The sequence below is a fragment of the Podarcis gaigeae genome (genome assembly GCF_964106915.1).
Source record: "Podarcis gaigeae genome assembly, chromosome: 10".
Classification (NCBI taxonomy): Eukaryota; Metazoa; Chordata; class Lepidosauria; order Squamata; family Lacertidae; genus Podarcis; species Podarcis gaigeae.
In genome coordinates this window covers 42,122,393-42,238,187 of record NC_139686.1, presented here as the reverse complement: position 1 = coordinate 42,238,187, position 115,795 = coordinate 42,122,393, and the positions used below count along the sequence as shown (strand labels likewise).

Below are 115,795 nucleotides of genomic sequence, written 5' to 3'. Positions count from 1 at the left end.
AGTCTTTTCTGTGCGCTTGCAGCCATCGTGTGTACAGAGAGGTGGTGGGAAGGGCCACACTCAAGCACAGGCGCTGTACACAGTACTGTGTGTGTGTGTGTGTGTGTATATATATATATATATATATATATATAGTGTGTGTGTGTGAGATCCCATTTTCCATTCTGTCCCATTTTGGCGCTGACTTGGTCAGTATTGCCATGTTGACCTGTTCACCATCATCATTGCTACCATCCACAAATACGGTGCATTACAAAGTGTAAGAAGACAGATCTCTGCCCCGAAGAGTTTCCAGTTTGATACAGGACAGGTGGCAGAGGAAGATGGAGCCAGGAGTATAAAATGTGTTTATTTCAGTACTTAAGCTTGATTACGGGTCAGTGTGAAATAAATTGTCCAGGCTTCACTCAAAAAAGTGGGGTTTGAGAGCGATTTCAAGGAAATAACGCAGGTGTCCTTTTGGGTCTGAGTTCTAGGCCAAAGGGACAGCAAGGGACAAAGGATTGACTCATTTGAGGAAGCTGGAGACTTGGGACAACTGAGGATTATGGAGATGGGCAAGTGAAGGTTATAGGGCGCCATTTTATCGCCAATGCTTTTAAACAGCTTTATAAATCTGGTGGAAGCTTCATTAGGAGTTTTTGGTTACAGATAGGTAGCCGTGTTGGTCTGCCATAGTCAAAACAAAAAAAAAATAACACTCTGAAGATACACTCTGAAGATACAGATACAGATATGTGTATCTGAAGAAGTGTGCATGCACACGAAAGCTCATACCAAGAACTAACTTAGTTGGTCTTTAAGGTGCTACTGGAAGGAAAAAAAATTTTTGTTAGGAGTTTTTGGGTGAGAAATCATCAGTATGCCAATGACACTCAGCTCTACTTCTCTATTACATCTGAATCAGGTGAGACTGTGCAAGCCCTGGACCAATGCCAGGATGCAGTGGTGTGATGGATGGGGGCCAATAAACAAAGTTTGAGTCCTGGTAAGATGGAGGCACAGTGTGTGAGTGGTTTCTGTGTTTAGGAGACAGGTAAAGTGCCTATCCTCGATGGGCTTATGCTAAGGAAACAGGTCTGAAGTATGAAGGTCCTTCTGCATCCATCTTTATCACTAGAGGCCCAAGTGGTGTCAGTGGCTAGGAGCACCTTCTATAAACTTCACCTGGTAAGACAACTGCAGCCATTCCTGGATCAAGATTAGCTTGGTCTCTGTGCTTCATGCATTGGTAATCTCAAAATTACACTACTACTTTATGTGGGACTTCCCTTGTGTTTGGTTGAGAAGCCACAAATTGTGTAAAATGCAACTGTCTGGCTGCTGGTGGGGGATTCCCATCAACAGTTTAATAGCACTTCTGCATAAGGATCTGCATTGGTTGTCTAAATGTTAATGGACCAAATTCCAGCTATTGCTAGAAGTATATAAAACCCTGAACAGGCTGGGACCAGTTAACTGAGGCACTGCCTTGCCCCATATAAATTTGCTCCATCATTACATTCAGCCAGGGAAGCACGGTTAAGGGTGCCACGTGATGTTTGCCTTGCTTCTACAAAGCAGAGGACATTTAGTGTCTGTACACACTAAGCTTCTTGCCTATTACTCTTTAGCAAGAATCATTTCGTTTCAGATGGCTACTTAAGTCTACTTAAGGATTTTTAAGATGTATAGCTCAACCATCAGTTATTGTGCATCATTGTCCAGGTATTGGCTAAGTATTTTTACAGCTTTATGGATATGTTATGTTAACCTAGATATTTTGTCCTGGACATAAGTAAATAAATAGGCAGGGATGTACAGGATTCAAAAGCAGAGCAATCAGAAAGGGGCGAGGCTATGAAGATTCTAAGCAGAGGTGTTGCATGTCAAAGCAGAGTGCTGAATAGACAGGAGGGGACCAAGGTGAGAACAGAAGACAGGAGAAATTTGCAGTGCTCAGACTTAACATCTTGATTTTTTAGTGTTAGGTATTGTGGGGATTCTCATATTCAGACTTTCTTCTGATCAGCTTCCTGAACTGCATATGTACTGTGTCCAGCTTTTTATCTGTTGTAGAAATGCCTTAACAATGCTGATACCACCATTACAGAGTGCTTGTGAGCCCAAAGAGGGCATTCCCTTCACCCCCTTGAACAGCCACAGCCTAATTCACATCTGGTGAATCAGGAGCAATAACCAGATGGTTTCAAAGCAAGCTTGAGCCCTGCTGCTTTCTACTACTGAGCAGTTAGGCTCAAAATACTCCTGACATCAAGCCTTAATTTGCAGTAGGACTCAGCACCAGCATTGACTTTGTTTCAGGATCGGGAATGGCACACACCTTTGTGAATTTTAAGTATTTACATCTGCTGTATCCTGTCCACATCAGTGCATGACTTAGTGTGCCTGTTTTGCATATGTAGGTCCTCCCCCTTTCTTAATGCTTCCCACTGGCTATCTGCTTCACCTCATTGAGCGTATGTACAAATCACAAAGTACAGCAGGGATTTTGGAATTGTATGCCCACATGAAGTTCACTGTTGTACAGTTGTCACTGTCTGCCCACACTTATAACTCATGCAGCACCTATGGTAGCGGATGGAGGTGACAGCTGGACCTGAATGTTTTTTTTCATGGTGGAGTAGGACTTATGCTTCATTGAAAAGCCTGGCATGCCTCTATTATTGGTTGCACAATAACTCACACAGCGCTCTCTCTCTCTCTCTCTCTCTCTCTCTCTCTGTGTGTGTGTGTGTGTCAGCTGCTCCTGAATTATCCAAAGATCACAGGGCAATTTACAACAATATAAAATAGTTTCACTTTGAATTGTCCAGTTTTTGTAATTTTACTGGTCTTATCCCCCTCTTAGGTAAAGCTATATAATATGTTAGGTGGGGGAGGGGTTTGAATCAAGACATGCTCAATTCCAGCATGACGTCATGTGGAAATATACCTTAAAATTAGTGCCTGGGACACTGCAAGCATAAAGTAAATGGCTAGCATGGAAGTGCCCAAAAATGAAGAATGCTGTGCACTCTTCTGCAGTGGACCAGCAAGTATCCACCCAATTCTATGCATTTTAACTCAGAAGTAAATATCATTTTGTTCAATGAGTCTTATACTTTCCAGGTAGGATTGCAGCCTTACGGGAGACATTTACCAGAATAAAGTGAGTATTAATAGGACTGACTATATTACAGAACTCATAATTGAACTGACTGCAGAGAGACATATTTAGATGCTTTCACAATTGCAACATACAATACCTTCCCAGTTTTAGTTAAATTGTAGCAAAAAAGGATAGGGAGGTCTTGTGGCACCTGAAAGACTTACCAACTTAAGCGGATACAGTGGATAGACAACTATCACGGGCGTGACTTCTTCCATCACTGCAGCTTTGTGATGGGAAAAGCTGTGCCACTTAGTGAATTTTGCCACTAACAAAATTCTTAAAGCTGCGGGATCAGAGCATGTTCATTCATTGAGCTTGGTGACATTAGCATATGGATTATTTAGGGTTTCTTTGGAGCTTACATTGTAATTTGTAATAAATGGCGCCAGCGTTGTGCTAGAGAAATTGATGGCTCAGTAAATAGTCTGTTTGGAAGATATATTTTTCTATGGCAGTTGTGGGGCATCAAACATGACATACTCGCTTTTTCTTGGCAATGAAAATGTTACATATATAATCAAGATAGTAATTCAGTGAAGGACTCACAGTACCTTCCCTATTGTTCTTTACTTCCTGACTGATATTTTTAGAGCAGAGGCAGATTAGTGATTCATCAGGAAACAAGTTAGATTATAGTTTAATAGAGCTCCAGTGATGCTATCACATTGCAGGGGATTCAGTTCCCCATGTAAGTTTAAATGAGATTCCCACCCATCTTTCTGTTTTCATTTGTTTCGTTTGCATTAGTGAAAAAAGAGTAGTTTTCCACCCAGGGGACACAACAGTCAAGAAGAGAAATATAGGTAGAACCTCTTGGAACATCATGAGAAGAAAAGAGAACAAGAATGTGGTATAGGGTGGAATGAAAAGTTGAAATGTGATTATACATTTTTTTGACATAAATATGAGTTTCTTTAAAGTATCTTATTTCTTACTAGTTTTTCAACTCTTCAGGGACAAACCGTGATTCTTGCCTTAACACCACAAGGATTAATTATGCACACAGGGAGTACAGTGCATAGAGAAAATCAGAAAGTGGCATAAGATGCAAAACAGTGCGTTTTAGTGGCTTTGGATAACAATACTAAAGTGTGGCACAGTCCTCTTCTGGGTCAAACTGCATGTTTTATGCAAATACCTCTAATGAAGCTTGACAGGGTTTGTTTCTTTCTTTAATGAAAGGAAGCATTGGAAGGATGCATTTTTGAATGAAGGCGTGGGGGTAGCCAGCGAGCCTGGCACTAGCATGGTCTCTGGGCGTTAGCGAAAACCAAGTCGAAACAGATTTGCCTTGGGATGATCACAGGGCTACAAGCGACTGTTCAAGACAGGTTTTGGGATAGTAATAAGGGGATAAAGGGTAACTGGAGAGCTACAGTAGATGTTAGAGAAACAGAGCCTGAACAATTATTTACAAGATGCTACAGTATAAAGCGGCTTAGTCATGCTGGCCACATGACCCGGGAAAACTGCCTGCGGACAAATGCCAGCTCCCTCGGCCTATAGAGCGAGATGAGTGCGCAACCCCAGAGTCGTCCGCGACTGGACCTTATGGTCAGGGGTCCCTTTACCTTTACCTTTACCTTTACAGTATAAGTTGGTAGCAGACATCATAGAAATAGGACTGGGAGACTTCCATGTCAGACTGAGCTGAAGGTCATGGGTTAGATATGAGTCAGTTCTAGATGACAAAGTATTGATTGAAATAAAATTGCTGCATAAATTTGTTTTCTCAGTGTCTGCAGTTCTATTCAGTCTGTATAAAACAGACTCATCTAAATCATATGATACAAAATATTTACTGTGTTTCAGGATCAATACCTATATCATCCCAGTACTGTCCCAATTACTGCAATTGGAACTGCAGATATTACACAATAAACTGAAAGTGATTCATAAAAAAAATATAAGATCAATGGGCTGGTGAGGCATGTATAATATAGAAACATGCTCGGTGTTTATGTGTACAGTTTAAATGCTAGAGAGCAAGGGAAAGGGGTAATGACTTACATTTTGTCTCAAGCTGTTAAGAATCTGATATATAAGATGAACTAACATGCAGTAACCTACCCACAACAATTGTTTCACATATTTCCATTTGCAAGTTCTGCTGCAGTTGCGCAGAAACATGGATTTATCAATTATGTCTTGTCTCAATTATGTCGGATTCAGTGGTAATATTAGGGGTGGGTGGGATGAATGTGATATGATGTCATAAAACTCTTTCCACGTCAAATAGGTTTTTACAGTCGCAAAACCTTGCCACTTGCAGCATGTCTCAGAAGAAAGAGGTGGAAAGCAGATATGGCTTGCTGGGCGCGATCAGCAGTTTTGGTTCCCGCTTTGGCTATCCGCTACCAATATGGTGGTTTTTTTCCAGCAGAAGGGGAAGAAAGGGGAGCATTTTTAGAGGAGACACATGCCCACCTTCGCTCTCTAGTAACACTACCTACGTTTGGATGGACAGGTTCAAGACTTGAATGCTTATTGGCAGACAATAAACTCTACGGCTTCAAATACACTGAAAGAAGTACAGTAGCTACATTTTCATATACGTACTCCTGTGGAGTCCGGAAAACAGATTGAGTAGGAGCAGTGGGTGAGCTCTACCTTTCTTTCACTGTCTTCAAAACATCCCACCTTCTCTTGGCTGCAAACTGCTAAGAAGCCACTGGCTGAATTGTAGATCCTTAAGATTTCCTCAGGAAGAAAGCTCAGTTGGCTCTGCGGCTCTTACTCGGCAGAAAACAACAACAACCCTACTTGATATTGTGTGGAAAGTTCACCTTTTAAAACTTGCTGGATCAGTTTCTATCTTTATCCAAAGCTTATCAAATGCCTCTTCTTTTTGTTGGTCTCTCTGATCTGGGAACTGTCGTATCGTGTGCTGCTATCATAAATTATTAATTGGTGTTATAATTCAGTAGGCTCTATTTTTGAAGTTTGATTAATTCACTGCCTTTTTGCTTTATTATTTTAACTGCAGTGAGCCATGCTCAGATTAATATTTAGCATTGAAATCTCAGCCCTCTGGCATCACATCTCTAACTGAGTTCAAAGATTTATTGTTTATTTAAAAGATTTATATCCCATCTTTTCATTGAAGTGGTCCTTAAGGTGGCTTACAACCGAAGAAACTACACAATGGAATAAAAAGCTTTTAAACTCCTCTCTTGGTGGTAGAAAGTTTGTTTTGTAGTCTTACAGAACGGTATATAAGTTAAAGGCAATCTGGAGGGTTTCCTAAAATAATTTACCATCCAAAATTTAAATGCTAATTTTCTATGAATATTCTCTGAGTATTCAGTTTGAAATAGTGGAGACTTTCATATTGAAGTTTATTCTCAAATGGAGCTTTGTATTAAAGTCAAATTTCATTTTACATAGTTTAGAATAAAAAGATTATTTTTCTATGCATGATTGCCCACTTCATATCATTGACTGGTGAGGCCAGGAGACACACAACATGATATGTCTTACTCCATAAAGTTCAGAAGTGAGGGACCTTTGGCCTTCCAAATGTTGCTGAATTAGAACTCTTAATGGCCCCAGAAAGTATGACCAATGGCCAGAGATGAGGGGAGCTGTAATTCATCAACATCTGGAGGGCAAAAGGTTCCCAACACATTGCATACATGGTTCTCTCTAGCCCTTTTTTAGCACAACAATCTATGTGGTTGGTTATGATGAGATAGGGTAGGTTAGTTAGAGTCTCCCCAGATGTGCTCACTTAGTAAGTTATTATCATCCTATGCATACCCCAAGTTCCATTCAGAAGGGGTGCAGGAGAATGACTGCACAACAGTTCAACAGCAACAATCCAGTGAGACACCCGAACTCGTAGCTGAACAGGATCTATGCCATATACACCTTGCACCTGAAGCAGTGGTCTCCTTTGTGTACATTAGTATACTTGAATAAAATAGCTGTTGCATTAAGATTCACCTTATCCTAATGCATTTTTAAGGTGTATCGTCTGCCTGTAATAAAGCTAATTGATGTTACTCAGCATCCTTATGCGGTGTATCAGAAATGTCAAGGATGGCAATTCTTTCTGACTCACTCTGGCTATCAGATACCTTTGCTGATAGAAAATAACCCTGCAGGAATCTATTTTTGTAGCCATGGAGAGAAGCAAAATAAGCTGGAAGGGGCCAAGCTAGTACACACCACAGAAGAGCCTTCCTCGCCCTCATGCACTCAAGATGTGCTGGACTACAACTGTAGTCCTAACTGCTGTGCAAGCCATTTCCTGCCCATTGTGACCACACATATATAGAGAGCCAGGGAGGCTGTTTGGCAGGACAAAATCAAAGCGAGGGGTTCATTCGCTTAACTTCTAGTCCGCACAATATTTGCTCTGCAAATGTATTATTGTGGGATGGATGTGTGAACCCTATTGGTTCCAGTCTATCATCAATTTGGATTTGCCAGTTACTCTTTCTGGACCTCTACTGGTTCTCAGTTTGGTATTATGGATCTGTGTATGTACAGTGGTACCTCGGGTTAAGTACTTAATTCGTTCCGGAGGTTCGTACTTAACCTGAAACTGTTCTTAACCTGAAGCACCACTTTAGCTAATGGGGCCTCCTGCTGCTGCCACGCTGCCGGAGCACGATTTCTGTTCTTATCCTGAAGCAAAGTTCTAAACCTGAAGCACTATTTTTGGGTTAGCAGAGTCTGTAACCTGAAGCATATGTAACCTGAAGCGTATGTAACCCAAGGTACCACTGTATTCTGCAAGGGTGAAGGGGGAGGGGAAAGTAAGGAAAAACCAATATTACTATCTACCTTCATTGACACATATGATTAAAGTAACAAACTACAACTCACATTTTTAAGTGTTTGGAGGTTTCAGAAATCACCAAAGACGACAAGCAAGCAAACTCTGGGATCATTTGCACAGGGAAAAATAATTGGGTAGAATTCAATGTGAGGAGATTGTTCCATCAGTGAAAGCATTTCTGCTTGCCCAATGGACAAAGAATATATTTGAAATAAGATGCTTAAATCATTACTGAAATAAATACCTGAATGTGTTGGGTACTGTCCTGGCTAGGAACTTCCTTTGCTCCCATTCCCTTCCTTTGCTACAGAGGAGGAAGGTGAAAATTGAAGGGAAAGGGAGGAGCCAGAGCTGACCAAGGTATTTTGCTGCCTGAGGCAGAATAGCAAATGGTACCATGTCCCCGCAGCAAATGAAGGTGCATAGTATCTCAGCCCAGACCAAGTTATTTGGGCACATGAGACAGAAAACCCCACAAGCATCTCTCCTACTCCCTGGCAATAAAGTACAATAATTACAGTTTAAAGAGCTTGACAATTTGCTACCCTTTCATGTCCAAAATCTGCTGCCTAAGGTGGATGCCTCACCTTACCTCATAGTAGGGCCAGTCAGGATTACATACCACTATGCCTATTTGGTCCTTCCTTGCAACTTTCTTAGGGAAAAGCCTCAATTTTCTCCCTCAAAAGATCTTCCAAGGCAGCCATTTAAATAAATAAATGAATGTTTTCCAGGCAAGTCGAAATGGGTTCACTGTCGCTGTTCACCAGTCAGCTTGCGAATTGTGGACTTACATTTCTTTTTGACAAATATCTGGTAATGAGAAGAAAGAAGGTGTTTTGTTTTCTGAGAATTGTCTTTAAAAGAGCTGAGATCCCACAGAGTGTGTGAAGAGAAAGCTTACGCTGAAAATAGTATTTAGAGACAGTGGTTGTGTGTAACCAATCAATGATGCACACACAGTCCCTGGCCTGGGAAGTGTTTCTCTTCTCCCACCCCTGCATGTACAGTACCACACAGCCTTAAGGTTTTTAGAAGAACTAGTGATATTTCAGTATGGGTTAAAATTGAATGGGAGAGGGAGAGAGATGGTACTGTAGGACCCCCTCTGCTGCAAGACCAGCAATTTTTGGCTTATCGCCTTGAAATCACTTAGTTCTACCTGGTCAAACTCTGAAACGTAAGGAACAGTGTCTTGAGTTTGCCTATTTTCTCCTCCTGCTCAATCCCTTTTAATTTTGTGCCATGTCTTTTAGATTCTCTCTCTGAGGGCAGGGACTGTCTCATGACTGTCATTTATAAACCGCTTTGGGAGTCCTTATTCCAAAACAAAGAAATAAACAAATGCATAAATACAATCTGACAGACCACTGAGACAAAGCCACAAAGCAGGGCATTACATCTTCATGGTCTCAGTGCCAATGTAAAAGGCAGATTTTTTATTTGTTTGTTTTACAGACAGTGCCTCTGGAGGTATTCTGTGCATTGGGCTACCTAAGCCACAGCTTGCACATCTGGGGAGACAATTTATAAGTGATATAACAGAAGACTATGCAATTAATGCCTTCAGTAAAGCTATGCTATTATGTCTACTAAAATCATCAAATGGCCTATAAGGGAAATCAAGTATGTCAAATGGCCAGATTTTAAAATCTAGGTATGGTCTTACAACAACCAAGGAAGTAACAGATGGATGAAAGGCTTGACTTTCCTGCACAGTTGTATTATAAAAAGCCTGAATTCTTAGTGATAAGACTCAATAATAGGTATATTTGCATTTGGCATAGCTTTTGCGTTTAAATATGAAAGAATGATGATCCTATAGTAATATGCTATCATCCAGCTGTGATACTAGCTTCTGAAATGAATTCAGAGTGTGGTGGCAAAATGTAACTGTGTTCCTTTGAATGCATTACTAATAATTATGAGAGAGAAGAACTTACTATTAGGATCTCACACAATAATGCATGCACTTTATTTTAAAAATGAGTTCACAGTAATACAATCATATTATTATATGTTTTTCCTATAAATTTATAGCAGTTGTTTGCTGATTGCATTAACTATATACACCCACACCCCTTTTGTTTCTTCTTTTACAGATAACCCCAATTATAAAACTCTCTGCTTAGGCAGGAATATACAGAATACATTATTTTAGCATTCCTCTGTCTTGGCCTACTTAGCAGGCATATGAATAATAGCTCCCTTTCTCTCTAGAACTATTCTTTGTAACTGGGTATTCTGGGAACTAGTATTAAACTTAGCAATCCACAAGCACCATAAAAGCCTCGCACGCCGCAACAGATACATCACTCTCTGAAACTGGGTGCATCAAACAAGCTTAACAACTACGGTTGCTTCCCCACAGATTCTTTTTCAAAAGTTGCTATGTTTAACTCATTCGCTTTTTATGGAGTATGCAAACATTGCTATCAAACCATTACAGTTCCAGTGTTTTCTGTGTTGCACTCCTGTGTTATTTGTGTGTGCTATAAAACACAATTGCAGCATCAGCCTGTCGTGCAGGCAGTGGCGTAGCGTGGGAGGTGCAGGGGGGGCCGTCCGCACCGGGCGCAACATCTGGGGGGCGCTCGCTCGCACTCGCAGCTCTCTGCCCCTACCTGGCTCACTCACTCTCTCTCTCACTGCAGTGCTGGCTGTGCGAATCCGATCTGAGCCGCCGGGTCGCCACCCACTGTGGAGGGGGTGGGTGCCAGGCGTGCGGTGCGGAGAGAGAGCGAGGGACTATCTGGGGGAGAGACAGTGCAGCGGCCGCCCAGCGCAGCGCTGAGCGCGGGAGAGAACCACACCAGACCAGACCAGGCAGCAGAAAGAAGAAGCTGGCAGCGGCAGCAGGTTAGGGGTTAGGGGGCGCAAATTACTTGCCTTGCCCCAGGTTAGGGGGTGCAAATTACTTGCCTTGCCCCGGGTGCTGACAACCCACGCTACGCCACTGCGTGCAGGCAGCAAGCTGTTAGTTTCAGAGCTCCTGTACCTTTCAGAGCTCCTGCACCTTGGATTAGAAGTCTCCTGTTTGCAGTTTCAGCCCATTCTAATGAGCAAAGAAACAAATTCTTGGCGATGGCTGGTGGATTAGTGATGAATAGTCTTTTTATTGTCGACTGAATAATTTCTTTTAATTGTTGTAGTGTAAAAACCTAGGGTCATCCCAAGGAAGCTGAATAGTGTTGAATAGTGTGAGTTTCAGGACAGCCAGAATTGAGTACTTTTCCTCACAGCACATAGACTGTGAAATTCACTACCACATGTTGTGCTGAGTGCAATCACCTTAGATAGCTATAAAGGTGGATTGGGGCAATTAAAAGGCTATATATTGCTGTTATGTGCTATATATCACTACCCCAACCATGATCAAGAGAAATAAAAACAGAATAGGCAAGAACTGCACAGAGGATCAAGAGAAATAAAAACAGAATAGGCAAGAACTGCACAGAGGAAACTTTGAAATGATTGTTAGAAAGGACTTTTGCTGAATGGGACTTACTTTATTTTAGAAAGTTCTTGAACATGGGGAAATGAATCATCAGATAATACCATCTTTATTAAGTGCTGTGTTGAATGCTCATATTATGTATTTATAATATTTCTAACCTGCCTTTCAAGATCCGTACAGCATAGGCCCATTCCAGCTAATTCAAGCAAAGCAATGCTTCAGCAGTGCTAAAGGTCTCCAGTGTGGAAGAACAATCTAGTTCTATCACTTCTGATCAGGAGAAACCTGATAAGAAAAATGCCCAGTCATCTAAAGCAGCTGAGAAATAAAATAATACGTGGGTGTACTTCTAGCAAGCATTATATAAACTGCTCGTGCACCTGCAGTCATATTACCGGTAGGTAAAGAAGAGGGATCCAAGCATAAAATAAAACAGTTACTATGATTACAGCACAGTTCTCTCTACATGGTTGTCGCACACTGGTGAGGTAATATCAGGAGGGGCTATGGAGCAAGCAAGTGATGCCTTCAGGTTTTGGGGAGCACAACTCCCACCAGCCCCAGCCAAGATGGTGAATAGTCAGGGATAACAGGGGAGCTATAGCACAACAGCATCTGAAGGGCAGCACATTGATTATCACATCACTGGAATCTCGCCATCACTTCGGAGGACAAATCCTCTTTGGAGCAGTGGTAAATTCTGAAGTGCCATTGCTCTTCATGGCAATCCCCACAGCTACACTCTTCCTAAGAATACACAACAAAAAACGAACTTTTGACCAATGCAGACATGATGGCTTCAATACCAAGTAAGATGTCTTTTTGTTTATAGGTTTTATAGCCCGCCCCCATTCCACACACATGGGCTCTTATAGCAGGTCAGCACAAAGGCAATGAACAGATATAATAGATACATTTTAAGAGCAATAGTCACAAAACATTACAATTGTTCATTCTGAACACACTGTTTCCCAAAGGCCTGCTAAGACAGAGGCCTTCAGTTGCCACCTAAAAATATTCAGAGTCAGGGACAACCAAAGCTTACAGGGGGGAGTTTTCCAGATCTGGAGTGTTATTGCTAAGAAGGCAGTAGAAGGGGTTGGAGAGGGAATGAGTTATTTGAGCAATGCTGTTCAACAGCAATAGACACCAACAAAGAAAGAGGAGTACTGTATGCTGAATCCCATTTTTCTTGAGACACATTTTCAGATATTTTCCTGCTCTTTGTTAGGCACCCAGCCCTTTTCAGTTATGATGAAAATGAAGTAGCTGACTGTACTGAACACTTCACTGGCTAGTTAAGCATGCAGATAATTGTGGGATTTTAAACACCACCACCTCATATGTGCTGCAGGTAAATCCTACGAAAGCCCATTTAATTAAGTGATTGTAGCAAATCATGTAGAAGACTTTTTGCTGTATTTTAAGCAAACATTACATCCTTAATGCTTAAGAACTGAACATGTAATCCCTCATTACACAAACACTGCCTTTAGTTACTCAGATATTAAAATTTAATTTTCGTATAAAATCCTTCATTATTCATTTGCAAAGAGGCATTTGCTTAATTAGAGCCAGTTGGTTCAGTCACAGCAAGTGTAAGGATTCAGTTGAAGATCTTCAGAATATTCAGCTATTGCTGAATCTCCCTCCCTTGCATTAGAGCAATAGAGGCAAAATTAATTTGTTTATGCTGCATGCAAAGCTTTTACAATCTCTATTTAAAAAGCAATATACAGAGATACTGTACAGTGAAAAGTAGTACAGAGCAATTACATAAGTCTCAAATAGTGGCTGAAACCTGAGACCTAAACTAGATTTTATAAGGTCTGAACTAGTGCCCTAAAACCAGAGGTTAAGAGAACAATAGCTCCTTATCTCCTACCCATATTTCCCCAATAATGTTTAGTTGAAGAAGATTCATGTCATGGTGACATCATTGCACTCAGAGCTCCCTGCGCAAGTAGCAGCCAGTGAGGTGGAGTGGGAGAATTTTGAATGTAATGACATGCTATGTTAATGGGGAAGCATTCTATCAGGCTGTGTAGCAAGGGAGAGAGTAGAAGCAGAGCTATTCCATCAACTTGGGGCCTGGCTTTTCCTCAGTGGTCACCTGGCTACAGACATTCCATCAGGCTGCAGAGCAGGGGGAGAGATTGAAATTTTGTACACATTTCTTGGCTGGAGAACTGAATTGCAGAATTCATATAAGAATGAATTTCAAAAAGTGGTTGTGTTTTGGTTCTCGTGTTCATTCCGAATATGAGAATTGGGTAGATTTGCCTTTATATGTTAACTGAATGGAATTTCTCATCCCTAAGTGTACACCTGTAAAAATACCATATATATATATATATATGCTGAATAATTATCTTATCATACTTTGCAATGTAGAGCAGCTGATATTTGATCCCAGCTTCCCCTACCCAACCTATCCCTGCTTAACTGAGAAGCAGAAACTCACACAAGCTGAGCAAAGGGAGAGGATTGTGGGGAGCAAAAATGCAATTGGACACTCTGCACACCCAAGTGAGCAATGAAAAAGCCAATGGAGCATTTTAGGTAGACTTTTGGATGTGAGTGTATTGCCATTAGCATTTAATTCCTGTTTTTGTTTTTAAGTTCTGAATATTTACAGAGTATCATGGTGACTTAGGGGAAACTGCCATGAGGGCTTATTAAACCAACCATCTGGAAATCCCTCTGATGAGTTCCATTTAGGAGGACCATGGCCTGCTTTTCTAGCAGGATAGCCAAGGATTTTCGGAGCTGGGTGGGCAAAAAGTAAGATGAACCCAGACCTTCTATTACAAACAGGGGTGGGGGGTAGATGGGATTCAGTTAGCATTTAAAGGTGAATGTATTTAATTTGCCTTTCTCAAAACAATATGTGGACTGAAAAAAAGCTATCTTTCCAACGTTGTACTTGTCTGAATTTCTTCAGTTCTCCTGCCAATGGGTTCAAAAATGCGCATACTAAGGCAAAGTGTGTGTAAAAATGCATGTATTAGTGAAAATGATTTGCAAAAATGTGTATATTAGGCCACGTCACATACAAATATTAGAAATTTGCATTAAAATGCTGGTGAGTATTTTTTTAAACAAAAAAAATATGAATATATCACAATTGGATGTGTAGACATGGAGAGCCAAAACTTCAAATTGGAAAAGTGAGAAACAAAGAGAAACCAAAATTGACAGATTCGCCCATCCTTAACTACCAGTCACCCATAGGGTGCCTTCATGATGAAACCTGTAGCCCAAAGTTTAAGAACCATTGTTCTAATGCAATCTAATGAATTTCACAGGGAAAACTAAGCTCACATCTCCACTCACTAGGATTACTCTCATGGGTTGCTGAAATGGTTGTTGCCGTATGTGGAAAATTGCTGGGTTATTTGTGTTCTAAGAGGCCTCTTCTTACCATTCCAGAATTATGAGGAGCTTTGCAAAATCATCGTACATTAATCTTACTTTTATCTCATTGAAAATGCATTTAGCATGAAAGGCTTTACCAGCTGCACAGTTCCCCTTCCAACTGTTAACATTAAAAGATTTTGACAGAGCCCTGTCATGGACACAGTTCAGCCTGAAGCATCTTTCAGCAGCCACATCCTCTATGGACTCCTGTTAAACATTTGCATAGCTTTTTTTGGTAGAGGAAAAATCAGTGTTGCTCCATCAACACTGGAAGCAGTAGCACAGCTAAGTAGTTTTAGACCATGGATTTACTTGGCCATGAAGGGGAGGCCCCTTAGACAGCCATCTATATGACCAGTTTTGAAGTGCACAGTTAATGTTAGTTTTGTTCCATTGTTGCCCAACAAAGAAGAGTTGGACCCAAGGCGTTCAATACCTCAGAATTAGGCATTCTTCTTTCCTTCCTTATTCAGATATCAATTAACAGACCATCAGGTGTGAGCAACATAGCACAGCATTTATTTATAAATGCTGAGTGTTGGTTGTTTTTTTTAAAAAAGCATACAGTATGTGTATTTTTTTCAAGTATAAACAACTGTGTACATCCATGGAAAATGGCAACAAAACTTGTCCTCTTGCCAGTAGTATCCATTACACTCCACCCCAATCTTCCTAGTGAGAGACTCCAGAGGTTCCAGGTGCTTTACCCAGCATTCAGCTTCCTTGGAATGTAGGTCAGTGGAGACTGTGGTGTCTTCAGGATAGTATTAACACAGATGGGAGTATTAACGCAGCATTAACACCCCAAAGGATTTTTCTTCTCCATTCATCACAGCTTTGGACCCAGCACAGAGCAAAGCCTATCTCTTATGTCTACAGCTCTTAGCATTCAGCTTTTCAAGTGAACGCTGAGAAAAGAGGGAGCTGTGGACCTCTAGGGCACCTGAGAAGGAATTATACAACCACAAGGTCCTTTGTTTAAGCCTTTGTTAGACTGAAGGAATAATTCAGTCAGAGAGTAAAATTAAAGGCTTCCTTAACTGGAGTGTCACACTTGCACAACAAGCCTGCTTCCCCAAAAGAATTGGGCATTTTCAGATGGGGAAAGGGATGGGAAAATACAGTGAACAAAGTGTGCACAACACTTGCTTGACACCATGCCATCTAACCTTCCTGCAGATAGAAATAAACAACTCATCTGGACATGACCAGAAAGAGAGATAGAGATTCGTGATATGTGGGCCATGAACAAAAAGCTGCTTATGGGATGCTTTTGTAGCTGTCATAGAAAGATTCTGGAATTCATGCTTTTAATTTTGACTTCACATGTTGTGAATAAAGCCAACGGGGTGTGTGTGCGAGAGAGAGAGCTATCCTGGACCACAGCTCAGTCTCTCTAGTTTTAAATGTCAGGACTTAGTAATAAAAATGTATAAATAGAATTCACCAGGATAGATCATAGAAGAGAGCAAAGAGATGGTTTCTATTTGCTTGAATTCTCACATTCAGTTGAGTGATATTGCTGTCGGTACGCCTTTCAACCGATGTCAGCGACTGGGCTCAATAACTGGTTCTGCCCCAACTGGGCTAGGTGACTGGAGCACTTTCAGAGACCTTCCATTCCTGGAAAACAGGTCCCAGTGCACTGGACCCACAACTGTGCATTGTGAGCACCAGACTCATGCAGGGTATAAATAATGCAGAAGCTAGCTGCATTATCTAATAGCTACTACAAACTAAAGAACTACTGGCTTGCATGAGTGTTACATCTCCCACACAGCCATCTAGTCACTACATAGAGAAGACTCTCTCCACACACAGAGTCAGGCAGTCAGGCAGGAGAGAAAGAGTAGAAGACCAGTTTCCGCCCCCTCCTTTCTCAAAACATCAGATCAGGAGATTCTGTCAATGGGAGGGGTGAAAATATCAACAATTGCTAGCATCTGCCATTCACTCCCGAGACATCCAGAAGGCAGCACAATCCCATATTATATTTCCATACATGCCGAATATTCACTGCCCAACAGAACAAATCCCAAATGGGCAAGACCATGCATTGTTCTGATCATCATGATGGAGCCAAGAGTTGAAATCTCTTGCCATCTAATAGTCCCGATCACTGTGAGGTAGTACAGCTGTATTTAGAGAAGGAGCGACTGGTTACATATTGCATAAGCAACCCCTGATGCAGAGCAATAGCCTTGGAAATTAATGCTCAGTGTGGGTGGTGTGTCATGACAACAGCCGCATGGATCACTAGGTCTCACCTTCGGTGTATTAGCATATCCACAGATCTCAGGGACAAAGTGCCTTTTGCACACACCGCAATGCATGTTTCTGTATTTGTTTAAATGGAAAAGCAGCTTTGGTAAGGTGCCTTTCTTGAATAAAGGAAGAGAAGGGAAACAGTAGAATGTAACCCTTTCCCAACCAATCATTGATCAAACCATTCTAAGTTGCCCAAGTGTTTTTGCCAGAATAATCACACTTTGGGGGCTCTGCACTTGGTGCCAGATCCAAAATTTTGAATTGCTTAAATTGCAAAATGAAAGGGGAAAGTCCTCAGTGTGAGGTAAGCAAAATACTTTCTTCTCAGCACTGTTATGATCACCTTGAAAACACCACAGATCCACTTTTTCTTCATAAAAGGAATAATAAAAAGATAAAGGTACCCCTGACCGTTAGGTCCCGTCGTGTTGCCCAATCACTCCTATCAATCTTTGTTGTCAATCCTTAGTCACTGCCATTCTGAGAGCAAGATCTACTTGTCAGGTTTTCAAAAACTTGAGTTTTTGCTCTGATTGTCAAAGTGATGCTAGCTTAATCTCCTTAAGGTGTCTAAATGCCCCTTTCGAAAACTGGTGCAGCTCCAGATAAAAAGCTATTTCAGCTGCTTTGTGAACTGACTTCCCAGTGAAACTGGAAAGCCTTGATACACGGCCAGTCCAAACTAATATAATATTTAACCAGCTTTGTCCAAACAGCACTAGTCTCGTTGTCGAACACAGAGATCTCAATTGTGACTACAGGTGCTTTCAAATGAGTGCCAATTATGGGATTGGTGCTTTTCACACATGAAAGTTTGTTTTTGTTTTTGTTTTTTGCAGAGTCCACACAATGTCATTGACATCCAAATGCCAGCAACTATTTTCCTCCATTTAATTCGGATTAACTCTTTTCAAGAAAAATCCATGCAATGGGAGGAGGAAACAGAAGGGGTGAAAGAGGAATGTGTGGTCATGGAGCTTGTTTGCGAAGCCATAATTTCGGAAACCATAGACAACTGTTTGTATGGAGAGACAAACGGGAACCCTCTTGAGGCTTGTCAACCGCTGGTGGTTAGAAAGGAAGGTCATATTTCATCACTTATTTTTAATGAGGGTTGTTTTTTTGTTTTTTTGCCATTGCACCCCTCAGCAAAAATGGCTTGGAAGGTGGGAAGTTCAAAGCTCATCGGTTTGCATTGTCACCATTCTGAACATGAGTTCATGTAAGAGATTGTGTCAACAGTTGATGACTCTAATTAAAACTGATTATAATCAGAGCATGGGTTATAATGTCCAGCATGTATGTACATCTCTGAAATCATAAACCAATGAAAAAGAAAAAATGTCACTTGTGCCATTCAATTAGTCTTAGCATCAGTTGCATTTAGTTATGTGTTCTCTCACCTACAACTCGAATCTGAGACTATTAATGTAGAGGCTGAGCAATAAAGTAGGACATATCTGCAATCATGACTCTGCTTTTTGTTGTCAAAGTGGTTGTTTTGCTCTCTACTTGATGGATGGGAAAGTAGATCCAACTTTACTGATTCATCTTCCTGGGAGCGTTAAGACTGCTGGGCCAAGTTGTTTGCCGATACTTAACTGATTAGCCTACTTTCCCCTCCATGCTGGAAACAGTTCCTTTGATTTAAAAATGCAGTCTTCTTTTATTTGACATCTGCCAAAAAAAACCCCCTCTCCTTGCTACAAAAGCTGAAAGCACTCGCCGCAGAGTTGTCTTCCTAAAAGCATGAGCAATAATAGTGCTTTGAAGTCAACTCGCACAGTTCATCCTCTGTAACAGTATGGATCAAATGCTAAATCCAAGTGCTTGGCTGTGGTCTGTTTTAAAGTGTCCTGTGCCTTTGGATCGACTGCGTTTTTTGTAAGAGCATCCCTTCCCTCTCTGATCCATTTTTAGCCCAATTAAGGATATGGATTAGGCAAAAGTTAGCATTCATACAGTACTTTGAATATTCATAGCATTTCACGTGTATCATCTACACAATCCTTTCAACAACCTTGTATGGTAGGTCAATATTATGCTCCCCATATTGCAGGTTCAGTGGTGGGATTCTGAAGCTGAGATGGTGAATTGCATATGGCTACTTCCTCGTCCAAGCTTTGAACTGGGAACTCCTCAACTCATACTTTTAAATACTTCTTAAGCCCATTTAATGCACCAGATGTGTGATGGAGTACAGGATGAGTCCTAGTTGCATGGAAGTCTCCAGGCGGCATGGCCCTACCACCTAGTCATCACATGAGCACTCCTTTAAGCAGGTATATGAGGTGTTCATTTCTTTAAAACTGCTTCTCTTCTGTGTAAGAAACTGCTAGCTATTCACTAACAAAACCACGAGGCACATCGGTGTTGAAAACATTACTAGAAGGTGCGTATACCAGCACTTGTACAGTGAACCTAGAGAATGGGCAAATACTGAGAATTTGGGATATGGTAACTTAACATGAAGGGACACAGGTGGTGCTGTGGTCTAAACCACAGAGCCTAGGGCTTGCCGATCAGAAGGTAGGCGGTTCGAATCCCCGCGACAGAATGAGCTCCTGTTGTTTGGTCCCAGCTCCTGCCCACCTAGCAGTTCGAAAGCACATCAAAGTACAAGTAGATAAATAGATACCACTCTGGCAGGAAGGTAAACAGCGTTTCCGTGTGCTGCTGTGGTTCGCCAGAATTGGCTTAGTCATGCTGGCCACATGACCCAGATGCTGTCTGTGGACAAACGCTGGCTCCCTCCACGACTGGACCTAACGGTCAGGGGTACCTTTACCTAACTTAACATGATGCATGCATACCTTGGTAAACTCTATTGGTCATATGTCACTGTCATCATTATGCCTTCTGCTTTGGGATTTTGGGAAGAAGCAGCAGGAAGTGGGCAGATCTCCGTGAGGGCTGGCAGGGACAGGCTGTACCCAGAGACCAGGGAGCATGACTGGCTTCTCCTCTGAACCCAAGCTTGCTGAAGCTATGGGAGACGCAACAAGAGACACTATTGGGGTGCAGTATTCTGAACATTCTCCATCAAAGCTAAGGTGTATATATGTTTAAATAAAACTATATAATCTTAAAGACACTGTAGTCTCTGCTGTGCCTCAATTCTCCCAAAGGAAACACAAAACCTGGTGAAGTGCCAAGACCCCTGGAATCTGACACCGCTTGGAGATTGGTGTGGCCCATAGCAATACTAAACCTTTTGGGAAAAGGCTGCGTGTATGTATGCTCTTTATACAATCTAGCACATTCCTGCCATGATACTGGAGGGTGAGAGAGGAGTGAGGGTTGAACTGGCACACTCAGCAATTGGCACCTGCCTCCTACACTACCAGTACTCTGCCTTTCCTGCAACCCTATATGCTGCAGGGAAAGAGGATCACCTAGGCAGCAGTAATCATCAGGTGACATCCCCACCCTCAAACAGGCCAATCTGGACTCACCTTGGCCTATGAAGCCCAGGCTTCAGGAGTTGGTCCATCAGTCCCACAGCAACTTATTGTTATGAATAGTTTCATACTCCTAGTGCCCTGCCTCATTTGGGACTCAACTTTTGACTATGCCTGTTTGGATTACACCTGCCTTTGCCCTTTGGCCCCTGTCTTGCTGGTTCCAGCGTCAGCCTTGCCTTTCTGGACTGCACCCATGTCTTGACATCTGACAACCAGAAGCATACTCTTGATGAGGCCTGACAGAAATGTTATGACTGCATAACAGAAGTTGCCCATTGTGCTTCCTCAGCCATCTTGACAGCAGCAGTAGATAAAAGCACCACAGAGTCAACTCGGAGAGAAAGTCAGGATATTGGCTTTCAATTTTTAACGACCTTGCTATCAGAATCCTTCATGCCTTTAGATTCTCCAGAAATTATTGCGGCTAGAGGTGTGGTTGCCTTCGAAATCTGTTCAGAGACTTCAACTAGTGTGTCAATCCAATTTTTAACAAGGCAGATTTAAGAGGCATATTACTTTGCAGTAGCGTTCCAGTCACCGTTCTGATTTTACCTTATAGATCCCCAGATGGCTTCTCCACTCAGCAACTCTGAGATCGCTCCCTTTCCTTTCTCTCAGTGTCAACCCTGCAGTTAGTGGAGGGTAGCTTCACAATGGCACCTTCTGTGTGCTCACTCTCAACTGAGAATTGAGGTGCCGCCACCACCCACACATCTCTCCTTTAGAATTACCTTCAAAAGCCAGGTAAAATGAGGCAGCACAGTAGCACTTGAGGGTTCCTTGTCTTTTGCATGCATGTATGCTTTACAGTGAAGATATTTAAATGCTAGTATACTTTTCAAATTGTTAGCCTTCTCTGTAGTTTTGAGAGATAGCATGGGTAAAACAAAAACAAGATCAAGAAATAGACTATATGGTTCTAGGGCCATATGTGCCACCCACATCATTACATGAAATTTGGCAGTTTTAGTTAAGAGTGGTGGACTAAGGGCAGCTGTGCCTCTAGATCAGCCTTGCCCAGCTTGGTGCCATCCATATATTTTTCAGCTGCAACTCCCATCAGTCATTGCCTGCACAGCCATGCTGGTTGGGGCTGATGGGTACTGCAATCAGAAACATCTGGAGGGCATCTGGAAGGCTTAGCCAGATCCTGAAATCTGAAATACTGTGGTGCCTGGGTCGGCTTGTGAGCCATGAGGCTCACGCCTTGAGAAATGCTGCTCTAGAACAATAAATGAATTGGACCCCTTGCATATTCAAGCCTACTGGTTTCAGAAATCCTTTCCAGACTTCAGAGTTGGCGCAGATTATGTCATCACTGCTAAATTAGGTATTTTCTTTGTTGCAGGCTGGAAACAGGAATCATCTTTCTGCTGGGTCAGGCAAGTGAGGCAAGTCCAATTACATTTATCTTGCTGAAAAGTTTCTTTTGTCCTCAGGAGCAACAAGGTGACGAGAAACTAAAGCTGAAGAAGTCATAGGAATATACTTGACATAACAGTAATAATATACTTGTGGGTTGAAGAAACAACGCATGATAGCACAATATTCACGATTCCTACCAGGCTAATGCACAACCAGTATGGCCTTTTAAATAAGAGAATAGTCAGGAAAAACATAAATGCATGCTTATTGAGAATGCAGTCCTTGCAAACAAACCTGCCAGCACCATCAGTTTCTTGAGATTTGGGACGCTTTCTCTAATGCCTCAGTGCAAAGCAATGTTCTCTTTCCAAAGCATTTCAACATAAATATTTTAACAGTAGCTAGCTGGATAGGAAAATAAAGCCTGAAGTTCCCACCTCCAGTTTCCTGCTTCCCCTTTCCTCTGTACACCTGGATTCTCTACAGCCCAGACAAGCCCAGATTGGACACTCTCAATCAACCCAAGGTACTTGACCTTCTGGAGAACCTGAGCCTGTTAATCCTTATTATTCCATCCTATTATACCACCACATACCCAAATCTCTGTACCCTGGTCAAAGAAAGGCAGGAACATAAAATGTACCATAAAATGGAGAGCATTCTGTTAAAACAGGCACACTGCTACCTAACTAAATAAATAGAAGACCTTTAAAACTATCAATACAGAGACAAATGACAGTAAGCTAGTCAGTAAGCTTTAAGCATCTCAGTTGCATCTGGGAAGAAGCTGAAGTAGAATATTTGCTGTGCATGTAAAGAGCTATTGTACTAGAGCCCATTTTAGGTTGGATTCCGACTTAGTCAGAACAGATCCACTGATAACTATGGGACATAAGCTAGTTGTGATTAGCCTAAATCCCGTTGATTTCAATAGGCCCACTCTAAACAGGACTAGGCCTGAATCCAACCCATTGTCTAAGCGGTTTGCCTCTAGGGCAAGGGTAGCAGAAGTGGTTCCCTTCAGATGTTGCTGGACTACAACTCCCATCACCCCGACCCTTGGCTGGGGCTGATGGGTGCTAGGGGCCAGCAACATCTGGAAGGCACAACATTGGCCACTCCTGCTCTAGAGGGTTGCTAGAGCTTTGCATGGCAGTGACAAGAGGAGCTGACTAGAGTCTCCATCTTTAGCTCAGGAGGTACACTTGCCTGAAAATGCAGAGGCCCCACTCTCATTTGTATTAGCCAGCATGGGGCTCAAATACACAAGCTTTGGTACTCTGAGCACCACATTCTGAGCCAGTCAGCTACAGGAGGGAAGAAAGTGTGTGGGGGGAGAGAGAGAGAGTTGCAAAATGTTATATTATCTATCCCTACTGTTTCCAGATAAGGATGAGAAAAATGCCTGTCTGTCCTGGAGAGCTGTTTCCAGTCAGTATCAATACAGAGCTAGATAGTTCAATAGTATAAGGCAGCTTTTTGTCTTGGACTTCCTGTGTTTATATTCAAATAGGCCTGAGCAGCTTTATAAGATCAAATGGGACCTGCTTGACTCAGTGTCTATCCTAGTTGAGCTGGTAGATGCAATTGCACCCTCTTGCCACCTGCAGTGGCAGCACTGAAACACGGAAAAGAACAGACCAACAGCTCCCTCCATTGGCAAACTAACATTGTTGCTGAGATTAAGGCTCCTGTATAGGGATGGACAAACCTATGTTTCTATTTTTCATGGTTCCTCATTTTTCCAAACTTAAGATCAATTCTCTACATCTGTTTGTTATCTTTTCAAAAAGTCATAATGAAAATGCATTTGAATTTTAGTGTGAATCTCTCTTAATATACGCTTTGGAGTGCAATTTTGCCTAATACACAGTTTTGCAAGCCATTTCCCTAAAGCGATGCATTTTGTATGTTTTTTTTATCCAGTGTGCACATTTTTATGCACACTTCCCTAGTAAATTCATTTTTCTACATATAACTTGCCTGCCGAACTGCATTGCAAAATTTGGAGAAGCGTGACTTTTAAAGAGCAGTTGCATTTTGGTTGGTTTCAGGAAGAGCAGGTGAATTCAGTTTTACTTTAAATGTAAACTGAATTGAGTTTCTTGTCCCTCCCTACTCCTGTGTCTGTGTGGAACAAAAATGTCAGGACGTCTTGTTCATTGCAGCACTCTGAACCAGCACTCTGTGGCCAACCACAAAAGCATCACCGTGTACCATACAGAGTTTTCATTTATTTTAAGAGAAATGCAAAACAATTTCTACTTCCACAGAATGAAATTGTGAGGCATTAGAGGAAACAGTTTCACAACCCGCTATTTTATTTATTTTGGCAGGCAATGTTCCTAAAGCATTTCCAATATAGAAATTTTCTAATTTATATCTGCATAAACGAATTGGTCATAATGGACACTTATGAAAAACATAGTCCTGTACTTTTCTCCTTCATGTCCTGTTCTTATCATCTGATCAACCTCATTGTGGTGGTCATATACACTTTTATATTCTGGAAACTTCATAGCAGAGATAGCATTACTAGTTTCATTCAGTTAAACTCATATCTCTCACAGCCCTTCTTTTTTATGCTTCTGGCCTAAACTTGTTATTCTAGGGGACTTGAAATCATACCAGCGAGAGGGCACCCCTGCGCTAACCGAAGGTTTTTTTTTGGGGGGGGGGAGCAGAATCAACACTTTAGAGCATTTTCTTCCCCTGTGGATACTGTTCAGGGCAATTATTGTAAGCACTGAATAATATTTAGCATTCAGTAATAATGGCAAAATAACATAGAACATGGCTTCAGTTTCATTTATATTTTTCAGTTTAAGCTGTACCAGACATGAATTCTTTCTCTCAGCAAATTAGCTAAAAAAGAATGCTTAGCTGGTGAAATTGGTGCCTCATAAATTTATTAAGCAATATAAAATCAGATCAGGCTCGATGGCTTTAGAGATGCATTCCCCTGGAACTTGTCTTACATCCTATCCAATTATTAGCATTTCAAAGCTCCCGATCTCCCTTTTGAGCTTCGTAGGAGAGGTTTTTATCTGTATATTAACTTTCTCTATTTTGTAGCTGTGGGATCTCTCTATTTTAGCTGCTAGAAACAGCAACACTGTGTCCTAAACAGGGGTTGGAAAGCAGGCTTGCTCTTTCAAAATGGCTCCATGACCTAACAGATATCATTAAACCTAAACTGTGCAGGGAAAAGAAAACCCCATATGAGGGATACATGTTCAATGTGCTTCGCTTAATTTGGGCATGGGAGATTTCCTTGGGCTGTGCACTGGATTTGGCTGAAGCCCAAATCCTGAATCTGGGGCTGCTGGGAGATGGGGTGTCAAGTGGGGAAGTGCTTGAGAAGGGGCACCCTACAAGACTGAATATAGCTGAATCTAGCCTCCACGTATCAGACTTATTCCCCATCAGCTGATGTCAGTGTTGCATTTCATATGGAACCTGCTGGATTGTGGTTTCATCCATCCTACTGCTGTAATGGTTAAAGGCCACACCTGCCAATGACCTGGGGCCTTTCTAGCCAATGGTTTCCTCCAATCCAGGTTGAGTGATAGTTGCATGGCTCATATGACTGCAGCTGCCAAGGTGGTGCAGCCTGAAACCTTGTGGAAACACCATGGAACGAATCCATGGCTAAGTGAGTCCCATCTCATAGCAAAGTCCAGTTCTCAAATTTCAAGGGGATCAGAGGATCCCTTGACCCTTTTACATTTGTTGTGGCTCCCTTGGCTACTCTTGCTAAAAGGTTGTGAGGAGCACAATCCAAAGCTACTCTCCGTGAACATTTTTGCAGGTGGGAACAGAACCACTAAAGTTTAGTGCCACCAATTCCCATACTACAGAGTCAGTCCAGGAGAATGTTGGTATTGAACACCACAAGAAGTCAAGCGTCATCAACAGTGCCCCTCTCTTCATAAAAGCCATTCATCGCGGTGACCAAGACTGATTGGGTCCCAAAGCCAGACCTGAATTTGGACTGAAATGGTTCAAGATCATCGGTGTCTTCCAATAATTTCTGTGGTTGTGCTGCCACCATCACTATTAGCAGCTGGCTGATAATTGTCCAGCAGTTTTTCTTCTTTAGGTGCAGCTGTATAACAGCTTCTTTTACAGTTGTTTTAGAGAAAAGGTCCTGTCTACTGTATCAAGAGCTGCCAGTTATAGTTTACTTCTGTCAGCCTCTGTGTATCTAATAGTGGGGTGGGAGAGCTGAAAAAAATAATCTACCTATGTACTATCTGAAACCAAAGCAGTGCATTGGTTGCCTGCCAGATGCGAAATATATTGGCATTATTTTCAGCAATCCCACCCCACTATAAGGAATGTGACTAAATAAACATGTGGTTAACTCTGATAACAGCCACAGGGTGATTATAACAAGCAATTAGAAGATACATATCTAGTTTCAGTGCTTCTCAAACAGTTTAGATCAGTGGTTCCCAAGCTTTTTTGGGCCATGCCCCACCTAAGCATCTCTAAAATCCTGATGCCCTGTGACATATAATTCTTATTCAAAAAGTGAACTTCAATTCACATGGAGGAAGCCTAAAAGGCCATTAACTTGGTCTAACTCATTCTTGAATTGCCCCTTTTAAAAATCAAATTGCTCCCCTGTGGCAAACCTTAGGGGTTTCCAGACTGTCACTATTTTACAAAAGCAATTAAAGAAAATTCAGGTATTAAATTCAAGTATTAAAGTGGGATGAATTCATTAGAGTGGATTTTGTAGGAAGGTAGGTGGCAGGAAACTAGGGACGTGGGTGGCGCTATAGGTTAAACCACAGAGCCTAGGACTTGCTGATCAGAAGGTTGGTGGTTCGAATCCCCACAATGTGGTGAGCTCCCGTTGCTCGGTCCCTACTCCTGCCAACCTAGCAGTTTGAAAGCATGTCAAAGTGCAAGTAGATAAATAGGTACCGCTCCGGCGGGAAGGTAAACGGCATTTCTGTGCACTGCTCTGGTTTGCCAGAAGTGGCTTAGTCATGCTGGCCACATGACCCGGAAACTGTATGCCGGCTCCCTGGGCCAATAAAGCGAGATGAGCGCCACAACCCCAGAGTCGGTCACGACTGGACCTAATTGTCAGGGGTCCCTTTACCTTTACGTGGCAGGAAAATGCAGGATAAAAATTGCTTGATGTGACACTGTATAACCTCCCCACAAACAAATCAGATTGAATGCTGAATAAACAGCTGGAAAGAACTAGCTGCTCAATAACCTCCCTGAAAACTTTGGACAAATAAATCAGGATGAGTGCTGGGTAAACAGGCTGTCTAGAAGTGAGTTTCATCTATACACCTTCAAGAAAACACAAATATATACTGTATATTGAAAGGACTTTGGATCTTCTTCTTTCCTATTGGAAGCATGACTTAATCAAGATGAATAGGTTAGCTTTAGAGTGCTATCATACTACAGCCATCTATTAAACAGATGTTGTTGTGACTCTGCTGTCAGATTTATTTATTTTTTAATGCAGCTAAGGAGATAAATACTGTGTTGTTGTGCTAGAGTGGGATTGCTATTAAAAAATCTGGATCAGGGCAGAACTTAGGCACATACTGCTAAAGAGAGGTCACTAGGAGGACTCCAGTGATCATTAGCAAAATTAGGCCATAGCTTTTTCATTGCTCACAATTCTTTTACGGTAGCCTTGCTGCATAGCAACAAGAAAGATCACACCATTAAGTTTGGTGGGAGGGAGGGATTTGAAAGCATTGCTCTTAGCAAATCACAGCATCGTTACATAACCTGATTTCACTTTTAGCTGCTGCAACCAATCCTTTTACGACCGCTCCTTCCACAATCATCATTCAATTTAATGCCTAGCAAATATTGAGCCTTTTCATCTCTGTTCTCAAAACCGTAATGGATATTTGTATTTGTATTCCGCGTTTGGTCTTTGTTCCTCCCTTGTTTGAATTGTGAAGACTTGCCTGGATAATTTTTTTGTTTTTGTTTGCCATACTATTATGAATTCCATGTCTCAAGCTGGTTATTGGAGTGCACACATTAGTGAATTGCTAATAATTCCCCTCTGATGCATATTTTGCATTGAATTCAAAATATTATTAATCCCTAGAATAAAAAGTAAGTAAAGGTAAAGGGACCCCTGAACGTTTAGTCCAGTCGCGGACGACTTTGGGGTTGCGGTGCTCATCTCGCTTTATTGGCCGAGGGAGCCGGCGTACAGCTTCCGGGTCATGTGGCCAGCATGACTAAGCCGCTTTTGGCGAACCAGAGCAGCGCACAGAAACGCCGTTTACCTTCCCACTAGAGTGGTACCTATTTATCTACTTGCACTTTTGGCGTGCTTTTGAACTGATAGGTTGGCAGGAGCAGGGACCGAGCAACAGGAGCTCACCCCGTCGCGGGGTTTCAAACCGCTGACCTTCTGATTGGCAAGTCCTAGGCTCTGTGGTTTAACCCACAGCGCCACCAGCGTCCAGTACAGTAAATAGAGAAAAGAACATAAGAAGAGGCTGCTGGATCAGGCCAATGGCCCATCTAGTCCTGCGTCCTGTATCACAGCAGTCAACCAGATGCGTAAGGAAACCTGCAATCAGGACTTGAACACAAGACCACACCTCCTGCGGTTTCCAGCAACTAGTATTGAGAAGCATTGCTGCCTCCGACCCTGGAGGCAGAGCATAGCCATCATGGGTTGCTTGTCTTTGATCATCTACAAATTTGCTTAATTCTCTTTAAAAGCCATCCAAGTTGGTGGTTATTGATTTGTTTGCATTAGTGGATTTTGCAACACAATCCTGTGGAGGTTTCCTTAGAAATAACCCTACAGTGTACAAAGGAGCTTGCTCCCTCGGTAGGTGTGCATAGGATTGCAATCTTGCACACACACGTACCTGCGAATAAGTCCCACTTTTTACCCATTTCCTTGCTGTCCATTCATCCCACACTTTCCAAACTGCAAAAAGATTTTTTTATTATTTAAAAATAAAAGTGGACTTGCTGCTCTAGGGTGATAGAATGCTTTAACTTTAAATGTGCTTAAAGTTCTGGTATATGCTTGAATCCCTCCTGCAAAATACTGACAAGTTGAACTTGCAAGGGGGAAACTTCCCTGAGAGCATTTCTTTTACAGTGGTACCTCAGGTTAAGTACTTAATTCGTTCCGGAGGTCTGTTCTTAACCTGAAACTGTTCTTAACCTGAAGCACCACTTTAGCTAATGGGGCCTCCTGCTGCTGCCGCGCCACCGGAGCCCGATTTCTGTTCTTATCCTGAAGCAAAGTTCTTAACCTGAAGCACTATTTCTGGGTTAGCAGAGTCTGTAACCTGAAGCGTATGTAACCCGAAGCGTATGTAACCCCAGGTACCACTGTAGATGCATCTCCCAGCCACCTATACGCAGACAGGGAATTCTGGTATCTCTTATGCCCTAGGAATATGTGCTTCTAATAGATCTCAGTGACAGGGGAGATCTCAGATCTCATTCCAGGACCTACACTTAGAGCTCTGTATTGCACTAAAATGGCAGGTGCAAATCATGCTGTGCTGATGCTGCTATCTCCAAATGACCTAGCCAATCTCCATCAACTTCATCATTTCAAAGAGAGATTTGCTATCTGCTCTTAAGCTTCGTGCAAGTACTTTGTGAAGCAATGGGGATAATTTTCCATCTCTGGCTACAGTGCCTCTAACCCTCAACTTGCTCCAAGTAGTACAGTGGTACCTCAGGTTACAGACTCCGCTAACCCAGAAGTAGTACCTCAAGTTAAGAACTTTACCTCAGGATGAGAACAGAAATCGTGTGGCAGCAGCATGGTGGCAGCTGGAGGCCCCATTAGCTAAAGTGGTACCTAAGGTTAAGAATGGTTTCAGCTTAAGAACGGACCTCCAAAACAAATTAAGTTCGTAACCAGAGGTACTACTGTATAAGTAAACATGCAATGATGGAGGAGAACAGGGGCCATGTTATGGGGTGGTCCCGTGCTCTCAAAACCCAGATCTTTTTTGCTAGCCCTGAGGTCTCCTGACCCTTCCTGTTTTCCAGCTGCCTCCCCCCGAAAAAAAATTGCTTATAGGGAATCTGAGTGCACTACTAACTGCAATGTCAGTGAAATGACAGCCACTCTCCATCTTAATTGACCAAGAAGCCTTTGCTTTAGTTCTAACATGTGCATTAGCAGCAGTTCTTGCTAATAGACTTGAAAGGTCATGTGGAAGGCTCAATCCACTACATGCAGGGCATTTCCAGACTTGTCACTATTTGTGCAAAATTAGAATGGATTTGAAGCTCTTGCACAACAAACCAACTTTCCCCAAAGATCTGGCTTCTTGTGGTAAGGAAAATGAGGGGGAGATGCACTGGGAAGTGTGGGATAACGCTCGCTCTGACATAACATCACCTAACATCTCTTAAATCAAGTAAAAATAATGCTCAATAAATAGATTGCCTGGAAACACCCAAAGTGTACCAGGCCCAGAAAAACCTGCAGATACTCATAGCTCAGAGTACATCCTAACAGCTGGACTCCCCTGCCATCCACTCAGAAAATCAGCTTACATTTGCATCTATACATACAAATGGATACATGCAAATTTATGTCATATCTGTGCCCCAAATATTTTAACCACTGTATCTAGGAATATCCCTGGAGAGGGAGCTATTCCCTCTCTCTCTGTTATCTCTTTTAATTCTTTTCTTAATCCCATGTGATGTTAGATCTAGAGCTGGAGAGGAGGTATACACTCTAAGTTGAAATGGTTTTTAATATGTAAGTATTGGTAGCCTTGCACTCTTCCTTTTTCTTCTTCTAGATATGGTGAAACTTGACCTATGAAACACCACGTTCTTAAGGGAATGTGATTGTGAAAAGGAATCCCCCAACATCCTTCAACAAATGTTGTGTTGGCAGAATAAATACATTTTTGGAGAAATTAAGAACATCTGTAACATGCCATCTGACTTGGTGTGTGTTGTTTTGAACAGAGGGAATTGGATATTCATTGAAGTTTTCTGTCTTTTGCTGATTAGTTGTTCTATATGTACCCAAGAAGGCAGTCAAACGTTTCTTTCCTGGGACGGATTCAAGTAATTTCAAAGGAGAAAACTGTTTTTGTTCCTACTGTGTGATGGAAAGCAGACTTACTTGCATCCTTGTTTTGTTCCTGTCTTATGATTCTGCTAGCATGAAGCTCATAGAATTTCGATTATATCCACATTGTTGGAGTTTCCTATATTAGTGTGCAATGGTCCCCTGACTTATATTGCTCATTTCAGAACTGAGGCAGAAGATTTAACACCGCGGCGGTTTCCGCTTCAGAACAATTGTGAATGCAGATGATAACAGATGGGAGTGTTCCTCCCGAGTGCATGCTTGTGCCAGATATCCTCGTTACAGCTTGTTCTGAATTGCCTAGATTTCAAGAGCTGCTTAATTCCAGTGAAGGTGAAGAAACAAATAGGATGCTACATGAAAGGAAGGCTCTGTGCATCCTAATGAATTTGCTCTGCTTATGTAGAGAAGAAGGATAAGTGACAGCTCAGATGGGCAGGCAAAGAAGCTGCTCGGTAAGTAGAATGAAAATTTTCGAAAGGCTGCTCTTCTCCTGAGAGTAATAAAGAAAATAGAGGGGCAGCAGAATTTAATGAGAGGCTTCCCTTCTTAGATCTGATAACTGGGATGAAGGGATGTAACACATTTGCTAACCCAGCCAGTGGAGAAGGCATGGCCTATGTGGGGTTAACACCTATCTGCTTCAAAAGCCAGGCGATTCAGCTGCAGAATGGCATTTGCTGGGGCACTGGCAAACAACAGGAAGGGGAACTTACATACACCCAGTGTTTTTTTGGGAAGCAGGGGTACACATACCCTTAAACATTTTGTGAACCTAGGTTTTGGCCTCGTTGAAGGGCTGTATTTCAGTAGGAGTAGGAAAATGAGAGTACCCCTGAACATTTATTTTTTTTTAAAGAAAAAAAGCACTGCATACACGTTTGCCCTGCTGTGGTGACTACTGTACAGTTGTCTGTTTTATTGTGTATTAAATATATGGTTAGCTGCCTCAAAAAACCTTGGTTAGTAGGCAGGGCATAAATACTGCTAAATTTTAAATTTAGGTTTTTATTGTATAGTTTTACATTTTTTATTGCTGTGAACCGCTTTGATATATATTTTAATGGCATAGCAGTATACAATTTTTAGTGATGAATAAATAATAAACTACTGCTGAATCTTCATTGCTCAACTCCACAGGCCACATACACGCAATGGGGAAATCCAAATCAATTTAGCATATTTCATCAAATAACATGCCTTCAAAAAGGAAATAAATAATGCCCCCTCTCCTGAACAAAAGGGGCACTGATGCTTGCCATTAATTAGCAGATAGGTACTGCAGGCATGATAGGGGTCCCCCCCCCTTTAATGCCTGTCAGAGACTGGCAGGATACTGAGGAGTGGGCACTGGGAGAAGGAAGAAAGGATCAGTGATCTGGGGAACCTGTGACAGCCAGGAGACAAGAGCCAGAGGCAGGAGAAGCTGCAGGACTGGAGAGTGAAGAATGGGTGGAGAAGTAAGGAAAGATAGGTCAGGCTGGTGTAAAAGCTTTCACTCCTCCTCCTCCTCCTGCCGCCCCCAACTCCACTGCTCCACTGTCTCCTAGGACCAGGCGAGAACTGAAGAGGGAGAAGCAGTAGCAGGTTACACGCAGGCGTAGTCTTTGCCTGCTTGCGCACAGCTCGGGTGAGGGAAATACATAAGCTAAATAAAGTAAAAAAATTATAAAATGTGTCCAGATCTGTTGATTATTTTCCAAGAGCACCACTGACTTTGAGGCAAAGCTAACTAAGGGTTCTTTTTCTGCACCCTCTAGATGTTTTTCAAATGTTTAGCGGCATATCAGCAGTTGCCAGTGTTTGGTAACCGGCACTGCTTTGCATAGCAAGACAGACAGCAATGTTAACAGCAACTCAAAGATACCCCCTACTGGCAAAACAGAGCTTCCTTGTGGGAATTGTTCTGGATATTGCTTTTATAATTATCTTCTTATTTTTAAGTGCATGTGCACGGATGTTTCCATTCCAGCTATTTTTCTGGGGACTGGCTGCTGTGAGTTTGGAACTGGCGTCTTTTGTTACTACTGTTGTATAAGGATGCATGTACAAATGGTTCATTCTCATCCATTTCTGCTAAATATTCACACTTCGATATAGTTTGGTAAGCCTTCCAAACACAGCCATTTTCAGTTATTTTAGCACTGAGTACATAGGATCATGTAAATCTGCTAAGGACAGAGCAGTAGAGGAGAACTTCTGATTATCTGTGTATGCACATACTATTTTCCTAGCAGTTTAACTCTCCTAGTTTTGTTTTCTGTTAACACAACAGCATCTCACTGCAGAATATGTGTTTGAACACTAATTAGAGGCATTGTGTATCTCACTAAATGCTGCTGCGCAACTCTCATGCGTACCTTGCGATTTTCAGACTTTCTCCTTACAGCGCTGAGTCATATCTAGCATTCTCACCATTTTCTGTAGCATTTTCAGTGCTCTGGAAAGCACAAGCACTTTGCTCAAGAACATGAAATACCAACCCAAAGCAAGTAACAGAGTGCAGCTGAAGAGCAGGCCGCTTCATCAAACCAACCCAAACACTTCTCTTAGCAGCAGGCAGTAGAAGCTGGCAAAATCCTGAGGTAGTTCCATAGTAAACATTGCCTAATAATAATAATATTTGCACCCCTACCATCTGAGTAGTCCCACCCACTAAGAAGCCTAGGAAGGCCTGAACAATTAATTTCCTGTGACTTGCAAAAAGCTCTCCTCTACTGACAAACACTAAAATGGATAAGCCGTTCTTTTCTTTTACACAGTCATTAACATTTTCCTGTCGTTTCACACCTCATAGTACTATTTTGATGTTACTGTTCTTTGTGTGTTTCATTGGTTTCTGCAGTCCAGATTCGAAAAGCCTAAGACTGATTTTGAGGGGGGCAAATCTCTCCCAGAAAGAGCAGGCTAGATAAGGTTTTGCTCAAGTGTGCCTATTTTCATCAGTTGGACCGACTAGAGAAACTAGGGTTCAAATCCCAATGAAACTCACTGGGTGACCCTGGGCCAGTCACTGCCTCTCAGCCTAACCTACCTTGTTGTTGTTGTTTATTAAATTTATAAATTTATATACCACCCTTTATCAAAAGCTCCCAGGGCAGTAGACAACATTAAAAACATCTTTTAAGGAACATAGTAATAATAGCATAATAATAAAGAGCATAATAATAAAATAATCATAACAGTCGTCATCGTCCCCTTAAATAGACCATAGATTATTTAATGGCCGAAGGTCTGGGTAAAGAGGAATGTGTTTTCCTGGCGCCTAAAGACATGTTGTAGCACCCTGCTTGTGGTTAACGCTTAGCTGGAATGAAATATTCAACGCAGCAATAGAGAAATTAAAATAGTAATTTATTTGTCAGACAAATAAATGAGAGGCACAGTGGTATATGGTTACCAAGCTCTGGCCTGGCCTCCTGCCATTCTGGCCAGCACTTATATTTCCTTAATCCAGCCCCCTTGCTCCTCCTGTGGCTGCCTCTGTCCAATCAGCCTGGTTGAAATTCCTATTGGCTGTTTGCTAGAACCAATCACAAAAGATACACCCATTTCCTTATGCCCTTTTATGGGAAACAAAAAGCTATATATTCTTCTATCTATAAATGACAAATAAGTAGTAATATATCTTACATGTGTCTCAACAAGGAATCTTAATTACCAGCTCACCTCTTGCCCTCCTTGCCCTATTGCCTTCCAAAACAGATGGTTAATCTTAAATTTTTATCTTAAACTTTTATCTTAAACAGATGTCAAGGATCTTGAGTTCACATCAACATTGAAAGATCTCCTTCATTTGGAGGTCTTTAAACAAAGGCCTGATAACCATAATGTTTCCTGCTTGGCAGGGGGGCTGGGCTGGTGGCTGACTTAATTCTCAGGATAGTTACAACTCTTACAACTATATGAAATAAGAATCCATCATTTCTTAAATCCTTTGCATAATTACATTTAAGCCAATATATTTAATACATAACATAAATAACCTTTTAAAAGGAAAAAAAATCTTAAAAGGATCTCAGTTTAAGAAAGAAACAACTTTAGAAAAGACTTCCAAAAATACTCTCTCCCTTTCTGCCAGCTATTTGCTCTTGGCCTTTTAACCTTAGGAAAATATGGCTCAAGTTTAATGGGAGGCACATGGTGTTATTTTACTATTTACCCACTCTTAATTATGTTTATCTCTGCTTTTTTATATTCTGTAACATGCAAGGTCAGTGTCCTGCTCTCAGCCTGTAATTCCTTTTTTTACGACTTTGAGAATTGTTTTCTGCTATAAATCAGGGGGCCCCCTTGTCCAGGAGAATAAGCATCTTGCCAAGGTTCTTTAGGCAGCTGGTCTTCTGCCTGGCATGAAACATTTGAAAATCTTTAAGCTCTTTTTAAGATACAGGCCCTGATCGAAATATAAGCTTTGATAAAAATGCAGGCTTATGATTAGATGCCTCAATGTAATGGAGCCAGGCGATTCTCTCTGCGAGGAGCATTGCACAGATGGGGAGCCACCCCACAAAAGGCCCGTTCTCATGTTGCCACCCTCCAAAATACCAGGCAGGGTTCAAGGATCCTTTCAATTGCAGCAAATTAAATTAATGCCACCTGCCCTCCACAGTGAGGGGTGGGGATGGAAAGAAAGGCAAACATGGAACTTTACCCCACACCCTTTTGCAAGATTCCTGTACCTTTAAAAGCCTGATGGTGACAAGACTCCCGTCCTGACAATGTGGAGTCTCTTCAGGATTTGCACCCCAGGCCGTTGCTTTGAAAGCCTGCTGGTTGGATAGCAGCACTGCAGCACTTGGGTTGAAAAATGGTGGGAGCACTGGTGATTTATTGGAATTATTATTATTATTATTATTATTATTATTATTATTATTATTATTATTATTTCTTAGTATTATATATGCAGTGTTTTTTTCTTTTAAAAAATATGTTTGGGGGACTTTCATTCTGACTCAAGAAAACCGCCATTTTATAGTTCAAGTCAGGGAAAATAAATACAGTAAATGGACAAAAGTACAAAGAACATGCATTACTCATATTGAAATATTGCCCCTCAGTGAGGCCAAACTTTCATCTGTAAAACACCACACATCCACATTCCACACTGCTTCACACATTAAACGCTCGCTTCCGTCTGAGATTCAGGAAACACTGTGACAGGGAATGATGCTGTCATTGGGGGTAGCAATGGAAGTGACGATTCACCGTGCTAGAAAAGAAACGAAAATTTTAAAAAAGTTTCTTCTCCTGTTAAGAGTCACAAAACGTTTAGGGGTATGAACACCTCTGCATCCCCCCAGAAAAAAGCACTGTATATATGTTTCTCTGACCGTTATTGCATTAATATTATGTAAAATGACGCTATAATCGAATGCTATGGGTTTGTTTTCAGAGGCTGTATTAAATTTTACTTAATTAAAAAAATGATTAGTATTATGTGTTTCTCATCATATAACAGCAAGCAAAGGGATGTTTGCGATGTTAGTAATGATTTACTTTCTTGTATAAGAATAGCATGACTTTTTTTGGCAGAGAACTCCTCAGGGATCCAATTTGTTACAAAGGTTGGTTATTATTATTTAATGTACTGCTGTTATAAAAACTGAATAAAAATACTTTAAAAAAAAAAAAGCAGCAGCAGCCAGGTCGGAGTACTACATTTCCAAATTGCCTATTCTTCAACCTTTTTACAACAAACCAGGCTCTTGAGCTTCTATGCTTTCGTCTTCCAGCCCAGTTAACTTCTGTTCCAGGGGCCGCTGAGGAGGTGGGCAAGATGGCACCATTATCTCCAAGCACTGCACTGAAGAACTGGAACTTCTAACGCTGGCCTTTTGTTTTCCCCTCGACCCCTCGAGGTACCTACTGCATCCACATTGGGAGGCTTTGAAATGGTTCTGCTGAAAAATTACAAAGCATATAATGGGCCAGAATGGTCTTATTTGCAATGGGGGGAGGGGCATTTGCTTTGGGACAGGTATGGGCCAGCTTTTGGGGGCTAGTGGGGACATTTCAAGTTTTGAGACTGCTGTGGGCTCGTCACAAAATGGCATGGCTCGATGCAACATGGCTGCCCAGAAGGAAGGCATGGCGCAACGTACAATGAGAGAGTACTTGGCTGAAGCTTCACCGATAATTGTGCTTCCATATCAGAAAAGGCTTAATCTGTTGAATTTCTGCCTGACACAGCTCTTAAAGGCACGAGAACCCCGTTTTCAACAATTATCAACCCTAAACTAAAGCGTGGCTTAGTGACTAATTCATGTAGGGGTGCACAAGGAGGAGAGGTCTAATGAAGAGAAATATTTCACTGTAGCTTTTCAGTTTTTATATGAATGTGCAGTAGCAGGGTTTTTTTAACTCAATATTTTAACTTTGCATTATAAATGAGTCTTCTCAAGAGTAGCAACAACTTTTAGGTGCTGGTTTCAGCCATACAAAACAACTCAAGTGTACTGTTCTTGATCACAGCTCTTTATTTTATTTCTTCAAGTGTACAAAACTATTGACCAATGGTAGAGCTTTAAATTTACAAATGGCCTTTTAAACAAGTTGGAACTCAGCTGTACATTTAAGCATGCAACACACAATTTCCACTTCTTTTAAAGGAATTACTTGCTTCTCTTATCACACTGCATGCAGCATGATTTTTTTTAAAAAAGAAAACAGTGCAATAATAATGCTACTTTACATGATATGTAGAAACAAAAAACTTTCATGAATAGGGTTTTCTTCTCTCTATATATATAAAATATGTGCATTAACATTCACATTGTCTGACATAACTTCTTACTTTTCCTTACATATATTGTATGCACTGGATTAACCACTGGTCTGTACAGCTTTAGTAAAACAGCCGATTTTCAGTTAAAAAAGTGTAACAGTATAAAAATCCAAGCAATGTGTTAAAGTAAAAAAAAAAAAAAAAATGTGGTGGGAACTGTGTGAAGCTCAAAAACTAAAGAATGTGAACAAGAGTTCAAGAATAGCAGAATGCTTTATATTTAAAAGTGCTTTGCAGATTTGAGCCAAAGTTTAAATCCACTAAAAGTATTTTTTGGTTCACACAAGGAAGCTATTTGATTAGAAGTGTTCTTTTCCACAAGCTCCATCAAGAATTGGAGACCTAGTTTTCTTTCAATTCTTAGTAATTTTCCTCCTCACATCCCACACACACTTTTGTTCACAAAATTTTATTTTCTCAGAATGTTTTGACCCATGACAACCAAAGTGAAGCCAAAATAATCTGTCTGTGATGTTATGATTTTTATTATGGCTATTTTTGTAGTATCACAAACAAAGCATTGCAGCTTCATTGTACACGAAGACACACTCCAAAATCTGGAGATCTTGTTGGGTCCTAGTAATTACTAGTTATTCAAAGAAAAGAAATATTTGATGTGTTCTTCAATAAATGTACCATATCTTTTTCAAATTGTTTGTCTGAAAGTTAATATTGGAAATATAGCAACTTCCAAGTTTAATGAATAGATATGGCACAACCTTGACAACATTGTTATCATAAACACACCTTATCTCTGTGTGAATTCCATCAAGGCACTATTACAATACTCAAGTTTCTGATGGCCTGCTCTCAAAAGATGCCCAAAAATTGAGGATACAGTAGAAACATAGCAGTCACAAGAGTTTAGCAGTTAAGTATTCTATTTACAATAGGATAAAAACCATGAAGAAAGAGTTGTTAAAGCAAGTAACTACCATCGTGGTAGATGAGATGAATGTATTTAACTCTCATTCCATTTCATTAACATTGAATTGGCAAGAAGTTTTTCCCCAAAGGCACAGGAGGGCAGTGAACTGTAACATCCTTTGATACATACAGATTAGCTGTTAGAATGAACTTTTCATGAAAAGAAAGCATGCTGTACTCCTATAAGGGATGCTTAATAGTTAAAAACTAACTTAACACGTGACTCACAAGTTTTTGTGTATTGCCAGAACTCTATTTACTACTTTACATCCAACACATTTAGTTTCTTTTTAGGTATGTTAATGGTTACATGGCATATTAAAGGCTTATAGTGCATTTCTTTTAAACAAACAGCCATAAATATGGCAGTAACAAGCAATTCTGAATATTTTCTACTTCTGTACATAAAATATACACAACTGAGTGAGAAATCAAGTGCTCTGCTTTAAATACTAAAAATTAGCAGGGGCGTCATTGCCTTCAGAGTTCTACAAACTGTACAATCAGGGTTTTTAGAACTATGTGCAGAAAACAGTTGGTCTGAAGGAATTTAAGGTCGTATACACATAGCTAAATATTATATATGAACAAACTAGGCCTATAATCAACCACATTGTATAAAAAAAATAATCAGGCAATAAATTCCTTTGTTTTGCTCAGCCAAGGAATTCTGTAAAGGAGCAAAGCAGGAATTTAAATTTTAAGAGCTGTGCTTTTTATATTTGAGACAGGAGAAGACAGGACTCTTGTGACTTAACTTTGCCACAGAAAGTTTTCTTAAAAGCAAATAAATAATGAAATGCCCCAAAGAATAAAGCAATTGAATACGTTTTCCAGCTCTACAAAAAAAACGCACGAACAGAACATATGTGCAAGCAGGCAGACATAGAATATATTACGTATGCACATTAAGCAGACAGGGGTGAAAGTCCAGTGAAAGCAAGTTAACATAACAGTTTTGACCACTGGGTATTGCAGTGTATGAACAGCTAGTTGTCCCAAATGCTCACTAATACATATAGATCATCAACCTCAGCATAAATATTTGGTGGTGCTATCTTCACCGGAGTTCTTTTACCAACTTGTATTTGTAACTATGACAGCATCCCAGGCAATCTGTAAAGCATCCAGCTATGCAGACTAAACTGCCTGCTACAACCACATTAAATCTTAACTTTTGATTTGCAGCACTAGAAACCTGTTAATACACTGTTATGGAATTGTGTGTTAAGTGTGCTTTATTTGATGTGTATTTAAAGATGATTTTTAAAATTTGGATTTGGCAAAAAGTCCACAAGGCAGAACAAAAGGGAAAGACAGGCAAGACCAGGATGGGCAGCCTGTCCAAATATTGCTGGACTCTTAACTCTTCACTTTTACAGCCAGTAATGATGGGAGTTAAGAGTTCAACAACATCTGGAGGGCCACAGGTTCTCCATCTTGGGCTGGACATATGCAAATATTAAACCAGAAAGATTTGAATCCAGGATATCTTACTCTGCTTAAGTTGTTTTAGTCTACATAACAAAAGTAGTAAATTGACAGCTTCTTATATAACATTTGACTGCTAAATTGATTGACAGCATGCCACATACGCATGTCTTACTGAAAGAATTTATATTTGCTGTAAAATAAGATCACTGAAAATTGGGACATCCGACTTTTCTGCATGTTGCCTTGCATCTTAAATTCGTACTATATATGCCAAGTAAACAAGCAGAATAGGAGGACTAAAAATTGGTTTTGAACAGATTTGTCTTTTGGAAATTTGAAAGCATCCAGTAAGACTTGAAGACTAGGTTTTTTTCATTTACAGTGAATGCTAAGATCTAGGCCCCCTCAAAGCAAATGTTTATAAACAGCACTGTGTGGGAATTACCTGGCTCCTGGGATTTATTCTTGAAACGCTGAGGTTGCTACCCAAGACTGTATATTATAGCATAACTGTTCAGACACAATTACATTCAGATGGCTCAAATGGCTCCATTAAACCCAATGTTTGTTGAAAACCATGCTGATGCTTCATTACCCTAGAAAGTCTTTTCTGGTATCAAACAGAACCGTTTTTCTACCCCAACAGTAACCATGGCTTCCACTGTCTGCACCTCAACATAATGAGTTTCTGAAACTGTTCACTGTATATTACAGCACCTTGCAATTTGCCAACAGACAATGCTGTTTGGGAAGAAATGAACTGAATGTTGCTGAGCACACAAAGCTCTCTCTTTGGACTGTTGTAATGGTATTTCTCCTAAATTCACTAATGTGATCAATGGAATTCCATTTTCATAAACTAAGGAAAACTGCAGATAAGTAACAATCACAGAAATGTGCGATTAATGAAATGTTGGACTAATTGCGTAAACATCTTTTAATGACAATGAACAACTGAGTAGTTTAATCTTTTTACCACTATTAAGTTTCCAAATGAGTATCACTGGATATAATTTTCCTAATGAATGTATGAAGACCATAATTCCCACTAAACTCTGAAGACGTTTTAGGTTAGAATTCACTTGTTTTGTTAATATGACCACTGGAGATTATATGATTACAGTGAAGAAAGATATGTGTTTTTGAATTCCCAGACTGCTATATTCTGTACTGGTATTTATCAGAGCAGTCTACAACACTTTAGAATATGCAAGGCAGTTATCCAGCGTTTTAAAGATGCAAAGAGAAAGGTACTGGTATGTAAGCATTGTCCATGTCATCTGGATAGGACGGAATATAACGGACATTGCTCCATTTGAGCACAGCCTTTTAAGGCCAAGACTTAAATCTTCTGTGTCCCTGTGTTTTAGATAATATTGCCTTATTTGACGCCACACCAAGATGAAAATATGGTCCCACGAAGAACATGATATTTCCACTTCATATATTCATCTGTCCAGTTATTCTATTTAAACCAGTAATTGATAGTAAGCTGCAGGAGAATCATTAGTAAAATGAAGACATAGTGCTTGAAGTTAAAGAAGTTATTATCTGGAGTCTGTGAGCTTGAAGTCATTCTGGTTCTTAGAGCTGTGATGTCTCTGCAAAAAATGTATGAACAAAAGAGGTGAATTCAAAAGGTTGCTAATTCTGAAATCAGCACCACAGAAGTTATTAAAATATCACGTACTAAATACATGGCAATTAGATCAGGATTTGTTCCAGCTATTTTAGAAATTACTACAGTACTGATTTTCACCAGCATCAGAGGCCACAATTAGAGCCTTGGGATGAAACCCCAAGATCTAAAAATGGGGGACCAAAGGGGGTGGGGTTCACTTTAGAGCTGGCACAAATATGTGGGCCCAACTTCTATAAGCTCCAACAGTGAAATATTTGGAAATTTCTGCTCCAAAGTAACTTTTGCAAAAGCATATATTTGGCTATTTGGGGTATGAGTAAAGCAAAAGACAACTGTTTTAGGGATGGTAAAAAGTGAACAAAAAGAAATAACACATGACTGTACTGTAAGCAATGCTCCTATACAGTTGCCATTAATTTCAAAGGGATTTGGCGAGAAACACACATTAGATCGACTCCTTGTTTAGAAAGCTAAAACAGAGTCACATTTTTGGTCTGTGAAGCTTTAATGAGTTTCAGTAGCAGATCTATCAACTAAAGTTTTAGTTAATCTACCATAATAATAATATAGAAATTTCTGGTATTCCACTTCTTCAATGTGGAAGATTAGACCTAGATATTAACTCTCATGTGATAGACAAAAATGTCTGATAACTATTCTTGGGAACATAAGAGATCTTATGATCAAATGCTGTCTTGTTTTGGCCGAGACAAACACAAGAAACAAAACAGAGGATGAATATTGTGCAGATCTAAAGGATGCACTGAGGCACCTGAGACAAGTACTCCATGAAACAAACATGGAATTTTCCTACTACTGAACAAAACATGGGTAGAGACACAATAAAACTAGTGAATTCCTGTTCCACCCCACAAGTACAAAGAAACTGGTTAAAGAAAGTTCGGAGATTATATTGCATTCATTTAAGAAACTGGTCATGCCTCACTAAAGAAGCCTGATTTACACCTTTGAGAACTGATGACCTACCAGGATGATTTGATATAATGTATTTATTTAGCAGTTGATTCACGTATAAATAAGTGGCGTTTTTTATTTTGAACAAAGCACTCGCGGTAAAAACAGACAGAAAAACTTTCAAAAATACACACCTTCTAATGTCTTCTTGCGTCTCTCTTATAGATTCAATGGCACTTTGCAGTTCACCAAGGTCTAGCGTCTTCTTTCGGATTCTTGCACTGTGTTTGTGTTGCCCTTCAGAAGTAATTCAAATAATGCAAGACAGGTTAAAGAATGGAAATCTTTAAAGGCGGCAAATGCTTTTAGTTCACCAAATAAAATCACACAACTTTTCTCTTTTTCTGCCTTTCATAACTCAGGACAAAAAAACCTGTTCCCAATACTAAAATAAATGCATCGTTTTACAACACAACCTCTTTAGTCTAAAGGAGAACGAAGTAAAGGCATGTATCTACTACTGCATTCTATCTGAAAAAAAGGATAATGTGAACTTACCTTCACTACCAGAGGAGTCCTGATTATCGGGTTCTGGCGATGAGAAGCCACTCTCCCCTTTCTTCGATTTTGCAGATCTCTTTATTTTTGCAACACTAACCTGCAATTCATAAGACTTATCTGCTCAGTAACAAGACAGATAAAACACTTGCTGTGACAACCTGCTTTGATATTAGAAAGAGGTCAGTCTGTTCATAATGTTGACAAGGCATTGTGCTCTTTAGAGTGGTCTCTGTAAGGCTGGAGGGATTGACTCTGGTTGTTGTGAACTTTGTGGGGTGGAAGAAACATCTGACCATGTTATATGAGACTGATTGAGGTATATGAACGAAAGAGAGCCTCTGCTTCATAGGATTAGTGATCTGGGTACTGCTAATCTGTTCTTAAGGGCTGCTCTTTGAGACCAAAACCTCTGGGGCTTGGTGTTGGAGATTCTATGGATATTTTTGAGAGATACAAGGATTTATAAAAGGCTGTGAAGGAAGTGAAATAATACTGTTTCCAGTAATGGGGCCTTTCCTTTTGGCCTTGCAATACCATTAAACCCAGGGAGAAGGAGGAGAAATCAACAACCAACTTTCATGTTTCAAATGCAAGGTAAGGATGGGAAGGAGTTATGCTGACTGCCATTTAGCTTCTTCAGTTCTGCTAACAATGAAGAAGAAGAGTTTGGATTTGATATCCTGCCTTTCACTCCCTTTTAAGGAGTCTCAAAGCGGCTAACATTCTCCTTTCCTCCCCCACAACAAACACTCCGTGAGGTGAGTGGGGCTGAGAGACTTCAAAGAAGTGTGACTAGCCCAGGGTCACCCAGCAGCTGCATGTGGAGGAGCGGAGACGCGAACCCAGTTCACCAGATTACGAGACTACCGCTCTTAACCACTACACCACACAGGCTCTCTACCTGATGATAAGCAAGGAAATGAACTTTCCTTGCTTATCATCAGGTAAGAAGGAAGGATTTCATTACAATTTTAATCTCCCCAAGGCAAGTGGCCATGAGGCAAATATTGAACTTTGCATTCTAAAGGATAATCTGCTATTCTTTACTTGTCCACTTAATATCATACAAGAGCTTACCATTGGTGTCCGATGTCTGACTTTTGTTTGGATAGCACAATCTTTTTCAAACTGTATCATATCATTCAGTGGATCCCAAGGTCTTGTGCTGTGGGCAACAGAGAATGGACACAGTACAAGTTAAGTAAGTCTATTCAAAAAGAGAAAAAATAATAATCCTGTTTCTTTTCAAAATGCAAGGTACTAGCATTTCATGAAGAAGATCAAGAATGGAATATGCATCTTGCTGATTTGGAGGGTCTCTTCATCTAAAGGAAAACATTATCTGATATATCTGCATGAAGGATCAAATTACCAGTCAGAACTATAGCCAAGTATGTAGTATGTGACAAGCTGTTTCAAAATTGTTTGCTAGTATCCCAAGTAGAAAGGGAAAGCAAACCAAAACTTACTCTGCAAATCTGTAGTTCCATTCCCCTGTGAGTGGATCTGGCTCAAACAGTTTGCATACCCACTCTTCATCTGCAAGTTTCCTTTCTTTGGCAGCCTTTCTCTGTGCTTCTTCAAGAATACATTTCTCCTGAGTTGCTTCTGATTGGTCTTTGTTATTTATAGCTCGGGTCACATGTTGCCAAAGTCTAGCACATACAAGTAATACAACTGTTAAATATCATTGCAAGTTTATTTCTGCTGTATCATCTGAACAAAACTTACAATTACCACATAAGCTTGATTTCAATTTGTTACCTATTTTAGAAATTATTTCTCCAATTTACTCCAACTCAAGTTCCTGAATTTTTTGCTGTACTATGTTTTTCACCCTCCACCCTTCCTGCTTCCAGCCATTAGCTGCATGATGCTTGCTATGTATTAATCTATAAGGTTTAATATGAACTTACTTCTCTGACTCAAAGTCACCTTGCTCCTCAAACTTCACTGTGTATCTTCTTAATCTGCGCTGTCTGATCTCGGGTGTTGGATTCCAAAATGTCTCTGAAACATCTGTCTTTTTGTCCCTAATAATAACTTCACTGTCCTGTAATGTTTAACATATTAGATTACTTTGTAGTCAAAGAGTAAACAATCTTACAAAGTCAATAAGAACAAAGACTTCCTTCAGAAAGTCACTTTTTGCAACCATGAGGTTTGTTTTGCCAGTTTGGCATATGTGGTTGGGGACAATTTAAAGTCAAATCTGAAAATAGATCTCTTATTTCAGCAAGAGGAACGTGATTTAAGGGAACCTGATTTACTTTCAGTCAGGTTTTGACCTCAGATGCAGTACTTCTGCAAAACTTTTTGCTACCAATGGAATCTAGAAAACAAAGAATCTGAAGTGGAAGTTCAAATTTTTGAAAGGCCTCTGAAAAGGTACAATAAATATTTGATCTGAACAGCAATTAGGGTAATCAAAGGGGGATTGGGGGGGAATGTGTCATTCTTAACAGCATTATGTACCAATAATTCAATGAATGTAAGAGAAATTTTAAAGGGCTACCCAACAATTGAAAATAAACATGAAACTCACCCAGTGGCCTTCCAGAGTAGCTAGCACTTCTTTTCCGAGTTTAATTTTCCCCATTATCTGATTAACACTGTCATTGCTGCCCAAAAATGGCTATTAAAGAAAAAAGATTAGATGCTTGATAATGCTGTGTAGAACTTTATAAGATAATGTCTCAGTTAACACATTGCATTATGCCAATATTTTAAAACATATGATGGTTTAATGTAAAAGTTCCCATAGTGCTCCTTCCTTACACCTATTGTGCTGCAGATGAAGTAATCCAAAGGGAGGCTTGCCATGTCTTCTGAACCTAGGCACCTAGTTTGTTTATTCCCAAATCATGAGCAGAAACCAATATTTGTTCTACTGCTTGTGGTTTGTTTGGTGGGAAACCAAAAGCTCATGTTCAGAGGACACAACAAGCCAGATTCTGGCATGTTTGGTCTGCAGAAAATGACAGCAGTAGTAGAGAAGTTCTTTGGGAACTTCTGAGCAGTGTGCACCAGGATGCTGCTCATTCACATCAATGTACTCTTTATTTAAAGTAGGGTTTTGTGTGACAAGCAAATTAGGCTACTAAAAGCTGCTAAGAGGTTTCTGAAATGTCAGCCTAACATGTTTCAAAGATAATGTCTGTCATCATTCCCCCAGAACTAAGTAGAACCAAATACTGAACTCTTCTTCCATTCCTTGAGAGATATCTGAAGAAAATTATCCACAAAGAAAAATTATGCTGGAAGTGCACAGAACACATCATGACTAGAGCAACTACTAACTATGGCATTGAGCTACAGAAGTATTAAATTTACTTTATTTTTATGTAAATCAGTGCTGGGGGGATCTATGGCCTCTGGATGCTGTTGGACTACGGTTCCCATAATCCCTGGTGTCCAACACCATCTGGGAGGCAGCAGGTTCCCCATCTCTGGGTAAAATGAATGGATTAATATAAAAGTCTTGTTTTCCTCATAGTTTCTAAATAAATGTTATGAACTATTCTACTGATTAATAAATACAGCTAACTTTGGGTCAGATTTAAAAAAAAAAAAAATAGAGTGATTTTTTTGTCCAAAACTGTAATATGCTTAAGGGTTGTGTTGTTTACTGATAAATACGTCTCACTAAGTTCAATAGGTAAGTGTGAAAAGATTTGCAAGGTACTGGGTGGTTTATTATGATGATCATCACCATCACCACTAATATTCAAAGGTTGCTTCCAGCATTTAAAAAATAAACTAGGCCAGTAAAAGAGGTCTCATTTCCTCTGCAGAACCAAAAGAATGAATGCACTACTTTGTATGAATTACATGTCTACCCATTTTCTAACACTAAATCCTCTGGTGCCTATAAACAGGTTTGACTAACCTTTAGCTTGAATTCAAGTGCTGCACTGTATCCGGTTTTCTCACATGTGATGCTAACAGTTCCTCCAAGCTCTAAAGTCATTGTGCCATACAGAATTCCTGTTAAGAAAGAACTCGTTTTAATTCTAATTCTGTTACAAAGCTACCTCCATTTTGTACTTCCATTTCTACCTACAGTATAATGAAAGATGGTATACTAAAGCCCATGTCTTTTGTTACATTCCAAGAAAAATTAACTGACGGCAAGATGGATATCAAGAGGAAAAATCCACCAATGTGGCTAATCCTTTTCTTTAAAAAGCCACTGTCTATCAAAGGCTCATAAGCCCTCAAGCAACAAAGTCAGCAGAAATTTTCAGCTGGTTAAATTCAAAAATACTAAAATCCTCACTGGAAGACATTACTTATTGGAAGTAATTATTTAGAAGACATTTATTCTACTGCTTTATCTTCTCTGCAGAAATTCAAATTGTTTATAAGTTCAAATATGCATAACTACTGTGTGATAACCAACAAAGTAACTCTGCTGATTTTAATGAGTCTGCTTTGAGTGTGACCAATGTTTGCTATCGTTCACTGTATGTAGCGCTGTGTCCTTCATTGTCCTGTTCTTAGGTATACAGAGAATGCCCTCCAAATGTCCCAGCGCTGTGCAAAGCTCAGTATGACCTACAGCTATCAATTTCTCTCCCCTTGGAGACTCACAACCCTAATCTTCTTTTAGAAATGATGCAAACTATCTGGACTGTTCTTTCACAGAGGGCTCACTTTTGCATTGAGTAGGAGGGTTTTAACATATTTTAAGTTCCATCTATCATGTATACCCCATTATTCAATCTTACATGAAATAAAGGACACTGCTGAATGAAGAAGGAATTTTGCAGACAGAATGTGTCTGCCAAATTAGGGAAGGACCAAATTCCCCCCCCCCCAAAAAAAATGATTTTTTTGTGTGAAAATTGGGTCATACTCTAGTCCATGATTTCTCATGGGCCAAAACAAGCAACAGTTATTTTTTAGCAATCATTTTTCTCCCTGAGTTATGGTTATGAGCAAACGAAGAAACAGTAGTCATTTCTTCTCCAGTTTCTTCCATACAAATCGGCCCAGACCCAGACTTTGTCTCATTCTCAAGCTACCTGTGCTTGCCAGAAGGAAGGGAAAGAACTTGTAACAAGAATGGATAGTAAGTACTGTAGGCTGGATTGGCCAAACTGGTATTTTTACCTTTACAATGTGCATATGGCATGGTCATTACATATTCCTCTCCTCTGTTTAGGAACAGCAGCCGTCCTTCACCATCCAGAATGGCAGATAATGAATTTCCTGAAAGACAATAAAATGTTAAGATTCAAAGAAGCACATCCAGAGAGTGTACAAGACTAAATAGTGTCCTCACAGAAAATTCTGTAGATTAATATTAATTTAAAAGAACTATGGTACTCTTTTTTGTGGAGAGAAAGCTATTTCAATTCATTTTTATCACTGCATTCATCAAATTCTTATTATTTAACACACTTTCATCATTAAAAATAGGCACATTTTTGTAAACACTGAAAAAAGTAACCCAAGATCTTACCGTAAAATTTGGATTTGGCCAAGATATTACCACTAAGGCAAAATCCATCCTTTCGATTGCTTACATAGAAGGCAGATATTGGAGGATGATGAGATACCTGTTGAAAGCAACGTAATTCAATATAAGCAGGTAAGTTGCTGTGAAAATCTGTGGCAACAAGCAAAGGGTACAGAAAAATTATAATTTGGAATCCTATTCACTAGGTATGTGGATGTAATTCACCAAATATGCAGCTACACACCTAGTATTATTGAAGATACTTGTGCAAAAACATGACATCAACATAATTAAAGTAACGAACTAACCAGAAACCTGCAGTAGTTATGACTGCTGATAATTGGCTTATTGTTAAAGAGAAAGTAATAGTTACAAATGAGTCAAACTGAGATACACATGCACATACCTCACTATTGCATTTCAGGCACCAGTTTTACTACCAGACAGAGCCACTATATTTTCTTAACAATTACTTATTATTTTGCCCTTAAATTAGCATTCCACTCATAAACTCTAGTCTGTTGTGGAGAACCCATCAAACTTGAGATACTCAAACATATATTCCAAAAGAATATTTACACATGGGCTAGAAAATTTGAGAACTGTAACATGTTATTCTTAATTAAGATGCGAAGTACAAACAAGTCATATCCAAATATAGAGAACCCTTCTCAAACTTCACAAGTGAGTTCTCAAGTGAGTTGATTGCACATGTCCTGCATATAGACACATATATCACCACAACGCTTGCCTTCAGATTATCAAACTTTGTGAAACAAGTTTACGGGTTTCAAAACATCACCTAGCATATCAGAAAGAACCTCAAATTTTGTTAGAATTCCCGGCTCCATGATTGCAGTCATGGGATTTTTGTTTTTCACATGACGGTATATGTTTTGACTCCACAGAGTGGGAAGTGACGGAGACAGAACGTTTGTGTTACTGTGTTCCATGAAGTGGGACTATTGCCCTTTGTTCTTTTTCTCTTTGTTGTCTGATGCTAGAGAGAGAGGGAGCCATGTTGCAGCGCTCCATGTGTGTTTATATGTAAATAAAGTAGATTAGCCAACATGCTGAGTTGCTGAGGTCTATCGAGCGCATGATGCGCAAACTCTGCAGATCCCTAAGTGTGCCAGTTGGCATCAGCCGCTGTGATGTTCGGGCAGAAGAAAGCTTTTGAAGCTCCCAAACAATCGACCAGGAGGGAGGGAACATGCCAGTCGGGCATGTGTCTCTGCCAAGGTCCTACTCGAGTGTAGGCTGAACTCCTGACAACAACTCAACAAAGACTTGGGATGACGTTGGCTGAGAGATTCCTGTTGACATTTGAAGGAGATCTTCACAGTGTCACATGGAGTATTTTGGAATCAATGCCATCAGCAATGGAATCTGTCTAATCTGTGCAGTTAATATTCTTTGGGAAAATATGTTTGATGTATATCCCAAGTCTGATGGGTCTTCCACCATAAAAACTGCAGTTCTGTACACCTTTGTATGAAAGATTTATATGATCTGAAGAGAAACCAGTCACTTGTCCTTTTGGTGTTTCCTTCAACATAGGAAAGAGCCCTAGGCCTAAAATAATAAGAACCGCAATCTAACTGATATCCCTAAAGCAGGAAAGGAAAGAAGGAAAAATATAACATGCTAAAATAGAAGTGTTATGGTTCTATTATGCCAAGCTCTCCTCTGGTCATCTTCATTTATTTGATGACACTGTAATACAAAATGCTGGTAGTTATTAAAAAACCATGTTTGTTACATCTTTGGTAATACCTGTTCAGCTATATAATAAGTCTTGCTATTTGTTGTTGGATGAACCCACAAGCAACGGAAGGTCTCACCGAGGATAGGGTTGTAGGGTTTTTTAAGTCCCTGAAAAGAGAGACAATTTTTGCTAAGAAAATACATTCCAACTGAAAAAGACGGGCCTAATAGTTTTCAATTCTTAAGTCTTTAAAGGAAAGCCCTATGGTCACATTCTCTCTCAGAATAAGCTAAGGTAAATTTCATATTTGTAGGGCATATAGAGGCACAGCAACTATGGAAATGTATTTATGTGACTCACATTACATTTTATTAAACCAGTCCAGTAGTCAAATCACTAGATAACATTGCCTGCCAACTTTGCACTGTAGTACCACAGTGCTCACATCAAAAGCAGAGAGGCAGCACTGTGTGTTTATTTGACCACGTACTAGTTAAGTATTTGACTGACTGCATTTTTAATCCACATTTCCTCCAAGGAGCTCGAAGTGGTGTGCAGGGTTCTTCCTCTCCCCATATTATTATCACAACATCCCTGTGAGGTAGGTTAGGCTGAGACACTGTGGCTGGCCCAAGGTCACCAGTGAGCTTCATGGCTGAGTGGGGCTTTGAACCCTGGTCTCCCATGTCTCAGTTCAACACTATGCCACGCCAATCCTCCATATGGCATGTATTTCACAGGGACCTTTGCCATAGCTGCTATTTGGTGTCTGAGGAGTCAGTCAACCAGACACAGAGATGACTGATTACGAGTGTTTAGGGAGAAAAAATAATGTGCAAAAAGTATGCCTTTCTTAACATAGAGGACTATATGTACTGATTGCTGTGTATTAGTTGTGCTAGCAAAACGGTTTGCGCAGGAGGATAGAAAACCAGGATGGTTCTCACAGGTAGTTGTGCAACAGACTGCTGAAGCCCTGATACTTTCTGATGTACACACTTGCTGCACAACAAGCTACTGCTAACACAACTATTGTGCTAGATTTTACACTGCACAACCATTATTCTCACCCTTAAGCTGCCACAAGAGCTGTCACTATTTTGGGGCTGAGGGTAAAACTGACCAACGGACCACCCTCCAGAAGCCACATGGTATAGTGAGCCAAAAGTGTTCATGGTCACAGAAGACCTTTATAATTAAATTAAATTTTTAATTCAGGAAGGTGAAGAGTAGCAGAAAAGGGCCCTCTTTAACCTACCCTGCCAGCTACAGATATAACCAACAAACACCATGATTAAAGCCACCACCCTACCATCCTACAGGCTTATTATACTAGTATCCAGAAATATCCTTCATGAGTATATAGGCAAATTTTGATCTGCACCAAAGTGTATGGGGGTGGGGGCAAGGAAAAAGAGTGAAAGGGGAAGGGATCTGCTATCATAAAAAGTGTTTGGAAAGTGTTACCTTTGGCTTTTTGTAGAATCCTGACAAATACCATTTCACAACTTGTTTCATACGATTGTAAGCATTCTCTTCAAGAGCAGCTCTAGAAAACAAGATTTGTTAAGCAAATCTAAGTACTTTTTTGGGCACAGTCTTTATTTTAATTAAATAACAATGTACAATAAAATTTCAAAACTATTAATATGTGGATAGAGTAAAAAGCAGATCTTGTCTGTACACAATAAAGAGCAGTGTACAAAAGTGTGAAGAAGAACTAATTCAAATGCAAGATGGAAATACAATTAAAGCCAGTAAATATATATAAGAAGGCAGAAGACAAAACAAGTTAAAACTCAAAAAAAATCTTGTGTACAAACTAGAAATAATAACAATGCTAAAATGCCTGAGCAAAGAAGAAACCCTTCACAAAACACTGAAAAACCTGCTGTGTGAAGTCCTTTAGAAAGAAATTCTAAAGTCGGGGCAAAGTCTAGAGCATAAAAGGCCCTCTACCTTGTAAAAACCATAATGAACCCCTAACTAAAGGCAGTACTTGGATCAGCACCTTTCTTGGTGCTCTCAAGACATGGGCAGGTTGGTATGGGAACAGACACTCCTTCAGGTACATGAATCCCAAGGTGCTTAGGACTTTAAAGGTAAGCCCCACAAAAGAAGGGAAAATTCCAGGGGCTAGAAGTATGATTTATTGCAGGCCTGACATGTTTTACAACTTATGAAGAAAGCAATGTTAAAAAAATGCTTCTGGAAACAAAATACTGAGCGGATACATCAAGTTAGTTTTTATTGTAGAGGAATGAAATCAACTCACTCAGATAAGAAGTCTGCATGATAGTAGTAATCAGAGAGTTTATCCAAGAAAGAACGAGTTTCCAAAATAAACGTGGGCAGCACCACCTTGGAGAGGTCCATTCCTGGCCGTACTTGTTTTAGTAATGTCCATATCAAGCTTTTGTTCTCTTCTGATACTGTTTCTGTTTGGGAAGCTTCTCCTGCCTTCAACAACAACAAAGGAGAATAGAACATAAACATGATACTAATTGAAAGAGCACATTTGCAGAAGGTATTTGGTTTTAGTCACTGTGGTTCAAAATTGCCAATGCCTTCTCTATGACGCGGGATGAATTCATATTTATTTTGCATTGGTCAGAGCCCATGTTTGTCAGTAAACTTGCTTTACCCACCCGTCAAAAATACATAATGCTCCAAAGAACAACTTGAGCGAAAGCACTCCAATTGACTCAACTCTGAGCAATTTATCCCTAAGCAGTTTTGGTTTTTTAAATTAAAACCCGGAGCCTGCAACCCTGAATGAGCAAGGGCCAAAATATAACATGTGAAGCAATTCACATGCTGCACTTTGGAAACGTGAACTATTTTTTAAAAAACACCAAACAGCTAATTATCAAACCAAGGCTAGATAACCTGCAACACACTACAACTTCCAACTCAACCATGAGATTCAAAATTTCTGTTTTGCCTTGGTTAATGCCCTTGGGCATGTCCTTGCTTCTCTTATCAGTTGTCAATCTAGAATAATCTCTGTTTACCTTTGGGTCGGTTCAGGTGACTGGCTGGCTCTTAGTGTTTCGTTTTGTCAAGTTATTTCTAAATCTGCATCAACTTTAGCCAGCCATAGGCCAAATCCTACCAGTTTCTTTAGCTTTTTATGGTGGCCTCTTATGCTTAGATATGCTTTAAAAATTAACCTACCAAAGCAATTAATCTACCAGTGGTCTGAAAACTGACCTACAGCTAGAGGGACATAAGACAAGAAAGTATGTGATAAAAAGGCAAAGGAAACCATTTTGCAATTCAAATATTGCCAAAATGACTGCCTTTCCAAGGTACAATTTTAGTTTCAAAATATTAAAACCAAAACATTACTACTGCATAAAAACACTTTTTTTTTACCTCTCCAAGCTCTTCATGAACTTCTTCCAAATACGTTGTTTCCTTGATATGATCAGGTTCAGGGTCAATGTACGAGTCATCCTGCCGCTCAGATGTGTCAGTGTCACTTTCTCCCAAGCCATCATTATCTGATTCATCGCGATCATGATCATTTTCCCTATCTGATTTATCAGAATACAGATCTGGATCTTTGAAGTGATGCCTTTCCATTTCACTATCATTTAGCCTTTAAAAAAGAAGAGATAGGTTTCAATCCTGGGGCTTTCCTTTATACAATTAAGCAACTCAACTCAACTTATAGCTTTTGAGTGATCAGTTCAGTAATCATTAGGCATGATAAAGTCAAATTTAAACACTTTTCAGTCTCAATGGAAAAATTAAAAGCACATTTAAATGAGTGGGACACAGGAACACTTAAATTTGACTGGGATCTATCCCAAGTTTTAATATATGCAACATCAATTCCTAAACCTTTTCATATGGTTTTACCTCTGTTTATACTATAGCATCATTACTTTATCACTAACCAAGTAACTATGCATATAAAAAGAACTGCAATTGTATGTTTTTGCTTAGGTTTTATAGCAGACCTTACCCCATAGACTCAGAGAAACAATCCATACTTTCCATTTTAGCTGTTTAAAATACATTTACATTTATACTCATACATAGGTAGCGATCAAATTAAGAATGTACTAAGCTTGCCAATTAAAATTGTAGATAACATTTTAGTATTAAAATATATAGCCTTTCTTGCAAAATACATCAATATGAGTTAATACAGAAATGTTTGTACAGCTACAACACTGTAATTAAAGGAATCATTGCAATAATTTATCTTTGAATTGAGTGCTACAGTCACAGTGTGGGGTCTTTTAGCAGTTCAAGCCACTGGTAAGTACCAGCATTGTGACTCACAGCTAACTCAACCAATCACCGCTCTGTAGTTTGTTGCTCCTGTAGTTGTATTGAGTGACGAAACATAACAAGTGAGCTGAAGAGGAGTAGTAGGTGTGTGGCAATAGTTTCTATTTGTAGCTGTTTCATAACTTCTGGCAAAACAATAGCAAACCAGTTCCATATCATAATGAATGTTTACTACAGGTGCAAACCCTATTCCAGAACTGGTGGTACTCAGCTATTTAAATGTATTTGGGAGGGAGAAGATTACAGGCAGCTCCCCATTTATGCACGTTCAATATGTGTCCAACTGTGTATATGGAAGTGTATATGGAACTGTGTATATGGAAGTGACCAGGAAACATCATAAAGACATCACTGAAATGTCACTAAAAAAGCAGGGCTGGGGGCAGAATGGGGTGTTTGCAGGCTTTTCCAATGGCTTTCAAATATACACGATTTCACCAACGTGTGTGATGCCTCGGAACTTAACCCCTGTGTAAACTGGGGGTTACCTGTATAGCCTCAACGTATGGTGGAAATGGCCAGGAAATTCTATTTCCCAGGTCCCCCTACAAGTCAGCTCTATAATACTGATAACTGGGGTTTTTTTTTTGGGGGGGGGGGGTTAAGGAAATCATTATTGTGTTAGCAGGGAACAGTAAAAAAGAATTGTAACATTGGTGAAGGGTGCAGGGCCGGATGCAGCTTTTAAGTCATTCATTTGGCCATTTACCTTGTCTACATGGACCCTCTAGCAGTGTTAGAAACTGAGATATGGAAGCACCTTAAACCTAGCTTACAGGCACAACAATGGAATGTCTAGTCACATTTTTTAAAAAAATAAAAATACAAAGCTGAAAATGAATGAACTGCAGCTAAAATATTGTGTTCATTTTTCACATGGTCTTGTCTTTCCCCTGCCCCTAATATTCTGAAGAGGGTCTCTTCTCCAGTCTTCAGAGGGTAGCTGGAAGTGGGGAGGCAGAAAAGGGTCCTCCTTTCTTTTCACTCTGCAGTGTTAATCCAAAATCTTAGGTGCAGTACTGCACCCAGAGCTCAGAAACTGCTTGAGCATTAATGAACTTCCCCGTCACAAAATGTGCCCAGAACAACGGGAGTTTCGAACACTGCCCTCTAGGATAGGTCTTCACCAGCCTTTGAGAAGACTATGAGGTGGATGGTGTAAAAGAAAAAGGGAAGGATGAAAACGTCTCTTCCCTCCATCTTATGTCCTTCCACAACCATAAACTAGCACATATAAGAACACAATTGCATCCTTAAGCATATCTGTACTCAACAAGTTAACATGTGAATATATAAAGAAACTAAAAAGTTACTTTTAGATACCATTATTTTCATACCATGTGCCTCTTGTGTGCTTATTTAAAAATTCTAGTGATATTTTCAGTAAGTATAGCAAGCAGCAGTTTTGCCAAGAGTGAAAAAAGTAACCGATAAAAGAAAACATTGGAAAACTATTTACACGACAGTAAGAATTTAACCTTGGAACAGGCTTCATGACCCCCACCACAATAAAGGTTATAAATCTGAACAACTTACGGGAAGCTTTCACTACTATGCACGTTGTTTGCACGTAGCAGACCATAGAAAGACACGTGTGCACCATCTGTTAAGGTCACTTCATGCTCTTTACCTTCTCTAATCATTGTGCGCTTGAGCAAACCTGAACACTTCAAAGCCAGCTCCAATGCATCCATCCAACACCTACCTAAAAATAAATATTTTTTGTTAGTATAATACCCCACGTTACTGAGTTCACCATTTGAGTAGTATGCTAGATCTGCATTTCATATGGATGTACCTTTAAAGCACAGAACTAGGATTTTGTATCTGACCTCTTAAGACCAGAAATGATTATCTGTGCTCTTTCAACATATCCTACAGCCAGATTCCAACTATATTTTTGGTTAAGTCTCATTTACTTCATGTTTTTATTCACGTATGCTTGGGACTGCAACACTAGTAGCTTCTGATATACTGGGCAGGGGGAAAGGCACTGAACTTCGGTCTGTATCCAAAAAAGTCTTCCCCTGTTAGCACAAGGAGTTCCTCTCCCTCTTCTCTTTCTGCACATCCCTTCTCCCATCTGTTGTCAAGGTTCCCCTCACTCCAAAAAAAAAGCCTATGGAGCAGAGGCGGGCAAGAGGAAGTCTCACTGCACAGGTGCGAGTCTGAATATATAGGCACAGAATCAATGAGTCATGTACATTCGACCAGCTGTGCCTTATAAGTCTTATAAGGTTGAAGTCTTCTGAAGGGAAGCTGTACCTATATTGCACTGGTTGCAAGCTCTGGTTTTCGTATTTTTTAATCCACATTTATCCTACTGTGAATATTTTGAGAAAAAGAAATCTGGGGGAAAAACACATCTGAGCTACACATGGTGTTGCTGGTAAAAGAATATTTCCTGAAACTGTTTGATCACATTAGGATTTACTATGCTGCCCTTCACAGAAAATGTTATTGACAGAATGTGCTTTTATTTACCATCTGATTCTGAAGCTGCTCGGATGATCAAGTAGCTGCTGGGTAGTGGTTGTGTTATGGATCCAACAGCTTCACCTTTAGGACCCTTAAAATACAAACAATATAGATGCAAGAGTTTTAGATTAATTTGAAGGCACAATTTTAATGAAATATCCAGGATTCTCTGTCAATCAGCAATTGCTATTGCAAATAACTCTATGTGACCAATGGTCATACTTCACTGGAATCTGCTCTTCAGATTAATTTTAAAAATACCCCCTATTTTGGATCCCCCTCCTCTTAAAAGGTCTTTAGAACTAAAATTTCCAGGTGCTTCTCCCACTCACTCCTGTATTATAATTTTTTAAAGAAAAAAACACCGTAGAGGCCAAAATATTGGTGGCATTAAAAATTCTGATTACTCATTCATGTTGGGGTGGGAAGCAAGAAAGAAATGACAGCAAGAATACATTTAAGTAGAACATGCAGCTGGCGAAGAAGAAAGGCACAGCCAACACCATCTGTACGCTTCCTTTCTTCAATCACTGTTGAGAAATTGGAAGGTAGCTCAGCTACAAGAAAAACGTCACACATTTCGGTCTGGAGAGTTGGAATGATCCTCATTTGAAGCTCATGGACTCCCAAATGTGTGACAGAGGACACTACAACTTAGTACATAAGAAGAGTCTGATAGATCAGGCCAATGGCCGTCTAATCCAGTATCCTGTTCTCAAAGTGGTAATCCAGCTGCCTGTGGAGAGCACACAAGCAGGACCTGAGCTTGCCCCACCTGCAACTCCCAATAATTGCTGCGTCTGGCAGTGGAGGTGGAACACAGCCATCATGGCCAGTAGCTGTTGACAGCCTTCTCCTCAATTAATTAATTAAATCTTCATTAAAAACCATCTAAATTGATGACCATCACTTCCTCCTGTAGAAGCGAGTTCCATAGTTAACGATACGCTGTGTGAAGAAGTCACAACCTTTCCTCATAAGGGAGCTGCCCCATCCAACCACCCAAACATTTTGGTTGGGTTTACTGGTTAGCATCCAGAATATTCAGTAGCAGAGCCAAAAGGCATAGACGTTATACTGCCTGGTGTATCAAGAGAACCAAACCTCACAAGTGTAATTATGCCTTCTCACAAGAGATCCATCCACAAATGGACTGCGCCCTTTTTGCCTGTCTTGGGAATGGAGGTACATGTAATTCAGGTGATGCCTTTGTTCCTAATATCCAGGGCTGATTTCTGCTGCTAACCCATTTTTAAGTGAACTCTAGATGGGGTATGAAGGCACTCTGTCCTCTCCAGGTACAATCTTCTATCCTCCTGTTGGATCCACCCCCTCTTATATAATCTCTTAGTAATCCCAGTAAGTTTACAATGTAATATTAATCAAAACAATACAAATATACATAAGACCAATAAAAAGTAACAAACATAAATCTCACAATACACATGCTAAAATAGGAACTTAAAACGGCAAAGTAAAAATGTGGCAATTTTTGATGTTTTAAAAGAGAAACTTCTCAATACGGTTTTAAAGCACAAATCATTAAAAGGCCCAAGAGAATGAAAATATATTATCCTAATGCCTACAAGATAATAAAATAGGTATCATTAGGGATTCAGGAGCTGTTACACAGCATTACTGTGCACATTTTATATGGGCAAAGATTATGATTAGTGGCTGCTTTCACAATAAAGACCACACAGGATTATGCAGAAGACCAATACTTCTCCAATGCAACCACACTGCTCAGGGCTTTGGTATGTCAGAAAATCAAGCAAATTTAGCAAAGGGATAGCTGAGCTGACAACTGAAAGCACACTGTGATCATTAATATTTAACAATGCAGATAGGTTTAATGTGTCATTGGTGTAATGTTCTATTCAACACTACCTGCATTAAGAATACATATTCACTTACCTTAACAGCCCAGATGGATTGCTCCAAAGGATGGAAAAGTTTGAAACAAAATCCATCCTTTTTTGAAGGCCGCTCAATGAGTTCACAAGCGTTCAGAAGTACTGTTCCCACCCACTGGCCATTTTTAGGAGTTTTGTAAATAAGCAGTACTCCAGGTTTCAACACACACCAAAGTTTGGTCCAGCTTTTCAGTGTACCTCGAATCTTAACAGAAAAAAGAGACTTTTAATTTTAAGTACATTTTAAGTACATTTCAGTCCCAATCCCTCCTGGCCAAGCAGCAAGACCCTTCTTACAATATACACAACCAGTTCAGAATTGCAAAAATGAAGAAGAGCTATTCAAATTTCACACAAATACTTATAGGCACAACACATCTTAATGTTTGTACTGTATACTGTTAATTGAGCGTAACTAGTAAATCAAATTACCAAAGGATATCAACTGCACCATGCAGACAGTATTCCTTTAAAATGAAAACTAATTTGTTATGTCAGAAGTTATTTTACATATGTAAATAAATACAGAAACTTGGGATGATTCCCATGCCTGCAGAATATGTCTCAACTGACACCAGCAGAGCCTACTGGTTAGGGAATGTACTTGAAATATGAAATGCAAGTTCAAATCCCTAATCAGAAACGAAGATCACTTTGTAGCCTTGTACAAATCACACTCTCTCAACCTAATTTAACTTTCATGGGTTTGTGAGGATAAAACATTGCCTTTGAGAAGAGCAGGATACAAATGTAATCAATCTATGAAAAAAAGTAGTATGCTAACAGCCCTTACACTTTAGCCAATACAGGAAAACAAGGTACAAACAACAAGAGTTCAGGTGGAATATTTTATTGATCAGCAGAAGTAATTTAATTCTCCTGTGACGTGCAAGAAACACACTGACATTAAGCAGCTTAGATTATTTGATATCCGTGCTACATTTACATCCTCTTCCTGGAGCTATTCATATCATCATTGAAATTCACACATTTGAAACTCCCAGAGCTTTATGCTATCATGTATGAAATGTGGCTTGGTGAGTCTGCAAGAAGGAATCTGTTTTAAAGTAACAGTTTCCTGTTTCCAGAGTAATCACTCATAATTCACATTGTATTTAACATAAAGTGATCACCAATTCAATTAGTCACTGCAGACAGATGTAGCCATGGCAACCACTGTAAAGCAGTGGCAAGGTGTCCCCGTTGGTTCCCTATGCATCAAGTACTGAGCCTCTGGGATATAATTAATGGAGCTTTTCCTAGTGGTAAACATCAATCAGCAACCAACTAGGATCTGAATTCTTTTACATTCTGACAAATAAACAACAGCTACAACTTTCACTCAATATTACACATAATTCCTGACCTTCAGCCAGTCAGCCATAACAATGACTGATGGGTCTGTGATTGTGCTAAGTAGTTCTTTTGTGGCTCTTTTCTTCTCTTCCCTGTAATTTTTCTTTTGAACCTGTAAATAATGAACAAAGAATAAATTCAGAGGGTAAGAAATTTAAGAAAATGGAAGTCGTGGAGCTATAAATGCAAAGGTCAAAACAAACTGCAACATGCTTAGTTCAATCCATAGTAGTATGAAGAAAACGAAACAGTTTTAGGACAGCTGTTTATCTATCAGAAGAAGTGGCATTACATAATACTGCCTTCAAAGGAATTTCATATAAAGCATGAATGGGGAACCTGAGACCCTTCAGATATTAACTCTACAGCCCCCAACAGCCCCAGCCAGCATAGCCAATATTCAGGGATGATGGGAGTTCAGCAACACCTGGAGACTTGAAGTAGGGGTGGGTTATGATATATTGACATTTTGTCTCTTACTGCTATGAACTCCGGACCGCAATAAATGTTTCATATTTTTTTTACTCTGTAATATATTGAGAATGCACTGCCCAGCTTGCTGGCAGGAAGCAACACTTTACTGCAAAGTAAATGGCCAGGTTTTTTGCCTGCCCAATCTGCAAGGCATAAGCCCATGCCGCCTCCCAGCTGGCGTTGCAGAGTAAAAGGCTTTACTTTGAAGTAAAAGCTGCTTTCTGCCTGCACAATCTGTAAGGCGCAAGACAGACCCACCGTAGCAATAAGATTCCCTGCCAAGGCAGGGAGATTCTGATCAGCAAATATCCACGAGGCTTTGCTCTTGCTTTTGTTATGCAGGTTGGTTTAAGGCACACACCTCACCTCTTGCTAGGCAGAATAGAGACCCAGCTTCTTGGCTGATCTGATAAGCAAACAATGTTTCTTTCCCCCTCATAAGATCCACATGGCAGAATAGACACCCAGCATATTATCAGGCTAAGCACGATATCTGAGTCTCTCCTCTGCCTAGCAAGAGCCTCGTGGATCTTATTTGCTTGCTTATTGGAATCTGTGGTCCTCAGCAGTGCTGTGGACAGAGAATCAGGAAACAAAGTTTCTTCTTCCTGATATGATCAGTTTGGCTTGGCTTGGCTCCTGCTTCTGTACAGGCAAGGAAGCAACAATTTACTTTTGCAGTAAAGGCTTTATGCATTTGGAAACTAAGGTGCAGACGATGCTGATGACTAGGCTGCTGCTGCCAGTTCAAATTTTAATTGCTGGTTTTAGATATATAGTGATGCATTTTAAATATTTTTTTAAAGTAGTTTGCTTTTATTATTCTTTATTCTATGACTGGTGTTTTTAAATGTTGTAAGCCGCCTTGAATTTCAACTTGGCAAGATATAAATATGTTATATAATAAATAAATAAAATAATATGAGAGGCAGTGGGGTGGAACCCATGGAACGCTTTTCACTCAGCAAAGGAGTAATGGGCTGGTAACACATTTAATATTTCCAGCAGAAACAAGTCATGCCACGTTCAAAGTGGTGGACAGCTTCTGTGCATCCCTAGCAGCAGCAACCAGTAACCCATATACACTTTATCTGTAGCCTAGTTTTTACAAAGGTGGTGAAGTCATGTCCGGGCTACACCATTTTAGACCACAGGTGGGAGTTAGTAAGGCTGAATAATACCTGCATGAAAGTGAGCCCATAAACAGGCTTATAAACTCAGAACCAGATCTGCAGAGGGCAAAAAGTAATTTAGCTTCTTTTGCGTCCTCTCCCACACTCTCGAACTAGAGGGCTATGTTCAGGCTAGAAAAACACAGTGAATTCTGGAGAAAATTACAACATTGGTTGAAGATACAGCAGCACAACTTGGAACGTTCTAGCATTTCTTTAAAGTTATTGTGTATCTCACATTTATCTTCTGAGGCCACTGAGAGGTGTCATATTCTATAGCCAAAAGGCTGGAGATGGTAGGTTTTCTATTCTGGAAAGCAACTCACCTTAAGAGATTCCTTCTTTGTGAGCTTGGTAGTAGAGGAGCTGGGGGAGGAGGCAGTGATGTCCTTCTCAGAGCCATTATAAAGCTTTGATTCGGACTGAAAATATACATAACACAAGGAAATAATTAATGAAGGATTAGAGCAGTTGCTGTTCAGTCAAACTTCAAGCGAAACGTAGAAGCCACAAGTTTTTCAGATTGCTGCTTGCTCCCTTTATGTCGCTTCATTTAATGAAGGCATAGAAAGAGCTTGTAAATGAATCCTTCGTGTGGTACTTCAAAACGTTGGCTTCTTCTGTCATATCATTTAACAGTAACCCAGTTTGAAGAAAGGAGTCAAAAACTTGACATTGTCCACTGAGCTTTACATATGCAAACACAAATAGCTTTTCTTGTCCAATGCCACCTACGCACTTACTTACCCCCTGGCCCCTTAAGGAAAACATGGAATTTCTCCAGACTAAGATCTGCTCCCTGAATCGGTGTTATTCAAATACATTATTACAGCCTGCTTTCCCCAAAACACTCTAATTCTAGAGATCCATAACTTCACCTTACTTAGGTGCCTTTACCACTGAAAATATTTCTTTATTAAACATGCTGCTGTAGCATCACATGGCTTTTATTTATCCTGCCTTGAAAGTTCTAAAAATGGTTTCTCTGCATGTGCCACCCAATAGCTTGGGGGGGGGGGGCTGGTTGAGAATGACAGATGAACCCTGCACAGTTGCAGAGCTATTCTACTACACTTGATCTTAGCCAAAAGGCCGAGAAGCGATAGTTGCAGAGCTATTCTAGCAGTCTATCATCACTCAACATTGGTTGATAATGTAACCAAGTTAAATCATTAGGAACGTCTCAGCATCTTGTACTGACTAAAAATAAACTTTGGATGAGTTACAAGGCATTTATTACCCTGTATAGCAAAACACGTTTTATTGACACAAATTGTTTAATACTGAGATGCCCAGGAACCAGCCAAATCTTCTGGCTAAATTTAAGGCTATCCCCCCCCCAAAAAAACCCCCACTATTTTACTAAGTTTTCAGAGACAGAGAAAGGGGGGGGAGGGAAAGAGAGAGAGCACACACATAAACACCCACCAATCTCAAAAAAATGAGACAAAAGCTCTAATCCACCAAGCTCAGTCACATGTACACATACGAAAGTACATACTTTCTTAACCTGGATTTGGCACAGTGAAAGCTTTGATCACTTTGGCTTTTTATTTGTATGAGGAGAGGAACTCCAACCTTGTTGATTGCCCTTAAGCTCTCAATGGTTTTCATATCATTGACCATGGTATCCTCATGGACTGGCTCCATTAAACAGAAGTTGGAGGCAGTGTATTACTGTGGTTCTGTCCCTATTTGACGGACCAAGTTTAGAGAACCGCTCTTGGAGATTTCTGTTTGTTCCCATGGCAATTATATTGTGGGGATCAATTCTGTCTTCCATGCTGTTTAACACCTAAGTGAAGTCATTGGGTGCCATCATCAAAGGATTTTGGATGAGTCATCATCAAGGCACTCTGCTCTATATCTTTTGCAACAGAAGCAGATGAAGCTGTTCAGAAGCTGAAGTTGTGCCTGGGGTGGAGACGAGTGGGTGGTCTGGATGGGAGCCAAAAACCAAGCCTGAACCCTGAGAAGAGTTCTATGGCTTGGTAGTTTGTATCTTGTTCAAGTGTGAGTTGCACTCACCATAAAACATATAGCATGTAGTACAGTAGAACCCGCAACTTACCTGGGGGCTATGTTCTGGGGATTGTGCCTAAAACCAAAATCATGTATAGTCAAAATTCATTGGATTCAACGGCAGAGAGGATTCCCAAAGTCATTTTCCCCAGAACCCCGCCCCCTTTCTATTTTTTAATTGACATGCATGTAAAGCTGAATGTGCACAAGTGAAATGCACATAAGTTGCAGGTTTACTTGTGGATTCTACCTTGTCACTGGCTGCTCCAATGCCTATTGCCAGCTATGGCTAGTTCATCTAAAATAATATACCTCATACTTAACCAAGTAGCTAATAGAATTCACCAAAGGCCCACTGCATCTCCTGAGCAGCCCTCACTTTTTTTCACAAACTGGCTTTAAAAACAAATATTAGTGCTTGCTTTTGTGCTATAACCAAAGATTACACATAAACATAATTCACCTTACTATTTAAAATAAGCCACAAATGAGATAGGTAGGGAAAAGATTAAATTAATTGCAACTACGTATCCAAGCTCACTTAGATGCATCAAACTGAACTATGCTGTCTGAAGGTTAAGGTGCTCACCTTGCTTTTTGACATTGATTGTGTAGAATCATCTTTACTTTGTGAGGCATCATCCTTCCCTCTGTCAAAACCTTGAAGAGAAATTGAAATGGTTTCAAAAAATCAGTGTATCCCATATGCCTTTAAGGTTGAAATCCTAAATAAGTCAAAGCTATTAAACCTCTCTCTGACCAAATATACCTAGGGACATGGTGTATATGTCACCATTTGTTCACCAAATGTTTTTGTAATTCCTTTACAACTAGGATTTTTGTTGTTGTTTAATATTAAAGCCATGTTGTGTGAGACCTAGGGTCCAAAAGTGGTTATGTTCCCAACCTACAAAGTTCCAAGCATGAATGGTAGTTATCAACCCTGTCCCAATTTAATACATTTGTATTTTACCTTCCAGGCATTCAGAGGTACCTCAATTACTCCGTTATATGAAAATATCCAACTACAGTACTAGTAGCACGTAGCACAACATAGATAAGCACAGAGAGTTTCAGTCCACGGGAGCACTGGCTTGCCAGCCCAGCCCCAGGTTACAGCAGTTCCAACAATGTTCCAACAATGCAAAGCCTTCTCATCAGGCATCAGAAAAATAAGATGGAAGTGGAATCTAATAATAAATTCATGATGGAGTAAGCCGCTAGGATTAGGCATTATCATATTCACACCATACCACCACACACATCCAGGGATGTGAACTAATCAATGGATCATAAAACAGAATGAAGCAGAGCTTGTGCAAAGCCAAGTAAGGAGAGTAGTGCTAACAAGCCATTTCTACTCCTTGTGTTAATAAAGGCAGATCAGAGTAACCACAAAGCGGCAAGTGAATTCACTTATCTTAATCAGAAATTCCTCAAGAAAGTATTAGCTGCAAATGTTATCTTCCTGGTAAACTTACCAGGAGCTTGGGAAATTCCCTAGAACAATTTGGGATTAACGGAGATTTGGCAGCAACTTCTACATGCACAGCCTTTCTTTGGACATTTGTATGGGCAAGGGCCAGTGCGCAACATCTTACTGCTCCAAGCATTCATGTACCTTGCGATATGTCTAGAGAATGGGGCTCATGACACCACAATTAATGTCTAGGGTGCTCTACTCTTCATACAAAGTCAGTGAGCAAGTTACACGCACATAAACTGGTTTTAAAAAAGAAAGAAGGAATGTGAATCAAATGCCAACCACTGACATATTCAACAGCATGAAATTCATAATAACAGATACTGCGTTTCCCTCGCCCAGATAATTCATCTAAAAGGCTATAATTAAGGTAAGGTTGCAGTACCTAAGTTAACTACACTGTCTTGCATTTGAGATCTAGCACACATACATCTCACTTTGTCATCTGTGAGTATTAAACCACTCTAAATGTCAAACTGGACTTTTAGTAAGATATGGCAAAAACTCAGTAAAAATAACAACAGTAAACATAACTTCCTTATAAGAGTTGTTATGCAACTTACTAGCTTGGTTCAGATATCCTGAAAACCAAACTATGAAAAGGAAACATGCAATGTTGTGGTTACATTCAGAACTCTGCAATAAGTGATTGAAGCTGCAGTTATACAAGTACAGCAAATCTGCTTGTCCTTTGTTTTGTTGTATAAACGTTTATTACTTACACAAAAAAACATGAAAAGAGGGAGCATTATTTCTAGTTTCCAGGGGATTCACAGCATGTTTGTGTTGAAACTACTAACCACAAAAGAAGAGGTAGACAACTAATAGGTACATTAAAATGCAATTAGCTTGAAGGTTGCAATTGTCTTAAATAAATCAATTTTTACAGTAGTACTAACTCACACATTTACAGTAACCTTGCAATTGTGCATTTTCAAGACTGATCAAGTCCATTAGAACCAATGCAAACTAGATATACAACATTATGAGTATTTCCAAGTTATTATTTACATTATGAAGGAATGTAAGGATTAAAGGACACAACACTGATTAACATGGCCTCAAATTTTACATTTTAAGATTACTTCTAACAGTCAAAAGTCCTGCTATGTTGTCTACTCCAGATTTCAAAAGGACCTGCACCTAATTAGAAGCCATGTTCCGTTTACTTGAAAATCATTTGGTTGTAGATTCCAGTATGTTGAAAATTCTCTTAAATTGCAGGTAAGAAAGACACCACCCATATTCAGTCAAGTATCATTCTCATTATATAATACCATCATCATCATCATGTACAATCACACGAAATCTACAATGAAGCACTTCGTTCTTAATGCTGAACTTAAAGAAAGCGCTGCCCGAGATCACATGCCAACCATGAATCATTCTTTCCAAATCTCATTTTATTTTATTCAACGTGAATCCAGGTGCTTTTTCAGCTTAGAAAATTGCTTTTTTTAAAAAAAAAAAGTAGTATTTGTAGAAGCTTTTACAATAAATATTTTCATGAGAACATTAAAAAGTGAGACAAAACAAACCTCGGAAGACTGGTGAAAGTGCATTGTATCCTCCGAATGAAGCATTCCGGACAAGTTTCCGACCATCAGACCGTGGAGGCAGCGAAACTCCAGCACATGAAGAAAACCTACGTCGCTGTGGACCTTCTGCCTTCATGAGTTAGATGCTCTGTATAATGATTATTTTCATTCAGAAGGATGGCGGGAATAAGAACGATGCAGAAAGTCTTTTCCCTTCACACTCAGATTAGCAGCATGCAAGACCCACAAAGATCAAGTGCCATGTGCACACATTGAACAAGGAGAGATGCCAGAGGCTGTTGAACTTTGTAACCAAGCTAAGAGATGTTTATGAATTCAATCCAAGCTGCTACCATTCCTCCATCAATAACATGTCATATTTCAGTCAGCATGCCCCGAGACAAGCTGTTACTCTTCATTGTTTTGCAGGCACCAGACAACTGTCATGACAAAGTACATCAGAATGGAGGAGTTATTAAAGAAATTCCTTTGCTGCCTAATCATTCAAGTTCTATTTTATTGCACACAGAACAATTATGAGTATACTTCTAAAATTCACTCAAGAAAATTAAGAGTACTACTGAGAATCAGAGAAGGAATTTCCATTAAATGGAAACCCATTTATTTTCAGTACTTTTTATTGTGGATTAAATAGCATTTGCCAGCAAGGACTCACATAAATGGCTCTGAAAGAAAAAGCACTGCTTCTGAATGCAGTATTAGGGTACATTTTAGAAGGCAGGCACTAACTCATATCATTTAAGCAATACCACCAAACAGACCCTTGCCAAAATAATTTCTAATACAGGAGTCAGAACTTCCGTCAGCAATTTCCAGAATTTAGCACAGAGTAACAAGTATCAAAAAAGTGTAAAGTGTTTATTGATGACTTTGCTTTTTAACATAATTAACAACTCCAGAGAAAGGGGGTCACTTTTTCATTAAATAGTTTGACATGTTTTCAACATCTATACTCAATAAATATAAAAATGTTATCTTTAGAAACCACAGGCTAACTCTTTTAATGGAAACAACTGAAACAGAATTTAAGCTTAAAAATTCATTCAAAATTTTGCAAGCATTTGAATGCTTCATTTGCTCATCATGCAAATTACTTAGGTGGTCAGTTTTGCCTGCTTTCCATTCGAAATGTCTAACTTTACACAACATTTTTTATTTAAAAAACCCTTCCTAGTCAATTTCCCCTTGCTTTGATGAGTCATTAAAAAAAACAAAACCAGATATTCTACAGCTGAGATCCAAGGTTGTTTTTTAAGCCATCATTTTGCCTGAATTCATAAAATGAAATATAGCAAGAAATCTTAAAGCTTGTACAGTGGGGGGGGGGGATTAAACCAATAAAATACTTTTCTTATATCAGATGATCAAGAAAATTCTTAAGATTTCAAACTATTTAATCTCAATGACTAACAAAGCAGAAATGACTTGGATCCAACTATTTGTATCATATAAATCTGGCAACTGTTAGATTTAAGCTATACAATAAAAATATATTAATTTACTATATTTTTATCCTGCTTTTCAGACAATTACTGTCTCCCAAAACGGCAAAGAGAGAGAGAGTATGCGTGTATGTAAAAGAAGGGCCCACCATCTTTCTATTCATATTCTTTTGGATCTCATGCTTTTCATTACTAGATACCAAATGTTCTGGCCCATTAACAGAACACAAACCACTAATATATCCCTCCCTGACCTGATGGGAATCCTCATCCTCTGAGCTCACACAGAAGGTCACACACATCCTATTAGACTCCTTTCCCTCCTGCCTGTTTTTCCAGTATAGAAGCAAGACAGTGCCAACATTCTGCAGTAAGATATTCTGCTTTGGATACCTTTCATACATCTCACTCTCAATCGCTCACGCTGTATGTGAAATCCATATAACTCTACATATGGACACAGCTTAGATCCCCTTAACAGCTAGAAAACTGTTAACTGAAAGCTATGACAGAGCTTAGTTCTCATAGGTACAATCTGTTATAACCTTTGCACCACAAAGGCTCGCATTATATATTTTTCACTTTAATAATGGGAAACGTCATGCTATTTAAAAAGAAAAAAAAGTGCAGTTTCACTATTTATTATAATGATACGTATTATAATATTAACACACCCACAGAACCTGTTCTTGAGCATAGGGATCTTAGAACGGAACTTGAGGTTACAAGAGAAACAATGGTTTCCTTAGCAACACCAAAGTGGGAAAGGGAGGCACCTGAAGGAGAAAATCAGTGGGGTGGGGGAATAATAGTATTTAATCCGTTCTCTATCCACCAGTTCTACCCTACAAATCCACACACACACACCCCAACTGGCTATTTAAAATTTGTATCTCCCCAGCCAGGCCATGAAACAGGAAATAAGCTCAACGGAGAGAAAACCAAGAACATTTGTGAAAATAAATCACCCTGCATGGGAGGATTAAGCACCCCCCTCCCCTCCCTCTTGCCACTGACCCTCCTTGGTAAGTGCCTTTTACCCTATAATATGCTTGTTAGCCATGAAAACACTAATGGACGGTAAACATTCAAAAAGGAGTGCACCCCAAATCTGTCATATGGTTTAACTACTCAAAAAAAACCAACCAAAAACAGGGTCTCCACCCCCATTGTTCAGCCCAAACACTTAGGTCCAGGCTCCGAGGGCCTTCTGGTGGTTCCCTCATTGCGAGAAGTGAAGTTACAGGGAACCAGGCAGAGGGCCTTCTTGGTATTGGCATCCAACCTATGGAATGCCCTCCTATCAGATGTCAAAGAGGTAACATAATTGTACAACCTCCCATAGATAGCCTGAAGGCAGCCCTCTATCAGGAAGCTTTTCATGTCTGGTGTATCGTGTATGTTTTATATTCTATTGGAAGCTGCCCAGAGTGGCTGGGGCAACCCAGTCAAGATGGGTGGGGTACAAGTAATAAATTATTATTATTATTATTATAAATAAACATGGATCAGAAGACATCTAGTGAGAAAGCATTATCGTTATTAAGTAATGTAATTTTGATTCAATATTCTGAAGCAGAGGGTTGTTGTGGTTTGGTGTGTTTTTTTACGTCTATGCTACAGCACCAATATTTTCTACAGATTTTTCCCTAGGCATCACATGTTGAACACTCATACTAATCCCTATTACTGGAGCTTATTTCTGCTTAAAGAGGTCTCTAATCACCTGATGATTTGGCATGCCTGCTTGGAAAGGCAGTTCGCACTCGGACCTAGTTTTGCCGAGATGCATACATGCCTGTGATGTTCTGCTTTTAGCTGTAGAAACAGACTTACTTGCAAGATGGAATGTTCCATTATGACAAAAAATTCTGACACACAGAAAGGCACCATACCAGGGGCAAAGCTACACTGTAATCCTTCTTTGCAACATCTAACTTTCTATAGGCAAGGTGTGTGTGTTGTTTTTAAACTTGAGCAACTTCCCATCATGTGAGCCCTCATTTGCAGTCTGAAACAGTTCAACATAGACACAAATTTGCCGCTTTTAAATCTCCAGGCCAAAGCTGATAGTGGAACACCACTGCCCAAACTTAGTTTTTATTTATTTATTAAATACATAAATAAATTTGTCAGGTATAAAGTGGTGAACTTTTACATATATCCTCCTTGTATCAATTTCCATTGTCAAAAGTCTTTTTTATATCAGCCTTATATCAGCTTTACCTCTAAATCCTACATACCGGTATCTCTCTCCCTTTCCTTATATCCCTGCTCCAAATTCCCAGGCCTAACTTCCTCACTATCTTTTTCTTCTTCCTGATATCTTTATTGATCTCTATCTCCCCTTCCTCTTTTGCTGCCCCACCCTCCTGAGCACTCTCTACATCAGGAAGGAAGCAGGAACAAAGTGCAATGTGATTTGTTTCCACTGCGTATTCCTATGTCAATATGATGCTTCTCTTTGCAGACTGTTTTTTTACACTGTGGAAATACATTTCAGTGTCAATAATATTCTATTATTCTTTTCCATAACCCACAACAAACAGCTTTTGGCAAACATCCATTCTTGGGATTTTTTGATTATTATTTTTGCTACTTCCTCTTTTAATTCATATTTCTTACTCATGCATGGTGCATTGAAAGGCATAAGAACCTCATAAGATTCTAGAGGAGAAAACGGGCTCAGCATTCTTTCACAAAAAAACTTATTTAATTCTTTGACATTTATATGCTGCCTGTTCAATGCAATTAAATATAATGTTATAGGGAAAGGGTTAGTATTTTGAAAAATCTTCATTACAAATAGTAAAGATAAAGCATCCTCCATCTTGTGGTCTGGCAGGGGACAAAATGAAGAAAGAGCCAGAAGAACAGCAATTTGAGACAGAGATGCATGCAGAGCAGCAAAAATAATCATCGATGCTCCTCCAAGGTAAATTCAAGAAGGTAATCAACAATGATAGCTACTTAACAATCATTATTTTATTTGTTACATTTATATGTGCACCAGTTTACTCCAGTAAAAGTACAAGATTTAAATACTGAAACATGGCAACTTAAGCAATGCAAAGTTTCAGGAACCAAAAAACAAGTTATCTTACCATTGGATCATTTAAGGCTGCAATCCTAACTACACTTATCTGGGAGTAAGCCCCCTTAAATTCAATAGGACATACTTTTAAGTAGACATGGTTAGGATTGTGCTGTAAGAAAATTGGCTACTGTTCCAAAACCTCATTAAAATGCAACTGAGGCATGGTTAAACTCCACAGAAAACACAATTAACAGTATAGTTTCTGCACAGGATACTGGAAAAAACAAATGGGTGTCAATTATTGTATGCACAGAAATAATCTGTTTCAAGTAAAAAACATTTGCAGTGGTTGTTGGTAAAAGAAAAAAGGGGAGGGGGAACCCTTCAACTACTGTGGTGACTATTACCTTGAAAATTCAGGTTCACTATTAAGATGGTATTGTTCAGCCAGTGAGACAAAACCATACAAGATTCTAATGAAGCCCAAAGAGCAAAGAAATTGTAAGGATTGCAGGGTCATTAAGACTATGAATACAGAAGGCGATCAGTGAAAATAATCAAAATGTGTTAGCCATTACTTTCAAAGCCTTATACCAGGGTTCCCTAATCATTTTTGGGCCTGAGGACACATTCAGAATTTTGAAAAACTGACAAGGGTACAACCACAAAATCACTGCTATTGATGCATAACCATTCATAAAATGACTGCCTCCCACTTAAGATCACCCTCTCCAGATTAACTCCCCCCCCCCAAAAAAAACCCCTCTCAGAATCTTCCCCATCAACTCTATCATGACTGTACCAATCATGGTCACTCCTTTCCCTCCTTCAACTTTCCCTCCCCTCCCCCTCATTACTTTCACCTCCCCCTACCCCCATGTCCTAACCCGCTGCCCCCATGTCCTTGCCAGAGCAGGTGGAAGTGGCATTTCTGTATGGGAACCACAATGAATTTGGGGGATTCTATAATGCCCACTTTGAAAGGATATGGGAGCTAAGCAGCCCCCATACAGAAGTGCCACCACTCACTTGGGTGAGGAGTTATGTGACTGGGAAACAGCCTTTGCAGGTAATCAGGGCATGGAACTGCAGACCCTGATGTCTGCAAGTCCTGCTTTGGGAATGCCCACCCAACACTGCCTCGTACTTGCACAAAAATTGAACTGATGGAGATTCTTCGCTACAAGACTGTAGCTAACAAGATCAAGAACAAGAGTCTTGGCTATAGGGGTGAGCAACACTGATGCAGAATACCTAACAAGAAGAGTCATTTTGGTGTCATATACAAAGTAAGGTTATTACAAAGGTATTCAGCATTGCTAAGTCACTCTCTTGGCATGAGCTTTGCCACAAAAATCACTTTAACCATTTGGCTAGAACACTAAGCATAAGTAACTGAACTTTCTTTGTCGTTTTGTTTCTTTGTCCTTTTGTTTCTTACAAAAATCAGTGTAGCTGAAAATGTTGAGAGTTTCTGATGTATTTATATACTTTTTTGTAACAATGACATGCCTATGGTTTTCAGTTACGCAGAAATAACATTCACATATTATGGTTCATTGCTTATTTGTATCTAAAACAACAGCTTCCAAAAATGATTCCCTAGGGGGTCATTACTGAACATTACCAGTTTTGATATTCAGCATGATTTTAGTCATTATTATTATTACAAGAATAATTAAAGAGCCTTGTTGGAACAGATATAAAGTACCTAATCCAGTATTCTGTTCTCACAGCGGCTGACTAGAAGTCTACAAACAAGTCGTGAGTACAACAACTCTTCCTCCTAGTTGTTTCCCAATAACTGATGCTTTTAAACTATTGAAATTAAACACCATTGCTCATTTTCAAAATATATTTGGTGCTCTGTTCCCGACAGCTATTCAGATGGGTTTGAATTCCATCAGTACTAGTTATTTTAACATATAGCGCTAATTGTACCGTAACATGGCATATTGCTATACATATGCCGCACTCATTAATTTGGCTATCAATGAATTTTAATCTAGAAATACATTAAAGTTCAATTGCATGTTAAAAATGCAGATTTTCTACTTCAAAATAATAAACATAAGCTGAAATAAGAGCAAAATAGGACATAACCTTGACATATGCTCAACTTGAAATATAAGGGCTTTTTGAAACCAGCCCCCCAAAATTAATCCTTTTGCTGCTGTAACAGCAACAGATATTAGAATGTGTTAGATATCCAAGACAGCTCACAAAATCAATTTGTGACTCTGTGTTCATCCTGAGGTGGTGTTGTTGTGGAGAGTCAGCTTATTAGTCCCACTACTGTCAAGCCACTTTTCTGGTTAATATGATTAAACACTACAACACAAAAACTTATTACATCAACAAACCTACCATAAGAAAGAAACCTGTAATTAAATCTGCATTACCTACATCTATGTGCAACATGTGATTTTCATCATGCAATGAGTTTGTTTGGAAAACAAAGTCAGCTGCTAGTAGCTATCAAGCTACTGCTGTGTAATATGCAATCCAACTTAAAATATATTTAGAGATATACTTGCCTTTAGAGATGTGTCTCCAACTCACATGAATGGAAATCCAAAACACAAAACAACTGTATATTACAAGAATGGCAAACTGTTTTACAACCCAAAAACTAGTATCCCCAAGGTTGACAGAATCAATGCAATCTAAATTTCTCCTGAAGCAGTTCCTCTCTGTACACCGGGTTACAGCTCAGGCACTTTTTATAAAAGCAGCTTGCTTGGCCGTAGACTTGTATCTCAAACTGCTCTGTTCCACAGCTCCTCCCACACACTTGTTGACTACTCAGGTTTCAGTTATTTTATCCCAAGCAAGACCTCTGAATTACAAGGACAACAGATTAGGCTCAAATGGGTCAAACTGGCCAAAAATTCCTTAAAAAAGATTTGTTGACAAGTCCTTTCTTTACAACAAGAGAACAATAAGCCAAGACAAAAAGCTCTATTCTAATTATATATCCAGGGTGAACAAATACACATAGAGAGGAAAACAGGATCTCAGCAGCAGCCTTGCCACTGCTCTATGCATATTCAGATGCCCTTTAACACATAGGGTTCCTCTGCTAATACCCAATCAAAATGGTTGGACACAGCACACACAATTCTGCTCAATGCATTCTGGTAGATACTTTAAAGCTAGTTTAGACAGTTTCAGCAAAACAGACAATCCCCAAATAACTCACAGAGAGCTTGCTTACCATGAAGGGGAGGTTAGATAGAATATGAGGCATGGTATAAGAACGTAAGAAGAGCCTGCTGGATTAGGCCAATGGCATTATGTTCTCACAGCAGCCAACCGGATGCCTGTGGGAAACCTGCAAGGAGGATTCTCCCCTCCGGTGGTTTCCAGCAACTGGTATTCAGAAACATTACTGCCTCCAACTGTGGAGGCAAAGCACAGCCATCATAGCTCGCAGCTATTAATAACCCTCTCCTCCATGAATCTGTCTAATCTTCTTTTAGGCTGGTGTCCATCACTGCCTCCTGTAGGGGCTAGTTCCATAGTGTGCTGCATGAAGTTTTATCTGTCCCGAATCTTCCAACATTCAGCTTCACTGAATGTCCAGGAGTTCTAGAGTAATGAGAAAAACATTTCTCTATCTACTTCCTCCACACCATGTGTAATTCTATAAACTTGTGTTTGACTTAGTTTGGACTTTTGTTACAATGTGCTCACACTGTTTTTTCTCATCTACCATTGTATTGCCCTGTCACCCAGTGGGGCAAGGGAAACTGCAGCCTGATTTGATTTGATTCATATATATAGTACTATTGCTACTAAAGTGCAGGTCTTGGTAACCTTAATTACAAAATTAAGAAAAAGCTGAAATCCAGGATCCTTGCTGTGCCGTGTCTGAAATGCTCCATTCTGTATTGCACAGCATCTAAATGACTACTCTGTAACTTGGTTCCACTCCCAGCCATTATCAACAAAAAACCCATAAGGTGGCAATCTTTTAAAGAGCTGTATATGAAAGGGATCCCATCTGAGAAGAATGAAATAGAGCTGCAGAAAGCTTATGAAATATACATGTCACAGGACGTGTGGATACCACCTTCACATATTTTAGTGGTAAACGGATTTTACACTGTGCAAGTACAGAAACATGTACTGGTACAATACAGGGATGTGCCCCTCCCCCAATCAAAGTAAGATATAATGATTTGAAAGGAAAATGAAAAATATTCTAGTCCAATGCTTTGCCCCAATGTTCTGGGGTTTGAGGAAATAAAACATCAAGTTGAAAGGGAAGAGGAAGGTATTTAAAATAGTTTTCACACTTTTCTAGGAACTGGTGAAAATCTTTGAGCTGCGTGTGATTTGGGCTTTATGCGGTATCCCTGGAACATGACCCCCCCACGCAAGTTGAGAGTTGCCTGTACAAAGCCCCTAAAGAATTGGGTCCAGTGTACCTTCAGAACCACTGAAATCATCTGGAGGAGCATTGTTAATTGTCTCCAATGTTACAAAGGACTGACTAGCTACAATTAAAAATTGGGCATTTAGTGTTGCTAGTCTACGGAACACTTTGCCAACAGAGATGTTTTGTGCCTACAGTTGTTTAATTTTTTATTAGTCTGTCACCTGAATGATTATCTGCATATGTATTTTAATTTCTGAATGATCTTCTATGTTTTAGAGTGTAGACCACCTGATATTTTTAATGAAATGGTGGCATAAAAGTCCGTAAATAAAATTTCCCCAAATACAGTGGTACCTCAGGTTAAGTACTTAATTCGTTCCGGAGGTCCGTTCTTAACCTGAAAATGTTCTTAACCTAAAGCACCACTTTAGCAAATGGGGCCTCCTGCTGCCGCTGTGCCGCCATAGCATGATTTCTGTTCTCATCCTGAAGCAAAGTTCTTAACCTGAAGCACTATTTCTGGGTTAGCAGAGTCTGTAACCTGAACCGTATGTAACCTGAGGTAGCACTGTACCTACATTTGACAAAAAAACATATTCCATTCCATTCCCCTATAGTACTGTTAGACAGATTGACCCAAAACTACAGAAAGCATTCCTTTGGTCTGTTGTTCTTCCCAGTTAAAGGACTGTTCCCTTATCCCTTGGCACCCACAATTCTACTCACAGTAATATCATTTTCTTCACTTAGAATGCAGAATACATTTTAGTCAATGAGTTGCTGTGTTACATTATAGAGCAGTAAGATAAATATGTACAGAGGTTGTTGAGATTGAAAATGCGGCAACATGTATGATAATGACTCAAAGGCATTGTACTACATTCAAAGACATGTGAATCAACTATAAACTGTTCTTAATTTCCATATAGTAGATGGAGCTGGCTTTCTGCTAGCTTGATAAATGTTAACCAATTTAAAAATAGCAATATATAAGCAGGCATTTTACAAACATAGTTGTCTAAAATGTTGGACATCAGCTGTACAGTAGCATTATGAATGTTCCTGCCTACTTAATGTATTAGAGAAGGTCAAAATGGTTAGTTGAGCAGCCACAATCTCTAAGAAAAACAGGAGACCAACAGAAATTAACATTTTAGAATGTAAGTTCATTGTCATATTTATTTCCAATATTTTTATAAAACAAACAGGACACAAATAAACAAAGCCAGTAGGTAGGTAGGTAGGTAGGAAGGAAGGAAGTGTAAGAGTTCACTTATCAGGGGAAAGGAGCCAAAAATAGTTACAACAAGAAAAAAACTGTTCACAGAATTGAAGAGGTACCTATGAGACAATGGGTGGTGGTATGCCATGCACTCAAAAGGATGCAGCACTCAAGACTTCAACTCCTTGGTAAGCAGATGCAGAGGATTTGTTCTTCAAGTATTAGAGTGCTAGCCATTTTAACTATAGCAGGGCATGAACATCTCACTCTTGTGGGCTTCTGAGAGGCGTCAGAACACTCAATATTTTAGAGAGAGGTTCGTGTAGGAGAATCTTAGACCAGTTTTCACATGATTTATCTGAAAGCACATCTCTTCTAAGAAGAAAGCCACTACTGGCATTGCCACATCATGTGTAACAATAAGTCAGGGTTGAATCCACATTGCCAGCTTTTAACTTCAAGTTGTTTACTGTTCTGAAGAATCAGAATTGTGTCAAGTCGGTTCCAAACATCAGTTTTTGTTGTATTAAATGCAATCAAAAGGTCCAATGCTGAAAAGCAGATAGGGGCAAGAGTTGATGTAGATGTCCTCAAACTGTGGCCTATATATCACAAACTCAATTCAGGTGATCCATAAAAGGTTGCAGAACAGTGCTTGGTCCTGCACTTGATTATTATTTTTTTCTGATGCAGATCAAGGTTGTTTTGACTCAGCTGGATTATCAGACAGGGAAATCCATGATTTTCACAATATGGTGCTGAATTGATTATGCTGGCGCTAAAGAAAAAGTGCCCTTAAAATGTGGAATGTGCTTTGATTTGATTAATAATAATAAAGTAGTCAGAGGAAAAAAAGCTTTAGAACAAGAACCCATGAACATCAGCTCTATTTCTTTTACTTCATAGTCTCTAACAATCCTGGAGGACTTGATCAGTCTTTCTTGTACTTAACAAATCAAAAATACCTATGCACAAATGACACTTGTAGATACCAAACCCTCTTGAGAGGAATGTAACAGAACATGAAAACTTCCAGCACATAAACACCAATACAGCTGTTCTCAGTAAACCCAGTTGTCCTGCTATCTGTAAACATAGATTTCACCAAAGCATAAGTTTAGCATGGTTGAAGGAACTGAAATGAACCTACCCTCTGAGAACACAGCATGCCCCTTTGGCTACCACTACTGTGGGGAGGAGCAAAGTTAGTTCTTCCATAATGCATGGATCCAAAAATGACCTATTCTGAGAGCAGCGGCAAATAAAAAGCTTATAGGATAGCCCATGAAAGTACCATGGATAGAGGGGAAAGGGGGCCCTGCCATTTTGGGTAGGAGAACGTAATTGGTCTCACAAGTGAATTTGCAATCTAAAGAGGGAAACACAGGGAGGGTGGTTACAAAAATGAGACATGTCACTGGGTCTGGGAATGTTACAATGCAGTGGAAGGTGAATAGATGTAATCTTCCCTTGGACTGTACCACTTGGAAAGTTGTATGACATTAAGGATACAATTCTGCAAAATTGGCAGATGTTTACTTCATCTCTAAGCTGTGAGAGCCTGTTAATAAAGCAACCACGTTTCTCTATATGAACTTGAGTATCCATATGTATATGGCTGTGTGTCCTTCCTACAGCTCTAAGTCAGTCCCAGAGGATCCAGGGACAAAAGCAGGGGGAATAAAAATCAATGATTAGTATTTTTTCAATGATTTTTTTAAAAAATTATGTCAGAATGACATTTTCACAAAATGTTGTGAATACTAAATTTCCTTTAATTAAGTATGGTAATATTAAATTTTGGTATCATATAAGGATGTTAACTATATAGTTCACATCTCAACTGCTCAATACCTCTGCCAGAGACATAGTTTAAGGAGGCGTCTGTATGTAAGTGATGAACCAATTTGATCACTTCTCAAATGTTAATATTTACACAGGCATTTCATTTTCATCTCATGAAAACAAATTGTTCTGGTTTGCTCAGTAAATATCAAGCCCTACTTTGACCTATCACTCACAGGCATTTCATTTTTGTTTGATACTCTGTTTTTTGAGGATGGGGCTGTGCCAAGGCAGAGTGAAGAAGAAAGAAACAGCTTTGAAAAGAAGAATCATGGAATTGTAGACTTGGAAGGGTCACCTGAAAATGGCAACAGACTGGAAGTGTCCTCACTCAGGAAATGCTTAAGCAACACAATGAGTTTCAGACCAGGTTGTTGGGACAAAACAGTTGTCGTTATTTAAGAATAATGAACCATGATGAACACTACAAATAAATTATAATACAGGTCAGGGATGCCAACATGGAACCCTCCAGATGTTGTTGGACTACAACACTCATCATCCCTGTCTACTGTCATGCTGGCTGCTGCTTTTGGGAGTTGGAGTCTAACAATCTCTGGAGAGCACGATGTTGACTATCGCTGTTCTAAGTACAGTGGTGCCTCGCAAGACGAAATTAATTCGTTCCGCAAGTTTTTTCTTCTTGCAAGTTTTTCGTCTTGCGAAGCACGGTTTCCCATAGGAATGCATTGAAAATCAATCAATGCGTTCCTATGGAAACCGCCTTCAGACCAGGTCCGGGGACAGTCTGTCCCCCGACCTCTTCTGAAGGCTGGGGGGGGGGGACAAGGGCTTTTCTTCCCACCCCCAGCATTTTAAAAAAAACCCCGGGACAGCGGAGGACTTCTCCGCTGTCCGGGGCGATCTTAAAATGCTGGCGGGCGGCAGCGAAGCCTTCGCTGCCGCCCGCCAGCATTTTAAAAAACCCCGGGACCTCTTCTGAAGGCCGGCGGGGGGCGAAAGTCTTTGCTCCCCCCTGCCTGCCTTCCCGGGAGAGTGGAGAAACGCAGCGTGTTTCTCCGCTATCCCGGACGGCTTTTGAAGGCAGGCGGGGGGGAGCAAAGACTTTCGCCCTCCGCCGGCCTTCAGAAGAGGTCCAGGACCTCTTCTGAAGGCTGGCGGGGGGCAAAAGTCTTTGTCCCCCCTGCCTGCCTTCCCGGGGGCTTTTAAATCGCCCTGGGACAGCGGAGAAGTCCTCCACTGTCCCGGGGTTTTTTAAAATGCTGGGGGGCGGCAGCGAAGTGTTCGCCATTTTAAAAACGCTGCGTTTCGCCATTTTAAAATCGCCATTTTAAAAATCGTTCCCCACCGCCAGCATTTAAAAGAGGTCCCCGGAGATTTCCCTATGGGCTTTCTTCTTGCGAAGCAAGCCCATAGGGAAATTCGTCTTGCGAAGCAACTCGCAAACGGAAAACCCTTTCGTCTTGCGGGTTTTTCATCTTGCGAGGCATTCGTCTTGCGGGGCACCACTGTAATCTGAAATGTTACAGGAAGAAAGAAAAAACTTGCAACTTTCTATATACCAAATTAAGCTTGCTTTACCTGCCCATTCTCTTCAACTTTTGCGCAAAAAGGCTGCATAAGTTTACAACAATATGCACACACACATTATTCTACAGACAACTTGCCATAAAAAGCCACGGGTAACTAGCCATAGGGGCTAGTAGTGACAACTGATAAAAGGAAGAAAGGGCAAGTAATGGCACCAAACAGACACATTCAAGCTAAATGTTCTCTAAAATCGTCATAATGCCGCTTTACAACCCATCTCACTATGATTTTGAAAAGAAACAAAAACTATAGTAATTGGAATTAGAAAATTTGAAATATTTCCATTTTCTTGGTAGTTTATTCAGCTTGCATTTGGCCTGGAAACCTGGCATGCATAATCTCTGCTACAAAAAATGAGCAGCACAACAGCACAAGTTAAGGTTTCTCTCTTTATCAATCTGTGCATCAGAAAGCTGAAAAGATTCCCCAAAAGTAGAATTGCTCTTCCTCAATTCAAAGAAGAGTTCTGAGGCAACTGGAAGCAGCTAAACATTTACAGCCCAAATCCTTAGCATTTTCTCAGAAGTGTTATTTTGGGCAGTGAGGCTTGTTCCTAGGTAAGTGTGCACAGAATAGCAGCCTTACAGCCTACAGTATGCTTACTCTGACAGAGATCATGCAAGCATGAACAGGAGAACCCTATTTAGCAAAGGGCAGACTAATCTGCAAGCCTCCAAATGTTACTGGATGACATTTCCCATCACCCCAGTCAATGGTAGTTCAATGGTAAGGAATGAGTATATTTGCAATCCACCAATATCTGGTCCCACCCCCTAATTTATGTAGAGGGTATTAATTCAACCAACTGGTGTTCTCTGTTATTAAGAATCATTCTAATCAATTCAAATCTGAATTGCAAAAGTGGAAACTATTCACGAACTGCAAGGAATTTCAGGCAGTACAAAGCACAAATTCCAATTTTTAACCTTTCGACTCTTCATTCTATTTTTAAAAATCAGAAATCTGAATAGCCATTAATGGTGTACAAAACTGTCTTACAAATGCTTTTAACATGCATACAAATGCAACCTTAAACAGCAGACTGAAAAGGGAAGACATAAAGTTACACATTTATTAAGGTAAGAATTTATTTTCCGAACCAGATGAGAGGCAAAGAACAGAGAACAATTTTCAGCTCATCCAAAGGATTCCCCATTTTTAAACAGTTTTTACTGACATGTAGATGAACACATTTGCTGCAAGAGCTGCAGTAACTATTGAAGACATTATGGGCTGTGGAAGCCTGTGTAAGGGCTCCCATTGGTACAATGAAGCTTTAATCCCTCCTCTTATCCCAGATCTGCTCTGGAAGGTTGGGAGAACTCCCAGAATAGTGTGGGATGATGGGAGAGGAGGGGATTATTCAATCAGACAAGCAGAAATGCTTCTGCTGATGAAGCAATCTATTTAGGGCTAGGTTGAATTCCACCCTTTATCCAGTTTGACATTCCAGTCATCTAATGAAATGCTTCTTACCATGGCCATGGACTGTTCCTGGACTAAATGATGGCTGCTGTAGATCTTTGGTTGGAGTAAGATAGCCTTCTTTTCCTTGACGCTGGCTCATCTTTCCTGGACTCAGAACATGAGCTTCATCGTTGTTTGTTACCACACCTGAAAAACAAAGAGGATTATTAATTAATTATTCACTGCACACAGTGTTTTACAGAGTACAGGTCCATGCACAAGGAGAAGCAAAGGAGGAGGCTAAACCGAAGGCAGGGTATATAGGAGGCCCATCCAGCTCCCAAGAGACTGTGATCTACTTCCAATTTAAAAAAACTGGCAGTGGTCTACCAGAGTTGAGGTTTTTTGGGGGGAGGATGCCCCGGAGTTGTTGAGCTTAGGCCAAGTTACAGCATGGCATGGGAATGAGAGGCTTACACCAATGGCTTCACACAAATGGTGGGATTTGAGGGAGGATTTAAAGGAAAGTAAGAACGCACAGTTGTTCTGGGAAATGGTTGCAAATATGGGAGGAAAGGGTGGCATCTTTTGAGAAAGCAGGATTTCTTCAGGGGCTGGAGCTGGATGAGGTAAAATTATGGGCAGGGATGTACTGGATATAAGAACGGGACGATCAGGGTGGACACATGAGTAAAGACATATGAATGTCTTCCAGTGTTACTAAGAGTAAAAAGGAATTTGCTGCCCCATGTGGTCATCCCATGGCACTCTGATAACTTTAAAATAGCATTTCAGGCATAAGCCTATGAACACAGCTGCTTCCCAATTTAGAGGTCTATAAAACTTCTTCCTATATCAATTTCAGAATTTTTTGCGTGCAGCATTTCCGGTCCTACCTATACTATTAATCACATCTGTTTAGACCAAACGTTCCCAATATTAAATTTCTAAAGCTAACCAAATAGTGGTACCAACAAATTGGACAGATCCTTCCATGTTCAAAAAATGAAAACGTTATGTCTTAGAGTTGTACACGTTTTAATTAACAGCTTAAGTAATACCCAAAACATCATAACACCCATTCATAGATTCAATCCCACAAGAGTATAGCTTTTATAGAGGATTAACTTCCAATCTAATAAAACATACCTGTTTATTTTTGAGATACTGCTGTCTTTTTGTTAATAAGAACTGCACATTCTGATGTCATGTCATGTTGCTTCAAAGCCCCCACTTTTTAAATCTTTCAATACTGCTACATTGCCCTCTAGAGACTTCACTATGAAAGTGCAAATTTCTTCAATTTTTCTACCAGTAGTGATTCTGTTCTGCTCTTGGAAAATACTGCACTCTCAATATTAAAATATTCACCATAAATTTATTGTGGTTAGCAGACCAGAGATAAGACCAAAAATAAAGCCATACAATGTACCATACTCTTAAGTATAGGGCAAAATGCAAAGCAAAAGCTTGGGTAAAGCAAACTCTAAGGGATATTTATTTTCCAGACCTTTTGACTTACTCATCCGCAAACTGCTCATCTTGTTCCTTAGACTTTTTTTTATTATGCTCCTTTTCAGTTAGCTGCTTATTTTATGAGTATTTTAGGAGTATGCATGTATTTAAACACAGTGTGGCTTTTACTCATAATAACCAAGAGGTAGAATCTGTGGAACATGTTCCTTTTCTTTTTGTGATGTTTATGCTGGAGCTTATTGGCAAAAGATTGCCTAGAAGGTCAGCTCCATTTTATATAAAATACTTGCTGGGATATAAAATCCCAAAGGCTTCAACCATATAGGTATACAACCATACAGGCTGGATCTTCCACAAGCCCACCAAAGGGTTGTGTATGTACAAAATATCTAATTAAATTACTCCAACATAAAGCTGTCCAACACACATAAGCATGAAAGCATCCTAGTTCTCAAAGCGTTAGTAGAATATCTGAGATGTACCACTTCCAAGTGGAAACTCACATGTTGAATATTTTAGGATACAAATAAATCCCATCCACATAGAAAGACAGGTATCAGGGAGAAAGTTGCATTGGTTTTTAAATATTTTTCAGATGGAGGAACATTTGATTCTGCAATTCGCCACATGCACTTAGAAGCAGAACATCTCAGAGATTTTAACCCCTCAATGATAATTAGGGCGTAATTACCAAGTCTACTCTACCGTAGAGAAGATCCTGACATGACAGGTTAAGCCACTGATTTATCTGCAAAATTTAAAAAAGAATCCTCAGAGCTCCCTTTGCCAGAACCTCCTAGTCTTCCTGAAGATTGAGCAAAATCTCTTTTCCTCAGCCTCTTTTTACACACAGCAACCATCTATCCTTTGCTTCCCACTCAGTTCAACCTCTTTCCTTTGGGAAAGCAGGGGGTCAGTAGAGATTTATCTTGCCTAGGTTGACTTGAGCTGGTCTTGCATAGCTGTTCTCTTCTTACTAAACTACCAAACCCTGTCCCAGTTATAAACACAGCAATATAAACCCACTGCATCCCCTAGTGGCAGTTGCCACTCTGTATATATGACACAAACTACACTTTTCTTCATTGATTCAACGTGGCAAGTGAAAAACATTATAACACTGAGCACACAAGACTTTAGGGAAGGGAAATGAATTAACATATATACCTGATTTTTCATTCTGAATTTTGAAAGGCTTGCAGCCCAGCCCCCTCCCTGAATCCTCCATTTCAAATTTCATATGGATAATATGAGTCATATTGATTTTTATAAAGGAACAGAATTTGTGGTTTTAATAGATTGTCTCACACCTTAATTACAGAATGACGCCTATGGGTCTTTAATATAAGCGTAATGTGGGCAGTAATTATAATAAGAAATACACATAGTTTAGTCTCATACTTAAAAGGTGAAGGCTTAGCCCGCTAGAAGGATTAAGCATTTAGTTATGAGGTAAAGTCTTGGATAGGAGTTCCTTCGGAGATGTTATTAAGCAACCATAAAAACTTTTAGTTGCTTGAAGCCCACTTGTGTTCAAAGAACAAGTGAGCTGAGCTACCGCATTGGTAGGGAATCTGTGGCCTTCAGATGTTGCTAGACTATACAACTGCCATCATACCTGACCACTGGCTATGCTCACTGGGGTTGATGGGAGTTGGTGTTTAACAGGTTCCCCATTCCTTGGGGTACAATCTGCTAGGCAAGGAAGGGAAATCCTCTTCTCAACTTGCAGTCACACACACTGAATGTGGATACTGAGAAGAGATCCCAGACACTAACATAAACCAGAAAAACAGGAATCCAAACTCTCACCATTCAGTTCCAGTAACATGATTTACTGAAGAGGCACCTTTCAGTGACGGTGGAACTTCCAGGTGAGACAGAACTGCTGCTCCTATATAGGGCTCAGTCTAAGACTAACTGCTGCTGAAGCAATATCCGAGCAGGGCACACTTTGAAAATATGGCACCCTGTGCAAGGCTAAAATTTGTGTAACTGCCCCACCCAGTTGTGACTAGACACTATCCAACAGGAGCCCCACAATGCACTTATGACTGGATTCCATTCAGCACTTCCCTGGAATCTCAACTGAGAAGCTGGGATTGGGCGAGAACAAGTGACAAAATACTGGTGTTTGAATGTTGAGTAAATGCAACATTCACACAGCAGAAATTCAGTTAAGAACGGATATATTGATAGCCGCAACTATACATTTTTCTTTTTTAAAATGACTACAGAGTGCCTAAACTGTTTAAGAAGTACAAATTCAAAACAGAAATTCACACAATGGAACTAGTTGTGTGAAACTTTGGATCTCAGTCTCTACATATGATGTCTCAAGACTTTTCCAGTACAAAAAGGAGCTTGTCAACCTTGCTCACTATAGTAGTGTGTTACAATTAGTTAAGAGAAGAGCTCTTCAAAAGAATGGTGTCAGCTATCTGAGAAGACTTTAGCAGGCAGTTCCTTTTAATTGTATTCTGACAGGAGTAGTGCTAAATATTGCTTATTTATAGTCTCAAGAGAAACATTTGATAGCTGCCTATATATTTTTCATTTATCTCTCCAATACTGGGTTCTAGCAAGAACCCCTGGCTGGATTAGGAACATGGTACTGAATCAAGGCCTCTCAGCTGCTCTCTCTTCAAAATAGGAGCAGCAGCATTATGCACACTTTTAAAAAAGCTTAAATCAAGTAACACACTGTTTAGCCCCCGCCAAAACGCCATGATTCTTTGCATTACACAGTAAGCTAATTAGAGATTACCAGGAATGCATAGGCTCCTGGAGAGGAGCTCATCCCTCTTTGCTTCTCTCTCTAGTCCTTCTTTATTGCACTGAGCTAATCCACGGTTTGGCAAAGTGTGGTGTTCAAACCTGGGCTCACAGTTAAGCTCTCATCTTGTTAATTTTGAGTTGTAGACAAGAATAAACCCTGGCTACAGCTCATGGCTAGTTAAGAGAGAACTTCACCACACACTTGGGTTTCGGTGGCATGCTAAACATGGGAATAAAAAAGGCTTGAAGAAGCAAAGCATCTGTGACTTCTCCAAAAGCCTGCGCAGTCCCACAGCCATAGTTTGGCTTACTGGGTCATGCGAACTAGGCCAATGAAATATTCTTCAGAACTATTGCATTATTCACATGCAAACTTAGGCAGATTTAAAGCAAAACTCAGATGATTAATTGAATTAGATTTCCTTCATCAAGCAACAGCACTGCTGTAATAAAATCAAAATACTGAGATATAACCCCACAAGAGAACCTTAGTAAATTTAAATAATTAATTAAAAAATAGCTAAAGATATTTAAGACAGCAAGTCAATATAGAAACAACACAATTATGTGCTTTATCTATTTGCAAGATCTTTTATTTGTTTACTATCACACGGTTGGCTACTAGCTTCCACTTTTCTATTAAAACAGGGAGATTATCGCCAACAGAACAAGGTTACTAGTCATTATAGTACAGACTAAATTATACTCTAATCAACAGAGCCATATATACGTGTTCCATTTTGAGAATGATTTAAATTTAGTTTTCCAACTTTTAAAAAAACCTAAGGCCCCTACTGTTTTCACATTCTTGTTTATTTTCTTAAGTCACAGCAGGCTTAAGCTTGTGCGCATGTACACACACATGTGCTTGCACACAAATGCACAGTTTCTGTAGTTCAGCTATTCCACCTCCCTCTGCTACTTTTGTGGCTGATCATTCATTAAAAGCTCGGCACTTGACAGTGTCTAGTGGAAGAACCTAATCATGTCACGATCTGGGAATATGATAATATAGCTCTTTACATGTTGTAGCAGAAATCATTTACTTACTTGAGGATCCCTGGCAGTCTTTGATCTCATCATGATGCTTGAGGTGACGTGCAATTGAGTACGCAGAACAGCAGACAAAAGCAGCAAGGCCAAAAATGGAGAGAGAGAATATAGCAGAGGAGGCAGCCACAATTTAAGGCAAGAGAGAGAAAGGGAAACAGCAGGTTAGTTTGAAACTAAAAATAAAAAATGCACATCAGTCCTGATTAATTTTCTTAAGAACAACACAGCACCAAAAAAAAGAGAGAAAACAAAACAAGTGTGCTTAGCAACAGGCCATTATTAGCTTTGCTACAGTTAATGAATGACTAATTTCTCCAGAAGTACAAATACTTTTCAAAATTATTTTTCATTTATCCAATCACATAACTCACCAACTTCCACTGTAAAAGGGATGCCTTTTACAATAAAGGAAGTTTAACTTTCATTCAATCTATTACTAGTAGAAAGTAGCTGCAGAACTTGACAAAAGCTAACTAAATTCTACTGTATAATACTACATCAAATATAGTGAGTTAGAATGGAATCTTGCTCTAATGAGGGAGGTGCATACAATATTGTCAAATATATTATTAAAAATATGGATTTCAAGTAGGCATAATAATTTCTTCTAATAGCAAACTGTGGCAGTTGAATGAATATCAATTTGGAAGCAAAACAGGGTAACCCAAAAAATGGGGGGTGAAGTGGCAGGGGGGGGGGTAGTCCATAGGCAGCCTTGGGGAAGTAGGTGAGAAAAATGTTTGATGAATAGTATGAAGGTTAAAAAATACTCCCTTCCTTCAACTACAGTGAGATAAGTCAACCCTAACATTAGGCAAAGTGAGGCAACTGTTCCAAGCAGAAGCAGCAGCACCACCAAATGTTCTTTCTGTGCAACTCCCATTTCCATTTGTTGCTACACAACCTCTCCTGGGTACCCCTAAACTGGCCTGTTGTCTTAGCATGATGAAGAATGCAACCTGAACATCATGAGAAGATTCCCATTTCCATTCAGCTAGAGCTCTGAATAGAACTCCTCTCATAGACGGGATATTCTACAACCCTTTGGGTTCCCACTTGAATGATATAAAATTACATACTGATACAATTATACAATATTCTTTGTTATTATTAGGCATTGTTTTGAAATTGCACCATGCATTTAAATTATTTAAAACATGACAGGCACAAACCACTACTAATAGTACATCAAAACTGTTAGCAAGAGTTGCTGTAAAAGGCTGTCAGTCTAAGCAGAGGAAGAGCTGCTTGGCCTTCTTCATTTTCGTCTCTCCTCCCCTTGTTCAAACATGTCTCCCCCAGCTGCTTTTCCACTGGGGGGGGGGTTAGAGATGAGTACATGGGTAGGGGGAGTTCTTCCTTAGGGAAGAAAATTAGCTGTGGGGGATTTTGAACAATACATTCTGAAGGGAGGATAGTGTAGTCTTTCTTCCATGGTTACTTTTAATATAAAAAGAAACACAGACCATCACACACGTCTCTTTTGGCCCTTACAGATATGGGAAAGCCAGAAACACATGTTCTAACAGTTCTTTGTCATTCAGTACTTTAGTGGAGAAAGAAAAAAAAATCATGATAAAATCAGAAATGTATGATTTTTAAAATAGTATCCTTTTGGAGGTGTTCTTTTGTTAAAAGTGAAAGATCTGCGATGTAGTCTAAACTTGATTCGTACCTACCTTAATAAGCAACTGTCTAAATAGTTGCATGGCTGAATAGTTACATGTTCATTACTATAATAATAATAATATTCAGTATGCATCTGAAATTCATTATGCTTAAACTATGGTGTTAACTAAAAACCTTACCTCAAATCTATTAAAATACTTCCTTCTCTGTTTAAAGATTCCTGTCTGTTATCTCTACTAAAGGAAAAGAAAATGTACCATATTAAATCAAGTTGGGGGGGGGCTAGCATAGCTCAGTGGTAGACTATGTGGTCTCAGGATCAATCCCTAAAACCTCCAGAGAGGGATGAGAAACATCTCTGTCTGGAATTCTAGAAAGCTATTGGCAGTCAGTGCAGACAATAGTGCGCTAGATCAGGGGTAGCCTTCCAGTTTTTGGTGAGGGCTTGGTTGAGTGGGGAGTTGTAGTTCAACATCTAAAGGACACCACCCTGGTTACTCCTGAGCTATGTGGTTCTTAGTCAGGTTGTATAAGGCAGCTCCCCATGTTTCAAAAACATGGGGAGTGGATCATGACACACTCTGAAGTGGGTTAAACTAGCAACACTTTTGCTAAGAAAAGTAGGAAGATCTGCACACAGTCAAAAATAAAAATAAGAATCAGGACTGTGTCCCGTATTGCAGATAAAAGGTTATAAGCAAGTTCAGTATTTGAAAAGTTTGAAAAACAACTCGCTACAAGAGAACTTTTGCCTTGCATTGGCGGTAACATGATTAAATAATGTTCAAGATTATGGAATATGTTTGCACTGATAATGTTATGGAGGCACTTTGGGACTGTTTGAAGTTAGCATAACACATCTGAGAGCAATGCTACACATTTTAACGGACTTTTATTTTAGTTATAGATTTAAATAATAATAATGGTAAGTCAAACTGTCATGAAACAATAGATCGAGTGTTGCAAATCAACTAGAATAATCACTTGCTAAATGAATGTCTTCCAAGCTCATTGTGAAAACTACATGTCATCTCTCATGCAATGCTCTGAAGGAAAGAGGAGGAGAAAGACAGAAATAGCATCTTAAGCATAAATGACTCAGATGAGTCTTACAATGGAGCAACTATATTATCAGTACTTACATGATAAAATAGAGCAGAGGATAGTCTAGCCACTAAGACCTCCACAAGCCTGTACAACTGAGCAAATGCCAACAAGAGAAGCACTGAAATGGGAAAGCTGAGTGAAGCAGATAAAAGCTGATCGTCCAAGATTATTGTAATGGCCAGTATGTAAATATTTCAGCACTGCATAGCTAATTACTTTCAAGGAGCTCCTAAGCAACAGGCTAACACACAAGTCTACTGAGATCTACTACTGCTATATTGTACTCGTGAAAAAAATCCCTATATTATAATGTACTGCCTCAAACTAATTAAAAGAGCTAAACTACAATTTGACATATAAAAATCGCAGTTCATATTATGTAGGAAATGAGCAAGAATTTAGTTTTTCAAACTCTTACAATGTAGAAGTTTACTTGTTGAATATAACAATTTATATAGAAGAAAAGGACTTTTTCAAAAACTGGGATTCAACATTTTCTATCATGTTGCTTACCTAATTAGAGATTTAGTTATTTCTTTCACTTGTTCATTTAAACATTTTTCTAAATCTCAAGCTGATTCTGGTGAGCCTAGAATACAGGCACATCCATTAGAGACAGGAAAAATGAATAATTTCACTAGTCAATGGCATCTATTTGCCTTTGATTTTTTTTGTCCTGGCCACAATATCATTAAATTGAAGCTTTATATTAAGAAGTATATTCAAATTTGGTTGTGTTATCTCACACTCTTACCTTCCACATAGTTCAGGAAAAGCAGCCCAATTTTCAGAATGACATTTTGTTTAACACTGAGATCTTCTATGCTTCTTCTATGCTTTTTGTGTTCTAACAATATTCCAAATCTTTGCAAACTACCACATGATGGAAGGCGGTTGCTTTCACAATTCTTTATCTACCACTACCATTTCCTGTTGCAGTTGCTATATATTCTGCTTCTTGTGTAACCCTGTTATTTCTTATTTCCTACCAGGTTCAACATGAGTTTTCTACTGGACCAGTTTAAACCAGCTGTCACCAACCTGCGGCCCACCAGAAGTTTGGGACTACAGCTCTTACCAGCCCAGCCATGCTGATGAGAGTTTTAGTCCAAGAGATCTGGAGGGCACCAGGTTGGTGACGGCTGGTTTAAATTAAATCAGAAGTGTGAAAAGGGAAAAAGCAAGCAAACTGCAAGAGTTTATAAAAAGTATATTTGATATTCAGTTTGTTGGGAAGTTTTTACATTGTAGACACGCAAGTTATGAAACACTGCAAGGTTCTACTCTACACTTTCTACTAAAATTCATCTGCTTTTGTGGTTTAAATTAGGTGCTACTAAAAGAACAAACCCACCAAAGCACTTCCCTCTTTTTTTCTTTTTGGGGGGTAGGGAATTCTTCTGACGATATGTGCTCAAACCTCAAATAACTCTCTTTTACACACCTTCCCAGTGGGGAAAATTGTTGATGTTTATTGTAAATGGGAAGGGGCGCTCCTATTCCCACTTACCTGAGATTAAGTCCTCCTGAACTCAATGGAATTACTTCTGAGTAGACATGTTTAGGATTGCAGTATTAGTTGGTTGTGAAGCTAGATGGCTGTCTGCGGAAATGCCCTTTGTTTAGGATTTAACCTTTGCCAGTCACTATGTACAAAATTACTTACCGAAGTTCTATCCGGCTCCCCTTCAAAGCTAGTTGTCTCCATAATGAAGCAGAACTTGTCTTTCACTTAAAGTCCTTCCATTCTGTATCTATCAAGAAAACACACACCTAAAATTAACTGTGAATATAGGTAACATATTGCAACTGAATGAATTACGTTTGATGAGTAACGCAGCAGGACACATTGTTCACCACCAATACTATTTATTTCTAAAAATAAACAAGAAAGCAGTATTTGTAGATGATATACTGCTGACTTTGTTAGAAAATAAAGAAAAGGTAGATAGGTGAGCAAATTTTGTTCTCCAAAGTATTTACACGATAGCTAACTGGATACAGATCGCTATTCAGTAATAGGCTATGTGAAGATTACTTGACTCTCAATTTAAATCAGTAAGTTGATGAAAATAAGCTGATGATACAATGAACAAGCTAGAATCGATTTCATAGTTCTTTGCAGTTCAGTGGTTGTCAAAGAGTGTGGCAAGCCACACTGGTGTGGCAGGAGGGGATGGTAAGTGTGGCAGGAAAATTCAAGGACAGTCAAAGAAATATTTAAACATTTCAGTGTAGTATAGCATATAGTATCAAAATAGTTGTTGTTTTTTAATTTGCAGAATATGGATATCTTTTCAAAATGAGAGCAAGAACGTCAAGTGTAGGGCTGCCATACATTTGGGATTCATCCTCCGAAAATAGCGTCCGGGCAGATTTCTGAGAAAGCGATTAAAATGTCCAGGAAAATCTGGGCATATGGCAGCCCTTTTTGGGGGGTGAATTTCCTAAAAAATAACTCAAAAAAACCTCAGCAACTTTTGTGTCTGGATTTAAACGTTTTGAAATATGGCAACCCTAACCAAGTGATACTACAAGCTCACATCTCTCATTGAGTTTGTATAAATACTTAAGGTACATATGTAAGAGGCTCATTTATAATTATATTTTGGGAATGATTCATGTTTTATACTTTCTGGGTGTCCCAGGATCATATTACAAAGTAATTGTGTCCCGTGTTATAAATCAAGCACTATTAGGAGCTCTTTCTTTTTGCTTTCCAATGCACTTCTTATCCATAAAAAAGTTGGTGTTGCAAGAGCACATTTTTTTTTCTGAAAGTGTGGCCCAGAGAAAAAAGTTTGAAAACCACTATTGTAGTTGATGTTATTAGCTTTTGGGAAATCAGGAAAGGACTTCCCCTCAAGACGTTATACGAGCAAAAACAGGGGGAAACATAGAAAGCTGTTTTAAGCATAATTGGTGCACTGGGAAGTTGGGGGTTACAACTGAGGAAGGAAAGGTCAACACTTTTTCATCTGATGCAATCTCCATGAAAATAACACAGTCCTCCAGCAATTATGTTTTTTTTTAAAAAAGCTAAAGTTCCATGTGGTGTGGTAAGTGAAAGAGAGGAGGGGTGAGTGGGTGCTATGTGTGGGGTTGTACGAATGCATGTGTGTGTGTACAAGAGGGGGAATGACCCCATCGACTTTTTGCAGTGGGTGCGTCTAAAACAGGCATGTGGCCCCCATAAGGTCAGCTATAAGGGGATGTGGCCCTCAGGCTGAAAAAGGTTTCCCATACCTACTGTAACCAATTTGCATATAAATCACTTCTGTTTAAGAAGTTTTGAAGTACCATTTCATCATCATTATCAATGCCAATTAAATTCCCACAATCCTGTGTATGCCATCCTCAACAACTGGTCTACAGTATCTGCAGCCATGATGTGAACTGCTCGCAGAAATTGTGGTTTCCACTAAATTTTCCGTATTGAATATAAACAGTACTATCCAATAGTACTGAAAGCACAACACACAGAATTTTTTTGCCGTTGTACAAGAACTACTGACAGTGACTAGTGCTGGAAAAAGTTTATAAATCCACCCTTCCCCTATAAAAGAAGCCAAAATAATTTTGTTATTGATGTTAGCAACAACAGAAATGCCATAACAGAAAGAAGAGTCTTTAAATCCTTAAGATCAAAGCAGCAAGATGGTGAAAGAAACACATCCCAGCAGGAAATGTTTCTTTCATTTTCTCTAATAACACACAAACTTCTAGATAGAGAAAGATATCAAAAGCTTGTTTGCATCAATGTATTTGAGCAATGCCAGGACAAAAACAAATCAATAATAATCTACGCAACTAACAACCCAATCATGTGCATATTTACTCTGAAGTAATTTACTTCCGAGATGCCAGTGCACATAGCATTGCAGATTGAGGTCCAGTTGAAGTATAAAGATCCCACCCCAATGAACCACTGTTTATCAATTCAGGAACAAGACTTGTACCTTTCTAGTTATTCCTTCCCACCTTCCATCATACACTCAACATTGATTAAGATATCTGGTTTGTGAAGCCACAGTTTCTTGTGTTATCTGAACCATGAAACAGTAGTTTTAAGGCTTCCCCCAAATCAAGACCTGAAAGTAGAATCAGATCCTGGTCTGAAATGAGTTTTTTGTTGTTGTTGTTGTTCAAACTTCCTAGAAAACTGTGGATTAAAGAAACCAGGAAAATTCCATCAAAGGTGGACACACAAAGGGAGAGGGAAGCGTTAGGAAAAACATGTGAACACTATCATTATCAGATGAAGATACTAATGTCTGCACTGGGCCTAAAGAAAACTTCAGCTGAATTTAACTTTTAGAGGTAAAGCCTCATACTTATTGCACAGAACAGGCATAGCCCTGATTATTTTGTTCCAAACAGCAGTGGAAGCCATGGTAATGTTAGCAACTCCCCCACCCCACCCAGCAATGTGTAAGGCTACAAGTTCATGCATCCATGCATTTTGCTGTAACCACCACAGTTCAATCGCAGGATCTACCCCCATAGGTTATCTATGTAAAAGAAGAAGGGGGCGGGTGTGAATTTGATATTGCCTTCTGGAATATACCAAATCTACATGGCCACCAAAATGAAATTTGAATTAAAATATACATACTAAAATAGAATGGCCAAATTTCATGTTATTTCAAAGTTTTAAGTTTAGTCATTTGCTTAGGACACAAGACTTACACATTTGGGGACAGCAAAGGGTAGGGATTCATTGGTTTATTCCAGCCTCACATTTAAACCACAAAATCTATACCAAAATATGTATTTTAAAATGTATTTAATCTCAATGTATGCATTCTAAACATATTTTATCCTAAAACATGCATTTATAAAATATGTTTACACTTTATAAAGCTGAGAACTGTATCACAAAATTTAAATAAGTGCAAAACCTGAAGATACTTATATTCCAATCAGTGTATTATTCCAGGGGCTGTGATTTAAGTCAATTTGCTTAAAATGTGGGGCAAAGGAAGTCTCCACCATCCCCAGCAAAGGACTTCAAAATAGTCACTGCTTGGTCATGTAACACATATTTCTTCTCCAATCAGTTACAGAGAGAAGATTCTGTAGGCAAAAATTTTGGCTGTATATTCTAAAAATAAAGACAATTCTAAACAATGATACATGTTCTCTTAGCCAAAGATATTTATGCTTAACTTCACTTAGATAGAAATGTAAAATTAAAATTTATAAATGGGGGGGGGGGGAATACTACACTCACTCATCCAACAGATGGGCATTTACAAGTATTTTCCTCATTCAGCAATTAAGGCTTAAGTGAGAAGAAAATGAAGTAACACCTCCAACGCTTTCAACATGCAACTGCCACCTATTTCTATATACTGTTTATAATTAACCTGCATAATCATTCAGTCCAAAACATGAAAATGCAAATTGTCTTTTTGTATCTTCAGAAGCAGAGGAACAGATATTTGAATTCTTTCCCTATTCGGCCCATACCTAACCATTAGGCAAATTCCTAACACCATAGTAAAAACACCTTTTGTCAACCAGAGGTTGCAATATGTAGCAATATGTATTTACTGTGAATCCCATGGCTTACCACATTTATGAAACTTGCATGGTCACCTTATCCATTTAGTACTACGGAAGTCTGCAGAATTACAATGTTTCTCATTCACTCAGATGAGACGTATAAGCTCATTTACTCAGAGTAGTTTTCAAGCAAAAGTTGCTTCTCTATTCACAATCTTCCATTTTTAAAATGTTTTTTTTACTGAGCTTTTAAACAACACATACGGAAAACAGAACTCTAAAAATGATATCCAACAGTCTCACACGAAGGAAAGTTATCATAATATAACCTTCCCTGTTACCTGGCGATAATGTTACTTCCCTTTCCTTAAAAATCACAAATTCTGTGTCAAAGTACTCTTGCAGTCCACTTGGTATGAAAAGTTGGGCCAACCTGATATAGATAATTCAAAAATAAGCAGCCCTAGTGGTCAAATAATTTCAGTAAAGAAGACATGGCTGCTTGTTTTTCTCATTACTATAGTTTATTTAAAGTCAGTCCCTTATGGGCTTGATCTGAGTGCCGCAAACAAGTTAAATACATGATTAAACATGGTGTCTTTGGAGTCATACCCCACAAATCCATTCAAACTGTTATAATGGAAGCAGTAACAATGTGAGTAAATGTGGGAAAGTCAGAAAGTAGTTATTTCTGACAAAACTCCTACATTGTGGCTATAGTATGCAGCATAGCTTCCACTGCATTTTCAACACAAATAACTGCTGAAATATTAGATATTAAAGCTTTCACACTATCACAGATGAAAGTCAGCAATGCTTCATAAATGAGCAATTCAATTTATTACTGTAATTAATGAAAAAATATTACTGATAAAAAGCAGAAGGTAAGACTATAAACAGGAACTAGCTTTAAGGAAGATAATATTACCAATAAACAATATCACCCCTTTGGATAAACTACTGGAAAGGCTTCTAATGAAGGTAGCCCTGTTACAGCCTTGGGCTTCCTTGGAATTACTGAAAATCAAGCTTTCCAGTTTATCAAGACAAATAGAAAGGTAAGAATGAGAGGCTGTCATGTGTTAATTGGGCAATGAATCAGAGTACCAAATCACAGAGATACTTTGTGACAATAATGTTAAGCAGTCATTCCAAAAAGGCATCCCATATGCTATGTGCAAGGAAGTACTTTGTATATATGTCACACATTCACAATATCCCATTTCTAGGAGCTCCACTACCCTGTCATGAAGGTGGAGAGAAGAATTCCTATGCCCATAAAGATGATCACTTAGCAACCAAGTGGCAAAGGGAAATTCCAGGAGGACATTTACATCCCCTTTGCCAAACAGTAAACTGACTCTTCATAACAACTCCAGCATGGCATGCGGCAGCTCCCACAATAAGCTGAGAGACCAGGAGGCTTGTAGCAATATGCAGCTTCTATTTTCAGGCCAAATCATTTAGCAGATAAATGTTTGAACAAAAAAGAGACAATGCCAAACTTAATGTCTCAGGATTGCTCAGCTGCAAAGCACACTGCTTTGAATCCCATAGCTCATAATCATACGCTCTGAGGGGTTGTTTTTTTTAAAAAAAAATACAATCAAGCAGTATATAATGTTTGTGAACCAGATAAATAGGTTTTATCCCATTAAGCAGCCATTTTGCTTGGGTTAAACAAAATTGAGTTCCTCTCATATTTCAGAGTTCAGGACAAATCACACTGCTTTTTACTCTTCACCATACAGAGATATTATGAAGGAGTAAGGGATGCGGGTGGTGCTGTGGTTTAAGCCACTGAGCCTCTTGGGCTTGCTGATCGGAAAGTCGGCAGTTCGAATCCATGCGAGGGGTTGAGCTCCCATTGCTATGTCCCAGCTTCTGCCAACCTAGCAGTTCGAAAGCACACCAATGCAAGTAGATAAACAGGTACCACTGCGGCAGGAAGGCCGCTCCCTGCAAGGCCCTTTCCACCTGGCCTAGGGGGCAGGGCCCACACCTACCAGCCCCACAAAAGATGCTCCTCATGAGGCCAGAGGAACATCACCCAGCTATTGATTTGTTGATCTATTGATTTAGTATGCTGTAAACCGCTTTGAGATTTTTATTAAAAATATAAAGTGGTATAAAAATTTAAAAAATAATAATATAATAAAATTAAGTAAACGGCATTTCCGCATGGTCTAGCTTCCATTGTGGTGTTCCGTTGCGCCAGAAGCAGTTTAGTCATGCTGGCCACATGACCCAGAAAGCTGTCTGTGGACAAACGCTGGCTCCCTTGGCCTGATAGCGGAGATTAGTGCTGCATCCCATAGTCGCCTTTGGGTGGACTTAACTGCCCAGGGGTCATTTACCTTTACCTTACTATAGAGTAAAGTCCAAGCTGTGGACGTGCTGAGCAGGCTACAAGACAGCACAAGAACTGCCTAAGTGAGTCTCCATTTTTTATTGTATTGTTTAATTTCACTGCACACAGGTGGTGTAGTGACATTAAAGGTTTATTATTATTATTATTATCTATTATGCTGAAAAGTTTCACTAACAACAAAAAAGAACATGGAAGTCTCTTGCAGTGAAGTGGAGACTTTCTGCAAAGAAGAACCAACCATACCTCTAGGCAGTTTCTTGAGCAACCTGCGAACATTTTAGACAAATTCAATAATCTGTATAACCTTTGATCCTGCTTGTTCCTGAAAATACATAGCTGTGGGCAAACTAGTGAGCAACTCACAAAGTCTTTCCTAGCAGAAACTGAATACCACTGACAAAATATTGCACTATGTTAGTGAGGTCTTGACACAGCCTTTCTCTTGGCCATTGAGGATTTTAATAATAGATAAATAAAACCATCAGCAGATAGCAGAATTGTAAGAATTAAAGATTTTTAAAGATCAAGATAAATAAAAGATCTTTAGTACCAAAAGGTCATTAAATTTGACATCAGATTAGCATATCCAGGGAGAGAATGCCCCACACAGCACCTCTGCTGCAAAAGCCTTCAAATAAAGGGCAGCTGGGGAAAAGAAGGGGGAATTAATGTGTAGGATTAGAAGATCACTATTACCACAAATGCTACAAATTATAGATTTATTCTACTCTGCCTCCAATAATACACACCAAGATCCTTTAAATGGCCAGTAACCACTTTCTTTCACTTCTCTAACAAGTGGGCAAAGACAGTAAAATAAAAGCAGAGTCAAGATGAAAACGAGAGAATGGAAATGAAACAAGAGCAGCTAACATATGCAGAACAAGACACTATCAGCAGAAACAGGATAGGAGGAAGCCAAAGGTAGTCACCACTGCCTTCAACTTTACAAATCCTTAGTCAACAACTAGCTTTATACAATTTTAAACAGAGGAACAGAACCACATAACAATGACTTCACTAGAAGGAGAACCTCCAAGACATACTTTTAAGATTGTCTAAAAGCTACTTGCTTTGGAGCACTTTTTCTGGAGTGCAGCTATATATCCTGATCCTCATCATTGGACTTGGAACTCACACTGTCACTACAAGCAGGTTGTTTAAAGGTTTTATTTAGCAATTCAGTACAGCGCACAAACTTGAGCCTACAGGTTACAAAGCATTAAGCACAGAAGACCTCTAAGGTGCATGACTAGGTATTGCTAAGACGTTTATCCAACAAATGACAGATATCCTAGACTCTGCTTATGAATGCATGGGCATGACTATTTGTGCAGCACCTTTGAATGATACCACCCTCTCCAGGAATTCTCCAGGTGACTCACAACACCATATGGACTTGGGCCTTCTTTGTGGTCGCTTACCCAATCGTGAGATCCACTTGCCTTACTTCTCTTACCTCTCACAAAGTTGATAAAGCAAAATAAAAAATCAAGAGGGCTGTCAGCTGCTAAATTTTAATGAGTTTTATAGACGGCTAGTTCATTTTTACTTGTAAGTGATTTAATTTAGAGTTACTCTATTTTTATTTGTTTATTTGTATAAGCATTTCACTATTTTTGTAAGCCACTGCAATAATATTCCATGTTAGTTAACATAATAAATAAATAGGATGAGTATTAGCATAACAAAAAATTATCTGTGTATATTGCAGCACATGCAGCTCAGTTCGCAAGCCGTCACACACCATTTTTCCGCTTTCCACACTTAAAACTAATGTTTTTAAACTGGCAACAAACCTCCTTACTGCTATATGACTCTGCAGTTTGAGCAGCAGTGCTGCAGAATCTTTGATAACATATCATAACAAGTGTAAATTTTTCTAAGTAATCTATGCAAGTCAGCCAAGGCAACAATTTCCCAAATTATTTCCAAAGGTGGCAAAAGCAGAATAAGATCTTGAAGACCTGATAAATAAAGTAAGTTTGCAGACAGTCCTCAAAGCACTTGTACAGATAGAATCCCCAAAGGAAAACCACTTGAGAATTGTAAGCATACACTGAGAAATTTGAAACTAAATCAACACTTTGAAGGATGGGAGGAAAGTAGAGGAATACAAAATAATATTAAGACAAGGAATGCATGGTTCCAAAGGCATTCATACACTCTAGTTTGAAGAAAATTTGCCTAGTAACTCTGCATATGAAAAAGAGTAAACAATAGAACAGTGGTGCTATATGTGGCACACTAATTTATCTCTGACCACTAGAGAAAACTATTATGCAAAAATATTATCTGAAAACCATCATATTTAGGGAATCAGGAACAAATTTGGGTAACTACATATTTTTTAATGAAATGTTACATTTTATATCAGATAGTAATCTGATCTATGTAATTCAGTGAAAGGGTTTTTTTTAATGCTTATTTGAATTGCACACTCTAGACGACTGAGCTGCAGTCTAAAATTAAACTAGCATATTGTTCTGTTGGCTGCTACAGATATTTGCACAGCAGTGAAACCAACCAATATTTGTTTTTGGTTTAGAGTTCTGTTCTTCAGAGAGCCAAGATCCAGTTGCATCCTTTTGGGGATTCACAAAAATGCCAGCAAGGTAAATAAAGAAAACAAATCACTTGTAGTATATGTGCAACATATGTGAAATGACTAGTTTTCATGAGATTTTTTAGGACTGGGGGCCCTTGAAAAAATGTAAAAGTAAAATTACTCCACAGGAAACAAAAATAATGTTTGCAAAATTTCTAATGGAATTAGAATCATTTTACAGTGAAAAATAATTTTTAAAAGCCCTGCATCTGTCAAGACTCCCAGATATATTAAAGGTAGTGTGCAATAGAAAAGCAAATGTCAGCAGACAAACTTTCCAATCATAAACTGATTCCGACATACTTGAAAAAGTAGAACTTGGAAAAAGGATACTGGAGGTAGAGTCACAGATTAAATCATACTCAAACTGAATTTGTACAAGGAAATCCTGTCTGCTCTCAGATGGGAAAGAAAAACGTTTTTTGCTATATGGGAGCAAAATCACTGAGATTTCTGAGAAAGGCAGCCCAGTGGGAAAAGATATACCTCAGAAAGACATCCAATAAAGGATGAAAAAATCTTTACTGCAATAACTGTTACTAAAGAAATGAGGCAGCAGGGAGACTAGAAGGAATACAGTAAACGCGGGGCAAAGGAGATAAATGCAGATATTACTGAAGGACGCATAGCTCTGTCCAACAGTCAGCCCTCAAGCACCTGGGCAATCACAGAAACAGAACTATACACTTGCATGCACGCACTCAAAATCCTGTCTCTTGTACAATGATTTTGATGACAACCACATATATTATAAATGTCTATGCTGAAGTATTCTTCCACAGCTGTATGGACTCTGTAATTACAAAAAACAAAACAGACAAAGCAGTCTCCTTATTAAATTCAATAAACTTGTGTTGGCATGGAAATGTGCAAGTTTTTTAGTTACACAGAACCATGAAGCAGAAATGATCTAGATCACAAGTTCACAAAAATCAGGATTAAGGTTTTAATCACTTTAAACTGGCCTCTTCACAAAACAGTATTAGTTGACCAGACTAAAGAGATTTGTGTATGTAAATAAGCTCCATTTTTTACAGCCCAATTCAAGGTCCTGGTATTTACCACTGAAACCCTAAACAGGGCCAAGATATTTGAAACACTCCCTTCTTCCATATGAACCTGCCTGTCAGATAAAATAATAATCCAAGACACTGCTGTATACCCTACCACCGACAAAGGGTTAGTTAGCAGAAATATGGGACAGGGCCTTTTCTGTGGCAGCACATTGCTATGGAATTCTCTTACTAGGGAAGTTAGACGGTCTCCATCACTGGCCCCCATGACATTAGGGTGGGCTATGTATATTTTATTCTACTTGCCTTTTGTTTGTTTTTTATTTGAGACTGAAAGTTTAACTCTGCTCTTTTTGGTTTTTGATATTCTAATCCTGATATTGTTTAAATTGGTTTTTATTTCATTTTAACTTTTGTAACCTGTCTTGGAGCAGGAAAGGTGATATATCCACAAATAAATAAATGTTTGGTGTTTTATACATCCTAGATGTTGTAACATAAGAATTCACTGGATCATGGACACAATACAGTAATCAATGCTGTTTAATTTATAAAAGGTGAGCCAGTGGCAATGAACCACCAGAAACTGGAGCTAGCCTCATTTCCAGAGTCAAGCACGAGCAGTCGGCGATATGGAAAATGGGATTTAAAAGACCCCAATACTCCTTACCTGCTATCGTCACTGCTGATAATTCTCTTTTCCCCACCCCTATTAAATTTCCTTTTGTCTTTTTCCTTTCATATGCCCCACTGCATTTTTTATGTTATTTTTTAACAGCAAAGTATCCAGAAGCTAGATTCTGGTGAGGTTCCTAAATAAAAGGCTGTAAAACTCTTGCACTTGCAACCTACCTCAAGCTGGTGACACTGCCAGTAAAAACAGCCCTGCCTCTACAGATTCATGCAAACAGAGACCTGTTCATTGCCACGACAACTGGCAAATTATGTATGCATGCATCATGCTGGATTCACCACAAAAATATATCCTCCTGCACCTGCAGTGAGTGCAAAAGACATGTTGATGTTTGTTAGGATAGAGGCGGCATCAGCACAGGGGAGGTTATTTTAAACAGTCAAACCAACTATAGAGTATTCTTAAACCTGGCTTGGTACTAAAAAATTGCCCAATCTTGCCAAACACAACTGCAGGCCATATCCAAAAAGTCTAGCTGGTCCTCTGACCTTGCAACAACTCATCCTTTCCTCAGATGTTTTACAACTCATTTTTTCCATTATTTTCTGTAGCTGCAGAATTTCTGAATGGTGCAAGGATGCATCACAGAACTGAGGGAGAGCTTCTATTGATTCAACTCTGTTTCTATGTTATAACACCAATCACAAAATCTAAAGTGTGAACAGAATCATGGCCTATTTAGAAACATGTTGTTGGCATCTGTCTGTCTCCAGAGACAAATAAGTGCACCTCCAGGGTTTAAGTCAAACCGCTGCGTTAGCAGCACCTGAGTGACCTCCCTGGGATGCAAGCCTGAACAGTGTGTATGGAGGTCCTGGGCTGTCCAGAAGAAAAGATCCCTCCTCTTGGCCTTGATGATGTGGTCCAAAGGAAAGAAAAGCAATATGTTTGGCACCAGCTTGGCTGCAGGAGTTGACAGACGGAGGCGTACAAGGCGCCATCCAATTGTCTTAGGAACTCCAGATTTGTGTAGGATTTACTCCTTAGCCCTTTCATCTCCCAAGGATATCCCACAAAGCAGAAGTTTAGAATCATAGTTTTCCTTCTCCTAGATGGTTTACCTTCCCTTGACAAGCCCCATTTGTCACTCACTTCCCTCTGCAGCACATGAAGAAACCGCTTTCTTGACCACTGGACCCGTTATTGGTCTCATCCTCTTAATCTGCTGGAGCCTGTCTTTGAATGCAGGGGAAGTCCCTAACTCACTGAGGGTTTGAGACACATCAGTTATACTCACCTGGTTTAGCAGGCCAGTTGAAGATGTTCCCTGGGTGTGGCCACTGTCACATGCTGACAGCTTCTAGGAGCCACAGGTGAGAACTGAGTGCAGGGTGGGGACAAAGGGCACAACATGTCCCACTAGAGGTAGTATTTCCCACCACAACACCCCATATACCCCTTCAGAAACAAGCACTATATAAATTAGAGGGGTGGCTGGCAGGTAAATTTGCATAGAACCAACTAGAAATTGCATTCATAATTATTTAGGAGCACATAATACATACCTATCCTCAGAATAAATAACCCAGCTGCTCTCATACACTCAGACTCCTAGTAAACAACTGACCATCCCACTTGCACAGGGTTGACTAATTGGAGGAAGGAAAGCAAGTACTGAAAAATCCGTGTCAAGTTGTGGGACCTGCCAATTATTGGCAATGACAACAACAAGGTAGGGTGTGATTACTTTGCAACTTATATGGCACCACCCTACTACCTGGTTTTCTTGCTTAAGCCTCTTGCAGCACCTTTCAATTCCCCTCCACCGGTAAATTGGTTATATACCTATCCCTTAGCAGCTCTGCAGAGGGGCAGGGTAACTGGCACCCTTAGTTATAGGTGGAGGAAACCAGAGAAAATTTGCCTGACTGCCCTCTATTTACAGGAAGTTACTGAAAACACGTGTTATAAACCTAATACATAAATATGATGAATTCAAGTAGATGACGGCACATTAAGATGTGGATTATCAGGAACCTTTATCCACCTGACCTATTGTTACAGAGATAAAACCCACGTGGGCAAGACCAGAGAGCAGATATAAGAATTAGGACTCACTCCCAGTAGTTGCCAGTTTCCATCGCTTCCATCCCCGCTCCCTTGGGCCACAACAGCTCTTTAACTTTTTTTATGACAGCAGCACCGGAGTCCCCTCTCTCCTCCGTGGCCGCTGTCAAAACCGCCAGGGCTGGGAGACGTGCCCAAGGTCACGCCGCGCCAGCGCCCAACCCGGGACCCCCCTCCAACAGACGCTCGTCTGAATGCGCAGCCCCCCGCCCCGCGTCTTTCCCACCGCCGCGCATCCTCACTCTGGGCCAGCAAACGCCCAGTGGGACAAGGGCGCCCCACAGCTCGCTAGGGCAACGCCCCCCACCCCACGCCACGCCCGTCCTTCTTACCTCGGTTCCCAGGGGTCCCCGGGCGAAGGGGCGGAGTGACCCCCTCCGTCCCCCGGACCCGCCACCCCCGGAGAGAGGGGCCGGGCCAGAGCGACCAGAGATGGCTTGAGGAGGAGAAAAGCGGAACGCCGCTGAGGGAAGCACTGCCTCCGCCGCCCCCCCCCTCACGCCGCCGCTCGCGCTGACTGGAGCCGGTCGGCCGCGCGCCCGCCTGCTCGCTCTTCTCCCCCTCCCCTCCTCACTCTCCCTCGCGGACTCGCTGCCGTTGCAGGTTCGGAGTCGCCGCTTGATGCTCTCATCAACGGCCGCCGCGCTACCTCTCTATCGCCTCCTGCGCACAGACCCTGCTGTGGAAGGGGACCGGCGCGCGGAGGGCGGGAGGGGGTGCCTTTCGCGCGCAACCACGCCCTTCTCGGGGATCACGTGATAGGGGATCCTGGGCACGGCGCTGAGGTAACAGGCGGAGACGCCGCCCTCTGGGGTTTTAATTTTTTTTAATCCGCTGGTTCTGCAGAGCTACATGCAGGCCTCGCGCCGTGGGCCCGCCCTTTTTGTCTCCCGAAGTCCCTGCGCAGAACAGCCTGGCGAGAGAATACGTGCTTGGCTCCAGTTCACACGCACGCATATAAACACACGCGCGCTCTTTTCTTTCCCCAGGGCCAAGCAGCTCAGGACTTCGGGGGGCCGGTGCGCGTTCAGGGCGCCACCCCATAGACAGAAAAGACATTTTTTGAGCTTTTGCTGCAGTTGTCGCAGCAGGATATTTAGCCCAGATCATCACACCCCCGTCTCCTTCCCATCAGGGTTGCAACCTCTGGAACTGCATTACTAGGCATTACTAGGGAAGATGTGGAATAAGCTCGAATAATCGTAATCTTTTTTCCATTAGTTTTCTTCCATTAAAACAATGTTTTATGTAAGATCTCAACTGTTGCTAAAAGCAAATTTTAGCTCATTCATCCGGGACCTGAAATTATGTTAAGAACTTAAACGTCTGGTTCTGCAACTATCCAGCTAGTTTCTGCTTCCTATACATAGCTGAAATCTTTATCGGAGTTCTTCGTGTTTGATCTTGCAGCCCCCTCCCTAGAAACTTCTTAAAACACTGTGCATCTTTCGGACAAGCCGCACTAATTTGGAAGCATACTCTTTGGATGCGTGATTCGCTACACTGCCCCCACGCCTACTTTTATATGTAGCTTAATAGCTAAATATACTTGTGTAATAAACATGGATGGCTTAGTGATGGCTGCTTAAGACTAAAAGCTTGAGAAGTGTTATGTGTGCTTAAGCCTATTGAGTTCAGCGGGTTTAGGCACGCCTCTCTTGATAGGATAGGCTTGGATTGTACACCATAGTTGGTGACTGACTGATTGATGGTTGTTAGTTACTGGACACCCACCTACTGTGGTGCAGTTTAAAGTTTTACAGAGTTTTCCTTCGAAATGGGCTACCGAGTTGAGTTTTTGTAGAAGGCTTCCAGAAAGGGGTGGGGAGAGCTCCAAGAGAATTTGCTTTCTTACCATTTTTATTGGGCTAACTTATACAGCGGTACCTCAGGTTAAGTACTTAATTCGTTCCGGAGGTCCATACTTAACCTGAAACTGTTCTTAACCTGAAGCACCACTTTAGCTGATGGGGCCTCCTGCTGCTGCCGCGCCGCCGGAGCACGATTTCTGTTCTCATCCTGAAGCAAAGTTCTTAACTTGAAGCACTATTTATGGGTTAGCTGAGTCTGTAACCTATAGCGTATGTAACCTGAAGCGTATGTAACCCGAGGAACCACTGTACTGTTGAGAGCAGCTATATAGAATTGAAATATAGAGAGACAAGAAAGTGCCAGCTGATCGTAAAGCATATAAGGTGAGTGGGTGCTTTTAGTGTTTCAACAAATACGTGAAGGGAAAGAATTAAGAAACTGCTCCTTCCCTGCTCACAAGCACTAGCTTAAGTGTGGCTGGCTTTACATAACATGTAGAAGAGAGGCTGGATCTAAATGCAGTGGTAGGAGGTGGTAAAATGAACTACCATGCCAGGTTGCAGTTAGAGCAGCATCCCCAACCAGGTACCCTCCAGATGTTTTGGACTACAACTGGCATCTGCCCCAGCCAGCATGGCTAATCGTCAGGGCAATGGAAATTGTCCAAAATATATGGAGGGTCCCTGTTGAATAAGGATGAGATAGAAAATTACATCCTGGGCAGCTGAATAGGATGGGTTGTCACTGCTTTTACTGTGAACTAAAATGTTGCTTGACTCATAATTCAGAAAACTGTTCTGCGTTTTTGGCCTTTATAACAAGCTTTCCAGCTCAGCAACCTTTTCAGTAAGCATTTTTCTGTTTTTCCTTTGTGATATGACTGCAGCACAAAAGCTTCATTATCTGATTCTAATGTTTGTTTACATCACAGTTCTGTTCCTTGAAGACAGGTTTTGCTGTCTTCGGTGTATTTTATTAATAATTCTTCCCTTAGAGCAAACCTCTATAAATAAAACTCCTACATAACAGAAATATTCCCAAGAGTCAAACATTAAATGCTCTCCAAGTGTAAGATTTCAATAGATTTGCTAACTCCCTATCTTTAGACAGCTTTGGCTTGTGAGCTATGGAGGGGGAGAAGATGGTCAATGAATCTACCTTCCCTGTCCCAGTTATCTTGTCTTCTAGATGGAAGTGGAATACAGTAGAACCTTGGTTCTCAAATGGCTTAGTTGATGAACAAATCGGAAGCCAAACGCCGCAAACCCAGAAGGAGATGCTTTGGTTTGCAAACTTTTTTCGGAAGCCAAACGTGCTACGCTTCTGTTCTGAGTGCTTCTGCTGAGGTCTGTCGGCTGGCGAGTCCCGAGCACCCACGCAACACAGAGGTGATATTTGGAGCTTATATTTGGTGATTTTGTTTTTGCGACTTATTTGGCGATTTTGTTTTTGCAACTTTTTCGGTTTATTTGTTTTTGTGACTGTGGAACCCAGTTCAGCTACAGTATTTTCAGAAGCACTCTTGCAATTTGATTGTGTGACTGCGGAAATGGATAAAAGCTGCAAAACCAAGAGAACCACTAACAGAACAACAAGTCCATGGGCTTGCAAGTGAGTAGTGATGATGTGGAGGAGTTAGTGAAGGACCACAAAACTGAGCTCATCACAGAAGAACTTCAAAACATTATGATGGAGCAGGAACAGACAGCAACTGAGGAAATATCTTCAGAGCAGGAGGAGAGCAGAAAAAGTGTATCTACTGCAATGATGAAAGAAATGCTTGCAAAATGGGCTGACATGCAAACTTTTGTTGAAAAATATCACCCTGATAAAGCTGCTGTAATTCATGCCACTTACACTTTCAATGAAAATGTTATGTCTCACTTTAGACAATTTTTAAAACATCGGAAAAAGCAACTTTCCTTTTTAGTGAGGAAAAGAATTAGCGGGTCTGAACCAGATGTCAGTGGTTTAAAAAAAGCAAGGGAAGGAATGGTAGGAGAGGAGTCACCGATTGTGATTCTGGAAGAGGACCCTGACCCTCCATCCAAACAACAACTATCATCAGTGCAGGAAAGAAAAAAATTACATTTTCATTTTTATCATGTACAATACCGTTTTATTTATTTTACAGTACAATACATTGTTTATTGCTTTCATTTTATGGATCATTGGTCTCGTTAGATAGTAAAATTCATGTTAAATTGCTGTTTTGGGGGTTGTTTTTAATCGTCTGGAACGGATTAATCCATTTTGCATTACTTTCTTTGGGAAACACACTTTGGTTGTCGAACGTTTTGGAAACTGAACGGACATCCGGAACGGATTTAGTTCGAGAACCAAGGTACCACTCTACTGTTTTCTCAAGAGGGTGAGAGACAAGGATGGACTATTTGATGCACAAGTAGAAATTGCTAAATATATTCACTTGTGAGCTTTTAAAGGGCTTTTGAGAAAATTATTGGGCAGGGCTCACTTTGTTGTGCTGGATGCCATTTAAATGTTGTTTATACTGTATCAGTTCAACCTAAGGAGAAAATTGGACAGCCCAGCAACCACTGTATTTGGAATTCATTCAGATCCTGTTCCTTAGGAGACACTACAAGCAAGTTTTAAAATAAATTGTACATACTATTTTGAAATTAAAAGGCTGTTAAAAATAGCTCCATGATGTGTAGCTTTGGCTAACCTATTTACATTTAAGTAAGTTGTAGAGGAGTTGCTGAGAAACATCTGCATGGGTGTTCTGCTCTCATTTAGTAGCTCAAGTGATGCAATGCTAATCTTCTAATTGAGAATAATGTTTATGAAACTTCATTAGAGACCTAAATGCTTAAGCATACTACTTAAGTGAAACTGATCAGAACAAAAACAAGCAGGAAACCGGACAGAGCAATTCTCTTCTCACATTGCACCAGAACCAGACATACACTAAATACAATGCCAGATGAGCAGCTCTTACATTCAATGCATGCTAAGTCTGGGAGAGGAGGATGAAAACACACAACCAGAAAATCAAACATTTCCACAGCCCACCAGTCAGGGACTGTTCCAGCAACATAGCCCACATGCAACACTGAAATGAACTCTTAACAGTGGGAACATGTCCCCAATGTCATAACACACGGCAAGCAAACATTGCCAGAGCATCCACAATTCATCAACCCTAGTGGCAATGCCAACAATACTACTTCCAATTCCAAAGCCACCCTTTCAAGCATTCCAATCATCTTAACGCTTCTCACAACCACAACTTTGGAGCAAAAGAGAACAATATCTCCCGTTGCACTGAATGCAATGATTTGGAATGGAATTTTTTTCTCCTGGGTCTGGGGCTAGTGTAAAGTCATACCTTTGATGAGGGTGTGGCTGAAGACTGAACGTTTGTGGGTCCCATGTAAGTGTATACTCCTCCGCTGTGCCACTCGGTGTTATGCATGCCAGGGGATCCTGTGTCTCATTGTAATGCTTTTTGAATCTCTTTAGCTCCTGTGCTTTGCAAGCCTCAGAGCTCCAAGGCGAGGCCTTTTTTGCAGTCTCATTTTATAGCACTATATGACAGTTGTGTTTAAGAGGCCTGCTACTTCATCATGACACACTCATGACTCCATTTTCTGCCATCTGAGTGTTCCAGCTGCAATCCCTCAGCCAACAGATCTTCAGTACTGTATAAGATTGATTAACAAAAGTAGAAGGTACTGTTCCTAAATTGGGCACATTCATTTATTCTATCACAAAGTAGATTCCATTCTCTTAACATTGCTGGCTTGAGAGGATTAAAAAACATGAGTCTTAGAGCAACTGTTAAAATAATTACTCATAATGAAGGAAGAGCAAAATTTAGTTCACATGACAATAAAGAAATCACATTAGACCTGAGTGGTGTGATTTCATCTCTTTATTTCATCAGCATGAGTTACACTTCTAACAAAAGCACAATATAATTAATCGATTTATAGTCCCTGGCAACACAGAACTGAGAACCCAAGAGCCTCAGCCTTTCAGATCCTGAAATGTCAAAATCTAATACATAGAATTTTTCAAAGTAGTTAGATTGTGTGGATGAGGATCAGTGGGAAGAAGACAACCAGCAGCCACAACTACTTAGAAATACAGCTGGAAACCACCCTATTAGTCAATCCATGAAACAAATAGACCTACACAATATAAATAACAGATTTCCCTAAAAGTGGGGGAAATATGCTTTTGACTGGCAACAAATACATACATAATCCCCCTGTTCACCTTTTCCACTGAAAAGGCTATGTGCTAAAGTTGCCTGTTTGGGGAGAAGAAATCTCCTGTGACTTTGAAAAACACAAGGCAAGCAGAATATAACAAGTGAGTTTTTGTCCCCACTGCATTTTTACACTAGTAAAACCTATGCCAGCTCTAATTTTGGTTTGGTGTGGCTAATAAAGACAGAGGGAAGGCCGTTGGCTGCCCTCATTCCAGGAATATCCCAGTGGTGAGTGGACACAGCTTTTACAACCCAATTCTGTGTACTCAGAAACAAGTTCCACTATGTTCAACTAGGCCTATTCCCAGGTCAGTTTCATTGGATTGCAGCCACAGGAAAGGGAGAAAGCCCTTGAGTGCACAGTCTCCCTCGCTAAGACTTAATGCTTCCTTCCGTAAAGATTTCAGTAGCTCACTGAAGGAAAATACATTATTTAGGCACTTCCAATGTGGCAATTAATATTTGCTAGCTAATCCTGAACTTTTACAAAATCCAAAATTAGCACTAATACAGCAGCATACCCTTTGATGTGGGACAACCACACTCAAATCCCTTTAGATTCCGTGATTAACTTGGCAATGTGTTGAAACTCTTTGTACCGTACTAATAAAACAGGGATTGATGGACCCCAAACCATCATGAGGTCTAGTGACAAAGTAGGAAAAATTGTAAATAAATACTTCTTGGGCTCAAGCTTCATTCTCTGTTGTGCTTTTGTGTTCTTTTATCTCCATTGTACTAATTTGCCACTATGAAAGTCCTGCTTGCCTTTCTCCAGTCATGGATATTTAGTCTTACTGCATCGGAATAAGCTCACTTCTGAATGCTTCTACTAGTCTTTGCCTTTCTTGATTCAATAGAATTCCTTGGGGATATTTCATACACAAGAGGAAAAGACAAATTCCAAAAGTGAAGGCACTGAAAAGCTGAGATTGCTGGCTTCTCAGCTGTAACCAGGAAACATGGATGCCATTTATTATTGTACTGTGTTTTTGATGAAGCAAGCACACAAATGAATCTTGGAACACTTCAGATATGAAGTGGTTTGTGACAGGAGTGGGGAAACTTTTTCAGCCCAAGGTTTTTATTACACTGTGGAGGCTGCATGCCACAAGTAGGCAGGGTCAGAGGCAAGAAGAAGTGGGCAAAGTAACTCCTACCTTTGTGCAGAAAACTACATTCCAGTTATGCAAGTGTTAGCAATTTCTATACACTCACTGCTCACGTGCACATCTTTCACCCAGGCAAGCAAGAAGCATTATTGCAGTTCAAGGACACATTAGAGCCAGGCAAAAATACTTGAGAAGAATGTAGAGCAGATCTGAGATTCCTCAGCCCTTGTTTACTGGGACATGAGCTTTTATATACTCAAGTCTACTGCATCAGATGTATGATGAAAATGGACATCTTTACACTGGGGGTGAGGGACCGTGAAGGATTGAACAAATTAAAAAGATGAGAATGAATGATAACATGAATGAAAAATTACTTCCTAGCTAAGAAGTAGCTCTATCTGAGCCATTTTTTAAAATTTCCATTTTGTATTCCGCAGGCAATCTCTTCTATCATCCCTGACAGAAGAATTGCTGAAGAAGAGAGGTAAATTAAGAAGCTCTACTGGGAAAGACTTCTGCCTAGGACAAAAATAATAATAGTACTTACTTTAACCACTGCCTTTTTCTGGACAAAAAAAATGGAAGAGGTTGGCAGCAGTGAGCTCTCAGGTCTGCTTCATATACTGCATTTGTAAGGTAAAACAATTTTGCATGTACATGTGAAAATGTAAAGGATAAACATGACAAGCTTGTTTGAACTTGTGTATTATACAAATACACCTGCCAAAAGCCTCGGCTTGGGTGTCTGATTAGCTTACACCCATTGGCAAACACAGGTGTGTTTTAAGTAACTATCATTTGACTGAATCCAGTGTCTTTTCTCATAAACCTGATTTTATGCGTACCTAGGTTGGTAAACAGCTTCATGCTATGGAGGAGAAGCATAGGCACACCAACCCTCCCATAAGCAGATAATGTCACCTGGGAGCTGGACACTCCTGTGAAAGACTGATTGCATGAAAGTCCTAATTGTGCGATTCTTCTCCCCACCTTACATTTATTGGAAAGGTCTCTTTTTTGAGAGAGGGGTGAAAAACCACATGAATAGGTTCTCTACGTGGTCAGTGCTTGGAGCATCCAGGTTGCAAGTGATATTATTTGTGTGGGAGATTGGAGACACAACCATGCTATTTCTCCAGTATAAAAAGCCAATTATTAGCTAAAGTATGTGTGAGCCAGGCTGCAGTGCTATGCACACCTTGGAGTAAGCCCCAGTTAACACACTTCGGATAGCTACTTAAGCATCACCAAAGAAAAAGAGAGGAAATGCATCAAACCCCTCCCCCTGGCCAAAAATAGAGGACACAGATTTGCAAAATATCTGCATGGGCCAATGTATATGTATTGATGGAAATTTAGAAATAATTACTGTAATTTAAATAGAAATGCAACAACCTCACCACCATGGGGAAGACACCGAACAGATGACTGAATGCCTTCTCAGTGTGTTGTCCAAGTGCTTAAGTGATGATGAGTAATGACAAGCCCCTTTTAATGGTACTTTGTCTGTATACTGCACTCAGACTTAACAGGGAACCGTCATCTATGAACTAGGACATATGGCTACACTAGAATTACTTTTGACTCATTACTCACACAGGATGGTCCTGGAGCTTATGCTGGCAATCGGTTAGGCTTCCTTCAATCTATTTATGAGTGAATCGGATGCTCTAAATAAGAATAGGGCATGGTCCCAGGTTGCATCTTTTCTGAGCTAGACTCTAGTTCTTGTTTTGACTTAAAACAGTGCTGGATTTAAAAGCTGTGGTTATGTTCCAGTAGTTTTGATACAGAACACATACTCTCTGAAGTTTCCAGTTGACCTCTACAAGGCATTTAAAGAATTGCTTCCAGAATGAATTAAGCCAGAGTCATAGAGCAGACCCACTGAAATTAATGAACATGAATTAGGTCCATTAATTTAAGTGAGCCTACTCTTGAGTAAAACTTAGTTGAATACCACCCACAATATTTACTGTAATGTCATTTAAGCATATTTGACTTAAATATTTTTTCTGGATTGCATCAAGGGTCAGCGGTCCTTACAGGGATCTAAATAATTATTTGATTTGGTATTATCACCATCCCACAATATTTAGTTTACAGTATTTCTCTTTTTCAATATACTTTTAAAAGAGGGAAAGAGATGGTGTGAGGTTGTGATGATCTCAAGAGAAAAAGAGGGTTGGGTGGGTCTGGCCTCAACTTCCACTGGCTCCGTCCTTAGCCCTGCCAATAGCTATCATATCTTCCCCAACCTATTTCCTCTTAGGGAAATGCAGACCTTAGTGGTAAGATTCCCCATCCCTTGTTTAAACTAACCTCAGTTTCAGAGTTCAACATAATGACAACCTGCAGTTAGTTTGAACCAGGAAGCAGATGTTTCCAACCTCTTTCTTGTCTCACCAAAGGAGATGAACATGGGGTTATGCTCAAGGCTCAGGCACGTTCATTCCCAGATCACTCAACTATGGCTTAACATTACGTCTGAACCAGGCCAGAAAATAATGAACAGCACAGTTAGGGCCACACAGGGCATGGAGCTGCAATATCTAGGTCATAGTGTTTTTCTGGACACTTCATTATGTTCCATTCTAGAGAATGGAAAAGGAACTCGAAAAAGATTCTGTGTGAGCATGCCTTATGGAGAAGGCTTATGCTGGAACACAAATCTTTTGTTTTTGTTGACATGGGACCTTGATATTTCCACCATTAAATACACAATATATCTCATTACTAAGGTCTTTTGTATGCTGGCTTGGTAGTATACAAAAATTTCTGAAACAATTTCACATGGCTAAGAAAATGGATACAAATTCATAATTGTTTAGCTGTGTTTTGATTGAGTGATTAACCTCACCAGTAGATGCTAAATATCTAAATATCCTTGACCTTTAATATATCCTATCTTAGGTCTTTTTTCTGTTTAGCTGCTATAAACACAACCTCTTTTCATAATAAAAAAAAATTATAGAACATTGTTTTAATTCTATCTGCTTCTGAAAGCTGAATATAAGATTATTACATTGTTTTTTTTAAAAAAGGAGCTCCATGGCTCTCAACTGAATTCTATCATGGACATTATCTGATTTCGGCACAATTATCATTTCTGACAAATCGGCAAGATAATTCTAGTTTTCCATTATCCAGTACCAAAAGGAGGTCCTTTCCTCCAAAACAATCTATTTTAGCTGTAGCTAAAACAAAACATTTTTTTCTCACCAACATTTATCATGCCACATTCCCTGTTTCCCACATTTTGACTGTTTCCCCAGTCAAATACAGTCACCTCTGCCTGCACAAAGACTTACTTGCTCATAGCACATGACATTTCCATCATATTATATTTAGCTGTTGCAGCAGATTATTAATTTGAGAGCCTTGATGAGATGAATTGCTTGGCAGCAAAGACGCAGAGTACACCTGCTTCTCCTCCTGCTCCAACTGCTGGACTCCAGTATCTGTTTTTTAAAATCTGTTTTATCATAATTTAGCTGTGTTGGAAAATGGGTTTGTGATGTTTTCACATATTAAATATTTGTATCCTTACTTACCTGTAGCATACTCACCTTGATAGCAAAGAGCTGTGGCTTTGAGTTAGTCATATCCTGTGTTACATTTGTTTGATAATGGATTAAGCTTGTTGGGATGCCAAGCACAGTCACTATTAGAGCTGTAGCTGTGTCAGTGAAATTACATATTTCAAAAGCCAATTAATCAGTGACATTGGCCTCAGAGTACTGCTATTTTTGCCTCATCTCATATGGGATAAACATGGAAACTGTTATGAGTATTTCACTGTTAGCCTCCATTTTGTGCTCAGGGGTGAACCAAAGATGGGTTTGACCTTATTTATAATCTTGCCACTGATTTATCTGTGCTTGACCTTCTTGCCAGTAAGATCATGAGGATCCAGAAAGTTCATTTGACTCACTAGAAAGCTATGTTGCAATAATGGTAATAAGGTACTGGTGAACTAAAGATCACTTTCATATGCAAGGCGCAAGCTTCCTCTACCACACAGAAATTCCGTAGAAATGTAGACCAGATAAAACAGTAGCATGTGCAAGGCAACAAGAAGTCATTTGCCATAATCATTGTTCTTGATAGGTAAATCCATTCAGGAGGTAAAGGTAAAACCTTCCAGATGAGCCATCCTTGCTTGTTTATATGCCACAGTCTACCACTTACCAGAACCTTCCCCATTACATTCCTAGGGTTT

At 39.8% G+C, this 115,795-nt stretch overlaps 1 protein-coding gene and 3 long non-coding RNA genes across 38 annotated transcripts; 2 read left to right on the top strand and 2 right to left on the bottom strand.

Annotated features, from left to right (window-relative positions):
* Positions 1-37,467: 37,467 nt before the first annotated feature.
* On the bottom strand, positions 37,468-105,351 carry OSBPL8 (oxysterol binding protein like 8). Of its 31 annotated transcripts, none has more exons than XM_083699152.1 (26): positions 104,739-105,006; positions 91,812-91,899; positions 87,407-87,443; positions 82,172-82,309; positions 67,194-67,341; positions 64,762-64,832; positions 64,222-64,248; positions 62,477-62,572; positions 60,515-60,616; positions 59,150-59,353; positions 57,239-57,323; positions 56,291-56,459; positions 53,828-54,053; positions 52,725-52,909; positions 51,917-51,998; positions 50,518-50,616; positions 48,745-48,841; positions 48,393-48,491; positions 47,167-47,264; positions 45,823-45,912; positions 45,194-45,330; positions 44,747-44,932; positions 44,355-44,442; positions 43,275-43,374; positions 42,911-43,013; positions 37,468-41,760 (listed from the first exon to the last, which is right to left on the bottom strand). In XM_083699152.1, the coding sequence occupies exons 5-26, from the start codon at positions 67,327-67,329 to the stop codon at positions 41,625-41,627; spliced, it is 2,616 nt and encodes an 871-aa protein (XP_083555278.1). In that variant the 5' UTR covers positions 67,330-67,341; positions 82,172-82,309; positions 87,407-87,443; positions 91,812-91,899; positions 104,739-105,006; the 3' UTR covers positions 37,468-41,624. The 31 variants fall into 31 exon arrangements, with proteins under 31 accessions (XP_083555278.1, XP_083555270.1, XP_083555250.1 ...); XM_083699144.1 differs by lacking the exons at positions 64,222-64,248; positions 67,194-67,341 and adding exons at positions 89,218-89,274; positions 90,181-90,263 and having other exon boundaries at positions 104,739-104,946; XM_083699124.1 differs by lacking the exon at positions 67,194-67,341 and having other exon boundaries at positions 104,739-105,147.
* On the top strand, positions 69,332-78,890 carry LOC310825660. Of its 5 annotated transcripts, none has more exons than XR_014555399.1 (4): positions 69,332-69,681; positions 71,502-71,591; positions 76,003-76,074; positions 77,286-78,890. It is a non-coding gene; the product is annotated as an uncharacterized lncRNA (long non-coding RNA). The 5 variants fall into 5 exon arrangements; XR_014555401.1 differs by having other exon boundaries at positions 71,502-71,605; XR_014555402.1 differs by lacking the exon at positions 69,332-69,681 and adding an exon at positions 70,634-70,648.
* On the bottom strand, positions 77,226-82,165 carry LOC310825680. The gene is made up of 2 exons (XR_014555432.1): positions 80,612-82,165; positions 77,226-79,730 (listed from the first exon to the last, which is right to left on the bottom strand). It is a non-coding gene; the product is annotated as an uncharacterized lncRNA (long non-coding RNA).
* A 1,197-nt stretch (positions 105,352-106,548) lies between the features above and the next one.
* Positions 106,549-114,170, top strand: LOC310825693. The gene is made up of 3 exons (XR_014555450.1): positions 106,549-111,878; positions 112,011-112,581; positions 112,655-114,170. It is a non-coding gene; the product is annotated as an uncharacterized lncRNA (long non-coding RNA).
* The last annotated feature ends 1,625 nt before the right edge of the window (positions 114,171-115,795 follow it).

Coding starts and splice junctions, on each gene's coding strand:
- OSBPL8 (XM_083699124.1), bottom strand. CDS start 91,853: ATGGAGACAACTAGCTTTGAAGGGGAGCCGGATAGAACTTCG. Junction 52,910..53,827: donor TTCATGAAGAGCTTGGAGAG/GTAAAAAAAAAG, acceptor TTGTTGTTGAAG/GCAGGAGAAGCTTCCCAAAC. Junction 51,999..52,724: donor CATGCAGACTTCTTATCTGA/GTGAGTTGATTT, acceptor CTTGTTTTCTAG/AGCTGCTCTTGAAGAGAATG.